Source organism: Rhinoraja longicauda, chromosome 7 (assembly GCF_053455715.1).
Source record: "Rhinoraja longicauda isolate Sanriku21f chromosome 7, sRhiLon1.1, whole genome shotgun sequence".
NCBI classification, from domain to species: Eukaryota; Metazoa; Chordata; class Chondrichthyes; order Rajiformes; family Arhynchobatidae; genus Rhinoraja; species Rhinoraja longicauda.
The window spans coordinates 62,641,520-62,785,698 of NC_135959.1; the positions used below are offsets into that span (position 1 = coordinate 62,641,520).

General features: G+C 42.0%; 2 protein-coding genes across 7 annotated transcripts in view; both read right to left on the reverse strand.

Annotated features, from left to right (window-relative positions):
- Positions 1-8,443: 8,443 nt before the first annotated feature.
- On the reverse strand, positions 8,444-59,086 carry cwc15 (CWC15 spliceosome associated protein). 2 transcript variants are annotated; one of them, XM_078403143.1, is made up of 7 exons: positions 58,966-59,086; positions 51,123-51,264; positions 49,599-49,711; positions 41,659-41,741; positions 29,845-29,973; positions 10,772-10,878; positions 8,444-9,892 (listed from the first exon to the last, which is right to left on the reverse strand). In XM_078403143.1, the coding sequence occupies exons 2-7, from the start codon at positions 51,251-51,253 to the stop codon at positions 9,763-9,765; spliced, it is 693 nt and encodes a 230-aa protein (XP_078259269.1). In that variant the 5' UTR covers positions 51,254-51,264; positions 58,966-59,086; the 3' UTR covers positions 8,444-9,762. The 2 variants fall into 2 exon arrangements, with proteins under 2 accessions (XP_078259269.1, XP_078259270.1); XM_078403144.1 differs by lacking the exon at positions 58,966-59,086 and adding an exon at positions 58,639-58,774.
- Positions 59,087-73,920: 14,834 nt separating this feature from the next.
- Positions 73,921-144,179, reverse strand: part of LOC144595339 (sestrin-3-like) — an 85,974-nt gene continuing 15,715 nt past the window's right edge. For 4 of the 5 annotated variants that reach the window (XM_078402727.1, XM_078402728.1, XM_078402725.1 and 1 more), the window contains 9 exons: positions 110,710-110,775; positions 106,893-107,093; positions 105,693-105,875; positions 103,391-103,627; positions 100,510-100,657; positions 89,199-89,317; positions 86,949-87,139; positions 85,712-85,856; positions 73,921-78,687 (listed from right to left, as the gene is read on the reverse strand). In XM_078402727.1, coding sequence (XP_078258853.1) covers positions 78,601-78,687; positions 85,712-85,856; positions 86,949-87,139; positions 89,199-89,317; positions 100,510-100,657; positions 103,391-103,627; positions 105,693-105,875; positions 106,893-107,093; positions 110,710-110,775 — 1,377 coding nt within the window. In that variant the 3' untranslated portion in view covers positions 73,921-78,600. The remainder of the gene's footprint in view (positions 78,688-85,711; positions 85,857-86,948; positions 87,140-89,198; positions 89,318-100,509; positions 100,658-103,390; positions 103,628-105,692; positions 105,876-106,892; positions 107,094-110,709; positions 110,776-144,179) is intronic. The other variant, XM_078402729.1, reaches the window with a different exon arrangement.

Consider the following 144,179-nt stretch of genomic DNA (forward strand, 5'->3'; position numbering starts at 1 on the left):
AGACAACATAATTTGATTTTAAAAATATATAAAACAATACTTTCACAGGTTGTTTATTTAAACCACACTGGGCAGTGGGCAAGTCCTAGATGGGACTTGTATGGGAGTTGGACGACCCCACCCCCATGATGTCTCCACTGTCTTGTGTGCATGCCACATGTACAGTCGGCAACTCCTTGGTTCCAGCAGCTTTAGGGCTTGTCTACCTAGCATGTGAAGCCTGGGTTCGGCGGATTGCGCGGAGGAAACCACCAGAAGGTTCAACGGGCAGAAAGACGGTCCCAGCAAAGCGTCGTGGAGCGCAAACAGGGCAGAGTGAGACACGTAGGACACTTCTGACCATCCACTGCATCCTGACCTGTCCCCAGCCGTCCCGACTATGTCTTGCTGCTGGAACCCGATAGGCCGGGACGAGAGAGTGAGGCCGACGATCTGTGCAACTCCCCCTCACTTAAATCCAAGTCAAGCGCAAGTCATGACTTCAACCCCATACCGTGCAACCTCATGTCCTGTGGCGATGGGAGAGTGACGAAGCAGCAGGTGTGGATACACTGGAAGCTGTAGTCACGAACCTGCACACAGGCGGCCCAGGGCATAGGGTCACTCTCTACTGGACCGAAGCAGCAGTGGAGTTCGGCAGCCCCCCGGGTGGCTGAGCAGCCCTCTTTAGGATTCGCTCTGCTTACCTCCATGGAGGAAGGGGCTAGAAAAGGTGCCTCAAACATAACCTGCTTCTCTTCACCTTGGCCAGCATACCGCGGCTGGCGGGGATCCCAATCAGTGGTTGAAATAATAATTAAAAACAAGTTGAAGGTGCTCAACCTCGGCACGTGGAACGTGCGAACCCTGCTGGATAACATCAAGGCAGATAGACGCACTGCAGAGGCCCAGAGGAAACGCACCGCGCGCAAGGCCCGGGCTACCTCCACTTCCACTGCGGCACCCATCCACGTGTCCTACGTGTGGGCGTGCCTTCCGGGCCCGGATTGGCCTCACCAGTCACCTCCGGACCCACAGTCACCAATCCTCCAACTGAAAGTGAAGTCATGGTCATCTTCGAACCCGAAGGACGAACAACAACAACATTTAAACCACAACCCGGCACTCCATGACAAGGCTGGGCACACTAATGAAAACCATATGTCTAGGAAGAGGCAATTTGTTAGGCTTCAGTTACCACAGGGATACCACAGTCGGGGCCAAATCACTGGAACAAAGCCATTAAAAAAGTAATCTCAGGGGTATTGTTATGTCTGCCAACAACAGCAAATCCACAAAAGGAATGCAGGAAAATAATGTACGTCCATGGAAAAATAAACGGACTGCTGATTTTAAAATGAAAGTCTGTGACAATTTAATTCACATCAAATCTTAAAGGTTTTAAAATTACAATCTAACAACCTGAAGTATGAAAGGCAATAATGTGGATGCTATTAGTCATGTTTTTTCTGAACATTTGTGAGGATAAGATTTTTTTAAAGTTTTTGGTTGTGTTACAATGGTGCAGTGGTAGAGTTGCTGCCTTTACAGCACCAGAGACCTGGGTTCAACCCTGACTACGAGTGCTGTCTGTGCGGGTTGTATGGTCTCCCTGTGACTGCATGGGTTCTCTCTGAGTTTCCTGCCACATTCCAAAGACATACAGATTTGTAGGTTCAGTGGCCTCTGTAAATTGTCCCTAGTGCGTAGGATAGAACTAGTACCGGTGATCACTGGTCTGTGCGGCCTCGGTGGGCTGAAAGGCCTGTTTCCATGCTGTATATCTAAAGTAAACTAAAACTAAACTTGTGGAGTAAACAGTCAGTGTGAAAATACTGACTCCATTATGCATATTCCCCCAAAGGAAAAGCAATCTACAGAAAATAAAATGCTGCACATGCAGGAAAGGTGAAGCAGAAAATGCTGGGACTCAGCAGGGCAGGCAACATTTCAAAGTAACATCTCAAGTTAATGAACTTTTGTGATTGCAGAGAATTTTGAGATGAACAGGTAATAGAAATCAAAGAAGGTGTGGGTGCACATTGTGAGAAAGAGCAAAGGGGTAGATTTGTAAACAAGCACAAGGCAGATGAGACTAAATGTCAGCAAGGGTGTAAGTGCGAGAAGAAAAAGCAGAAAAGACAAGTCTGGAGGGTGTTCAAACAAGATGGGCTGATTCATTTGAAATTAGCAGCGGGAAATGCAGTGCATACTGTAATCCTGAAATGGAAAATATAATTTTGAAAAGGCTTATCACCGACGCCTCCCACAGCCGACCTCTGAGCATCCAGTGCTTGAGGGTAGACAATAGACAATAGGTGCAAGAGTAGGCCATTCAGCCCTTCGAGCCAGCACCGCCATTCAATGCGATCATGGCTGATCACTCTCAATCAGTACCCCGTTCCTGCCTTCTCCCCATACCTCCTCACTCCGCTATCCTTAAGAGCTCTATCCAGCTCTCTCTTGAAAGCATCCAACGAACTGGCCTCCACTGCCTTCTGAGGCAGAGAATTCCACACCTTCACCACTCTCTGACTGAAAAAGTTCTTCCTCATCTCCGTTCTAAATGGCCTACCTCTTATTCTTAAATTGTGGCCCCTTGTTCTGGACTCCCCCAACGTTGGGAACATGTTTCCTGCCTCTAATGTGTCCAATCCCCTAATTATCTTATATGTTTCAATAAGGTCCCCCCTCATCCTTCTAAATTCCAGTGTATACAAGCCTAATTGCTCCAGCCTTTCAACATACGATAGTCCCGCCATTCCGGGAATTAACCTAGTGAACCTACGCTGCACGCCCTCAATAGCAAGAATATCCTTCCTCAAATTTGGAGACCAAAACTGCACACAGTACTCCAGGTGCGGTCTCACCAGGGCCCGGTACAACTGTAGAAGGACCTCTTTGCTCTTTACTCAACTCCTCTTGTTATGAAGGCCAACATTCCATTGGCTTTCTTCACTGCCTGCTGTACCTGCATGCTTCCTTTCAGTGACTGATGCACTAGGACACCCAGATCTCGTTGAACATCCCCTCTTCCTAACTTGACACCATTCAGATAATAATCTGCCTTTCTATTCTTACTTCCAAAGTGAATAACCTCACACTTATCTACATTAAACTGCATCTGCCATGTATCCGCCCACTCACACAACCTGTCCAAGTCACCCTGCAGCCTTATTGCATCTTCCTCACAATTCACACTACCCCCCAGCTTAGTATCATCTGCAAATTTGCTAATGGTGCTTTTAATCCCTTCATCTAAGTCATTAATGTATATCGTAAATAGCTGGGGTCCCAGCACCGAACCTTGCGGTACCCCACTGGTCACTGCCTGCCATTCCGAAAGGGACCCATTTATCCCCACTCTTTGCTTTCTGTCTGTCAACCAATTTTCTATCCATGTCAGTACCCTACACCCAATACCACGTGCTCTAATTTTGCCCACTAATCTCCTATGTGGGACCTTGTCGAAGGCTTTCTGAAAGTCGAGGTACACCACATCCACTGACTCTCCCCTGTCAATTTTTCTAGTTACATCCTCAAAAAATTCCAATAGATTTGTCAAGCATGATTTCCCCTTCGTAAATCCATGCTGACTCGGAATGATCCTGTTACTGCTATCCAAATGCTCAGCAATTTCGTCTTTTATAATTGACTCCAGCATCTTCCCCACCACTGATGTCAGACTAACTGGTCTATAATTACCTGTTTTCTCTCTCCCTCCTTTCTTAAAAAGTGGGATAACATTTGCTATCCTCCAATCCACAGGAACTGATCCTGAATCTATAGAACATTGAAAAATGATCTCCAATGCTTCCACTATTTCTAGAGCCACCTCCTTAAGTACCCTGGGATGCAGACCATCAGGCCCTGGGGATTTATCAGCCTTCGGTCCCATCAGTCTACCCAAAACCATTTCCTGTCCTAATATGGACAGGTGAGCTCCTACTTGCTCACTGCACTGTTCCTTTCTCACCTCAAACCTATCCCCTCTAATTTTAGACTCCCATACCCTTGCAAAAAATATGGCTATTTGACGACCCAGAGCAGAGGATGGGGGGTACTTTGTAACTTTGTCAGCGCCGTATGTGGCGAATATATGCAAGCAAAGAATTTCAGCGTGCCTCGTCACATGTGACAATAAAGTATTCCATTCCCATCCTCCACCTCGACGTTATCCATTGTTCTCTCCCCCCCCCCCCTTCCAGGTCCCCCCACGCCAGGTCCTACATTGGGCTGGCTCGAAGGGCCGAATGGCCTATCCCTGCACCTATTTTTCTATGTTCATTGTTCTTCCCTCTCCCTCCCCTAGTTCTCCTACTGGTTTCACTGTCCTGATTAATTTTGCTGGTTGTATACCTCGCTGTCACCATCCTCACAGCCAACAAATGTCCATTTCCTTGTGCATCATCTGTGATCTGTTCTTTTCACACTTTACATGCTCTTTGTACCCTTCCACATCTCGTTTACCCGTCCAACTCTGTCTGAAGAAAGGTCTCGAATTCCTTCTCTCCAGAGATGCTGCGTTACTCCAGCATTTTGCGTCTATCCAGTTATCACCTATCAGCCCATCTCACCTCTTCATACTTGCTATCTCCCCTCGACACTCTCAATCCTGGTGCAGAGTCTCGACTCAAAATGTCAACTACCTCTTTGCCTCCACGTATGTTGCCTAATCCGCTAAGTTCTTACAGTAGGTTTTTGCTCGATTCCAGCATCTGCAATCTTTCGTGTCACTAAATATTATAATGTTGTTTTGTACTTGAATTAAACTTTTTACTAAAAGCATGATTTCTATGTAAACTTGACCCTAATCTTTTCACTGGTGACAATATACTTCAACCAATTGAGATTATTATGTTAGTATTTCTCATTCCTTGTATTTAACGAGCAGAAATAGAGCCTGTCAATGTAAAATAGCAGCAGATAAAGTAGGTACAAAATGTTTTTCTCCACAATCTTCATAAATGATGGCTTCCCCTCTTATCGTGCCCATGATCATGTTTCAAGAGTGTTTAATCTCCAGTAGTACTAGCAAAGGAACAATTGAATTCTCACTCAATAATACAGTAAATTAATAATTGTAATATTGGGCAACCACAATAGTGCAAAACCAAAATCTGTAGGTTAGTGTTGAGTAGTGTTCAAGAGCCTGGTGGTTGCTCGGAAAACCTGTTCTTGAAACTGGTCCGTTTTCAGGCTCCTGTACTTTCTTGCCAATGGCAGCAGCAAAATGGGGCCAGGGTGATATGGGTCTTCGATGATATTGACCACCTTTCTCAGACACCATTTCCTGGAGATCTCTTTAATAAGATAGTAACTGACGGACCAAGTAATATCTTCCCCTCTCTTTCGTCTCTCGTCATTCTCTAGTGATCGAATTGCCAGACCAGGCCTTCATGGAAGCTGTCAGATGCTCTCAATTGTACATCTGTAAATGTTTGAGCTTTCAGCAACATAACAAATCTACCTGATCCTCTGAATAAAGGCATTGATGAGCTTTTTTGTGATTACATTATTATGCAGGGTCAGGATCAACCTTCCAAGACCTGCATGCTCAGGAACCCAAAGCTGTCACCTCTCCACTGCTGTCAATGAAGGCAGGTTTGTGAATCCTAGCTTTCCTCTCAAGTAAAAAATGTGGCCCTTCATCTTGCTAATATTGAGCAAAATTGTTTTGACTCCATGCAATTTCTCTCCTGTACCCTGACTCATTGTTACCTAATATTCGATAATTTTAAAATGGCGGTGGAACTCTGTCTGGTTACACGGTCATGAGTATAGAAAGAGTAGAGCAAGAAACACAGTCTTGGGGTACTCCTGTGTTGATGGTTATCAAAGAGGAAGTGTTGTTGCTAATTCGTACAGATGAGGAAGTTGAGGAACCAATTGATGAAACATGACCCAGTTCTCTGAGTCTGAAGATAGAAACATAGAAAATAGGTGCAGGAGGAGGCCATTCGGCCCTTCGAGCCTGCACCGCCATTCAATATGATCATGGCTGATCATCCAACTCAGTATCCTGTACCTGCCATCTCTCCATACCCCCTGATCCCTTTAGCCACAAGGGCCACATCTAACACCCTCTTAAATATAGCCAATGAACTGGCCTCAACTACCTTCTGTGGCAGAGAATTCCACAGATTCACCACTGTGTGGAAAAAAAACTTTCTCATCTCGGTCCTAAAATAATTCCCCCTTATCCTTAAACTGTGACCCTTTGTTCTGGACTTCCCCAACATCGGGAACAATCTTCCTGCATCTAGCCTGTCCAACCCCTTAAGAATTTTGTAAGTTTCTATATGATCCCCCCTCAATCTTCTAAATTCCAGCGAGTACAAGCCGAGTCTATCCAGTCTTTCTTCATATGAAAGTCCTGCCATCCCAGGAATCAATCTGGTGAACCTTCTCTGTACTCCCTCTATGGCAAGAATGTCTTTCCTCAGATTAGGAGACCAAAACTGTATGCAATACTCCAGGTGTGGTCTCACCAATGCCCTGTACAACTGCAGCAGAACCTCCCTGCTCCTATACTCAAATCCCCTCGCTATGAATGCCAACATACCATTCGCTTTCTTCACTGCCTGCTGCACCTGCATGCCTACTTTCAATGACTGGTGTACCACGACACCCAGGTCTCGTTGCATCTCCCCTTCTCCTAATCGGCCACCATTCAGATAATAGTCTGCTTTCCTGTTCTTGCCACCAAAGTGGATAACCTCACATTTATCCACATTATACTGCATCTGCCATGCCTTTGCCCACTCGCCTAACCTATCAAAGTCACGTTGCAGCCTCCTAGCATCCTCCTCACAGCTAACACTGCCCCCCAGCTTCGTGTCATCCGCAAACTTGGAGATGTTGCATTCAATTCCCTCGTCCAAATCATTAATATATATTGTAAATAACTGGGGTCCCAGCACTGAGCCTTGCGGTACCCCACTAGTCACTGCCTGCCATTCTGAAAAGGACCTGTTTATTCCTACTCTTTGCTTCCTGTCTGCCAGCCAGTTCTCTATCCACATCAATACTGAACCCACAATACCGTGTGCTTTAAGTTTGCATACTAATCTCTTATGTGGGACCTTGTCGAAAGCCTTCTGGAAGTCCAGATATAACACATCCACTGGTTCTCCCTTATCCACTCTACTAGTTACATCCTCGAAACATTCTATAAGATTCGTCAGACATGATTTACCTTTCATAAATCCATGCTGACTTTGTCCAATGATTTCACCATTTTCCAAATGTGCTGCTATCCCATCTTTAATAACTGACTCTAGCATTTTCCCCACTACCGATGTTAGGCTAACTGGTCTATAATTCCCCGTTTTCTCTCGGCCTTTAATCCATTAATCCATTCAATTTACCTAACACCACTTCCCGACTAACCTGGATTTCACTCAGTTCCTCCATCTCATTTGACCCCCGGTCCCCTGCTATTTCTGGCAGATTACTTATGTCTTCCTTAGTGAAGACAGAACCAAAGTAGTTATTCAATTGGTCTGCCATGTCCTTGTTCCACATGATCAATTCACCTGTTTCTGACTGCAAGGGACCTACATTTGTTTTAACTAATCTTTTTCTCTTCACATATCTATAAAAGCTTTTGCAGTCAGTTTTTATGTTCCCTGCCAGTTTTCTTTCATAATCTATTTTCCCTTTCCTAATTAAGCCCTTTGTCCTCCTCTGCTGGACTCTGAATTTCTCCCAGTCCTCTGGTATGCTGCTTTTTCTTGCTAATTTGTACGCTTCATCTTTTGTTTTGATACTATCCCTAATCTCCCTTGTTAGCCACGGATGCACTACCTTCCCTGATTTATTCTTTTGCCAAACTGGGATGAACAATTGTTGTAGTTCATCCATGCGTTCTTTAAATGCCTTCCATTGCATATGCACCGTCAACCCTTTAAGAATCAATTGCCAGTCTATCTTGGCCAATTCACGTCTCATGCCCTTAAAGTTACCTTTCTTTAAGTTCAGAACCGTTGTTTCTGAATTAACTAAGTCACTCTCCATCCTAATGAAGAACTCAACCATATTATGGTCTCCAGATAAATTTGGAGGGGATAATCCCAGGGATAAGTTGCACACCAGGCTGTATTTGATGTCTGACTCAAATAAAGAGGAAATCATGGACTAAAACTGCAATTGGTCAAGAGATTGGATGTTATAAATGTATGGTATTGTAGCACCATGTTCTAGGATCTGATAAGGCATATATCCAACATGCGGAGTGAAAGAAATGGCACTCCCTCTGAGAGTGACGGCAAAACAGAGATCTAGGATGTATCCAAAGTAAAGTCAATTGCCAAATTGAGGGACAGAAGTATTCTCAACATTCATAACAAAACATGGTTAGATGGCATTTAAAATATTGTATGTTGATCTGCCTTCCTTTTCAGAGTCATAATATAAAAACACAAAAGGTTCAGAAATGGGTCAAATCAAGGTCCAGAAAACTTTTGTATTAACAGGCTTATAACGTTGATTCAAGTTTAAAAGTTTTTAAATAATGAGATAGACAGTAACAAATTTAGGCAAAGTTCAACTTAGAAGAAAGAATAGGAAGAGTTAGTACCATGTTTGAGTGGAGAGTGGTGTTCCATATGGGTCTGCTCTGGGATTATCAATTTACTGTGTGTATCAACAATTTGAATAAACTTGTGGGTAGAAGTGCCTTAATTTGCAGACAAACCTAAAAAAAAAACATGTAGTCAATATTTTTGGAAATCATAGAAGAGGACTTTGCTAAAAGTGAAAAAAAAGTGACAGAAGTTGATTCTCAATAAATAAGAGTTGGCAGTGACTGGTGGCATACTTGAGGTTCAGCCCCCAAAATAAAACATCTATATAAAACATTACAGGACAGATGTCGATGATGAATATTGAATGTTTCCTGTTGTGAAAAAAGGAAATTTGAAAACAAGTCTGAGGTCATTGAAGAGTACTTTCAATCTGTCTTGTTTCTTTCTGTTTAATCATCCATATGCTGCAGGTTTGGATCCTAACAAGTTACTGGTGCAGCATTATCTTACTCAACCTTCATGTTGACTCAAAGACTTAATCAAGTATTTACCGTTAATAAATCTATGCTAACTCTTCATATACCCAACCTCTTGTTAATGTTAATATTTTTACAGTCTTCAAAGAATATATCTAAAATGTCAACACTTTTTTCATACTGACAGTGCATCTAATTTAAATATTTTAACGACATTTATTGTTAAAATTGAGATAGACAAGTAGTAACAAAATTTTCTACTTATTTGGTTGAAACTGATTTGCATCCTAAATACACCACAAACTATTATAGATCACATCCTATAATTACATATCATTTAATGTTTCAAAACAAATGTCCCTGGAAATAGCAAGAAACAAAATACTATATATGTTTTTATGGTAACTACATTGATTTAAAAAAATTAATTTATTTTTAGATTGTGGAAATACATTTACGTAGCAAACCAAACTGATGCAACATGTCACAACAGGAATAGGACACATCCAAATTAAACTTCCATCCTCCCACATCACCAAGTTCTTATTTGCGATGAAAGAAGATCCAGAGGTGAAATTGATGCTTCATAAAGGAATGCATCGTCATTTTCTGGACTGTTTCTGCCTGCCAGCTAATCGGCAGTTTAGGAATCCTAAGTAAAAGCTCCTGTTCTTGAGCATAGCTGGCGTAAATTCCGAGGAGGCAAATAGGAAAGAAGGAGTAAATGAGTTTTCCCTCTTTGGTGGGAAGGGTTGTTCCTCACAGGAAATGAACAGTAATTATTTAATGTACTTTTCCATGAATTTCTTGTGGAATTCTGAGCGAAGTGTATCATTCACAAATCTTTTATCCCTCTTTGCTTCATCTATTCCTTTAGCACAGTTCTTGAACACAACATCGTCATCCCACCTAAAAGAGACACATAATAAACAATATGACTGATATTCTAGTCATAAAAACACGTTGCCTTTATTTTGGTCATCTGTCAGACATGTAACATTTATGGAATGATACAAGCAGATTTCAATCCACCCGCATCTCTCACAAAATCATGCAGACAGCTAAATCATTTTTGACATAGCTGGAAACATAGCTTGAATTCAAATAAGGATTCCCAACGTTATCGAGGGATCCCAAATTGCACCTGGAATAAACATTTTTCCATATGACTGCACAGAGATTAATTTCACAGTAAAATTGCAGACCCTTATTAATCTGCAATAAAATCCTTTGCCTTCAAAAAGACACATGATGAATGAACAATTTAACAGCTGTGGCTTTTCTGAGGGGAAAATGCTGGCCTGACTTTAAGAGATTTCTTTACTCTGTTGCAAATATTGGTATGGCATCTTTCTCCACCACCTCTGTTACACCTTCTGCTAAAAAAAAGTGCAAAAGGGAATCTCTTCAAATTGTAGAAATGGGAAATATTGGGCATTGTAGGAAATTGAGAATAGTTTCACTAATATTTTGGCAGATTTACATCAATGAAAACTACTTTACCTTCAAGGCATTTTATACTATGTTTAGATATTCCATAAGGTTTTAATTATATGCAAAAGTTTCACACACTGGAAATTATCCACAACAAGGATTAACACTACTTTGGTACTTCTACTGCATTTTGCGACAACAGGGAAAGGAAACAAGTCAGCCAAATTACTATTCCAAAATGTAGCTACTGTATTACTGCACTAGAAACCAATTAGGGCAACAGATATTACAAATACTGTATTAAATAAAGCTAGTATTCTTCTATTTATAATAATCTAAAAGTTCTCTCATTACCTCCTCCTCACTTTGAAGTTTGACTGTCCGATAAGATTTAGTAGAGGATTGCCACTTAGAATATTTTCCATTCGAATCCGTTCTTCTTCAGCTTTCTGTTCACGCTCCTGTGGAAGTCAGAAATTCAGTTATGTATCAAGATATCTCTGAATAAACTTATTTTCTCATAGATATGAGGAATTCTTGAGGATCATTTAAAAAACAAAACAAAAAATCAGAAACAAAAATCTTGCAAGTTGAATTATGATATGGCCTTTCAAATTCCTAAAGGCATTATTGAAGTGTTCTATAATGCTCCGTGTACTAGCTCACTATAGTCCAGATTTATGCTTACATCCTTTGGTGATACAAGTCTCATTTCTTTAGCAACATTCAAAATCAAAACAAAAGAGCTGCAAGAATTTTAATTATTTATGACAATTAAATATATTTGTTCCTCCCTTTGATCTACATGAAATCACGTGCACAGGCTATTTTTCTCCCCTATGTTTTGTTTGTTAAACTACAAAGACAGAAATGAAATTGATGCAATACAAGTTTCAAATATTTAATTTAAAAATTAGAACACCAATCAATATATTTCAAGAAATGCGGCTTAAAGAGAATCACAGATTAACATCTAAGGAAGTTATTTTAATTACTGGGTAATTAAAAATTCTGTACAATCTTAAACCTTTTGGCTAACAATGAAATGTAGTTATGAGAACATTAAACACAGTGAAAACCAAAGCTATCTTTAGTCCTCTGCAACTATGCCTATATTCTTGCTAGCATTTCCATCCACTTTAACTTCACCTGAAGCACTATATGCAACATATGGGATTTTATTTCACACGTCAGCCTATTCTCATCACTATAAAATTACTCCCTTCTATCTCATTCTCAATCTTAGCCAGCTGCTGCTGAAACCCACGAGTAGTAACTGCGGAGAAGTTCCAGTTACACAAAGTACTAAAAGCCAGCAGACAGGTACAAGAAATCAGAATGACTAATGGAATTATCCCCCTCATCTCAAACTGAGTGAAATACCAAGTGGAGGAAGTTATGCTCCATGTGTACGAAATACATTTGGACATTCATGCCATTTTCTTAAAAATAAGCTTTTTTGTTGATCTGGTTTAACCCGACATAAACAAAACATTTTAGAAATCAGTTTATACTGACCAGTAATGAGGACAATAATTTAATTCAGTTTGAGTTCTGCAGAAGTAACAAATATTTCTCAAAGCAGTTTGCAATTCAGTCTGCAATTCTAAATTGAGACAATTCATGCCTTCCACAAAAGTTGTTGTTAAATTATTGCAAAAAGATCCCATCTGTTAGCTTTTAGTACTTTGTGTAACTGAAACTCTTCAACCGTTACTACTCCCTGGGTTTTGGCAGCAGCTGGGCAAAGATTGAGAATAAGATAGAAGTGAACAATTTTATAGATCAGAGATCCAAATTCAAATCCCACCTGTGAAATTTAATTCATTTACCAATCCAGAATTAGTAAAATTAATAACCCGTCATAATAATAGTGACCTTGCACCTATTGGATTATGTGAACACAAAAACCATCTTATTCACTGATGTCTTTTACAGAAAAAAATCTTCCTTCCTTCCGAGTCCAATATGTATTTCTGGACACACCAATGTGGTTATCTCTTAAATGCTCTCAGTATCTGCTTTGTAAGTCACTCAGTTGTGTTATTACAACTATTTTAAAATAGACACAGAATAGAAACATAGAAAATAGGTGTAGGCCATTTGGCCCGAACCAGCACCGCCATTCAATATGATCATGGCTGATCATCCAAAATCAGTACCCCGTTCCTCGTTTTTCCCCACATCCCTTGATTCCGTTAGCCCTAAGAGCTAAATCTAACTCTCTTGAAAACATCCAGTGAATTGGCCTCCACTGTCTTTTGTGGCAGAGAATTCCACATATTCACAACTCTCTGGGAGAATTTTTTTTTCTTCCTCATCTCAGTCCAAAATGGCCTACCCCTTATTCTTAAACTGTTACCTCCGGTTCTGGACTCCCTCAACATGGGGAACATTTTTCCTGCATCTAGCCTATCCGATCCCTTAATAATTTTATATGTTTCTATAAGATCCCCTATCATCCTTCTAAATTCCAGTGAATACAAGCCCAGTCGACCCATTCTTTCCTCATGTCAGTCCAGTCATCCCAGGAATTAACCCGATGAACCTACACTGCACTCCCTCAATAGCAAGAATGTCCTTCCTCAAATTAGTAGACCAAAACTGCACACAATACTCCAGGTGTGGTCTCACCAGGGCCCTGTACAACTGCCGTAGGACCTCCTTGCTCCTATCAACGATCGATCTTTATGCTCGATTTTTATCAATGGGGACAGTGTGGACAATAGACAATAGGTGCAGGAGTAGGCCATTCAGCCCTTCGAGCCAGCACCGCCATTCAATGCGATCATGGCTGATCACTCTCAATCAGTACCCCGTTCCTGCCTTCTCCCCATACCCCCTCAGAGTGTCCAGCTTCAAGTTTCTGGGCACTCACATTTCGGAGGACCTAACATGGTCCAATAACACAGCTGCGCTGGTCAAGAAGGCACAGCATCGACTGTTCTACCTAAGAACACTGAAGAAGTCTGGTCTACCCCAACAGCTGCTGATGACATTCTACCGCTGCACCATAGAGAGCATCCTAACACATGGCATCCCTGTGTGGTACCTCAGCTGCACCTAAAATGTAATCCCACTTTTTAAGCTAATGTAATCCCACTTTTTAAGCTAATGTAATCCCACTTTTTAAAAAGGGAGGGAGAGAGAAAACGGGGAATTATAGACCAGTTAGCCTAACATCGGTAGTGGGGAAAATGCTAGAGTCAGTTATTAAAGATGTGATAGCATTACATTCGGAAAGTGGTGAAATCATCGGACAAAGTCAGCATGGATTTACCAAAGGCAAATCATGTCTGACGAATCTTATAGAATTTTTCGAGGATGTAACTAGTAGAGTGGATAAGGGAGAACCAGTCGATGTGTTATATCTGGACTTTCAGAAGGCCTTCGACAAGGTCCCACATAGGAGATTGGTGTACAAACTTAAAGCACACGGTATTGAGGGTTCAGTGTTGAGGTGGATAGAAAATTGGTTGGCGGACAGGAAGCAAAGAGTAGGAATAAACGGGTCCTTTTCGGAATGGCAGGCAGTGACTAGTGGGGTACCGCAAGGCTCAGTGCTGGGACCCCAGTTATTTACAGTGTATATTAATGATTTGGACGAGGGAATTGAATGCAACATCTCTAAGTTTGCGGATGACACGAAGCTGGGTGGCAGTGTTAGCTGCGAGGAGGATGCTAGGAGGCTGCAGAGTGACTGGGATAGATTAGGCGAGTGGGCAAATGCATGGCAGATGCAATATAATGTGGATAAATGTGAGGTTATCCACTTTGGCGGCAAGAACAGGAAAGCAGAGTATTACCTGAATGGTGACCGATTGGGAGAAGGGGAGATGCAACGTGACCTGGGTGTCATGGTGCACCAGTCATTGAAAGCAAGCATGCAGGTGCAGCAGGCAGTGAAGAAAGCGAATGGTATGTTGGCATTCATAGCAAGAGGATTTGAGTTTAGGAGCAGGGAGGTTCTGCTGCAGTTGTACAGGGCCTTGGTGAGACCGCACCTGGAGTATTGTGTGCAGTTTTGGTCTCCTAACCTGAGGAAAGACGTTCTTGCCTTAGAGGGAGTACAGAGAAGGTTCACCAGATTGATCCCTGGGATGGCGGGACTTACATATGAGGAGAGACTACATAGACTGGGCTTGTACTCGCTGGAATTTAGAAGACTGAGGGGGGATCTTATAGAAACATATAAAATTCTTAAGGGGTTGGAGAGGCTAGATGCGGGAAGATTGTTCCCGATGTTGGGGGAGTCCAGAACCAGGGGTCACAGCTTAAGGATAAGGGGGAAGTCTTTTAGGACCGAGATGAGAAAACATTTCTTCACACAGAGAGTGGTGAGTCTGTGGAATTCTCTGCCACAGAAGGTAGTTGAGGCCAGTTCATTGGCTATATTTAAGAGGGAGTTAGATGTGGCCCTTTTTGCTAAAGGGATCAGGGGGTATGGAGAGAAGGCAGGTACAGGCTACTGAGCTGAATGATCAGCCATGATCATATTGAATGGCGGTGCAGGCTCGAAGGGCCGAATGGCCTACTCCTGCACCTATTTTCTATGTTTCTATGTTTCTATGAGGCAGAGAGGAAAGCTCTTCAGTCCATAAAGTCCATAGAGTTCAGAGGACCATCGGAACACAGCTACCAGCCTTGGAGGGCATCTACAACACACGATGCCTCAGAAAAGCCACCAGCATCCACAAAGACTCTTCACACCCCTGCAGCAGTCTGTTCGAACTTCTACCATCGGGCAGACGATACAAGGCCTTCTACGCCCGCACCTCCAGACTCAGGAACAGCTTCATCCCCAGGGCCATAGCTGCTATGAACCGGTCCTGCTGAGCCGGATGGTCACATCGCACAGTGATCCGGCACAGATCTACTTGCACTTTATTCTGTTTTAAAACTGTTACAATTTGTTTCATTGGGTTGTTTAAATTAATACTGACTAGTTAATTAAATTATTGCATCGTATGGGAGGTGCATTCCCAATCTCGTTGTACCCCTGTACAATGACAATAAAGATATATTGTATTGTATTGTATTGCAAATGTAAATCCTCGCAATGAAGACCAACATGCCTTTAGGTTTCTTCACTGCCTGCTGTACCTGCATGCTTACTTTCAGTGACTGATGTACAAGGACACCCAGGTCTCAATGAACCTACCCTTTTCCTAATCTGACACCATTCGGATAATAATCTGCCTTCCTGTTCTTGCCACCAAAGTGGATAACTTCACATTTATCTACATTATAATAAAGTGCCATCTAACATTAGCCCAAGCACCAAAATCAGATGGGAATGTCACCCATAGCCCAGTCAACCTTGCAAACGCTCTCAAAAATATCTGAGACTGCGGTCCAAATGGGGAGTGCCGTTTCACGGTCTGGTTAAGCAGCAGCCTGATGGATTCCTACCCCTACGATCATACCTGGGATCATCTTTTCCATCACATTCACTGGATATTTAAGAGGGAGTTAGATGTGGCCCTTGTGGCTAAAGGGATCAGGGGGTATGGAGAGAAGGCAGGTACGGGATACCGAGTGGGATGATCAGCCATGATCATATTGAATGGCGGTGCAGACTCGAAGGGCCGAATGACCTACTCCTGCACCTATTTTCTATGTTTCTATACGCCCTTTCCCATCAACTGGTCTGATGTACCTGAACAACAGCATAGTCATATATAGAAACATAGAAAATAGGTGCAGGGGTAGGCCATTCGGCCCTTCGAGCCTGCACCGCCATTCAATATGATCATGGCTGATCATCCAGCTCAGTAACCTGTACCTGCCTTCTCTCCATACCCCCTGATCCCTCTAGCCATAAGGGCCACATCTAACTCCCTCTTAAATATAGCCAATGAACTGGCCTCAACTACCTTCTGTGGTAGAGAATTCCACACTCACCACTCTCTGTGTAAAGAAATGTTTTCTCATCTCGGTCCTAAAAGACTTCCCCCTTATCCTTAAGCTGTGACCCCTGGTTCTGGACTTCCCCAACATCGGGAACAATCTTCCCGCATCTAGCCTCTCCAATACTGCAAATACTCAACTGAACGAAAAGACATGGCAATTGTCAATGTTGACTTCAGACCCCAAGTAATCTCACGGCATCAGATCACAAATGGGCTTGAAAAACTGTTTCTGATTACTACCACTCACCATCATTCAACTGATGTATTAATGCTCCTCCATATTGAACAACACTTGGACAACAAGACAGACAGACCAAGGGAACAGAATGCACTTGGTTGGCAACGACAACGTGTGTAAAAGGTTTTTTGTAGCATCAGCATTAACCCAAGTTAGCCATGTCCTGAAAGACGGAGATACCAGACTGGATTTCCACAGGTAGCAAGAGAACCAACAAAATAAATACATTTACATGATCTCATATTCACTATTCTATCCATTCCACATGCAGCTGTCCATGAAGAATATTGCTAGCAGTGACCACATACATGGTCTTAGCAGATACAAACGCTTGTGGCAAAAAAAATAATTCAGATCAAAACATCAATGGATTACCGTGATCACAAAGAACTGCAGATGCTGATTTATAAAAAAAAGACATTAAAAAGGGACATAAAGTGCTGGCATAAATCAGAATATCAGGCAGCATCTCTGGAGGACATAGATAAGCGATGTTTCAGGTCGGCACCCTTCAGAAGAAGGGACTTGACCCAAAATGTCCTCCAGCGATGTTGTCTGCTCTGCTGAGTTACTCTAGCTCTTTGTGTCTATCAATGAAGTACTTTAGACAATCAGCATCCACAGAAATGCTCTCCATCCTAAATTATAGCCTAATGGGCTGACATATCCCAGGAACAGTACCAGTCATACTTGAAATTGTGGTTCTTCTTCTTATTGTGTCCACACATGCTAGATATTGTGCTTCGGCCAAAACTGAACACATCTCTTAGCAATATCATTGTTCTCTGCGAGGGCCTCAGCTTTGCATTCGTGCTCCAATAGAGGACATCTCAGTAGGTGCTCCATAGTTTGTGGTTCAGTGCCACATATGCAGATGACGTCTTCAGTGTCTATATAACCCCACTTTTTGAGAGTCGCTTTACAATTACCAGTACCAGCTCTCAGTCTGTTGAGGCATTTCCATTCAACCTAGCTTGATTTGGCCCCAGGAGGAGGTTCTTCTTTGGCACTTACGGACATGGATGTCGTTGATGGGAGATTGGTAAGTGTCTCTTCCTATAATGCAACTCTAGTACCTTCAGCTTCAGCATTTGGTTCAACTTCGTTGAAGAAGCTTTTCCTGGACTTTAGCCGACTCTTTGCGGGTTCATGGCCGAATAAGGGATGTCGTACATCTGTGGTCTGGCGATGGCGTTCTCTACCACTTGCTGCACTCCGACGAGTCTCTGCTGGCGCTATACCAGATAGTATGTATAGGCTGTCAGTTGATGTTGGTCTAAGACATCCAGTGATAAGGTGGCAGGTTGTATTGATGGCTGGATCGATCTTCTCAGCATGGGCTGATCTTTCCCAGACTGGGCATGCATACTCTGTTGTTGAGTAGCAAAGCGCCAAGGCAGTTGATGGTAGAGTGTCAGGAATTGAGCCCCATCTTGTTCCAGTAAGTTTGCTGACAATGTTATTTCTTGCACAGACTTTAGCTTTTGTCTTCTCAACATGGGTCTTGATGGAGAGATAACGATCTAAGGTGACTCCTAGATATACTGGGTGGTCGCAGTTTTCAAGAGGGGTACCAGACCAGGTGACGTTCAGTCGGCGTTTGGCTTCTCAGTTGCGCAGATGGAATTATACACCTGTGTCCTTGATGGATTTGCATGGTGGTGGTTCTCCTCGTAGTAAGGTGTTAGTTTGTTAAGGGCTTTTGAGAGTCGTTCTTCAACAGCACTGTCTTGGGCAGCTACACCAAGGTTGTCTGCATAGATAAAGCGACATGTACCTTCATTTCTAGGTTGGTCGAAATTGTGGTACCAACCCTTCAACACAAGATTCCATGCAAACTATACAGCAAACGAGCAAGCAAAAGACAGAGCTAAGCAATTTTACAACCATTGAATTAGGTTGCAAATCTACAGCTCTACTGCATCTACTTGTGGATGATGTTGAATAATCAAAAAAACTGACAGGTGGAATTTTTCTTCTGCCAAACCATCTCGATCTGCTTCATCAATGATCACCCACCATTCTCAGGTCAAAAGTGGGGACATTCATTCAGTGCACAACTTTGAATTCCATCTGCAAAGCTCCAGCAAATAAACCAATCTAAGCCAATAAGCAAATAAGCCAATCAGGAGTACAATTGAATCTCCATTTCCTGAACAAATGCAGAGCAGAGAGCCTAGATAGCAGTAAGGTATGGGCTGAAAACTGGCATGTAAAATTTGTGCCAAAAATGTTGCAAGCATTGCCCAATGGCAAGGTTTAACCTGCAGCCTGTGAGTGTCTATGGCACCACCACTGCCAAGTCCCTCCAGCATCTCCATCAACCAACTAGAAAGTGAACTGGACCAGATGCACAAATACTGTGGCTATAAGAGGAAGTCAGGAATTTGGTATCCTGCAGAAAATAACTCATCTCTTGACCCCAGAAAGCATTTCTGAAGAAGGGTCTCGAACCGAAACGTCACCCATTCCTTCTCTCCTAGATGCTGCCTGACCTGCTGAGTTACTCCAGCATTTTGTGATACCAAGGTTTTAGATATCCTTCATTATCTTTCTCTTTGGGCCAACATCTTTTTTTCAAGCAGTTGTCCCGAGGGTCCCAGGAATTTGTCTACATTAAAAAGCATAATATAAATGCACATTGTCAGTACTGATCAAACAATGTATCTGGTCCTTGCCGGATTGCACTGGTCACTCTACCAACTTATCAGATTTGCCTGAATCATTTGATTCCCTGCTTCTACAAGTTCTAACCAATTTTAGAAGCCTTGTGTAATCTGGAAGAAACCCATTCAGCAATCCCCCACCCCCACCCCCACCCCAAGACAGTTAAGAAGTTAAACCAATAAGTGACTTGTAGAAAAGTGTAATTCAGCCAGGACATTTTTCACATGAAGGGCTGTGAAGTGGTTGGAAACAAAAAAAACAGTCATTGAAGCAGAAATAATATGTTAAAAAATGTGGTGGAAATACGATACCTGAAAACAACTCCAAATTTTCCAAGATAAATATTACTTTAAGCGCAAAGTAACTTGGTTTAATCCATACCCAAAACATGTCAGCAATAGGAAACAGCTGTTCAAAATCAGGGGACTCTATGCATTAAATATTATAAAATTATGTTGGGCTAGATTTAAGATTTCTAAGACATTCCTGATGCAATTTCTAAATGCAGTCTACATATTCACAGCAAGGAAATGCATGTCAAATTGTCTGTTTCTTGTTGATAAAGACAGGAAATACCATCTCTGGAGAAATCCAGTTTATCTTTTTTATGGGCTGCAAGTCCTGAAATCAACCATTTACTAAGAACTGAAATCAATCACGTAGTCCGAATTACAAACATTTCAAATCTCGTTATACTGCGAGATTTCTTAATCAGGTTTTCAAGCTGACATATACTTTCTCAGAAATACGAATGTAAAAATGATCATTCTTAAATTATATGTACATAAAAGCATTTATGTTCTCCCCACCAGCCAAGTAATGTTTTTTTGTCCATAAAACCCTTAATTGTTCCCACCAATCCTACTATCAAAATTAAAATATATTGGAGAAGGATTCATTGCTGATTAGGGAAGACGCATGCACTATTAAAAAGAAAGATCAAATCCAAATTTCTGATATGTACAACAAACCATCTCCATACAGCTTGAAACATAAAGAAAGGGAAGAACTGTAATTCCTAAATTACTTGGTGTATCATTTTCAAAACCCACAGAAAAATGATTGAATATTGCAAATCTGAAATAAATTCCGTAATTCCTATTGAGCAATTATGAATTAGAACATTTGGAACACACACGTTGAACAAGTAAATTATGAAATGGTAAGGCAACAAAGTCAGACGAACAGTGACTGTAATGGCTGTGTGTCAAAATGGTAGCAGCGAGAGTAGGGCATGGCACAGATATTAAGGATCCTTGATGATAATTGACATCTTCGTGAGGCAGCGCTTTCAACAGAGGGAAGGATTGTGTCTGTGATGGATTGGGCTGAGTCATACTGATCATTTATTGTCTATTAATTTGTTGTGTTGTTGCATTAATGTGCCTGTAAAGCTGCAGCAAGTAAACATTTAATTGTTATGTTCCTAGTGCATATGAGAATTGAACACTTTTAACATTAAGAAAGTGGTGACTTGTTTAAAATTTGTATTTACCAGCACAATTATAATTTTTCGATATGAATCCACTATTTGCAAAAGAACCAATCATTTTTTTGTATCGTCAATTTCATAAACGTCCAGGAAATTTTTCATCACATGGGTAATTTTCATAATTTGGTTGGAATGGCTATTTTGAAAGAAAACTTTTATTTCAGGATAAACACAACTGTCACACTGTGCTACAACACTACAGAGAAAGGAACACTGGAAATGTCCTTTTGAAGTATGAGGTTGCAAAAGTATTGTTACAAGTATTGTTAATAGCAGATCACTGCATAGAATCAAAAAAGTTAAGATTAGTTTGGCTCAAAAAGAAACTGCAATGATATGCATCAACAATACAAATGGGACTGATCATCACAACACAAATAAGGGACATTCAAAACTTCGTGGGTCAGTTCAATTAAACTTGGGAAATTCAACTTGAAACAGATGGTCATAACATGTGAATTTGAAACAAGTGAAGGACCTTCTGTAGTTGTTTCACATGAGAAATTTCATAGGAAGGATTCACTTGGATTATTTCCAAATATTCTTTTTCCCACATTTTCCAGTTAAAAACAGACTCCAAAGAAAGTTTGGAGAAAGAAACCTTGCTCAGCCTCTAAAGCTGAAATTTATATTAGCAATTTTATGTCTGTAAATTTTACCTGCTTGATACACGCTCTTCAAGTACCAAGCACAAGTATGGTATAAAATCACTGGTCAAATATAACTAGAAAACTTCTGAAATCAACAGTAAAATGTCTGCTCAGATATGTGCTCTCAACAAAGACTGTTCTAATTTTAGATCATTCATTTTTAAAATCAGTATTTAGCATTTTTATTTTAAGAATTTGTGCCATTAATCTGGCAATCTCGCAAGAAAAAAAATGTTTGAAACATGAACTGTCATTTTACAATCACTTTAGCCACTTTAACATATGCTGTAAGATACTGTATACAGAAAATGTCATGGAAAGATATACCTCACATGAAAAGCTGTAAATAAATAATTTATACATTTTCAAATAAAATACTTCTACAATGCAATATCTTGTTTTTGTTAAAAATTACACTGTAGATAAATATGTACGCTCTTATGATAAGTATCCTTACGCGGATTAATATGTTCAATTGAATTCAAATTATATGTACAAATGTTATTGAAACACCAATTGCACTCTAACAATATACATTTATATTGCACTTACAACTGAAAAAACACCATAAAATAGATAAAAAGCCAGGGAAACAGATCAGAAAAGATCTAGAAACATGAACAATCTTAGAAAAAGTTTTTCATGAAATCTTCATCTTCAATAGTTTGACTAAAAGTAAAGAAATATTTTTTCACATAATCTAGCTGGAGATGCTAATGATTAGTTTTGTTAAAATAACCCTTTGATGTGTTCAATTAGAGGCACAAGAACAGGGGAGCATAGAGCAGATCATGCCTATTGTTTTGGGTACAACCTTTATAGGTTAACTAGACCAAGTGGACCCGTTGGGCCCAAACCTCTCCTGCATTGGCGCAGCACCTTCTCCTCCCCCCCCCCCTCTCCCTCCCTCCCCCTTCCCCTCAAGCCCCCTTATCCTCCCCCTCCCCCCCCATCCTCCCTAGGAGATAAATTTAAACTTAAAAATGTGAATAATTAAAAAAATATAACTCCGATTTCAATGAAACTTCTTCCATTAACACCAAAGGGACGCCGGTGAGTATGGTGGGCCTAGAATTGTCGCGCTATCGTGTACCGTTTTGGCTGTAGTTCAGGAACAAACAAACAAGAGTTTTAGTATATAGATGAAACCCAGGACTAAGGAAACAGATGATCAGTTTACAGACTGAAATGTCATTACTAGAAGCCCAATGGCTAGAGTGGAATGTTGATAAATCTGACAGACAAGTAGGAGAACAATCACCATTAAACACAGATTGAGGTAAAATAAGGAGTCCACGAGAGATACCATGCAGTTGGCCAAGAAAGTTTGAGAGAAGGATTTATATGTGTACCATAGTAGATAACTAAAAGGGTATAATGAATTTAGTTTATTTCATGGCAACAGCAATACTGAAAAGAAAACATTATAAACATTTTCTGGTAGCTGTCAGTTACATTAAATAGACACAAAATGCTGGAGTAACTCAGCAGGGACAAGCAGCATCTCTGGAGAGAAGGAATGGGTGATGTTTTGGGTAGTGACCCTGAAGAAGGGTCTCGACCCTAAAAGTCACCCATTCCTATCCAGAGATGCTGCCCGTCCCGCTGAGTTACTCCAGCATTTTGGGTTTACCTTCGATTTAAGTCAGCATCTGAAGTTCTTTCCTATACCGCTACATTAAATAGTTCTAGTTCACAGTATATTAACTGTTAAGCCATGCATTAAATTGTCAGCATTGACATTGATTTATTATTGTCACCTGTACTGAGATATAGCGAAAACCTTTTTTTTGCATGTTATCCATTCAAACCATACTATACGAGTACAATCAAGCCAGACACAAGTACGACAGGTAGTGTAAAGACAAAGATATTAGAGTTCAGAATGTAGTGTTACAGCATTATAGCATTACAGTTACAAAGAAAGTGAAGATAAAGAAGAGCAAGGTCCACAATGTGGTGAATTGAATTGACACATGTGCAGACCTCCCAACATTTGATTTTAGAAATTCATAATTTTGATGTCCAAAATTCAGAATTTTACATGACAATTCATAATATGGCGCATAATGCAACTTTTCAGCAAAAAAAAGTATGCATGCCTAATGCGCATATATGCGTTGCGCTACATTCATGTGTGAAAAACGACTATTATTTCCAACAGTCTGTGGTTCTTGGATTACATGTACAATGTCAGGCCTATCATGAGTATATTCTGCTAATTACAGAAAGGTTATTGAACAGAGATACTTTTTGCAACACAAAGAAAAAATTGTTTTGTTTTGTTTTTTCTATTTTGATTTTTCCTTACACATCCCAAATGTCTTGATATTGAATCAAAGAACAATGGTCATAAAATGTATGACTAAGTTATGAAAAAAGAGTTGATATATGCGACTCGACTAAGCATACGGAAGTACTTGTTGAAGTAAATTTGCACATTAATTGATAATCAGCCCAAAAAGGTGGTAATTGGCTTTTCTGTGCTTTATATTTTAACCCCTCTTAATTCATATAGTTATATAATCTTGCACTTAAATTTAATATTTATTCATTACAGTTCCATCACTGATTTTCTGGCATTCTTGGTTTTTTGGCACTCTGGTTTATCCAGCTGGCCAAGGAAGTCGGCTATGGGGATAGATGTGCTGGCTCCAGCTGGGCTGCAGTTCCAGAGCCCCGGCCGTTGGTTGCAAATTCAACCATCCGATCGGTCATGGAAGTTCCGATGAGGTCGAGATTGGCTACCTTGCCCAGCCTAGGTGCCACATTTTCAGAGAGACTTCCAGGGCGGGGGGATTTCTCGCAGAACCCCTAGCGACCGAATTGACAAATTGGCCATGGAAATCCTGATAAGGTCGAGATTGGCTGCCTTGCCCAACCTAGGCGCCATATTTTCAGGGAGAGTTCCAGGGTGGGGGGATTTCTCGCGGAACCCCTAACGACCTCTCGCGGCCGAATTGACAAATTGCAATTACCGACAGTTTTGCGGTAAAATACGAGACAAAATCGGAATGGCAGAAATGAAATAAGAAAGCAGAAACTTTCCGCCAAATTCGGAAGGGTTGGGAGGGGTGCATGTGACATCACAGTGAAGTTCTTTGCATGCATACCCAAGGTAAAGGCGCTTACAAAGTTACAAAGTATCCCGCGCCAAGTCCTCCATTGTTCTCACCTCCCTCTCTCTCCCCGCAGTCCCCCCACACCAGGTCCTTTGTTCTCTCCCCTTCCCCCTCCTACTGCCTCACGGCGGTCCCCCATGCCGGGTCCTCCTTTGTCCTTCCACCTTACGGTGGCCCCTCCTCGCTGGGTACTCCTTTGTTCCCGGTGACACAACATCCGATTCCATATGAAGCAGGCTCCGGCTGTGGGCTCCGTCGTCCCAGGCTCTGTTCAACGCAGACCCCAGCCATGGCCACCTTTCGACGTAGGCCCCCACGCCTCCCGTGCGCTTTCGCCTTCCACCGTCCGAGGCAGCTCCGTGCAGGTTCAGCTGTCTGCTGCGCCTTCGGGGTCTTCCTGGTTGCATCGAGATTGCGGCGCCTCGACAAAAGCCTCCGGTCGCGTTCCCGGTCCGCAGCTGCGTCCTGGTGGGAAGCGTAGGTTTGAAGATTGGGACTACACCCTAGCTTTTGGGGAGACGGTTCAGTACTCTGATAACGGCATGCAAAAAGCTGTTCCTGAATCGGGTGGCATTTATTTTCAAGCTTTTGTATTGCCCACCCGACAGGAGAGGGGAGAAGAGGGAATGGCCAGGGTGAAAATGGTCCTTAATTATGTTGGCAGCTCTCCTGAGGCACTGTGAAGTACAGATGGATTCAATGGTGGAGAAGTTGGTTTATATGATAGACTAGACTTCATCCACAACTGTCTCCTATATCCGGTCATATTGTTAACCAAGGATTGACAAGTGAAACAGGTGAATGAAGTACAAGACTAATAGAAACCAGAAATACAGTAAACCCTTGTAATAACAGACCTCTATATAGCGGATTTCGGTTATAGCGTACTGAGACTCCCATTTGAATGCCCCTCCATTTCCGCAAATGAGCTGGTGTCACGTGGTATGCTTTTGGTCATGGGAGCAGAGAGCGCGAGCAGCATTGAGGCGGCGTGAGAATCGGAACCGTCTCTGATGCACTCCTTATGGGGCTGGGGTTCTGCGGCTCACCAGCCAGTAAATTCCCATTTGTTTACCCCATCCCCCTGCCCCCACAACGCCACGTTTCTTTCCTACCGTCCTTGGGTTAAACTTTACCCCCCCCCAATGAGCAATAACGGACACCAGTCGTTCCCCCCCAGTCAGTTTGTTGGTGAAAAACGTCAGAAATCTCAGGTATCCCCGTACATGGAAGCACGACATCTACAATTTTAGGTAGAAATGACAGTGCAATGAGACATTAAATTATCTAAAAAAGTATCAGCAGGTCAGGTAGCATTTCTGGAGAATATGGATAGGTGTCATTTTGGATTGGGACTCTTCTGCAAAGTCCCTGCTTTCTCTACACTACCTGCCCCTCCACCTATTGTGAAGGGTAGCGGCCGGGTTCGTCAGGCAAGATCTCCCCTTCACAAAACCATGCTGACTTTGGCCTAATTTGTCATGAACTAAATAATTCAGGGGTGTGAACCCTCGGAAACACCTGGACCTGATGGTATACCCGGTTGAGTTCTCAAACCCTGTGCAGACCAACTAGCTGGGGAATTTGCGCACATTTTCAACCTCTCACTACTGAGGTCTGAGGTTTCCACCTGCTTTAAGAGGGCATCAATAATACCGGTGCCCAAGAAGAGGAAGGTGACGTGCCTCAATGACTATCGATCAGTGGCACTAACATCTGTAGTGATGGAGTGCTTTGAGAGGTTGGTTATAGTGGATATCAACTCCTACCTCAACAAAAACCTCAACTCACTAGTTTACTTACCGTCACAACAGGTCAACGGAGGATGCGATCTCACTGGCTTCTCCACTGCGCACTGGACCACTTGGACAATGAACACACTTATATCAGGCTGTTGTTTATAGACTACACTCGGCCTTCAATACCATCATCCCCTCCAAGCTGGTTACCAAGCTCACGGAACTGGGTCTCTGCAATTGGATCCTTGACTTCCTCATCCACAGACCAGTCTGTTTGAATTGGCAGAAATACTTCTTCCTCATTAACAATCAGTACGGCAGCATCTCAAGGCCCTTCTCAGCCCCCTGCTCTACTCACTCTATACTCATGACTGTGTAGCCGGACATAGTGTGAACATCTTCAAGTTCGCCGACGACACCACCATTGTTGGACGAATTACATATGGTGATGAGTCAGTGTATAGAAGCGAGATCGACCGATTGACCAAATGGTGCCAGCACAACAACCTGGCTCTCAATATCAGTAAAATAAATGAACTGATTGTGGACTTTGGAAGAAGAAGGATGAGGACCCACAATCCTGTTTATATCAAACTTCAAAAACTTCAAATTCTTGGGCGTGCATATTTCTGAAGATCTTTCCTGGACCCAGCACACTGATGCAATTATAAATAAAGCACATAAACGTCTCTACTTCCTGAGAAGATTAAGGAGATTCGGTATATCAAAGAGGATTCTCTTGAACTTCTACAGGTGTATAGTAGAGCATATTGACTGGTTGCATCATGGCCTGGTTCGGCAACTTGAACGTCCAGGAGCGAAGAAGACTGGAAAACGTTGTGAACACTGCCCAGTCCATCACCGGCTCTGTCCTCCCCACCATCGAAGGGATTTCTATATACTGGAATCGCTCTGGAGCTCTGACCTCCCCACCATCGAAGGGATTTATGAGTCGCTGCCTCTAAAAGGCAGTCAGCATCATCAGAGACCCACACCATCCTGGCCACACACTCATTTCACCACTGCCATCAGGAAGAAGGTACAGGAGCCTGAAAACTGTAACGTCTAGATTCAGGAACAGCTTTTTCCCTAAGCCATCAAGCTATTAAACACCACAACCTCAAATAAGCTCTGAACTACAATAGACTATTATTGTTATTATTATTGCACTACTATTGCTTGTTTTTTTGAGTATTTGTATATGTGCATGTATATACATATATACACACACACATGTGTGTGTGTACTTTTGAGTATGTGTATATATACACACTGAACTTTTTTTTCTCTCTCATTTATCATATTGTTTACAGTGTACTGTGTTTACATATTCTGTTGTGCTGCAGCAAGTAAGAATTTCATTGCTCTATGTGGGACATATGACAATAAAACACTCTTGACTCTCTTGACCTTATCCTTTATATAATGGATCTAAATGTCAGGCTAACCGGCCCATAGTTTGAATTCTTCTGCTTCGCTCCCTTCTTGAACAGCAGAGTAATATTTACAATTTTCCAATTATCTGAAACCACTCCGGACTCTAGTGGTCCTTGAAAGGTCACTACTAATGCCTCCACAATCTCTCAAGCCACCTCTTTCAGAACCCTGCAGTGTAGTCCATCGATCCAGGTGACTTATCCACCTTCAGACCTTTCAGCTTCCCAAGTACCTCTCCTTAGTTATAGCCACTCCACTAACTTCCACTACCTGACTCTCGTAAAATTTCAGGGACGTTGCTGGTGTCTAAGTAAATCTGGTTCATTACACAACACTAAATCCAGAATTGCCCTTTCCCTGGTAGGCTCCACCACAAGCTGCTTTAAGAAACCATCTCATAGGTACTCTACAGATTACCTCTTTCCCAGTTTATCTGCATATTGAAATCCCCCATGACCACCAAAACATTGCCTTTCTTACATGCCAATTGTATCTCCTGATGTAACTTGCACCCTACTTCCTGGCTACTGTTCGGGAGCGTGTAAATGACTCCTGTCGGGGTCTTTTTACCCTTGTAGGTTCTTAGCTCTACCCACAAGGACTTTGCATCTTCTGGTCCGATGTCATCCCCTTGTTAAGGACCGAATTTCATTCCTTACCAGCAGAGCTACCCCATCCCCTATGCCCACCTGTATGTCTTTTCAATAAGATGTGTAATCCCTGCTCCAATCCTCTTTCAGCCACGTCTCTGTAATGCCCATAACACCATACCTACCAGTTTCTAACTGATTCAAAATCTAAATTTTGATTGAATCTTAGATAATTCATAATTGTGGGTGAAGCCTAAAGGTCTCTGTAGACTTGAAAAATACATCTCACACTGACTAAAACAACAGAATACAATACATATTCAAAATATAAGTTTGCTGAAGTTAAAACCAAAACCAAATTTCATAATACTGTAGCGAGGTGGCACATTGAGTATTGGGAGTTGATCGGTTCAAGTCATTCATTTTTTAGATTTAGATAACTAATGTCTACCTGAAAATAGTTAATTGATTCTTCTTTTACTGATTACTTAAATTTTACAAATAAAAGGCTTATTTTTATCTTAAGGATGTCAATGGACATAGGTGAAGGTACAGATGTTTATATTGCTGCTATGAATCCTAAAATAAAGAAAAATTATTCTCCAAAATCATGAATGTTATTTTGGCCCATCGTCATGTGCAGCAGAATGTCTGACAGGAAATAACTTGATCAACCAACCTTTGGCATAAAAATCCACGTTTCATTATTCTGGAGCTGAGCACATTAAGTTGATGCCAGCTTATTGCAAAATGGAGTTCTATTACAGTCTTAGGACAATTCATTTCTATACAGGTTTCTGAAGGCTCCTACTTAAGCCTCCAGAGAAATAATTGTACAATTCTTCATATCACTGCCTTTAAGGAACACAAACAGAAGTGATATTGAATATATGAATGTATATACTGTACATTTCTATGGACAGGTTCATATGCTTAGAATTTTATATTCCGATATTTTCATTCATTCATAAATATGAAAGTCAAATTTATTATACCATAATAAATATTATCAGGTTAAAAAAAACATGTGGGAGTTGTGAGTTTTTTAGAATAAAGCACGTGCTGTTTTTTTCCAACAAGGACAGAACAATTCTGAATCAGCCAAGAGAATTTATCCCTTCTGTTGTTAACATAATGTATTCATTTTTTATTACGTAACAGCATACCCACAAAATTGGCCCGTGATTCTAACGTCAGGATGACAGGGATTTTTGGTAAAGCATGACAATGACAGGTGTCCACCAAACCTCCATTTTCAAGTTACAGAACTACAGCATCTGATAAGAGTCCAAATCACAACATCTTGCCTTTCTGGACAATATTGAGAGATTCAACTACAGGCTATGTACAGCCACTTTTCATCGGCAAATGGCACTTTAACCAAATAATCTGTAAGTAACAAATAATCATTTGCAGTTTCTTTAGCTATAACAATTTTAAACTAATCAAAACAGTCCAAGAAGAATATATGCAAGGTAGGCACTTAAATAAACATAAAAAATACCACAGTTCAGTACATTTGCATTTTACCACAAGTATAAAATTCTGGATACCATATAGAGAATCTATTCAGAACTTACCTTTCGGGCTTGTTCTTCAGCGCGTTCCTTTTTTATTTTCTCTAGCTCAGCCAAAAGAGCAGCAGTGTCATCGTCATCATCATCATCATCGCTACTACTATCCTTAGCAGAATCTTCTTCTTCCTCTTCCTAAATAATCAACAGAAATTCTAAATAAGTGCATGTTTATGAAAAACACGAATCCAGCAAGTTTATATGGACTGCATTCAAAATATTTGCCTGCTTAAAAGCTTTCTGTAGTTTCACTCCAATCAGATAAAATATTACACTGCCAAGTGCACAGACCCTTAACTTTCTTTAAAAATTATTGCCTCCAATTTCTGTGAAATAGCTATTTTCATTTAAAGTTTTATTTGGCTTTTGTAAATTATTATCTTTATCCAAGTTACACAATAGCCACTGGCAACAAATTACGATTCTAAATAAGATAGTCAACAGGACATGAAATTATCTTAAGTTTATGTATCTGGGGACAGGGTAAGATGGGAAAGAACTGCATCCTTTCCTTCTAAGGCATGGAATTTCGCTGCATCGATTTCCTGCACAACCTGGCCACCTAGTGGCTTAACTCAGCAATGCAGAAACAACAATGAATATTTCAAATTCACATTAATAGGGAAAATCACTAATCATATTTTATTGAGGTGGGGGAAAGTGACCTTGCCCCCACCTCAATAGGACAAACTTAATATCGGCAATGTGACGGTATTGTATTGGCAAATATTGGCAAATTCACCTTAATAGGACAAAATTAATATTGGCAATAGGATGAAACCAGCAATAATCTCACTGTTTAAGAGGCTGTCGGTTTAGTAGGTACAATGTGGTAAATAGAGAGTAAAAACAAACAGGTTAAAGTTGTGAAAAGCAGGTTGGCACTGTTGCTGAATTCTGAAATCTAAAAGACAAAGCTAGAAATGATCAGCACATCAGCCTTGACAACAGGGAGTGGAAAACCGAGTCAATATTACAAATGGATAAAGTTACAGCAGAACTTTTCAGTTCTAACACAAAAAGAGAAAGCAGGTTATGTAAATTGTTGAATTCAATATTGGATCCTGAAGGCTGCACCTGTCTGGATGGAAAATAAAGTGCTTGTCCTCAAGCTTATGTAAGACGGAGACTTAATGGAGGTGTCCGGCAGAGTAGTCCCTCAGTCAGCATTTGGTTTCCCCAACTTAGAAGATGCAAAATCATGAGAACCAAATGCAATACGCTTAATTGGAAAACAATGCAATTGAAACTAAAACATAGAAAATAGGTGCAGGAGGAGGCCATTTGGCCCTTCGAGCCAGCACAGCCATTCATTGTGATCATGGCTGATCATCCACCATCAGTAACCTGTGCCTGCATTCTCCCCATATCCCTTGATTCCACTAGCCCCGAGAGCTCAATCTAACTCTTTTTAAAATTCATCCAGCGAATTGGCCTCCACTGCCTTCTGTGGCAGAGAATTCCACAAATTCACAACTCTCTGGGTGTAAAAGTTTCTTCTCACCTCAGTTTTAAATGGCCTGCCCTTTATTCTTAGACTGTGGTCCCTGGTTCTGAACTCCCCCAAAATTGGGAACATTTTTCCTGCATCTAGCTTGTCCAGTCCTTTTATAATTTTATATGTCTGTATAAGATCCCCTCTCATCATTCTAAACTCCAGTGAATACAAGCCAAGTCTTTCCTCATATGACAGTCCCGCCATCCCAGGGATTAACCACGTGAACCTACACTGCACTGCCTCAATAGTAAGGACGTCCTTCCTCAAATTAGGAGACCAAAACTGTACACAATACTCCAGATGTGGTCTCACCAGGGCCCTATACAACTGCAGAAGGACCTCTTTGCGCCTATACTCAAATCCTCTCGTTATGAAAGCCAACATGCCATTAGCTTTCTTCACTGCCTGCTGTACCTGCATGCTTACTTTCAGTGACTAGTGTACAAGGACTCCCAGGTCTCGTTGCACTTCCCTTTACCTAATTTGACACCATTGAAATAATAATCTGCCTCCTTGTTTTTGCCGCCAAAGTGGATAAACGCAGAAATTACATTATACTGCATCTGTCCACTTACTCAAACTGTCCAAGTCACCCTGCAACCTCCAAACATCTTCTTCGCAGTTTACACTGCCACCCAGCTTTGTGTCATCTGCAAACCTGCTAGTGTTACTTCTTGTTCCATCATCCAAATCAGTAAGTGTAGGAAAATAACTGCAGATGCTGGTACAAATCAAAGGTATCACAAAATGCTGGAGTAACTCAGCAGGTCAGGCAGCATCTAGGAGAGAGGGAATGGGTGACGTTTCGGGTCGAGACCCTTCAAATCATTTATACTGTAAATAGTTGCGGCCCCAGCACCGAGCCTTGCGGTCGGTGCCTGCCTGCCACTTGCCACTGCCTGCCATTCTGAAAAGGACCCGTTTATTCCTACTCTTTGCTTCCTGTCTGCCAACCAATTCTATATCCATGTCAATACCCTACCCCCAATACCATGGGCTCTAATTTTGCTCACCAATCTCCCGTGTGGGACCTTATCAAATGTTTTCTGAAAGTCCAGATACACTACATCCACTGGCTCTCCTTCATCCATTTTACTTGTCACATCCTCAAAAAATTCCAGATTAGTCAAGCAGGATTTCCTCTTCATAAATCCATGCTGACTTGGACCAATCCTTTTACTGCTATCCAAATGCGCCGTTATTACCTCTTTAATAATTGACTCCAACATCTTCCCCACCACTGATGTCAGGCTAACTGGTCTATAATTCCCCGTTTTCTCTCTCGCTCCTTTCTTGAAAAGTGGGATAACATTAGCAACCCTCCAATCCACAGGAACTGATCCTGAATCTATCGAACATTGGAAAATGATCACCAATGCATCCACGATTTCTAGAGCCACCTCCTAGAGTACCCTGGGATGCAGATCATCAGGCCCTGGGGATTTATCAGCCTTCAGTCCCATCAGTCTACCCAATACTATTTCTCGCCTAATGCAAATTTCTTTCAGTTCCTCTCCCTAGATCCTCTGTCGTCTAGTACATCTGAGAGATTGTTTGTGACCTCCTTAGCGAAGATAGATCCGAAGTACCTGTTCAACTCTTCTGCCATCTCCTTGTTACCCATAATAATTTCACCTGTTTCTGCCTTCAAGGGACCCACATTTGTCCTTAACAATCATTTTCTCTTAACATACCTAAAGAAGCTTTTACTGTCCTTCTTTATATTCTTGGCCAGCTTCCCCTCGTACTTCATCTTTTGAGCCCTTTTTGTTACCTTCTGTTGACCTTTGAAAGTTCCCCAATCCTCTGGCTTCCCGCTACTCTTTGCTATGTTATACATCTTTTCTGTTAGTTTTATTCCATCCCTAACTTCCCTTGTCAGCCACGGTTGCCTCTTACTCCCATTAGAATCTTTCTTCCTCTTTGGAATAAAATGATCCTGCATCTTCTGGATTATGCCCAGTAATTCCTGCCATTGCTGTTCCACCGTCATTCCTGCTAGGATCCTTTTCCAGTCAACCTTGGCCAGCTCCTCTCTCATGCCTCATAGTCCCCTTTGTTCAACTGCAACACTGACACTTCTGATTTAACCTTCTTCCTCTCAAATTGCAGATTAAAACTAATCATATTATGGTCACTACCTCCAAGCGGTTCCTTTACCTTGAGTTCCCTTATTAAATCTGGTTCATTGGACAACACTAAATCCAAAATTGCAGTCTCTCTGGTAGGCTCCAGTTCAAGCTGCTCTAAGAATCCATCTCGGAGGCACTCGACAAACTCCCTTTCTTGGGGATCCAGAACCAACCTGATTTTCCCAGTCTATCTGCATATTGACATCCCCCATAACCACAGTGGCATTACCTTTGTTACATGCCAGTTTTAACTCATGTTGCAACTTACACCCTATATCCGGGCTACAGTTTGGGGGCCTGTAGATAACTCCCATTAGTGTCTTCTTACCTTTACAATTCCTCAACTCTATCCACAGTGACTCTACATCGTCAGTCCCTCTGTCACCCCTCGCAAGGGACTGTATTTCATCCCTCACCAACAGAGCTACCCCACCTCCTCTGCCCACCTGGCTGTCCTTTCTATAGGACGTATAACCCTGAATATTCAGTTCGCAGTCCTGATCCTCCTGCAGCCACGTCTCTGTAATCCCCACAATGTCATATAATTGAAAGAGGTGATGTTGCATCAGAAAGTGCTGTGAAAAGATTTGGTGGATGGAAATGAACATGTTCTTCTGCATGTTTACTCTCCAACACACCTCATTAATCTATTAACCGGACAGCTCTGTGACTACAGGAGTCATCTCAGCAATCATGATCTCACCCTTGAGATATTCTCTTGTTCCTGTTTATACAACTGAAAAATAAGTTGTTTTCTCATTTTCTCAGTTCTGATGAAAGGTCTTCAGATGAAACATTAACCATGTTTTCATTCCATAAATGCTGATTGACCTGATATGTGATTCATGGATTGTTTGCTTTTTAAAAAAAATCAGATTTCAAGCATTGGCAGATTTGTAAAAAATTGAATGCATTTAGTAATTCGGCCCAACCTTTCATTTTATCAGTGGTGGCTTAACTGTTTCCACCCTTGCCCAGTGTGAAAGTTATGAGTCAAACAGCAGTCGTGCAAAATGTTCGCATCACCACTCAAAGGCACATGCCGCTCAGAGTCCATCTCATGGCACGCCACGCCTAGGGTGGCATGGTGGCGCAGCAGTAGTTGCTGCCTTACAGCGCCAGAGACCCGGGTTTGGTCCTGACCGGGCGCTTGTCTGCACAGAGTTTGTAAGTTCTCTCCATGACCTGCGCGGGTTTTCTCCAGGATCTCTGGTTTCCTCCCACACCCCAAAGACGTACAGGTTTGTACATTAATTGGCTAGGTATTATTGTGAATTGTCCTTAGTGTGTGTAGGATAGCGTTAGTGAACGGGGATCGATGGTCGGCGCAGACCCGGACACAGAAATACCCCCAATAATAGTGCAATAATAACAATAATAGTCTAAGTAGTTCAGAGCTTATTTGAGGTTGTAGTGTTTAATAGCCAAATGGCTGTAGGGAAGAAGCTGTTCCTGAACCTGGATGTTAGTTTTCAGGTTCCTGTATCGTGTTCCCGATGGCAGGGGTGAAATGAGTGTGAGGGCAGGGTGGTGTGGGTATCTGATTAATGTTGGGGGAGTCCAGAACCAGGGGCCACAGTTTAAGAATAAGGGGTAGGCCATTTAGAATGGAGATGAGGAAAAACTTTTTCAGTCAGAGTTGTAAATCTGTGGAATTCACTGCCTCAGAAGGCAGTGGAGGCCAAGTCTCTGAATGCATTCAAGAGAGAACTAGATAGAGCTCTTAAGGATAGCGGAGTCAGGGGGTATGGGGAGAAGGCAGGAACGGGGTACTGATTGAGAATGATCAGCCATTATCACATTGAATGGCGGTGCTGGTTTGAAGGGCCGAATGGCCTACTCCTGCACCTATTGTCTATTATGCTGGCTGCCTTTTTGAGGCAGCGATTCCAGTATATAGAAATCCCTTCTATGGTGGGGAGGTCAGAGCCGGTGATGGATTGGGCAGTGTTCACAAGCTTTTCCAGTCTTCTTCGCTCCTGGGTATTCAAGTTGCCGAACCAGGCCGTGATGCAACCAGACAGTATGCTCTCTACTGTACACCTGTAGAAGTTCAAGAGAATCCTCTCTGACATACCAAGTCTCCATAATCTTCTGAGAAAGTAGAGCCATTGAAGCTCTTTCTTTATAATTGCATCGGTTTGCTGGGTCCAAGAAAGATCTTCGGAAACATGCATGCTCAGGAATTTGAAGTTTTTGACTCTCTCCACCATCATCCCGTTGATATAAACAGAATTGTGGGTCCTCATCCTTCCTCTTCCAAAGTCCACAATCAGTTCATTGGTCTCACTGATATGGAAAGCCAGGTTGTTGTGCTGGCACCATTTGGTCAATCGATCAATCTCACTTCTATACTCTTACTCATCACTATCTGTAATTCGTCCAACAACGGTGGTGTCGTTGGCGAACTGTGTCTAGCTATACAGTCATGAGTATAGAGCCAACAGAGCAGGGGGCTGAGCAGCAAGCTTGAGGTGCTCCCATCGAAGTGGTCCAGTGCAGAGTGGAGAGCCAGTGAGATTGCATCCTCCGTTGACCTGTTGTGGCGGTAGGCAAACTGTAGTGGGTCGAGGTTCTTATTGAGGTACGTTGATATGCGCCATAACCAACCTCTCAAGGCACACCATCACCACGGACGTTAGTGTCACCGGTCAATAGTGTTAGAGGCACGTCACCTTACTCTTTTTGGACACCGGTATTATTGATGCCCTTTTCAAGCAGGTGGGAACCTCAGACCTCAGTTATGAGGTTGAAAATGTCTGCAAAAACTCCAGCCAGTTGGTCTGCACAGGTTTTGAGAACTCGACCGGGTATACCATCAGGTCCAGACGCTTTCTGAGGGTGCACTCCCCTGAAGGATCTTCTGACATCGGCCTTTATAACTGGGACTGTAATACCATCAGGGCGTATGGGGGCTCGGGAAGGCACATCACTGTTCTCCCAATCAAAGCGTAGGATGCATTGAGCTCGTCAGAAAGTGATACTTCTCTTGTTTGAGCTGCCTCCTGATTTTGCCTTGTACAAAGTGATGGTATTCAAGCCCTGCCACAGTTGCCGAACATCCACCTCGTCCTCCAGCTGAGAGCAAAAGTCCCTTTTGGCCTTTATGATGGCCTTGTCAAGGTCAAATCTGGACTTCTTATACACCTCTGCGTCACCAGACCTGAATGCCCGAGATCTGGTCCTCGGAAGAATGTGGATCTCCTGGTTCATCCAAAGCTTCTGATTAGGAAACGCTCGGATGGTTTTTGTAGAACACAGTCCTCCACACATTTCCTTATGAAGTCTGTGACAACTGTGGCATATTCATTCAGGTCCGTTGCCGAGTCCTTGTACATTGCCCAGTCTACTGAGTCCAAGCAGTCCTGTATTTGTTCCCCTGCCTCTCCTGACCAGCTCTGTGCAGTCCTCACTGTGGGGTATGCACACTTCAGTTGCTGCCTATGTGCAGGAAGAAGCAGCACAGCTGAATGGTCGGATTTCCCAAAGTGAGGGTGAGGGATAGAGCGATAGGCATCTCTGGTCGAATAGCAGTGGGCAAGGGCGTTTAATCCTCTGGTGCTGCAGGAGACATGTTGGTGGAGGTTCGGGAGTGATTTTCAGGTTGGCTTTGTTGAAGTCCCCCGCTATAATGGTAAAGACTTCGGGGTACTCTGACTGGTGCTTGTTGACCACGGTGTGCAGCTCCTCCAATGCTAGACAGACATCTCCCTGGGGTGGGATGTAGACTGCGGTCAGGATGAGCGAAGTGAATTCCCTTGAGAGGTAGAAGGGGCGACACTTCACCGCCAGATGTTCCAGGTGGGGGGGAGCCAGGAGTTAGACAGAACTGCCACGTCCGAGCACCATGAAGAGTTGACCATGAGGCAGACGCCCCCGCCTCTCCCTTTGCCCAATGCCTGCGTTCAGTCCATATGATGGAAGGAGAAACCTTCAGGCTGGATGGCTAAGTCTGTGGAGCTGGGGATGAGCCATGTCTCCGTGAAACAGAGAACACAGCATTCCCTCAGATCCCTTTGGGAAAGCAGCCTTGACCTTAAGTCATCCACTTTATTTTCCAGTGACTGAACATTGGCTAGTAGGATGGTAGGGGGTCGTTCCACTCCAATATTTAAGCACAGCAAAAATATCGCTTGCATCTTGGCCTGTTAGTATGATCCATCCAGCTCATCTACATGTACTGCAGTAAAACGCTGATAATCAGGCATCCTTGGAGCTTTGGTGGTACGGGATAAACAGATTTCCAGTCTTATTGGATGCTAACTCTATTACTACTCCAAAATACTTTAATTTCATGTTTACGCACATTACACAAAAGCACTATAATTTTTTTCAGTGAACCCAGTGAATTTAAGGAGAGCAAGAAAGCAAATTCAGGGTGTTTCAGTTTGTCAAAACTGACCCTTAATGTTCGTGACCCTGGCCGTACATGCAATAAAAAGCCCACTAGTACTACAGACCCCTGGTTCACCTGCAAATTAACCAGTGAGCTAACTGGACCAATGGAATTTTCAAGCAAGCAGATATTGGATTATTGGGGTTTTACTGTGGCCTTACAATCCTGTGAGATCCAATCTGTCCATTCTTAAAGCCCGCTTGCACTCACCACGCTCAGTACTCCATCGGCCTTGGGAGGTTTGTTTCAATAGACAATAGACAATAGGTGCAGGAGTAGGCCATTCAGCCCTTCGAGCCAGCACCGCCATTCAATGCGATCATGGCTGATCACTCTCAATCAGTACCCCGTTCCTGCCTTCTCCCCATACCCCCTCACTCCGCTATCCTTAAGAGCTCTATCCAGCTCTCTCTTGAAAGCATCCAACGAACTGGCCTCCACTGCCTTCTGAGGCAGAGAATTCCACACCTTCACCACTCTCTGACTGTAAAAGTTCTTCCTCATCTTCGTTCTAAATGGCCTACCCCTTATTCTTAAACTGTGGCCCCTTGTTCTGGACTCCCCCAACATTGGGAACATGTTTCCTGCCTCTAATGTGTCCAATCCCCTAATTATCTTATATGTTTCAATAAGATCCCCCCTCATCCTTCTAAATTCCAGTGTATACAAGCCTAATTGCTCCAGCCTTTCAACATACGACAGTCCCGCCATTCCGGGAATTAACCTAGCGAACCTACGCTGCACGCCCTCAATAGCAAGAATATCCTTCCTCAAATTTGGAGACCAAAACTGCACACAGTATTCCAGGTGCGGTCTCACCAGGGCCCGGTACAACTGTAGAAGGACCTCTTTGCTCCTATACTCAACTCCTCTCGTTATGAAGGCCAACATTCCATTGGCTTTCTTCACTGCCTGCTGTACCTGCATGCTTACTTTCAGTGACTGATGCACTAGGACACCCAGATCTCGTTGAACATCCCCTTTTCCTAACTTGACACCATTCAGATAATAATCTGCCTTTCTATTCTTACTTCCAAAATGAATAACCTCACACTTATCTACATTAAACTGCATCTGCCATGTATCCGCCCACTCCACAACCTGTCCAAGTCACCCTGCAGCCTTATTGCATCTTCCTCACAATTCACACTACCCCCCCAGCTTAGTATCATCTGCAAATTTGCTAATGGTACTTTTAATCCCTTCATCTAAGTCATTAATGTATATCGTAAATAGCTGGGGTCCCAGCACCGAACCTTGCGGTACCCCACTGGTCACTGCCTGCCATTCCGAAAGGGACCCATTTATCCCCACTCTTTGCTTTCTGTCTGTCAACCAATTTTCTATCCATGTCAGCACCCTACCCCCAATACCATGTGCTCTAATTTTGCCCACTAATCTCCTATGTGGGACCTTGTCGAAGGCTTTCTGAAAGTCGAGGTACACCACATCCACTGACTCTCCCCTGTCAATTTTCCTAGTTACATCCTCAAAAAATTCCAGTAGATTTGTCAAGCATGATTTCCCCTTCGTAAATCCATGCTGACTCGGAATGATCCTGTTACTGCTATCCAAATGCTCAGCAATTTCGTCTTTTATAATTGACTCAAGCATCTTCCCCACCACTGATGTCAGACTAACTGGTCTATAATTATCCGTTTTCTCTCTCCCTCCTTTCTTAAAAAGTGGGATAACATTTGCTATCCTCCAATCCACAGGAACTGATCCTGAATCTATAGAACATTGAAAAATGATCTCCAATGCTTCCACTATTTCTAGAGCCACCTCCTTAAGTACCCTGGGATGCAGACCACCAGGCCCTGGGGATTTATCAGTCTTCAGTCCCATCAGTCTACCCAAAACCATTTCCTGCCTAATGTGGATTTCCTTCAGTTCCTCCATCACCCTAGGTTCTCCGGCCCCTAGAACATTTGGGAGATTGTGTGTATCTTCCTCAGTGAAGACAGATCCAAAGTAACGGTTTAACTCGTCTGCCATTTCTTTGTTCCCCATAATAAATTCCCCTGCTTCTGTCTTCAAGGGACCCACATTTGCCTTGACTATTTTTTTCCTCTTCACGTACCTAAAAAAACTTTTGCTATCCTCCTTTATATTATTGGCTAGTTTACCCTCGTACCTCATCTTTTCTCCCCGTATTGCCTTTTTAGTTAACTTTTGTTGCTCTTTAAAAGAGTCCCAATCCTCTGTCTTCCCACTCTTCTTTGCTATGTTATACTTCCTCGCCTTAATTTTTATGCTGTCCTTGACTTCCCTTGTCAGCCACAGGTGTCTTTTACTCCCCTTAGAGTCTTTCCGCCTCTTTGGGATAAATTGATCCTGCAACCTCTGCATTATTCCCAGGGATACCTGCCATTGCTGTTCTACCGTCTTCCCTGCTAGGGCCTCCTTCCAGTCAATTTTGGCCAGCTCCTGCCTCATGCCTCTGTAATCCCCTTTGCTATACTGTAATACTGACACTTCCGATTTTCCCTTCTGCCTTTCCATTTGCAGAGTAAAACTTATCACGTTGTGATCACTGCCTCCTAATGGCTCTTTTACCTCTAGTCCCCTTATCAGATCAGGATCATTACACAACACTAAATCCAGAATTGCCTTCTCCCTGGTAGGCTCCAGTACAAGCTGTTCTAAGAATCCATCTCGAAGGCACTCTACAAACTCTCTTTCCTGGGGTCCATTTCCAACCTGATTTTCCCAGTCTACCTGCATGTTGAAATCTCCCATAACCACCGTAGCATTACATTTGTGACACGCCAATTTTATCTCCTGATTCAACTTGCACCCTATGTCGAGGCTACTGTTTGGGGCCTGTAGATAACTCCCATTAGGGTCTTTTTACCCTTACAATTCCTCATTTCTATCCATACTGATTCAACATCTCCTGATTCTATGTCACCCCTTGCAAGGGAATGAATATCATTCCTTACCAGCAGAGCAACCCCACCACCTCTGCCCACCTGTCTGTCTTTTCTATACGTTGTGTACCCCTGAATATTCAGTTCCCAGCCCTGGTCCTCTTGTAGCCATGTCTCAGTGATCCCTACAACATCATACTTGCCCATGACTAACTGAGCCTCAAGCTCATCCACTTTATTTTTTATACTACGCGCATTTAAGTACAACACTTTAACTTCTGTATTTACCTCCTCCCTCACATCGGCCGCAAAGTCCTAAGATCACCATAGAATTTCAGTAACAACTTATATTTAATTGGAACCGAAGAGGGTTCAAGTGCTTTTAAAAAGTGTGCGGTGGATGTTGGGATTAATGGCAAGGTAGAAAGCAGCACTGGAAATGTGATTAATGGGGCAAATAGCTGGTGGAAATAGCAGCAGGTGAAGCAGTGAAGAGATGATGAGGGAGGAGCAAGAACTGACTATATATCTGATTGTAGATAACCAGATATATAGATATCTGGTTACCTATAACCAGAAAACCAAATATCAGTATCTGGTTATATATATGTTAAAAGAAAATATGTTTCTCACAAGAGGCTCTTGGATTGTAAATTTGAATTGTTCTTCCCTCAGAATACGTGTGCAGACTGACTTAGACGAACAGAGTGAGAGTGCTTCCCTTCCCCGCGCCCCCTGAACTCCCAAAGAGATCCAGGTTTGATCACCTTATCTGCACTCCTGAAGAATACTAGGGAGGTGGTATCTCTTTCATGCATAAGCCATCTTCTGGTAAAGTTTTCAAGAACAATGCAAGTACACAATTACCAAAAAATTATTGCTTTTCTTTTAAATAAATTAAATGCATAAATCTTAACGTACATCTGTCAATGGATCATCAGCATCAAGGTTAGCTGCAGGTATCTGGTCCAGCCGTGGCCTCTTCGAAGATGATGTTGTGTGTTCTACAAGTAAAGGCAAAATAAATTACACTGTTACAAAGAAAAAAATACTAAAGTAAGTGGACTGGTGCTCTGCCTTTCAAGTGACAGCTACCATTCTAACATCCACGCAAAAGGATGTGGATTCACATTTCAGAACCCCAAACACATAATCTACACTGACTCTCAGTAAAATACTTATAGTTCTGTAACACTAAGATCTTTTTAGGTGATGTGTAATAGATCCTCCTGCACTCCTGAAAATTGCAGGAGTTTTGGGCAATATATTTCCCTCAACCAACTGCTAGTCTGACATCACCAGAGATTTGCTGGTGCTAAACTAGAAGATTGTCTAGAGTATTGGAAATAACTCAATAGAAACAACTCAACAAGCTTTCATTCACCTTTAAAGAAAAAGTTACACAGTAGTATAATACATTTTCCAGCATCTCATATTTCACTTGGGCAGCTAACAACCCAGTGGTATGAACATTAAATACTCTAATCTTAAGTAACTTCTACTTACACTCTATTCCTCTCCCCCCTTTCCCCCACCCGTCATTTTACCAGTTACACAGTTCTCTATTGTTTCCCTCTTGAGATCACACCTTCCCTAGCCAACAATGGACCTGCCAGAGGTAATGGACCTACTGACTGAGATCATTTGTAGCCGGCCCTGATTTTTTCCTCGCTCTTCACACCCCCCTCCACCCACCCTGAAGAAGGGGCTCGACACAAAATGCCACCCATCCTTTTTCTCCAGAGATGCTGCATGAGCTGCTCAGTTACTCAAGCACTTTGTGTCCCTCTTTGGGAAATGAAGGAAATAGGTTTAAATGAAATCCTGATAGTTTAGAGTCTGACTCGATAGGATCCCATTTCCTGCAATTCCTCTAAACTCACTGAAGACCTGGTGAGCTAAATATTAAATTAGATTATCGCAGACTTGCTATATTTCCTCAGATTTCAGTGATCTTCATGAAGCGCCTTGTGAAGTCCTGAGGCTACCAATACATTAGCAGGACTAAACTAAATGGGAAATGTTCACCTTTCTCATCTGGTTGCTGAGCATTGTCCCATCATGACCAAACAAGTTCTGCAACTGACACATGAAAAACCTTCTCCAGCTGCATTGATACATTAGACAATAGACAATAGACAATAGGTGCAGGAGTAGGCCATTCAGCCCTTCGAGCCAGCACCGCCATTCAATGCGATCATGGCTGATCACTCTCAATCAGTACCCCGTTCCTGCCTTCTCCCCATACCCCCTAACTCCGCTATCCTTCAGAGCTCTATCCAGCTCTCTCTTGAAAGCATCCAACGAACTGGCCTCCACTGCCTTCTGAGGCAGAGAATTCCACACCTTCACCACCCTCTGACTGAAAAAGTTCTTCCTCATCTCCATCCTAAATGGCCTACCCCTTATTCTTAAACTGTGGCCCCTTGTTCTGGACTCCCCCAACATTGGGAACATGTTATCTGCCTCTAATGTGTCCAATCCCCTAATTATCTTATATGTTTCAATAAGATCCCCCCTCATCCTTCTAAATTCCAGTGTATACAAGCCCAATCGCTCCAGCCTTTCAACATACGGCAGTCCCGCCATTCCGGGAATTAACCTAGTGAACCTACGCTGCACGCCCTCCATAGCAAGAATATCCTTCCTCAAATTTGGAGACCAAAACTGCACACAGTACTCCAGGTGCGGTCTCACCAGGGCCCGGTACAACTGTAGAAGGACCTCTTTGCTCCTATACTCAACTCCTCTTGTTACGAAGGCCAACATTCCATTCCTGTATCTCAATAATAATTATACTTATGCAATGAGCATAAGTTACCCAAGTAAATTTTGTTCCCAGTTATTTCATCAAACTAAGTACACTCACACGTTTGAAAATAGCAAATCGCAGACTTTCACTATCTGGCATGTCTGCAGGGCATGATGGACTTCATCTGAGGTACTTAAAAAACAACTCTGAAAGATTGGATATGTTGGTTTTAATTTTCCCACGTTTTCCAGACAGAGAAGGTTCTATTAGATTTGTCATTTATCAATATAACTCCTTTACCTCAAAAACGAGACACTGCAACCAGTTACCTTAACATATGTTGTAAGGAAAATATTATTTGCTATTATTAAAGACATAGCAGAGCACCTTGAAAAATTCAAGGTAACCAGACGAGATCAACAGCTCCATGAAGATAAATCAGGTTTGACAAATGTATTGTTCTTTGAAGTAGCAATGTATGCTGTGAATAAAGGTAGATTAATTACCAGATGGCAATTCATAAAGATCAAAATAACTGATAAAATGATTGCCAAAAAATAAAAGCACGTGGTATTGGAGTAACTTATTGACATGGATTGAGTGTCGGCTGATAACATGAATACGACAGCAGGAATAATTGGGACTTCTTCTGGTTGGCACGTTGCAGAGATTGGTGCTGGGTATCGTATGGTTGCTAAAGTTGCTCATGACAAAAAGAGAAATAGGAAAGTATATTTGTAGAAGGACATAAGGAAGCTGCAGAAGTAATTTAAAATCATTAAGATTTAGGGGTAGTAGTGGAGCATGCATTATTTGAGCCTGCTCAACAAGTTATCGAGATCATGGCTCATTGTTTACCTGGGCAGCACAATGGTACAGTGGTAGAGTTGCTACCTTAGAGAGCCAGATTCGATCCTGACAATGGGTGCTGTCTGTACAGAGCTTGTACGTTCTCCCCGTGACTGTATGTGTTTTCCCCGGGTGCTCCGTTTTCCTCCCACATTCCAACGGCGTACAGGTTTGGAGGGTAATTGGCTTAGGTAAAATTGTAAATTGTACCTAGTGTGTAGGATAGTGCTACTGTATGGGGATCGCTGATCAGTGCAGACTCAGTGCTTTGAAGGGCCTGTTTCCGCACTGTACCTCTAAACGAAACCAAACCTCAACATCATTTTACAGCCTATTACCAAATCCCTCAATTGCTTTAATATCTAGATGTTATCAAATCAGTTTCAAATGAACACTTTAACTAGGTTACATAAGTGGTCAAAGATCTGACAAATGCAGCATAATCTGGGAAAGTGTATAATTATTCATTAAAAAAATTAAATTAAAAAAGTGTTGTATCTAGACGATCAGAGATGGCAGAGCTCTGGGTTGCAAGGGGATTTGGTGTCCTAAGGCATAGAATCAGAATGGTTCAAGCACAAGTGGCTTCATAACAAAATAAGATAATTGTGAAAAAAACAAACTATTGCATTCAGTATGTTTTATTTGAACATTTTCTCATTCCAGAGAGCTGCTACATGATTATAAATTTTAAAACCTGGGGTTGGAGCCCCGAGGACGAGGTCTCGCCGAGCTGGATGGGCTGCGTCGCCAAGAACAAAGGGGGACTCAGCGTGGGGGGGGGGACGCCTAGAACTAAGGGGTGGGCGGGTGGAAAGAAGGGATTAATCGTTTTTGTAACTTTATCAGTGCCTACATGGTCAGTGCACTGGACCAGGACACCGCGGGGCACCTGATCGATTACATTCGCCAACCACCAGCCGACAACAAGTACGAAGGCATCAAAACGCTCCACAAGGCCACTTTCGGTCTCAGCCGCCATGACAAGGCAGCAAAACCCCTGCACATGGATGGCCTAGGTGTCCGTAAACCATCCATGCTCATGAATGAAATGCTCGCCCTGATGGATGGACACAAGGCCTGCCTCCTTTTCAAACAGGTCTTCCTCGAGCAGATGCCTGAGGACATCCAACTGCTCCTCGTGGATGACGATTTCACCGACCCCCGACGGCTGGCTGCCCGTATGGACATGCTGTGGCAGGCCAAACAGCAGGGAGGAGCCACCATCAGTCGCGTGGCGGTGGTGACTTGGTAGGTCTTACGGGTGGTCCCAGCCTTCACAGGAGCAGCAATGACGTCGGCCACGAATGGCACCAGCAAGGACAGGTGCTACTACCACCAAAGGTGCGGGGTCCGAGGCCCGCCCTGCACACATCCGGGAAACGCCTCGGCCAGCCAAGGGTAGTGACAACTGCGTCCGGTCAAAAACATCACCTCCTCTACGCCTGGGATCGTCATTTGGGGTGGTGTTTTATCGTTGACACTGGAGCGGAGGTCAGTGATTTGCCCCACTCGTTCCAGAAAGGGGCCTCCCCAGACCGCCGCCAACAGCAGCAACATCAGAACATACGGGGTCCACACAATCCCGCTCAACTTCAACTCCTGTTGTTTCAAGTGGACCTTTACCATCGCCGATGTCTCACAACCGCTGCTGGGCGCCGACTTCCTCCGGGCGCACTCCCTGCTGGTCGACGTGAAAGGACAATGACTCGTTAATTCTGAGACGTTTGAGTCAATCGCCTTGCGCCACGCCGAATTGACCGCGCCCCACCTCGGCTCAGTGACCTTCTCTGACAACGAGTACGCCAGGATCTTGGCCAATTTCCCTGACATCATAACTCCCCAGTTCACAATGGCCAGCCCCAAGCATGGGGTGAAGCACCATATCCCCACCAACGGACCGCCACTCCATGCATGCGCACGCAGGCTGCCCCCCGACAAACTCCAACTGACCAAAGACGGATTCCGCAAGTTGGACCAAATGGGTATAGTGCGTTGCTCAGACAGCCCGTGGGCATCCCAGCTTCACATGGTCCCCAAAGCGTCTGGGGGATGGAGACCCTGTGGGGACTACCGCCGTCTTAATGAGGTCACAACAGCTCACCGGTACCTGTCGCTCACATCCAGGACTTCACAGCAAACCTGGACGGTGCCAAGATTTTTTCCAAGATCGACCTGGTGCGCAGCTACCATCAGATTCCGGTCCATCCAGACAACATCCCCAAGACGGCCCTCATCACCCCGTTCTGGCTCTTTGCGTTCCTGCGCCTGCCTTTTGGCCTCAAGAACGCCGTCCAAGGCTCATGGACATGGCGGGCCGTGGCCTGAACTGGGCTCTACCTCGTCGCCAGCCGCTCTCACCAGGAACACCGCGCACACCTCCGGCAGCTCTGCCAGAGGCTCAACAAGCATGGCCTGGCCATCAACCTTGCCAAGTGTCAGTTTGGCCTCCCTTCCATCAGCTTCCTCGGCCACCACATCAACCAACCCTGAGCGGTCCCGCTCCTGACCAAGGATGAGGCCATTCGCCAGTTTGTCGAACCCTCTACTGTGAAGGAATTCCAACTTTGTCGGCATGGTCAACTTCTACTACCATTACGTGCCAGCAGCCGCCAGGATCATGCAGCCGCTGTTCAAGGCCATGGCCAACAAGCCGAAAGAGCTCGTTTGGGATGACGCTGCCACGACCGCATTCGACAACACCAAGGAGGCACTGGCAAAGGTAACGATGCTGGTACATCTATGAGCCAACGCACCAACAGCTCTCACGGTCGACACATCTGGCACAGCCGTGGGCGGAGTGCTGGAACAACTGATCAATGGTTGCTGGCAGCCCCTCGCCTTTTTCAGTCGTCACCAGAGACCCCCACCCCGAGCTGAAATACAACGCTTTCGACCGGGAGCTCTCTACCTGGCCATCTGGCATTTCTGCTACTTCCTCGAGGGCACGGATTTCACAACTTTCACCGGCCACAAGCCACTCGCGTTTGCCTTTGCCAAAGTGTCTGATCCTTGGTAAGCCCGACAGCAGTGTCACTTGGCTTACACCTCAGAATACACAACTTGCATCCAGCGCATCGCAGGCAAGAGCAACCAGGTCGCAGATGTGTTGTCCCACACCACCATCAAAGCCATCCACGCTCTGGCCCCAGGAGTTGACTACACGACCGTGGCAGCCGCCCAGCCAGAGGATAGATGCTTGCCTACCGCACCACCATCTCAGGCCGGCTGTTGGAGGATGTGCGACTCGGGCCCGTTAACACCACCCTCCTCTGCGACGTGTCTACCGGACAGCTAAGACCCATCATCCTCACTGCCTGGCGTCGCCGGATTTTCAACATAGTTCATGGCCTAGCTCACCCTTCTGTACGGGCAACAACGGCTCTGATGGCAGCCAAGTTCATGTGGCATGGGTGGCGCAAACAGGTGGGCAACTGGCCCAGAGCGTGCATCCCCTGTCAAACCTCCAAGATTCAGCGACACAATAAGGCACCGCTGCAGGACTTCGCCCTGACACACCGGCGTTTTGACCACATCCACGTCAACATCATTGGATCTCTGCCCCCATCCAGAGGTGTCACCCACCTCTTCACCATCGTGGATAGATTCACGAGATGGCCGGAAGCCGTCCCGCTCTCGGATACCTCCACTGCAACCTGTGCACATGCCCTCACCGCCCACTGGATCGCCCGCTTTGGCGTGTCGGCAGACATCTCCGACAGAGGTGCGCAGTTCACCTCCGAGCTGTGGTCAGCAATGGCCCGACTGCTTGGCACTAAGCTGAACCACACAACGGCCTACCACCTGCAAGCAAACGGCCGAGTGGAACGTTTTCACCGGCACATGAAGGCTTCCCTCAAGGCCAGGCTCACGGGCCCGGACTGGGTGGACAAATTGCTGTGGGTCTTGGTAGGCATACGCACTGCCCAGAAGGAGGACCTGGCAACTTCCTCGGCCGAGCTGGTGTACAGCACCCTGCTTACGGTCCCAGGGTACTTCATCCCAGCGGCACATGGACATCAAGAATTGCCCACGACCATGCTGAGGCGCATACATGAGACGGTGGGCACGGTCTCTCCAGTCCCAACGTCCCGACAGGGTCTCACAACCACGTATGTCCCACCCAATCTCCAGGACTGCCAGTACGTCTTCCTTCGCCGAGATTCCCACCGTACACCACTGCAAAAGCCTTACAAGGGATCCTTCAAAGTACTGTAAAATGGCACCACGACTTTCATTATCGACATGGGCGGCAGACACGAAACTGTCTCCGTGGACCGTCTTAAGCCAGCATACCTGGACATTGACCAACCAGTGCAGGTGGCACAACCCCGCCACAGAGGGCGCCCACCATCACGACCGCACCCGCCCTCAACTCAACCAGCTGCAACCCCGAACACAGGAGACAAGTACACAAGATCAGGCCGCCTCACTCGACAGCCTGGCAGCCTGACAGCCTAACCGCCTCCAATACTCCGGTTCTGGGGGGGATCATGTGGCGGGCCGAGCCACTTTGATCTCGAACCGTCGTTCGTGGAGCTCGAACGCTCGTATGGACCAGATGTGATCTGGGCCGACCAATCAACGCCGACCTGGGCGCGCGCGCGCGCGAATGACGGAGTTTTTTTAGCGGTTAAATATTAACTTGGGTGTGCGCGCGAACGACGGAGTTGTATCAGTTAAATATTAAACTGAGAGTTCATACAACGCGTGAACCTCTACACTGTGTCCCAAACATTATGGTGCCCTGAAATGGGGGGGACTATGTATAAACACTGCTATAATTTCTATATGGTGAAACTAAAATGTATAAAAATGGCCTTTATTAAAATCTGACAATGTGCACTTTAACCACATGTGATTTTTTTTCTATTACAAATCTCAAATTGTGGAGTACAGAGCCAAATAAATAAATGATGGCTCTTTGTCCCAAACATTCTGGAGGGCACTACATGTGCTGACTCCATGCCAGAACAACTCACTAGTTCCACCTCCTGGCCTTTTCCCCATAGACATGCAATTTTTTCTCCATTATTTATCCAATTTCCTTTGAAATTTGAAAATGAAGACCGAGTGTACCACAGTTATGGACAATACGTTCCAAATTATAGCCACAAGCTACTTAAAAATAAAAGCTTCTCATTAATCTTTTCTAGGCCCTCTTAAATGAAGCAATCTAGAATTGAACACATTGCTCCATTAAAAAGCGTTCTTAATACCAAAAGAAATTCCCAGTTTGAAAAAGGAAGTTATTGCATACCTCTGGGTGGTCGGTCTCTGTTCTTGTCACGTACCACTACACGTTCTCTCTCCTCCAAATCCCTGCGAAAGTCACGGCCACGCAGCTCTTCTGGGACATCCTGGGTCGGTTGTCTGCAATAATATTTTTTTTTGTGGGTTTGCTACTTTTAATTTTCTTGTGCATGGAAATATGAAATAGTAAAGTCGTCCAGTCGTCAGTCAGAGAGTTGTAAATCTGTGGAATTCTCTGCCTCCGAAGGCAGTGGAGGCCAGTTCTCTGAATGCATTCAAGAGAGAGCTAGATAGAGCTCTTAAGGATAGCGGAGTCAGGGGGTATGGGGAGAAGGCAGGAACGGGGTACTGATTGAGAATGATCAGCCATGATCACATTGAATGGTGGTGCTAGCTCGAAGAGCCGAATGGCCTACTCCTGAACCTATTGTCTATTGTCTACTGTTCCACCATCCTCAGGCACTCAAAGTTGGCTGTGCTTCAGTCTGGTTGAATCCTTTTATCATTTTAACCTTTTTAGTCTCTTAATCCCCATTAACCAACAATATTCGTTGTAGCTATTGACCGGATGCAATTTTCCTCTTTGTGCAATGTAATCTTCGATATATGTACCATTACATCTTCTGGATCTATTTACCAGGTCAGTGGGAATGACTTTGCTTGATTCCTCCCCTGTGCCAGGCAGTGTTAGCAATGGTTTATCTTCTGTTATACTGAGCAATTGACAAGGTGAAGCAGAATTGATTTACTTACTTTATATTTTTATTGTCAAGTAATATTTGAATAAATTACCACGTTGATGTGTGTAAAAGACTTCAACATAATCCTAACTTTAACTGTGGCCTGGAATATTTAAGTATTCCACCAACCCTTTCCCTGCTCTCTGGCCACTTCAACATTAAAATAGAAGATAGAAAACTTCACTGTCCATTTCTCAGGCAAATCTATTAAAAATATGGTGCTTAAACTATTTCTCATTAATGCCTACACCAAAAGATCTGTATGAGCCTCAATAATAAATAAATTGAATACATACATTTTAAATGCGGATGTGTAGGTGCCATAATTTAAAAATACTTGCTTAATAAAGTTTATACAGATGTAGAGTAACTTGAGAAATGTACTTAAATTTAAGAGCCCACATGATTAGCTTTAATATTGCTCAAGTAAAGATAGTCTTTTCATAATAAACATATTTAAATTATTACTTCACTTTCATCCACTTCTCCCTTTAATCCGACTATTCAAATAGAACTCTAGCCAAAATCTCAAAGCAAAAAACCTTGCAAATAAATTCCCATCAATTAGGAAATTGCTCAGGATTACTTGCTTGTAAATTTAATTCCTAACACAAAACACAATATTTACTAATTACCTGTTAATCTATCAGTATTAAATATTTGATGAAAACGTTACGTCCTTGTGGAACAAGAACATCAGACACAATCATATTGCCATATGCTACAATTAGTCAAATACTTTATTCAAAATTTAAAACAAAGTTTCATTTAAATTTCATCCATTTTCTAACCTGTATTTTATTTTAGTATGAGAAGGAAGGTCACGACTCGAGTATTGCTTGGAGAGTTGACTCAGATCTCCTTCTCCTTTTCCCTTCCCTCCTCTAGCTGGTTCAAACGTTGGTCGAGCAGCAGTTGTCATTTTTAAGCGCCCTATTTAAAAACATTAGAGAAGATAGGAAAATTAGTATTTATCTAAACATAAGCAGGCCAAAAGATCATGCTTCCTAAAAGTTCAGATTCACCACATCACCCTGTTCCTTTCCCCTCCTCCTTACACTCATCTCTCACCTCTCCCATTTCTGAATCTCCCATTTATTTTTACCCTCCTCTTCCATCTCCCCCTGTCCATTTTCTTTTTCTTTCCTCCCTCAAGCTTTATATTTCACTCCGCCTCTTATTTCCTTACTCCTTTGACTCCTTTTCACTTCTAGTCTTTGTCACTATCTGCACAAAGATAGTGCAGAGCCAAATCCCAGGTTTAGCCCCACACCTGCCTCTTTTCCAGCTTTCTCCCCCTCCCTACTCCATTAATCACAAAGGTCCCAATGCAAAACATCATCTATCCATTCCCTCCGCGGATACTGCATAACCCACTGAGTTCCTTCAGCACTTTGTTTTGCTCAAGATTCCAGAATCTGCTTTAATACGGACATGTCATACGTAAATCTGACCATATCCCACACTAATTTTTGTGAATAAATCTCAACTGAGACTACTCCAATAGGGTGCTAATTAACTAGATTGGATTTCCCCTGTTTTTGTGGAGACAAAAGACATGAGTAATTTTCTACATTCATATTTTGAAGCTATTGACCTGAAACATTAATTCTCTCTCCTAAGATGCTATCTGAGCATTTACAGCATATGCTATTTTCATTTCAAATACCCAAGGTATGTGGGGAGTTCTATTTGTTGTTAAATTAAAAGGAACCATTTATTGCCTTTCTGTAACTGCCTTCAAACTATTTCAATCATTTGGTAGCTGTCAAATTAATAACTACATTTAACATTTTGGTGATAGGCTTTTAAATTCAAGGCTTTTGATAATCTGTATAGACTTCTTCAATACTGGTCCAGTAATTTAATTGCTTCCCCACCATCGTACCTGTACATTATAGAGGGGGTGCCAAAATATTTAGAGACACATAAAGGTGTGCCGAATTTTGGAGAAAAAACAGCAGACTGTATCAGGACTTATTGCCTTTTGAGATCAGTCCGGTTAAGAATTCTCGATGGAAAAGAATGAAGATTGTAACATGCACAAACATACATATGGTTGTATTTGAATGCTGGAAAAGTACATGGAAATTGCCAATTTTAGTGTTAAAATACTCAGTGATCTCCATGATATTGATTAGAATTATAGCTAGAGGAGGTGCTAACTTTTTTCACCTTTTTTACCTATTATGTAGAAGGAAGGTCACAACTCGAATATTGCTTGGAAAGTTGACTCATCTGGCTATAATTCTAATCAATACTAAGAAACCACAAGCATTTTAATTCTAAATTTGCTAATTTCCAGGTGTAGAATGGAATGCCACCCTCTGAAGTCATTACGTAGCTGTTAGGACAAAATCTCTTTAATTCCAACAAGAGGCCATTTAAAACATTAGCAAATTAAAAGTTGATATATTATACAAAGATTAGGAGAAAACCTGATTATAAATTTCCTCCCAAGACATCTAGTGGAGTATCACAGCCAGTTCTGAAGTTCAGTCACTCTTACAGTAAAGGCACGTGAAGGCAGAGTGAATGATACCACGATAATCTGTTTTGCTGGTATTAGAAAGAGAATGCTGCCCAGGACATCAAAATTCTTGGAACAGTAACTCAGTGGTGCTGACTGCAGGTAGCACTAGTTAGTCCTTTCACTAAATTATCAACAGCTATTCAGTCTACTGTATATGTGTTAGCATCATGAACATTATTCATTTATTTCCACTCACTGATCTCTCTTCCAAGCTTGGATACTTTACTTCAGGAAAAAAAAGAATGAGAGAAAGAGAACAAGGTGTGCATTTAAATTAGGCGGGTGGCTGCAACCACAAATTTCATCAGATTGCATGGCTGGAGCCCAGTGTAGTTAGGTATGCAGCCTGAGTCGGGGACCAGGATCAAAGTTAGTGGAATCAGGGTCTGGAAACAGATCCTGTACACAACCAGTTTCATGAACCTGCAACCAAAATAGGAACAAAAAGCCTGGAGAGAGGCAATGGGCAAAGACTCGTGCTCCAGCCCACGTTTCAACTCAACCACCGTGTGGCGCCAGCAATGGCTGCCTGGCCAAGTCTGTCTGTCTCTCCTTCTTTCTGTGTAAATTGTCTGTGTTAAATGTATGTTTTTAGTGTTCTTTGGCTTGTTTTATGTGGGGGGTGGGGTTGGGGGAAACGTTTTCTAATCTCTTACCTCGACGGAGATGCGATTTTTTTCCCCGTATTGTATCTCCGTCCGCACTGCTGCCTAACATCGAGGAGTTGGTGGCCTTTGCTGGAGATCGACCAGCAGCTCCTGGGACTTACCATCAAAGAGTTTGCGATCCCTTTGCCAGGGATCGACCTTGGAGCTCCACCGTGGGTGCCTGCGGACTTTAATATCGCGGAGCCCGCGGTCTCTGTATAGAGACCGACTTCGGGGACTCCAAGCCGCAGGAGCTTCGACTGCCCCGATGCGGGAGCTTCGACCGCCGGCTGCGGGAGCTTCAATCGCCCTGACGGATGGTTCGACTGCCCCGACCGTGGGAGAATAAAGAGGAATTGACTTTTTTGCCTTCCATCACAGTGAGGAATGTGGGGAATCCACTGTGGTGGATGTTTTTGTTAACTTTTATGTACTTGTGTGTCTTGTTGGGGTTTTTTTTGTATGGCTGTATGGTAATTCGCATATCACTGTACCTTAATTGGTACACATGACAATAAAAGACCTTCAAAACCTTGCAGTCAGGTCCAGTTTATTGTCATGTGCACAAGTACAGCAGGGTACAGGTACAATGAAAATCTTGTTTGAAGCAGGATCATAGGCACATAGATCAGATAACACACAAGATATAAATTATATATAAATCACACATAAATTCTACAACACAGCAAAAAAGAAATAAAAACAAGACATTAGAGAAAAACCATACAATTAGAAAATAGGTGCTTGGAGGCCTATCGTGTACCATTGCTGTGGTAGTTTTAGCCTTGTAGAGCTCTGCACAAGAAACTGATACTTGTAGGAGAGTGGCTGTTAATGAACTGGAACTTAAGACTGCTCCACCTCCTGCCCAATGGTAGTAGCAAGAAGAGGGTATAGGCCAGATGGTGGAGATCCTTAATGATAGATACTGCTTTTTTTTCGATGGTGGAGAGCTGTGTCCAATGATGGACTGGGCTGGTCCACCACTCTCTGCAGCATACATTCCTGTCTCGGAACTGCAGATGCTGGTTACACACCGATGACAGACACAAAATGCTGGAGTAACTGGAGTAAAATGCAGGACAGGCAGCATGTCTGGGAAGATGAAATGGGTGACGTTTCTGGTCAAGACCTTTCTTCAGACAGTCTGAAGAAGGGTCTCGACCCAAAACATCACCCATTCCAGTACCCGCTGAGTACTCCAGCATTTTGTGTTTATATACATTCCTGTCTGTTGGAATTGCCACATCAGGCCATGATGCAGCCAGTCAGGATACGTTCCACAGTGCATCTGCAGAAGTGTGTTAGTGTATCTGTTGCTATGCCAACTCAATTCAAATTTCTAAGAAAGTAGAAGCATTGGCATTCTTTCTTCATGTTTACATCTATGTGTTAGGCCCATTACAGATCATTCAAGATTAAACACCCAGGAGTTGAAGTTGTTAATTCTCTCCATCTTCAACCCAAAAATGAAAATGGGCATGTGATCTCTCAACTTTCCCTTCCTGGTGTATAAAAGGAAGGCAGGCACTTTTAGGGAAGCCATTTGGGTGTGACGTGGGGTGAGCAGCCGATGTTCAGGTGTTATGTTTGAGGATGAGTGCTGAGGCTTTAGCTCGAGAGGCTTCAGAAAGGAGGACGAGCAGAGGTAGAAGATAAGATGAGAAATTTTGTTTGTAACTTTTGTTTGGTCGTAGTGTAATAGAGATGGCAGTTACGGCACTGGTATGCTCCACCTCCACGATGTGAGAAGTGGAAACTTCTAGTGTCCCTGAGAACTACACATGTGGGAGATGTGTCCAGCCACTGCTGCTGACTGACACCGGGGGGAACCAGAAATACAGCTGGACATCCTCATGTTTAGTCAGGAGCATAACCACTCAGGATGGCTGCAGCTGCAGTCCAATCTGTGGCACCGGGCCTGGCTCTGAGGCACAGCATGATAGTTGAAGTCAGACAGGGCTACAATGTTCGGAACTAATTTAGGTAGGCAAAAGGTTAAAAAGCAGGTCCTCAAAGGTAGAAATCTTTGGAAATGTTTGCTAGTGTTGCTCGGGAGGGTTTAAACTAGATTGGCAGGGGGATGGAATCAAATGCAGCAGTGAGGCAAGTGGCAGGCCAGAAGTCGGTACAGAAGTCAATCACAGCAAGTTCAGTAGACAAGATATAGACACAAAAAGCTGACACTCAGCGGGTCAGGCAGCATCTCTGAAGAAAAGGAATAGGTGATGTTTCAGGTCGAGATCCTTCTTTCTTTGTGCTTTCTCAGTAGACAGGATATGTGGGAGCACAGCACGGAGCAACAAAAGACGATTTGATTAAATTACATTTATTTCAATGCTAGAGTCCTGACAGGCAAGGCGGATGAATCAAGCAGTGGATAAGTATGTGTGGGTATTAAACAGGAACTTGTATGTTAATTGGAGCAGGTTGCATGCGGGTAAAGGGATGTCTGGAAAGTGGGATGCATTAAAAGTGTGATAGTGAGAGATCAAGGTATGCATGTTCCTGTTGGAACGAAGGGCGAGGCAAGTTTAGGTTTATTATTGTTCACATGGACTGAGGAATAGTGAAAGCTTTGTTCTGCATGCTATCCAATCAGATTGGATAAAACAATACATAAACGCAATCAAGTCAAATGCAAGTATAATAGTGAGAAAAAAGATGGAGTGTGGAATGTAATTTTCAGCATTGCAGCGTGCCAGTTCCATACACAAAGTCCAATGTCCACAATAGGCAAAAGATGAATCGGAGAGTATGCTAGCCTTATGGAAGGATGATTCAGAAGCCTGATGACAGAAGACCTTGGATGACAAGAGAAATTGAGACTCTGGCAGGAAAAAGGAGATGTGGGTCAGGTATAGACAGCTAGGATCAAGTATATCCCTGGAGTATCGTAGGATTGAAAAGCATGCATAAAGGTAATTAGAAGGGCAAAAAACAGCCATGAGATAGCTCTAGAAGATAAGATTAAAGAGAATCCAAATGGATTTTATATTAACGGGAGAAAGGTAACTAGAGAGAGAATAGGGACCCCCAGAAACTAAAGCAGTCATCTATGCGTGGAGCCACATGAGATAGAATAGTCCTCAGTGAATACTTCGCCTGTTTTTACCCTGAGAAATACATGAAGATTAGGGAACTTGCAAATGTTACTAGCGATGTTTTGAGGACCGTTCATATTACAGTCGAGGAGCTGCCGGATGTTTTAAGACGTGCAAAGGTAGATAAATCTAATGGACCTAATCAGATATATCCAAGAATGCTGTGTGAAGCTGAATAAGAAATTGCAAGAGCCCTTGTTCAGATATACAAATCGTTAACACACGGGTGAGGTGCGGGGAGACTGGAAAGTGGCAAATGTTGTACCTCTTGTTGAGAGGGGCTGCAAGGAAAAACTTGAACTATGGACCAGTAAGCCTAACATTTGTGGTAAGAAAGTTTTATACAGTGCCTCACAAACAACCTGTCAATTTCTACCTACCAGAACCTCAAAGTGTTCAAAGCTTATGGGTTCTCCTGAAACTGATAATAATCGGCACCCGTGAAAAGACTCTTCCATTCTTAAACATGAATCAGGCCGTGTTCAATTAGAATGACCAGGAGATCACCTTATCAAACACAAGGATTTCAAAGATTGGAAGCAACATCTATCCTCAAGAGTAAATCAATAGTTCAACAGGCATCTGAATGCAGCCATCTATCAGAAAACCTGGGACCTAAAGTAAAGGATGGACTGTAGGGGCCTCAGCAATTTGTTAAGAGGCACAACATTCACAGGAGGATGGACTGGAAGGAGCGAGGGGGAAGATGCAAGAGAAAGGGATGAGAGCACAGACTGAAGGTTCATTGCCTGCTCTGTAGGTCAACTAAAGAATCTGACGGAGAGGCAGACAGGAGGAATGATGTGAAGTTAATCATAGTACTGCTCTCATATCCAGGACTATGGTTGAGAACCCAGATTTTCTGATAGGTTGGAGAAATCATAGCAGGAATTATGTATTTGAGGTTGTAGTCGGCAAACTACAAGTGCATTCCTCTACAGAGGTACATGCACCTCTGTGCATTCAGAAAATAGTGGGTTCAGGTCGCAACCCAGTTAGGTTGAAAATACATGGAGTACAGTGCTGAAAGAAGTGACATCTTTGTCAAAGCCGCTTCCCCCTACCAAACCGATGTAAAGGACCCAGGACACGAAGTTTAAGCAGGGGTCCTTTCAAAACCCCTAATGTTTGTCCATTAATGAGCTTCGCGTTTCATTGATTGATAAATTGTGCGGTCATAATCACATTGATTTTGGTCTCTACCAGATAGTTGATTGCTTGGATGCCTGTGAAAGTCATATTGAACCCACCCTGCACCCCAGTTCATCCTCTAGTCCCCGTCCATTCCCACCCACCCACATTTTCCCCGCCTGCTTATCTTGAAGCTCCTCTCTATCCCGCGGTCTAGTTAAACTGGAGATACAGTACAAGGAACTGTAGATGATTTTACAGAAAAAAAGATGAACTTCAAGGAACCGCAGATGCTGGTTTACTCAAAAAGATGAAAGATGCTGGAGTAACTTTCATATGAAGAAAACTGGATAGACTCGGCTTGTACTCGCTGGAATTTAGAAGATTGAGGGGGGATCTTACAGAAACTTACAAAATTCTGAGGGGGTTGGAGAGGCTAGATGCAGGAAGATTGTTCCCGATGTTGGGGAAGTCCAGAACAAGGGGTCACAGTTTAAGGATAAGGGAGAAGTCTTTTAGGACCGAGATGAGAAAGTTTTTGAATCTGTGGAATTCTCTGCCACAGAAGGTAGTTGAGGCCAGTTCATTGGCTATATTTAAGAGGGAGTTAGATGTGGCCCTTGTGGCTAAAGGGATCAGGGGGTATGGAGAGAAGGCAGGTACAGGTTACTGAGTTGGATGATCAGCCATGATCATATTGAATGGCGGTGCAGGTTCGAAGGGCCGAATGGCCTACTCCTGCACCTATTTTCTATGTTTCTATGTCTAACTCAGGCAGCACCAATGTGGAGAACATGCTGGGATCGGCGACGTTTCGGGTGGGGACACTGAAAAGTTGTCTATTCATTCCCTCCGCAGATGCTGCCCGACGCGTTGGGTTGAAGTTACTCACAACGGGTTCTAGTTAAACCGGACGCGTCTTTAGTCGCTCAGCGCCGGGACGTGGGCCGTGGGGTGGAGGTGATGTGGGGCTGCACCGAGCGACGGGCGGTGAACCTGCGATCCGGTCAGCGGCGGCGACGGCGGAGTCAATGCCGCCTGTTACAGCAGCAACCACCGTCTCTCTCTCCTCTCTCCCCCCCCCCCCCCCCCCCCCGGTGGCACCTCCTGCCGCTGCCCTCGCGGCGGCGCCTCCCCTCCCCCGCCCGCCCGCCCGCCCGCCCGCCCGCCCGCCCGCTGACTGGAGCGGCCGGTAACCGCGCGCCTCCGCCCCCCGTACCTGCGAGCTGCGCGCCGCCCGCGCCGCGTTCCGAGCCCAACGGCTGCCCGTTCCAACGAGGGCACCACCAGCAACCAAACCCCCGCCGCCTCCTGATCCCCCACAATGCACCGCACTACGGTGGCCGACACCAGCCGAGCCCTGCGCGGCGACCAAGCGCTTTTCCTGCGTGCGGATGAGGGTCGGGAACGGCGCAGCGGATTCCTAACGGGTGGGTGGGGAAGAAGGAAGGAACTAACTGCAGATGCTGGTTTTTGTAACGAAGAAGGTCGGTTTACACCGTTTACAATCTGAAGGATGGTCTCGACCCAAGATGCCACCCATTCATTCTCTCCAGAGATGCTGTTAAACACGACAGCCTCAAAATAAGCTCTGATCTACATAGACTTAGGGGTATTGGTTTTGTCTTTTTGCACTATTATTGTTTGTTTTTTATGTGTTTGTGTGTATGTATGTGTGTATGTATATATATATACACACTGAACGTTTTTTCTCAATTATATTGTTTACAGAGCACTATGTTTACATATTCTGTTGTGCTGCTGCAAGTAAGAATTTCATTGTTCTATCTGGGAAATATGACAATAAAACACTCTTGAATTGACTCTTGAAGGCCTTTCCCGCTGAGTTACTCTAGCATTTTGTGTCTAGCGGTTTCTGGCACGTGTCAAAGAAAGGATGGAATATAGTCTGTTTCGACAACGTTGCTCTACTGACAGAAAGATATCACTGTGTGATCGTCTGTCCCTGATAATGCTACTAATATAAGCCTTGCCTGAAAAATTTGGTCCAATTTTTCAATCAAGCCTATAAAGATGATCACGGTTGGGATCTTGCGCAAAAGATAAAATGCTGGCGGAACTCAGTAAGTCAGGCAGCATCTATGGAGGTAATGGATGCTACATCTTCACATTAAAATGGGACTTAGTGATTTATTTAAAGTACCACTAATGGAAAAAAGTAGCCAAAGTAAACATTAAGCAATTCAAGAAATAAAAATGACATGTTGAATGGACAAGGATCGCAGGCCAAAAAATTATTTCTAAACTCGTGCACAAGAGAAGTCACAGGACTTTCAGAAGGCATATAGATTATTTCTTAAGTGACAGGATCGGTCAAAGTCAGCATGAAGGGGAAATCATGTTTGACTAATCTTCTGATTTGTTGAGGATGTATCATGTAGAATGGATAAGGGAGAGCCAGTAAGTGTGGTGCATCTGGACTTTCAAAAAGCCTTTGACAAGGCCCCATACAAGAGATTAGTGTTCAAAATTAGAGCACATGGTATTGGGGGTAGGGTATTGACATGGAGAGAGAACTGGTTGGCAGACAGGAAGCAAAGAGTAGGAATTAACGGGTTCTTTTCAGAATGGCAGGCAGTGACTAGTGGGGTGCCGCAAGGCTCGGTGTTGGGACTCCAGTTATTTACAATATATATTAACGATTTAGATGAGGGAATTAAATGTGACATCCCCCAAATTTGCGGATGATACAAAGCTGAGTGGCAGTGTGAGCTGTGATGAGGATGCTATGAGGCTGCAGGGTGACTTGGATAGGTTGAGTGAATGGGCAGATGCATGGCAGATGCAGTATAATGTGGATGAATGTGAGGTTATCCACTTTGGTGGCAAGAACAGGAAGGCAGATTATTATCTGAATGGTGTCAGATTAGGAGAAGGGAAGATGCACCAAGACCTGGACGTCCTTGTAAATCAGTCACTAAAAGTAAGCATGCAGGTACAGCAGGCAGTGAAGAAAGTCAATGGCATGTTGGCCTTCATTGCGAGAGGATTTGAATTTAGGAGCTAGGAGGTCTTACTGCAGTTGCACAGGGCCCTGGTGAGACCACACCTGGAGTATTGTGTGCAAATTTGGTCCTCTAATTTGAGGAAGGACATTATTGATATTGAGGGAGTGCAGCGCAGGTTCACCGGGTTACTTCCAAGGATGGCGGGCCTGACATATGATGAAAGAATGGGTCAACATGGCAATAAGGAGTAGACCATTTAGAACTGAGGTGCGGAAACATTTTTTCACCCAAAGAGGTGTGAATCTGTGGAATTCTCTGCCACAGTGGAGGCCAATTCACTGGATGTTTTCAGGAGAGAGTTCGATTTAGCTCTTAGGGCTAAAGGAATCAAGGGTATGGGAATCAAGGGGTATGGGATTTTAGGTGATCAGCCACGATCATATTGAATGGCGGTGCTGACTCGAAGGCCCAAATGGCCTGCACCTATTTTTCTATGTTTCTAAAGGAAACTATGTTTTGGCTTCATATAATGGAATATATACCACAACTTCAAGAAGGTCAGATCAGGAATGTGGTTGTTGGTTGCTTCAATTGTATGCAGGAAAAGGAATCGGATAACAACCAAGGGTGGATGTCTCTAAAAAATATGGGCCTATAGGCACCAGAAATAAATCATAGTTCAGGGGTGCATGTAAGATTGTCTAATCAGCCTCTGATATGTGTACCTGAAGGGGACTTTATGCTTTGTGGTGAACCTAAAGAACATAGGTTCTAAAGCAAGTGGTGAATGAATTAACATGACGAATAAATATTTGTGACATTGACCTCAAAACCTATCCATTGCAGCATTAATAATAATAATATATTCTTTTATTCGTCCCACACCGGGGAAATTTACACATTTGAAGGCACCACTGATAGCCACCACTTTGTACCATTGTAGAAATTGATTAGATTTCAAAGAGATCTAGCAGCACAAAAATGGATGCTCATAAAGCACTGATTGCAATAGATTTGTGTTCCATTAAACAAAAAGTTGGAAACAGCAGTTGATACATCCAAAATGACATCCCAGCTTGGTGAAGTTACTTGTTAAATAGCAAAACACAAAAGCAAGAAGCAATAAACAAAATCCTACAATTAGTGGATCAGATAAAATCTCTGCTGTCTTACCATGCCAAATTCTGAATGTTTTCATATTTATTTCAGATATTTATTCATTTAAGGGATGTGGACTATGTTGGCTGAGCCAGAATTTAGGTGGCCATCCTTAGTTCTCTCTGAGAAGAAGGTGGTGAGCTGCTTTCCTGAACTTGCAGGGCAAAGTGGTGCTTTGGCTGCCCTTGTTCTTCTAACTGGTAGAGAATTACCATGCAATACTGCATGTGTAGGAAAGAACTGCAGATGCTGGTTTAAATCAAAGATAGACACAAAATGCTGGAGTAACTTACCGGGACAGGCAGCATCTCTGGGGAGAAGGAATGGGTGACGTTTCGGATTGAGACCCTTCTTCAGACCGATGTCAGGTGAGTGGGCGGTACAGAGATAAAATGGAGTCGGAGACTGTAAGACTGGTGGAGAACTGGGAAGGGGGAGGGGATGGAGAGAGAGAAGGAAAGCAAGGGCTATTTGAAGTTAGAGAAGTCAATGTTGGGGTGTATGCATTACTGCATGTTGCAAATGTTCACAAACTATCATCGTCGTCATCTGCAAGCTATTACTGTAGTGGCACATAGACATAAACAGACACAGGATTCAGCTAAGCAATTACCAGTGTGGGGTCCTCTTTATTTTACAAAAGTAGACTGCACATCCTCTTTATTTTACAAAAGTATACTGTGCATACCCGCATACATATTCACGAGACTGATAAGATATGAATACATCATATGACTCAACGGTACACTCAGTTCTTTAACGCACAGTTCCCCTTTTATATACTACAATACTCAATACCTTGACTGATGAAGGCCAATGTTCCGAAGGCTAGCTTGCAAAAAGCGTTCTTCACACCGTTTCTGACTGTGATGCCAGTTTCAGAGAACGGTGTACGTACTCCTAGATCCTTCTGCTCTACAACACTCCCCAGGCCCCTACCATTCAGTGTGAAGGTCCTGCTCTGATTTGACTTCCCAAATTGCAATACCTTGCACTCCTCTGCATTAAACTACATTAACCATTCCTCAGCCCATTTGCCCGACTAATCTTTTGGACCTTGAGATTGTTGAAGAGGCTGGCAGCAGTAGTTGGGCTTCCGATGTAGTCGAGAACTTGCTAGACGGGCAGAAAAATATCTAGATGGATAAATAAATCATCCTAAACAAATGTAGGATCTGAAAATAAACATAACAGTAACAATGATACCAGTAATTATTATAAAACCACACATGGTTAATTCATGTCCTGCAGTGAAAGAAATCTAGGTTAATTGTGACTCCAATATGATTGATTCTTAAGTGTCTTCTTAGTTCAGAGGAGAAAAAGCAAATATGTTCATCCTGTGAATAAATGTTTAAAAGTTCCATGAGGCAGAACAGGGAGAATAGATATCAGCGTATTCATCAAGTCAATTTTATTTGTATAGCACATTTAAAAACAACCCACGTTGACCAAAGTGCTGTACATCTGATTAGGTACTAAGGAAAAAATGAAACATACAGTAGTACGCAAACCTAACAGCACATACAGAACAGTTCACAGCGCCTCCTCAATGAGCCTCAAAAGCTAGGGAGTAGAAATAGGTTTTGAACCTGGACTTAAAGGAGTCGATGGAGGGGCAGTTCTGATGGGGAGGGATGCTGTTCCACAGTCTAGGAGCTGCAACCGCAAAAGCGCGGTCACCCCTGCGCTTAAGCCTAGACCGCGGGATAGTGAGTAGCCCCAAGTCGGCCGACCTGAGGGACCTGGAGTTAGAGAGGTGGGTTAGAAGATTTTTGATGTAGGGGGGGGGAATGTCCATTTAGGGCTTTATACGTGAATAGGAGCTTGAAGTTGATTCTGTACCATACAGGGAGCCAGTGGAGAGAGGCCAGAATCGGGGTGATGTGGTCCCTTTTACGGGTACCCGTCAAGAGTCTCGCTGCGGCGTTTTGGACCAGTTGCAGGCGGGACAGGGAAGATTGGCTGATCCCAGTGTATAGGGAGTTGCAGTAGTCTAGGCGGGAGGAAATGAAAGTCGATATGAGGGCTTGGAAGTCGATATGATTAAGGCTGTGGAAAGAGGATCTCCAGGGGCGATGAGGGTAGTAACTGGGAAATTGTGGTTTGGTATTCAATGGTGAAGTCTAGGGGAAATATCAAAGAATTTGGCAATCAGCCTATTTCGTTGTCCTATCAAGTAAGAATTTAATTGTTCTGTTCCATACGAGATTGGACATAGAACGATTAAACACTCTTAGTTTAGAGATGCAGCGTGGAAACAGGCTCTTTGGCCCACCGAGTCCACGCCAACCAACAATCACCCCTACACTAGTTATATCCTACACTCTGGGGACAATTTACAGAAGCCAATTAACCAACAAACCTGCTCGTCTTCGGAATGTGGGAGGAAATTGAAGCACCCAGAGAAGACCCACAATCACAGGGAGAACGTGCAAACTCTGTACAGACAGCACCCTCTCTCTCCTATTTAAAGTTAATTGGGTTTCTCTGTCCTCTATTCCCTGCTCTGGCAAAACTGTCTTTGACCTGAAATATTAATCCTGTTTTTCTTTACATAAATGCTGATTCCAGCATTTTCTGTTTTTATTTCAGATTCTTAAAATGTAATTTTTAATTTTCATATACAAAGTAGAAATTAATTCAAGAAGCTACAATAATCAACCATTGTAGAAAAGCCACCAATGTGCCCTACAAAACCAGGGCAATTGTGGTTTTAAATTCTTTTTTGGGGGGAAATGGTACGAGGAACTGGAGGGTAGTAAATATTAAATTCCAGTTCCAAAACAGGAGAATAAACCAGATATTTATCAGTCTAATGTGAGTGATGTAAAAATATTTAGATTGTTGCTGCCTTACAGCACCCAGAGACCCAAGGTCAATCCGGACTGTACGCAGTTTGTTTGTTCAATTCTCTTTGTAGATCACAGTGGAACCTGTCTCTAGCACATTTGTAGGCAGTGCATTCCACATTTCAACCGCAATAGTGTGTGAACAATTTTTTTCATTATGTCAGTTTTATTTATCTTCACCTTTATTTTGCTCCTGTGACCTCTGGCCTCAACTCCTGCAACAATGGGGCAGCCTCCCATTACACATTCTGTCCAGACCCTTCATCATTTTATCTACTATCAAGTGTTCCCTCAGACTTCTCCAAACAAAATGTTGACTGTTCATTTTTTTCCACAAATGCTGCCTGACCAATTATATCATTTAGCAGCACTCCTTTTATTGCTCCAGATTCTAGTATCTGCAGACTTTTAACCTCCATGCCTCTCTAATCCATCCTTGTATGGAGGCATAAAAATAGACATAAATCCAGACATAAAAATAGCTTTTTTCTACGAGCGGTGGTTCTACTCAATAACCAAAGTCTGTAGTTTCTTTTTTGCTCTGGTTTATTTTCACCCACATGTTTAGACCGGAATGTAGTATCCTTATTGTTTTGATGTGTTTATGTTTTGTTCTTAATTGTATGTTTGTGTTGTCATTTGTGAGCGGAGCACCAAGGCACATTCCTTGTACATGCACATACTTGGCCAATAAACTTATTCATTCATTCATTGTAGATATGGTCCCTCAATCCAGTAACCATCCTTGTAAATTGTTTCTGTAACCTTCAATGCCTTCATATGCTTTCTACGATAATCAGAATTGAAAACTATACTCCTGTGGACAGCAAAACAGAATTTCACAAATTCCCCGCTTTTGTTCTCTTATTGATAAAACCCAAAACTGAGTTTGTCTTTTTAGTCAATTTCTTAACCTGCACTGTCATTTTCAAAAATCACTTCAAATAGCCCACTGCTTTCCCTCTCTCTCCATCCCCTCCCCCTTCACAGTTTTCCCACCATTTTTACTGTCTCCGACTACATTTTATCTCTGTCCCGCCCACTCCCCTAAAGAAGGGTCTCGACCCGAAACGTCACCCATTCCTTCTCTCCAGATGCTGCCTGGCTCGCTGAGTTACTCCAGCATTTTGTGTCTATGTCATTTTCAATGTTTGTTCCACACATACTCCCAGGTTTCTCTATGCCCCTGCATCCTTTAGAGAAATAGTACCCCTTATTCTCTATTGTCTCTTCATTCTTCCTATTAACATGCATCACCTCACACTTCTTTGTATTAAATCTCATTAGCTGCATTTGCCCGTTCCATCGGCCTTGCATCCTGCCGTTATATATTACTATCATCTTTCAGTTTAAACATAATCGTACAAGGGGTAAGAGAGTTGTAAAAACAAGCCTGAAGGCTTTGTGTCTCAATGCAAGGAGTATACGTAATAAGGTGGATGAATTAAATGTGGAGATAGTTATTAATGATTATGATATAGTTGGGATTACGGAGACATGGCTCCAGGGTGACCAAGGCTGGGAGCTCAACATCCAGGGATATTCTATATTCAGGCGGGATAGACAGAAAGGAAAAGGAGGTGGGGTAGCGTTACTGGTTAGAGAGGAGATTAAAGCAGTGGAAAGGAAGGACATTAGCTTGGAGGAAGTGGAATCGATATGGGTCGAGCTACGAAACACTAATGGGCAGAAAACGCTAGTGGGAGTTGTGTACAGGCCACCTAACAGCAGTAGGGAGGTTGGGGATGGCATCAAGCAGGAAATTAGAAATGCATGCACTAAAGGCGCAGCAGTTATAATGGGTGACTTCAATCTACATATAGATTGGGTGAACCAAACTGGCAGGGGTGCTGAGGAAGAGGATTTCTTGGAATGTTTGAGAGATGGTTTTCTAAACCAACATGTCGAGGAACCAACGAGAGAACAGGCCATTCTAGACTGGGTATTGAGTAATGAGGAAGGGTTAGTTAGCAGTCTTGTTGTGCGAGGCCCCTTGGGCAAGAGTGATCATAATATGGTAGAGTTCTTCATTAGGATGGAGAGTGACAAAGTCGATACAGAAACAAGTGTTCTGAACTTAAAGAAAGGTAACTTTGAGGGTATGAGGCGTGAATTGTCCAAGATAGACTGGCGATTGATGCTGAAAGGGTTGACGGTGGACATGCAATGGAAGGCATTTAAAGGTCGCATGGATGAACTACAACAAGTGTTCATCCCAGTTTGGCAAAAGAACAAACCAGGAAAGGTAGTGCATCCGTGGCTAACAAGGGAAATCAAGGATAGTATTAAAACAAAAGATGAAGCATACAGATTAGCCAGAAAAAGTAGCATACCAGAGGACTGGGAGAAATTCAGTCCAGCAGAGGAGGACAAAGGGCTTAATTAGGAAAGGGAAAATAGATTATGAGGGAAAACTGGCAAGGAACATAAAAACAGACTGCAAAAGCTTTTATAGATATGTCAAGAGAAAAAGATTAGTTAAGGCAAATGTAGGTCCCTTGCAGTCGGAAACAAGTGAATTGATCATAGGGAACAAGGAGATGGCAGACCAATTGAACAAATACTTTGGTTCTGTCTTCACTAAGGAAGACATAAACCGTCTGCCAGAAATAGCGGGGGACCGGGGGTCTAAAGAGATGGAGGAACTGAGGGAAATCCAGGTTAGTCGGGAAGTGGTGTTAGGTAAATTAAATGGATTAAAGGCAGATAAATCCCCAGGGCCAGATAGGCTGCATCCCAGAGTGCTTAAGGAAGTAGCCTCAGAAATAGTGGATGCATTAGTGATAATTTTTCAAAACTCTTTAGATTCTGGAGTAGTTCCTGAGGACTGGAGGGTAGCTAATGTAATCCCACTTTTTAAAAAGGGAGGGAGAGAGAAAACAGGGAATTATAGACCAGTTAGCCTAACATCGGTAGTGGGGAAAATGCTAGTCAGTTATTAAAGATGTGATAGCATTACATTTGGAAAGTGGTGAAATCATCGGACAAAGTCAGCATGGATTTACCAAAGGCAAATCATGTCTGACGAATCTTATAGAATTTTTCGAGGATGTAACTAGTAGAGTGGATAACGGAGAACCAGTCGATGTGTTATATCTGGACTTTCAGAAGGCCTTCGACAAGGTCCCACATAGGAGATTGGTGTACAAACTTAAAGCACACGGTATTGAGGGTTCAGTGTTGAGGTGGATAGAAAATTGGTTGGCGGACAGGAAGCAAAGAGTAGGAATAAACGGGTCCTTTTCGGAATGGCAGGCAGTGACTAGTGGGGTACCGCAAGGCTCAGTGCTGGGACCCCAGTTATTTACAGTGTATATTAATGATTTGGATGAGGGAATTGAATGCAACATCTCTAAGTTTGCGGATGACACGAAGCTGGGTGGCAGTGTTAGCTGCGAGGAGGATACTAGGTGCTGCAGAGTGACTTGGATAGATTAGGCGAGTGGGCAAATGCATGGCAGATGCAATATAATGTGGATAAATGTGAGGTTATCCACTTTGGCGGCAAGAACAGGAAAGCAGAGTATTACCTGAATGGTGACCGATTGGGAGAAGGGGAGATGCAACGTGACCTGGGTGTCATGGTGCACCAGTCATTGAAAGCAAGCATGCAGGTGCAGCAGGCAGTGAAGAAAGCGAATGGTATGTTGGCATTCATAGCAAGAGGATTTGAGTTTAGGAGCAGGGAGATTCTGCTGCAGTTGTACAGGGCCTTGGTGAGACCGCACCTGGAGTATTGTGTGCAGTTTTGGTCTCCTAACCTGAGGAAAGACGTTCTTGCCTTAGAGGGAGTACAGAGAAGGTTCACCAGATTGATCCCTGGGATGGCGGGACTTACATACGAGGAGAGACTACATAGACTGGGCTTGTACTCGCTGGAATTTAGAAGACTGAGGGGGGATCTTATAGAAACATATAAAATTCTTAAGGGGTTGGAGAGGCTAGATGCGGGAAGATTGTTCCCGATGTTGGGGGAGTCCAGAACCAGGGGTCACAGCTTAAGGATAAGGGGGAAGTCTTTTAGGACCGAGATGAGAAAACATTTCTTCACACAGAGAGTGGTGAGTCTGTGGAATTCTCTGCCACAGAAGGTAGTTGAGGCCAGTTCATTGGCTATATTTAAGAGGGAGTTAGATGTGGCCCTTTTTGCTAAAGGGATCAGGGGGTATGGAGAGAAGGCAGGTACAGGCTACTGAGCTGGATGATCAGCCATGATCATATTGAATGGCGGTGCAGGCTCGAAGGGCCGAATGGCCTACTCCTGCACCTATTTTCTATGTTTCTATGTTTCTACAACGTTGCTAAGTTTTCAGTCATCTGCAAATTTAAATTCAAACCCACACATCCATAACCCTGGGGAAACCCATGTGGTTACAGAAAAAATGTGCAATTTCCATGCAGACAAAACTAATGGTCAGGATGAACTGTGCCACTTAAGGTAATGACACGGTGTGACCAAGTGGCTGAACGGAATGTTCTGCATGCCTTGGGGTTATTATCAAATCATTCTTGGAGAGCCACTTTGCAAATAGATTGCAATTCCTGCCTGGTGCTTTCCCCAGTTATTGTGGTAGCTGTTGAAGATGTCCCACATAGAAAGCTGGGTGTGACAATCTTGGCAGGTTTTGCAGCTTGGATTTATTAGATTACAGAAAAGTTTAGATTAAGAGTGAGTAGCATATGAAAAAACATACTGTTATGCCAATCTCCCCATTATTAATCCTAAGTGTTGGCATTCAGCTTTTATTGTACCGAATAAAAGGAAATTTTGCATTTATATACAGCAGCCTTTTTTATGGCTCTTGTTCCAAGTGAAGTGCCTTTGAAGTATTGTACTGCAGTAACATTCATTTGTACGCACCAATCTCCCACGTGCAACAGGTTTTGGAATGATAAATAAGGATGTAAAGGTACACATAACATAGGGATAACGCTCCGGCTCTATTCCAAATTGGGAGCACAGGCTATCTTTCAACCTGAGTAGAAAGGATCTTGATTTCACTGTAATTGCATCAACTTAGTATTTTTTCTGTGATCAAAACGTTGGTGTGGCTCTGAATGCATAAAAACAGTTTTATTCAGATCCCGATTTGAAATAAATTCATTATTAAATAAAGGACTAGCTAAAGTTAGCTAAAATATAACATTATGGTACAAAATTACAAATCAACATCATCTAAAAGGTTGCAGAACATCAAACTAATAAATCAGTATCTGCTCAGATCTTTAAAGAACATATTGTTACAGCAACTTAAACAGTAAGATAAGGCAATTAAAAGAGGTCAAGAATGTGGATGAAAGAAAGAAAAAAAATGAAACCAGGGGCAGCTCAAACAAAACTTCAGAACTACATGGACTTGGGGACATTGTTTTTGTCTTTGAACTCAGTGTTTGTTTAATATACTGATTTTTTTTGTTGCTGTTAAGGTGTTTACAGAGTACTGTGTTTACATATCTGTTGTGCTGATACAAGCAAGAATCTTATTGTTCCATTTTGGGACATATGACAACAAAACACTCTTGACTTTATATCTTGCAGGAAAGAGAATCTGCCATCCCTGGTTTTAACTATATACCAGACCAAGTGGACCCGTTGGGCCCACTCCTCTCCTGCATTGGTGCAGCACCCTCTCCTCCCCCCCCCCCCCCCCCCCCCCCCCACCCACCCCTCACACCCCTCCCCTTCCCCTCCCTTCCACCTCCCTCCCTAGGACAGATTTAAACTTTAGCACCAAAGGGACGATGGTGAGTAAAGTGGGCCTAAAACTGTAGCGCTATGTTGTACCGTTTTGGCTGTAGTTCAGGACCAAACAAAGAAACAAGAGTTTTAGTAGATAGGTAACTTCAGATCCACTGAGGTGGTTGATTTTTAATTGTTCTCTAAAATTGTCCAGCTAGCCAGTTCAGGTGGTAATTGCCAATGGGAAATAAATTCCAGTGTTACTAACAATATTTACATTAACAAATAACAAAAAAATACACCTTATCTGAATTCATCCAATCAAAAGAACTCATAAAATCTCCAACGTTTTCTTAGATTATTTTAGAGTATTTGGTTTGTTATTAACAAAAGGTCCATTGCAAATCTTAGAAACAAATCCAACATTTTCTTTCAAATTGTGCAGACCTTGTCAAGGATGAGATACACTCCAGTATGTTGATGGGGAGGATGTGATGATGAAAATGTCCATTAATATCAGAGAGCTGGTTAAGTCTTTTCTTATCGGAAATTTCTTTGTCTGACACTTGTATGGTGCACATTTACAGGACTTTTCTTGATTTATAAATTCTGACGCAAATAGGATTGGAACAAACGTTCACTTCCTTTGTTAAACCTTTCAGAAAAAAATGGGCAGATAAACAGAAGCAGATGGAGATAAGCGTCATAGAGGAATATTAACATTGTTAAGGAAAAACCCTATTCTTGTTGTATGCATCAGTATATGGTGTTAAGGAGCATTTAAATATCTGGTGTCAATAGTTTCGTTTATATTTATATTTGAAGTAATGTTCATGATATCAATACTGGTAATCTAATTTAGAATTAGTATAAATAATACCATAAACATAATCTGATGATTCAATGCAAAACATTATTGATTAACAAGCCATATCAATATTTTTTAACATAAGTGTTCTGAAAATATTGGTAAAATAAAGCATAATGAATGTAAGTTTACCACTTTTTTTAGTTACTTCAGCATTTTGTGTCTATCTTGTAGCAATGTGATCCAGCCAGTGGTGATGTCAAATAATGTACGATGTATGCTGAATAATGGTATAATCTTTTATTTACCAAAATGGGGTCTTGCACACTTTCTCTTGGATGTCTCTGCGCACCAGATCCCAATAGGCAACACTGCAGTATCTTAAAGACAGGTGCTGTGAAATAGCGTGGTTCACACCTTCTATTACTCTACTGCATTCTTTTCAATTATTAACATCAATCCACATTTTCTTGTGGAGTTTCCTTCCTTAAGAATGGGCAGGGTTTATCTGCCAAATACATGGTGACTCCATAATGCACAACTAAATGAAATAAAAATCTTAAAGTAGCAGTGGATTGGCTCAAATGCTACTGGTACACAGCAACAGGTCAGCGGTAACCTGTCAGAACTTAACCCTATAAATTCAAACAATTAAGGGCCTGTGAATTGAGATGTGGATTTTTTACAGCTCCAGGTTTAGGAAGAAACTAATTTGGTGCCAAGTTCCAGCCTGTGAATCACACAACACACTCCTTCCTTGGAAGCCACATGCAAATCCAGCACCAGAGCACAAACATTTCTTTTTTTTTTCCAATTCCCAGAACTATCACCTGCTATAATTTTTGTCTCAAGTTTATATTTATTTAATTGGGGAAATATTAATGTTTGGTTGATTGATGCTTTGTTTCATTTTTTAAAATTTATATACTGTACTGCAATCTCAGTGGAAAATATCAAGTTAGTTGTTAGTTTTTGATGATAAGTTAACATGAATTTAATTTTACCTCTTAATTTCCGTAGAATACCTGATTGTGTTTTTCCAGGTAATGCACACAGTACTTGAAGGCTAGTGTTGTAAGCAGTGATTAGAGACGAGAAGGACTGGGTAGCCAGATGGAAATTTGTCCCAAAGTAACGAGTGCATGTCCTAGTGCTGGACTCCAATTTGGTACGTGCTTCGCTAGGCTGCTTTAATAACAGGCTTTGGACTGATGACAACTGTCTAGGCCTTCCTTTCGCCATTAATGCCAGGATCACATTATCAGTAGAGACATTGAGGGGTGTAACCATTAGATGCTACTATGCACGTCCAGGTAATCCTATTTGTTGGGATTAACCAGTCAGATACAAGAGTTCAAGAAAACAGACTTTGTAGATCATGAGGCAACTTTTGTTTGCAATTGATATTCTTTATGTACCATGATGTAATTTCTAGGGTCCTGCTCAAGGTGCAATGGAACTTTATTCATGCTTGGATTCTGTGGGCTGTGGAAGCTGGGCACCAGTGAGTGGATTGAGAGTGCATTCCTTCACCACACACTACAAAATCTTCATCGACAATCAGTTATTAGCTTCATGTCTGGGTCAGTCATTTCAAACCAGAGAAATGCAGGGAGTTCCATGTGCAGGTGTTAACATCTGTGAGTACCTTTGTTGTCAGAGAAAGATCCCAGGAATGATTGGGTGAACATATGATGTGTGTTTGAAGGAACTCGGTCTGTACTCACTGGAGTTTAGAAGGATGAGGGGAGACCTCATTGAAACATACCGAATAGTGAAATGCCTGGAAAGTGATTGTGGAGAGGATGTTTCCCCTTGTTGGAGAGTAGGACCAGAGGCCATAGCCTCAGAATAAAAGGACATACCTTTGGAAAGGAGATGAGGAGGAATTTCTTTAATCAAAGGGTGGTGAATCTGTGGAATTCATTGCCACAGACTGTTGTGGAGGCCGTCATTGGGTATTTTTAAAGTGCAAAGTGACAGACTCTTGATTAGCAAGGGTGTCAGGGGTTATGGAAAGAAGGCAGGAGAATGGAGTTGAGGAGGAAAGATAGATCAGCCATGATTGAATGGCAGAGTAGACTTGTTGGGCTGAAGGACCTAATTCTGCTTCTATCACATATGAACCTATGAACTCATTTCTTACTGATGTATTCACAAACATTGAAAGTGCTGGACTTGTTGGCAGTTATTTACCTGTATTTTCCTGACAGCCCCAGTGTTAAAGTCCTGAATCTAGCAGCAGAGAAAACAAATTTGCAGAAATGTACTTGTTTTAACATTGGAGAACCAGTTAGATCTGATGCAGGAATCCAGCCCCATTCACCTGGAGGACCAAGGCTAGTTTTAATAATTGTACATTTATGACTAGATTAAAATATTTTCAGTTGTATTATAAAGTATCTAAGTATTATTTTCATAATACTTTTAAAATATTAATCATTCAAATTACAAGTCAGAACTTGCTGTAAAAAAATAGTTCCAGGCTATCTGGTAAACAGTGGTGCAGCACAAAATTACTGGAAGCTCATCCATGCTGTGTCAGGTTGGATCAGGTACAAGGATCCATGAGCTTAATTCTGCCCCCCTCCCCTCGAGAAAACAAAAAACACTTTTTCAAACTGCCTTCAGACGACATCAATCCATCTGTAATTTTCTTCAATATCTTCCTTGAAATCTGTATTCAAATTCTCCAGGGCTCTACCATTTTAATTATGTCCTGCCCTGGTTTGACATACAAGCATCTGCCCCACACTTGACAGCTATGTATTCATCATGAACTCTGCATATTCTGACACTAATTCCCATCTTGAAATTTCCTTTTTTTCTACTCCGTTTCAAATTTTTGCTGTTTAGATATTTTATCTTTCTCTTGCATTAAGTAACTTAGTCATTTGTCTATATTTAAACTGATACTGCTGGGCAAGGGTCTGAAGAAGGGTCTTGACCCGAAATGTCACCCATTCCTTCTAGCCAGTGATGCTGCCTGTCCTGAGTTACTCCAGAATTGTGTCTTTCTTTACTGCTGGATAAGAAATTTATTCCAGAAGAAAAAGTTGTTTTTCCAATTTTATTGAAACAAATTTATCTTCATTCCTTCTCAATAACAACAATGAAATCTCCAAATATAAATGTGATGTTTCTTTACAAACCAACTTCATCATTTCGTACCTATAATAGAACATCTTTAACCACAGGAATAAGTGCAGATTATCCATTGGGTAGAGTGTATGGTTAAGAATGCACTTGTTCCATTGTTACTTGTGTCAAATTAAACAGAAGAAACTATTGTCAGTCTCAAGAGTCTTGCTCATCAAAGTGCAATGCAAAACGTCATCTGTATCAATTCCAATAGTTTGTCTTGTGTTTTTCCTCCATCTGATAAAAATTGAAAATATCACTGGAAAAAAACCAAATTACCTTTACTTAAATATCTATCACAACCATAATCACATTTTCTGTATAAAATTAGAGAAAAAAAAGCATTCAGAAAAGATGTTAAATAAAAACTTCTGCAAGAATTAACAGTTACAAAAAGAATAAAATTCAAAACACCCTTTTGACTGTTGGTGACCACAGATTCACCATTCTCATCTTCTATTTGCAGCTGCCTGGGATCATTTTCACCAAGAAGTGAATTAACAAGAGCCATGTAGAAAAAAACACTTCGTTCCCACACATTAAACAAGATTGTGCCAAATATGGCAGGTGCCATCTACTGCATTTACAATTGCTGAACCTTTTCAAAGTAGCTTTCTTCAAATATACTGCAAAAAGAAAAGTGGGTGGATCGAAACAGGTGATACTTGTTTCATGCAATACAATATTTTGCAAACACATTATACACCAACTTAATCATACAGTAACAAAGCACAATACAAGGTTAGTATCACAGTTTTTTTGTTTGATTATAAATGATTGAATGTGCATAGTACCAAAGCATCCAAGATTATTTATAATACTGTTGGATAGTTAAATAGATATCACAAGATGATTTAGCACACGCCATAAAAATACTTGTTTCTTTTTAGAAATCAAGTATTGGAGTAATTACGACTTGAAACAAGGCTTTAATTTCTAGATGCACAATAGGAATATACATTCATTATTTGTCATTCAGATAATACTTAGTCATCCAGAAGAGTAAGGCATTGGCAAAGAGTTCAAGTTTTAATTCCATTTAAATTTAAATCCAGTTTTTTTTTCTCCACCAGCACACATTAAAAGCTGGTCCATTTGGTAGATACAACATCCCCCTTAAGATGGTACTTAAGACTTAACAGTTTTTTGTTGTTTCTAAAATTAAAGCATCAATGTTATGTGGATAAGAATCAAATGTATTCATACTCTAGCTTCATTCTACATACCAGACATGAAAATATAAAAGTTTGCATTTGTACAGCAACTTGAATGACCTTGAGATATCCTAAAACATTTTATAACAAGTGAGGAACTTTTGAATGACTATTATAATCTGTGGTAGGCCATTAGAAATTTGCCATAGGTTGTTTTACAACAAAAATTAAACCTCCAATGCACTTTAAATTAGCATGCCAGGATGCAGCATCCTTGCACACCAGGTGATACATGTTTTACGACCTGGAACCCCAAGGCCAATTATGGGGATAGTGGCTGATCCATGGATTTCACCATATAATTAGTATTATATATTTATGATTAATGTCAAAAAGTGTTAACAATCAACAGATCCAATGGAGTTTACTTGTGCCATTTTGTAACTATTGACAGGTACAGATTTGGCTCGAGAGTGATCTAAAGCAACACAAAATTTAAAAAGACAAATTTCCACATTGAGTTGACCAGAGTCCTTTTGGCATTCATTTTTTAAATAAAGGTCTGACTCTCCTCGAGTCTCTATAAAGTGGAGGAGATGATGTTATCTCTGTTGTAGTGATACCAAAACTACACTTTCATTTTAAAATGAGGAACTTCTTTAGGTGGAAAATTGTGCATTAATATAGAAGCGTACTACAGTTAGCCAAAGATACCAGTGAAAACAACACTTTAATATGGTTGATAAACTAAATTCTGATTTCAGTATTTTAACCTGAGCCTGTTGCATGGAGTTTTTACATTTGTGTAACATCCAAACTTGTTATTTTAAAATTTGTCATAAGGTTATACTTACTGTTTTAAATAATTAAATGGCTGCAAATACTTAGAACATCTGCACTATGTTTTTGTATTGATAATCCAACCTAATGTATTATTAATATTCTGCAGGATATTCCATATATCATGAAAGCATCATTCTTGCTCACTCTTTATTTCAAATCAGATTTCTATTAATTATACAATTTGTACCCAAAGCTAATGATCTGGTCATCTATGATTTTTTGGAAGGCTTCAGTCAAGTGCACACGTCATTGTCCTCTAATTAAACATTACCTATGGGATTGTTTTCTAGGTTTGGATAATTCTGGAATCCTAGAAAATGATCAGATATGGGAATAGGTGAGACTCAAGAAAAGGAGGGCACAATTAAAATGTAATATTCTCATAACTGACACACTCCAGCAAACCCTAAACGCCTAACAATAGAAGCATTTGATTCACGTAATCTAATCTCTGATCAAGATGGGTTTGCATCATTCATTTTATTTATATTAATCCTAGATGAAAAAAATTAGGAAAGGTTGACCAGCACAATGACACAACGTACTATCACTGTGATCACCAAGACTTCAATCTGCTTCAAGAAAATAAAGTAGCCGATTATGCCTATGAAGTGAGAAATTAAAAACAGAATCCTAGTTTGTCTTTCAAACATTTAAGTGTTCTGGCCCCAACACTACTTAACTCTCAAAACATATTTCAAAAGTTTTAACTGCAAGAGCACCGTCAGATATTTTTGTTCATATAATACTACAGAATATTTAAAAACTGTTCCTCTGATATTAGTGTTTTGTTGTAACTGCACTCTAAAGAGTTACTTCTGGTATCTTTGCTTCCATTGCCTAATAAGTCATACAAGTAGCTGGTTTGCATAATCATAATTGTTTCTCTGATAAATGATGCAATGCAATTGGATAGGAGTGGACTGGTTTTTTTCTAATATTAATAGGATTTTATGCCAGCTTCAAGTATTATTCCTCATTGCACCAATATTCCTAGACTAATCAAAATGCACATCACAAAAAAAAAGCATGTAATAATCGCCATATTGTTCTGCTCTACCTCTTCACATATTGAAAAGTGGTTCTCCCCAATTAATATCTAAATTGTGTTTATGCGAGGAGTTTTTAATTTTGGTGAACAGGAATAATTCTCCTTCCCAAACTAAAGATTTATACTGGCATCTTCTAGGAGAATTCAAAACATACATGCTACTTGATTTATTCAGTGTCGCATCTAGTTTTGAAAATTTTCAACAACCATTCGCTCAAACGCAATTGGTTATTGCCATGTTAACTCAGAGCATCAATTTCATTTTAGGAAATCATAAGCAATGTAATTCAATGGCAGCAACAAGGGCAAATGTGGGCAATGAAGTCAAGGAGGAATGTGATCTCTTACAAGTGTTGCCTGCTAATTAAAAGCAAATCTGATCCAGGTTTCAACAATGAATGCTAAATGTCCATCAATAAATGTCCATTAATGACTATGAATCTAATGATTTAGTAATCTAACCACATGTATTCAATTTGCTCAAAGTATACCACTTCTACCAGTATATCACTTTTTCTACAAAAACATTTTGCACATTACATTTCTAGTCTTTGTAGAATAGGAAGAGTATGAATAAAAATGATTGTGACTTGAACTTAGTTCAGAATGGTCAATATTTAAAGCAGAAATTCACAAGTTTCAGATAACATACACTCAAACAAACACATTTATTTTAAACCGTTCTTTAACTTTAGTGGGTCCAGTTCTTGCATCATAGATTAATTTATCTCCTGTAGTTTAGCTTATAAAAGGCAGATGTGCAAATAGAATTCAACTACAACGCAAATAAAAAAAGTTCATAGAAGGGAGAACAATATCCATGCTAGATTTAAAGCAAACAAAACCTTAGAAATGTTTGCATTTTTCATTCATATTTTGGAAAATACCAAGATCCTTCTTCACTCACTTTCTCTCACAAACCACTTCACATTACACCTGACTGTAACAATTGCACAGGCAAACACATTATCAATGGGCTGTGAATTTGGCAAGTGATATCAGTTATAAGATTACTTTTCAGTGTTAAACTTTAGCAATGTTTCAGTTTTTCTACAGTCAGCACAAATTGCACATTATGGCTAATGTTTTGGACAATATTCTAGAATGGATTCATTGTCACTACCCCAAAAATTTAGAATCAGCTCTGGTTCAGCTTCCATTGCCAGCAAGTTCTTGGAGAAAGTATTTTCTCCTGATTTCAAGTCATGTATTGAGTTATAGCTCGTAGGGCATACAGGAGTTCTGCCTGCATACGTGCTTCCATCAACAGCAAATTAACATGGATCTGCAGAAAATAAAAACAAACAAGCTTTTACTGATTGTTTTCCCAACAGAACACTGGGTTACAAGTTACCCGTTATCTATGGTGGTGTTAGAATTCATGGTGGATTGTACATTGGATGCTCCAGTTTACATGATCGTCATCTCAAGCGAGACCTTTTGAGCAGTCCAGTTGTGAAAAATAAAAACTCAATGGTTTTCCAGCAAAATTAAAAATGCAACCGAAACATGTGAAAAGTACATTTGCATTTCAAATGTTGTTTTAGGTACAAAATTAAATTTAACTGAAGGGAATAGCTTACTACCTGTTAAAACAGTCTCAAATTATGCAATAATCACAACAAACCAGATTACACTTGGATAAATGTATTATAAATTAACACACTGGCCCAAATATAATCCATAATAGCAAAGAAATAAAACCATTTGTGGATTTTAATATTAAATTAAAAGGCATCACATTTGTAAATATGTGAAATCAATCTTAAAATGTACCAAAAAAAAAAAAGTATTTTGCCCTTCCATTCCACAACAGATCCACCACTATTTTCCGGCACCCTTGGTTACAGAGCCTTTCTCGATCATCTATTTTCTGGACCAACAGAGGTCACTCCAACGAGAGGACTCCAATGGTATGGTACTTTATTTGTCACATGTACCGAGCGAGGTACAGTGAAATTCAATTTTTTCCGTCGAGGTCAGAGATTAGAAAAAGGTTTTCCCCAACCCCCCCACAAGCTAAAGAACACTAAAAACATACATGTAACACATACTATTTAAACACAAAGAAGGGACAGACTGGTGGCAAGGCAGCATTGCTGGCGCCACCCGGTGGTTTGTCCGATATCGAACGGTCCTTCTAGGCTGCCAAGGGACTGAGATACTGGCCCGCAAAGTCAGCTCGGAAGTCGGCTATGGAAACCCCGATCTGTCGGCGCCGGCCAAGCCTGAGATTCAGAGTCCCTGGCAAATTAGACCTGCTAATTGGCCATAGAAGTTGCTATGGAAACGGATCTGAAAAATTCAGCCAGGAAGGAAAGCCAGAGCCAAGGCAGCATGGGGGCAAATTCGACCCGCCGATCGGCACGCAAGTCCTGATGAGGCGGAAATTGGCCGCCTTACCCTGCGCCACATTTTCGGGGGGACTTCCACAGGGGATTTCAAGTGTGCTCTCGTTATTTTGTCCAGATTAAAGGAGGCGCCGGGCCAACAGTTGCTGGAAAATCAGTGGCGAACCTGTACTTAGTCTGCTTTTAATAGCTTTGAGTAAAGGAAATGAATAAGGTATTATAACACACCGTCAGTATCTCCCAAATCAAAGGCATGCTTTCATTTCACCCAACAGTTTACACACAGAGTACATTACTTAAGTGCCACATGATTGCACGAGGAAATCTTGAGCTGGATTTCATGTTTCGTGACTACAGTATCGAAGTGTGAGCTTGGCACAATTGAAGATTTTCTTTTGGGTCAGCAAGTGGATTCCACCAGTTGCCAGCTCAGTGCTTTTAGCTGTTGCTCAGTCATGAGGTCATAAGTGATAGGAGTAGAAATAGGTCATTTGGACCAAGTCTACTCCACCATTCAATCATGGATGATCTATCTCTTCCTCCTAACTCCATTCTCGTGCCTTCTCCCCATAACCTCTAACACCTGTACTAATCAAAAATCTATCTATGCCTTAAAAATATCCACTGACTTGGCCTCCAGAGCCTTCTGTGGCAAAGGATTCCACAGATTCACCATCCTCTGACTAAAGAAATGTCTCCTCATCTCCCTAAAGAAACGTCCTTTAACTCTGAGGCTACGACCTCTAGTCCTAGACTGTCCCACTAGTGGAAACATCCTCTCCACATTCACTCTATCCAAACCTTTCACTATTCTGTATGTTTCAATGAGGTTCCGCCTCATTCTTCTAAACTCCAGCGAGTACAGCCCAGTGCCGACAAACTCATCACAGATTAACCTACTCATTCCTGGGATCATTCTTGTAATAGTCTTGAGTAAACACAGTCCAATCTGACCTGGAGGCGAGATGCTGCTTCATTTGACCAGCAATCCGCCCCACTCAAAAGACCACACACACCCCTCCACTGATAAACACACCACTAACTGAGCTCAGCAGTTTTTATTTTACATTTCCAGTATTTGCAGGGGTTTTTTTTGCAGAGTAATAAACAAGCTTTATATATGCGAACTTTACATCAGTGTATAAGCAGCAACTGCATTTATGTGAGTGAGGTTCATGACCCTGTGGAAAGTGGTATGTCTTTGAATTGTTATTTAATTTTAATTTAAGCATTTTAAATTACAAGTCTTTAAAAAAAAAAAAAGAAAATAGAGTATCAATCTGAACTGGTTTTAAATGTTGCATACTTTCAGAGACTTTACCAGCCGCAAATTTATCAGGGCATGAAAAGATGGGGACTCAGTGGCATACCACCCAAAGCCACTTGCCACTCAGAGTCCATCTCATGGCATGCCACTTATGGCACGCCTAGGGTGGCATGGTGGCGCAGCAGTAGAGTTGCTGCCTTGCAGCGCCAAAGACCCAGATTCGAGCCTGATATGGATGCTGTCCAAATGGAGTTTGTACGTGCTCCCCATGACCGAGTGGGTTTTCCCCAGGCGCTCCGGTTTCCTCCCACACTTCAAAGATGTACAGGTTTGTAAGTTAATTGGCTTTGGTAAAAATTGTAAATTGTCCCTTGTGAGTAGGATAGTGCCAGTGTACGGGGATCGCTGGTCGGTGCGGACTCGGTGGGCTGAAGCGCCTGTTTCTCTACACTCAACTACACTATTGGGTATGGAGGATAGATCATTTTGCACTGTGCATTTGGACAAAAACATGAACAGGCACTATGACTGATGAGTCTGGGCTCTGGGACAGCACAACATGTCACAATATAAACTTGCAATATTTTGAAAAACTTAAGAGTTTAAATATGTTTAGTTGATATCTGCAACAAATCTAATAAAAAATAAATAAATTCTGGAAAACCTCAATATTTCATCCCAATCTATCTCCAATTCTTTTAAAAAACAAACCCTTAAACCTTATTAGAAAGACCGTTCGGGGTTCAAGCAGCAGTTCAAGGGTTTGTTCAGGGTGCCTTTGACCTTATGGGTCACCGTATCAATTCCCCAACACTTTGAGGCACCAATAAGTTGCATGACATGTTATAAATTTCAAAAGGGGTCAAGCAGGTTTTTCTGCAATAACGGAACAGTGACGTTCCTAAGAAACTTCACGTTATAGCAGATTATTTTTGTAGAAACAATTGTGTCAATGGTAAAAAAGGGGGATTGGGCCTAGAATTTCAGACTCGCAATAACAATGTTATTTTTGTGGCAAGATTTTCAAAAGAAATGTTTTTAATAGATGCTTTTTTTTGCAAGCCAAGAACACCAGGACCTTCTTCAGCCCAGTCTCTCCCCTATTCTCCCAACTCCCATCGGGCAGAAGAAACAAGTTTGAAAGCACATACCACCAGACAGGAACAAACTTTTTCCCCTCTTATCAGACTCCGATAAGCCAGGATGTAGTCCCAATCTTCCAACCTACTTCATTGCAGACACTGAACGTTTTCTCTGGAACCGTAACACCACAATGCAGTAAACTATATTCTGCACTCTGGTATTTTTCTCCTTGTTTGTGGCTTGATTGTACTCATGGATCACATCTGATTTAATTGGAAAACACACAAGAGCTTTTCTCTGTATCTCTGTACATGAAACAAGCTTTTGGTAGTTGGTTGGGGGGGGGGGTTGTTGTTTTCTTCGGCTTAGAGCCTAGAGAGCTGAAGGAAAGGGGAGAGAAGGAAATCTCAAACGCACAAACAGATGGAACTGCAGAAATGCAAATTTCACAGAAAGATTAGATTTAAGTTGGAGCGATGTGCAAGCACTGCACGTACACACAATTTTTACTCTCAATTGTTTAGCTTTAGTGCCAGAATCAGGAAATTTAACATTTTCATGCATTTGCTGCTTGTTCAGTTTTTCCAGTGAAACGTGAAAGGTACCAAATAGGAATCAATTATGTGCTGTCCAATTTGTGCCGTGTAAACTCTCACATCCAGTGAATTGCTAAGAGAAATGAAAAATAGGGAGGTTAATTATACCTCAGTTACCCTGGTGAGACCACGTCTAAAGTAATCTGCGCACTAAGGTCATGTTTATGTTTTTTGGACGTTAAAATATTTCAAGCAGTTCACATGAAGGTCTTCTAGATTCATATCTGTAATGGGTAGGTTATTTTATGATGGAAAGTCTTGTATTTGCTGAAGCTTAGAAGTGAAGGGATTTGATTGAAACATACATGATTCCCAGGGATCTGGAAAGAGTGGATGTGGACAAGATATTTATTCTTGTGAGAGCAAATACAGTCGTCCACTAATAAATTTCACACCCTTTCTTTTCTCCGTGCGCCACGAGTCATTAAATCTATTATTTCACTGCCCCTTTATGCAATGCCCTTTAGGGGCAGCAAGGTGGCGCAGCATTAGAGTTGCTGCCTTAGAGTGCCAGAGACCCGGGATCGATCTTGACTATGTGTGCTGTCTGAATGGAGTTTGTACGTTCTCCCCGTGACCTGCGCAAGTTTTCTCCGAGAACTTCGGTTTCCTCCCACACTCTAAGGACGTACAGGTTTGTAGGTTAATTGGGCATACAAACGTAAATTGTCCCTGGTGTGTGTAGGATAGTGATAATGTGCAGGGATCACTGGTCGGTAAGAACTCAGTGGGCCGAAGGACCTGTTTCCGCACTGCATCTCCAAACTAAACAGTGACTGAATATTTTTGTCAGTTAGACCAAATCATGATAAACAAGGTGGAAGATTATCTGGGGTCGGCAGGAATTAGGAGCTCAGATTACCATCAGATAGGAGCTGTGTTCCTATTGAAAACCAGAGATGGCTCAAGTAGCTAACTCCTAGCCCTATTTTTTTAGCGATTTATTTGCACAATTTATTTTCCTGAATTGTGGAAGGAAACAATTGGACCAGATTCTTGCTCCTCCTTACTATTCAGATAGCACTCCCAGAACTGTAAATGGACATGATTGGACCCAACAAAGGGTTATGTTCACAAAGATGGTCTTAGTGGTCGAAATGCTTACTTACAGAGTCACTGAATCTTTTACTATCCACAACCACTGTTGCCAGTTTACTTTAATTTAGCAAATAATGCTGCCATTTTCAGTACGATAATTGTCAATTACAAGTATCACTCGTAGCATTTCAGACGCATCGGCTTTGTAAGATAGTTTAACAGGTTGAAGAAATGTTTCACCTTGATGCCTGCATTTACCAGTGTATGCATGCAAAGCACAAGATAATCCCTTTCACTGGGGGACTTTTAAGAAATCACATTTTGCAACCTGTTGCCATTGAAGAGGGAACAGAGTTCCAACAAGATTTTCTGCATCAAGGCACCAGAATAGAGTAACAAAGAGGACACAGAAAAAGCACACAAACACTCTTTAATTTTACAGATTGCTGTCCAATACCCGACACCCAAATATTAATGGATTTGAATTTCGGCAAAGAATTCTATGTTTAATATTGTTAGCTAGTTTTAATCTGTGGGAGCAACTCTGCAACACCTTATGGAAGTGCGGCAATATATTGAAGATGTGCTGGTTTTGGAAAGGTCTTGAGGTGGTTTAAGAGAACGATCCTAACGATGATTGGGTTAAAGTATGAGGAACATTTGACGGCTCTGGGTTTGTATTTGCTGGAGTGTAGAAGGATTTCTAATTGAAATCTACTGGATAATAAAAGGCACAGATAGAATGGATGTGGAGATGATATTTCCAGTAATGGGAGAGTCTAGAACTAGAGGATGCAGCCTCAGAATAAAAGTACGCACCTTCAGAATGGAGACGAGGAAGAATTTCTTTAACCAGAGGGTGGTGAATCTGTAGAATTCATTGCCACAGTCGGCTGTGGAGGCCAAAGCATTCGGTATTTTTAAAAGCAGAGATTGATAGGTTCTTGATTAGGAAAAGCGTCAAAGGTTATGCCGAGAAGGCAGAAGAATGGGATTGAGAGGGAACAATAGTTCAGTAATGATTGAGTGATTCTGCTCTTAAGGTCTTATAGCAGGGACTGCAGGTAGTGTAAGTTGTAGAGAGCACTCCAACCATTCATTACTTTGACAAGACCGCGTGCAAAAGAAATTAAGAGCCTAACCTTAGGCAATCAAGATGTTGTTATGGTTTAATCGTTCAAAGCTTATATGAAGCTAATCACACACTCACCCTGCAGACAACGGCAGCTTTATTTACATGCACAGCTTCATTTTACATAATCATTACTTGGACAAGGAACTGCAGATCGCGAGCTGTGCAACTGTCACCGAGTGAGGAATCAATCCGTTTGTCACAAAGTGGGAAGAGAAGACTGGTAAAATCAAAAAGTTTAAATACAAAAAGGAATACACGAAAAGATGATTAAAAAATATATATAAATGAGAAGTTCCGGTGCAATAATTGGAGTCAGCAAGAAATAATTCTCAGCTTGGAGGGGGGGGGGCGGGTGGGCGCCGAGAAGAAAGAGGGACCTGGCGTGGGTGGGAGTCACCGAGAGCTAAGAGGAACTATTGTTTAGTGTAGTTTACAGATACAGTGCGAAAGCAGGCCCTTCGACCGATCCCGCACATTAACACTATCCTACACACACTAGGGACAATTTACTATTATACCAAGCCAATTAACCTACAAACCTGTACGACTTTGGAATGTGTGAGGAAGCCGAAGATCTCGGAGAAAACCCACAAGGTTACAGGGATAACATACGAACTCCGTACAGACAGCACCCGTAGTCAGGATAGAACCCGGGTCTACAGGTGCTGTCAGGCTCCTGCTGCGCCACCATACCGGCCCGAGACTATTGTGACTGCATGTCGAACACTTTGTAACTTTATCAGCGCCCTACACATGGCGACTCTTTGCATGCGGTGTGCAAAACCAAGAATTTCTCTGACATGTCACATGTGATAATAAACCTGATTCATTCAACTCACCTTTTCTGAATGTTTGAATTGCCGCCAATAGCTATCATACATGCGCTTTGTGGTTCTTTCAGGGTAGCAAGTCACCGTCTTGATATAAACCTTCAGGCTCCGTTCCAGCAGCTGATTGACTTCACCATAATCATAATCATCATATCTTTAACAAAGACAATACAATTAATTCCAGTCTTTTGTTTGCTTTTAACATCGTTAAAAAGATGGTGGCAATGTTAAAAAAAAATGAACACACCGAATACAAATCTATGAAAGGAAATACTTTTGACAAATCAGGCACAATATTATGTGCGAACAGTCAGCATGAGACGCGAGGGCACTGGACCATCGTTCAGCACATTCCCAGGGCACTCGGGGAAAGGCATTGTACACAGAACTGTTGGCATCAAATATATTCCACTGGACTGTGTCACCAACACAAAGCCAATGGAAATGCAGCAAGCCTTTGCTGAAAATGGTTCTTTGCCAAGGCATCATATGCAGCTTTTGGATTAGGTGTTGGAAGAAGGGTAACCACAAAAAAAATATGATTTAGACACAAAAAAGCTGGAGTAACTCAGCAGGACAGGCAGCATCTCTGGAGCGAAGGAATGGGCGACATTTCGGGTCGAGACCCTAGATTCACTCGAATGTTGCCATGTTTGAAGAAATATAATTAGGAAGAAACATACGGAACATTGTTTTCTCGTTATAATAGATAATATACAGTTGACAGGTAATTGAGCCGTTTAGGAAGCTTTGAATGGTGCAGGGTAGATGATGCGCAAGTTATTTTGAATAGCTAAGGGACAAGCTGTTAGATTATCAAGAATTTTGAATAAAATGACACAGAAAGCCTCAGAGTTGGAAGACCGAGAGCCACTGGTACAACAATATTCAAGAGTATATGGGTAGACAGTAGAAGATAGAAAGGATGCAAGAGATGGGAACAGAATGGATTAATGTAGCAAAGAGTATCTGATCACATCAGGGAAATCGCCAACAAGAATGGTTTCTATGCAGTAAACTCCACCCATGTCTTAAACAATTTGTCTTGGTCGTTATCAAATTTCTTAGATCTACTAATATTTTCAAACTCTCAGTTTCTAACTCTAGTTTTTTTTTAAGCAAACTCAATTGAGTGCTTCTCTTGTTTTGCACTGTTCAAAATTTGCTCAAAATTCTGCTAAAGATTTAAAACTTTAATAATCAATTAATTTGATGAAGCATGCCACTTTCAGTTATGAAGCCTCACCTTATTCCAAACATGCAATGAACATAATTCCATATAGCTCGTCTTAAAGTGGTCGTATCCACATCTTCATGTATTGCCATGGTGTTGTAGGTCAAGTTACGAACCATGCGAAACTTTTCATCGAGCAATTGACCAATATCGGAATAAAGTCGATTAACTAAAGAAAAACCATGATCCTCCCAGGAGTAGTCCTGCAAGGACAGAAAAAAACATAGAAGAGGGAGGAAGGGTGGGTGGGTTGGGATAGGAAAAAAGTAAGGAGGAAGGGAGGAAAGGGAGGAGTGGTTATCCCAAGGGTTTATGGCACTTGACAGAGGTATGAACCAAGAGATATAAACCAGAGCAATAAAAAACAGCAGTAACTCCAATTATTTTGTTAGTCAATGCAAGACTCTGAAAACAAATCTGAATGTGTGTTTGGACAGGGAATTGGCCAGCAATTTTGGCCACCGAAAATTGCTGGTCAATTCTTCCAGTGCAGTCCCAAGCAGTCTTAAGTTAGCTGGCTGACTCTCAGCATATTCCAGTGCACACAGGAGTTTCCCTTCCATAAATAATAGTCGTATCCAAAAATGACCTTTTCGACCATTGAGGCCCTGTCCGGTGATCAAAGCTGTCACTGTAATTGAACATTTGCAAATGTCCGATGGTCATATGCTCATGATCTAATTTGTCCAGTTTTTAGAATGTTATAAATGAAATCACGCATGGGAAAACGCTTCTTGATGATAACTGTGAAGACTGTGCACTACTGGACTCCTGCGCTCCATAGATACAATGCAGGCTCGGCAGTGGGCCAGACAAGACTTCATGACCAAGTCCAACAAGTGCCAGAGGCCTAGACACCAGATGTACCCCAAAAGACTAATGTTAGTTCTGGCCCTATTATGGGACATCAAAACCAGTTTACAATAAAAACTTTGTTTTAATACCAATTTGTACTTAAATAGAATAGTTGAGTGTCTCAACAAAACACTTCAAGCTTCATGCTTACACTTGGAGAGGTTCATCCTGCTAATAAAATCTCAGGGCATTTAGTCTGAATATATTTGTCACTTTGAACTATTTAATGGGCACAAGGCATGGATGATGTCTTATGAGATTTCATTCCTTTTCTATGTGTGATGACTGGGTGATTTAAAACCTCAATTGATCTCTGAATTTTGGAGAACTTTAATCAAGTTTAATTCCTCTCCTGCTCCACTCCCCCCATTGACTATCCCCTTCCTTCATTCCCCGCTTCCCCCCAATTCCAACAACTTCCCAGATGTGACTGGGATGATTGTTTAAATGTACTCTAATTTGTTAGTTCAGCCTACGGAATTAACTGGTTGAATAACATAGGCTGACAGTGCCAATAACTTGGTGATGCAAGGAACTGCAGATGCAGGTTTACAAAAGAAGACACAAAGTGCTGGCATACCTCAGGCAGCATCTTTGGAGGAAAAAAGGTTAGGTGATATTTCAGGTCGGGACCCTCCCTCAGATGACAGAAGAAGGGTACTGACCAGAAATGTCACCTATCCATGTTCTCCAGAGATGATGCCTGACACATTGAGTTACTAATACCCATAGATTTGTGGATGGTGGGCAACAAAATGGCTGCATCCATTGTTCCCCTATACAGTGACACACAACTCAAGGTAAACAGCTCCAGAGGTTCATATTCACTCTACATACAATTTGTTTTTACTGGTTTCCTGATGTTACCATTTCTAGGCCACGACCAAAACTCTACAGTTACATTAGCATTATTTCACATATTCATCTGATCCAGGCCATTTGGGTGAGGGAACTCACCCATGCAGATTCACATGTCACTATTCAAAAATTTGAGATACAGATTAAAATTCACTTTCACAGAATTTGTGAAAAATATAAACAACTTTTTTTTAAACTCACATTTCGTGACCCCCCCCCCCCCCACATAACACTAGGTCCACTGTATTGAACATGAAGCTGATATTCATATCAATATTGTTCAGGTGTATTTGCAATACTTTGCTCTCCACTGATCCTTCTCCATTCTTTGCTTTCATAACCCATGTCTAAAAATCATGTATTTTCAAAAAAAGATTGGTTTTCCTTTAACAACCTGAATATTGTTTTTTCTCCCCCACTTGTACATGAAGTAACATCCAGACAACTCCAATTCTCCATAGATTTGGCTATCATTCAAACAGTTCATCTTTTGTTACACTTACTTTCAGCAGAATCTATTTTATAGTTCACAAATCAGTGATAAATTACCTGCGCTCGGAATGTAGGAAGCTGATCATCCCCTCGCCGGGCAAAATCTTTGTACCCGAAACTTGGGTCGTCTACATAGCGAGATATGCAAGAGGTTGGAATCCACACATCTTCATAAGCTGTTGGGTCATTAAGTTCAATGCATAAGTAATGTAAGCATGAAGGATAAATTCAGCCTCTTCCTACAGTAAAGAAAACAAAAAAGCAAAACTGGAAGGTTGTTTTGAAGATCGTTGGGAAGGCAGCAGAAAAGAGAGATTTTTCTGACCAACAGAAATCTGGTTCACTTACAACCATGCAGTTAAAATGATCAATGTGCTCACGTAGATTTGAATGGCATTTACATCAACGTACAAATTTCAATCCAGATTTGTAAATAGAAAAATCAAAACAGCAACTGGTTTAACTGTAATATTACACATTTAAGAATATTCATTACGATACACAAAGGCGCCGGAGTAACTCAGCGGGTCAGGCAGCATCTGTGGAGTGAATGGACAGGTGACATTATCGGTTGTAACCCTTCTACAGAGTCTGAAGGTCCTGACCTGAAATGTCATCGGTCCATTCTTCCACAGATGCTGCCTGCCCAGAGTTCCTCCAGCACTGTTTTTGCTCAAGATTCCATCATCAGCAGTCTTTGTGCCATCAATGTTGATTACAAATCAAGTTTCAAAAAGTGTTTCAATTCATTTTATCCAACTTCTCTACATTACCAACTGAATGAGACTGTAGTTACTGGAGTTTCTCAAGTTGACTTGCTCTCTGACTTTTATTATTCCTCCTGGAAATCAACTCCACTATTTTTGATACCAGGTCAAACATTTCCTGTGCCATTCTCAACCTCCCTCTAGCCTTATTGTGCATGCACATCCTTTTTCATATTTATTAGAATATGTAGCTTTGAGGTTTACTGTTACCTATAATTTCCCATCTGACTGAAGGGTTAAGCTCCCCTGTATTGATTGAAGGGCACTTATGACATGACACCAAGTTGCCCAGAACTGAAACTGCACCCAGGCTAGCAGACTATTAACTTTGGAGATGTTAACGCAATTAATAGAGATATTATCCATCATCTCTTTTGCCTTGGAGAAACTCAGACAAGAACCATTTGAACTTCTGAGTTACCCACAAGCCAACCAGCGCATGCTGACATGTACCATTTGCTTAACCAGAAAAGTGCTTAGATAATTTATTAACTCAAATACAGACTGTACTTGTATGTCAAAAAAACCAAGTGTACTCCAAAATCTGGGTACAAGTGTTGCACTCAATACGATACTTGAAAGCATTCAATTCAACATGAAACAATGACTCACATTTTCACAAGGGTGCCTTTGCTATTAAAAATGCCAGTGCAATATTATATTAATGTAAAATAAACCTTTAATGCTATAACTTGTACATTACAAGAGCCCCCTCATGCAACATGTTAATAGCAAGACTCAGAGACCATCTGTCTGAACGTTCCTGAAACTATTACAGAAAAGTGGATTGTCAATACCACAGCGACGTGGGAATTAAGCAGTGAGGTACAGGATTAGCAATGATCTATTTGAATGATGGATCAGGCTCAGGCTGCATTTCTAAGTTTTCAAAGACTGCAGTGTTTGTTGGAGTTGTGTATGCCACAATGAGAAAATATACAGGATGTCATTTCAATAGACAATAGGTGCAGGAGTAGGCCATTCGGCCCTTCGAGCCAGCACCACCATTCAATGTGATCATGGCTGATCATTCTCAATCAGTATCCCGTTCCTGCCTTCTCCCCATACCCCCTGACTCCGCTATCCTTAAGAGCTCTATCTAGTTCTCTCTTGAAAGCATTCACAGAACTGGCCTCCACTGCCTTCTGAGGCAGAGAATTCCACAGATTTACAACTCTCTGACTGAAAAAGTTTTTCCTCATCTCTGTTCTAAATGGCCTACCCCTTATTCTTAAACTATGGCCCCTGGTTCTGGACTCCCCCAACATTGGGAACATGTTTCCTGCCTCTAACATATCCAACCCCTTAATAATCTTATATGTTTCAATAAGATCCCCACTCATCCTTCTAAATTCCAGTGTCCCCCCCCCCCCTAATCCCCCCCCACTTCCATTCATAAATGCTTGCAAATCTGACTGAGTTAAAGCAATCTTGATAAGATTCTCTGGAAAATAGTGTCCTGCACTGAATAAACCATCTTATTTGCCAGATCATATGTCTAACAAAGGCTGAGAGTGATATGGGCCAAAAGCTGGCAGAAGGGACTACCTTAAAATGGGACATCTTTTTCAGAATGAATGACTTGGGCCAAAGGGCCTGTTTCTGTGCTGTACCGATAACCAGAAACATCCAGAATCCATCCTGAAGGTCTTCAATAACTTGAATGAAAACCCTGTACACTATGGATACTATTGGTGGTGGTTATTTATATTTTAATCAGATGAGTTCTTGAGTAAAAATGTTCAATTACCTGCATTTAATGAGATCACCTTATGAACATACACCTGACAATTTTAACACAGACACAAACCTTTTAGATCAGCCATTGAGCTACTAATAGGATATTTTGAACATGTTGCTGGTTTATCACAAAGTTTTGTTTGAACTTTCATATAGCGATAATTTCTTTATCACAATATAAATAAAGCTGATGAAACTCAACTTTACCTACTGCTCTGTAACAACCAATTGTCTTATTTTGTCCTCCTCAGCACTGTAAACGGGTGGGGAGAAAGCAAAGTTGTACTTAGCAATCAGTTCAAACAGAAACACTTTGTGGGATTAGTTAGAATTTATATGGGAAAAGGGTTCCCTTTTGCTTTTAAAACAATATAGTCAGAGGTTGCTTTCTCAAACCCCTCTGTGCAACCCAACTTCAATTTTAACCCCTGGTGTTTGAGGAGAGCAGATGGAAACATGGGGAGAACAAACAGAATTGGTGTTGGATTAGCCTGAACGGACGCTTGATGGTTGGTTCAAATAGACTCAGTGGGCTGAAGGGCCTTATTTATGTCAGTCTGATTTGTTCAGAATCTACATAAAGTCTTTGGATAGAAATAACATAACAGAAATCCTTTGTCGAGTGAATGAAAGGCAAGAATGAAATGCATAGTTAGGTACAAAGAGAGCCATCATTTTACTTTCTTTCCGGGGGACAGGTAATAAATGTTGTGCACCAAAAGGACCATGGAAAACAATATGTTGGGAGAGAAAGACTTCTTAAATGGGTGAATTATCTTATTTTACCATCTTCCAACAGTGAACCAAGGGCAACCCCTTAGCCAGAAAACGGAAATGAACAGAAGAGAAGGTTTCCCTTCTTCCTGGTGCACCACAAACCTGCATTAATGCTGGAGCAAAGCTGCAGAAATTGCAGGGTATATGGATGTGCATGCAAACAGTACTGTGTGCAACTGGGGCACAGGTTGCTGGCTGCTGCATTAGTTTTGTTCAAGTTTCTAAACAAGAACTTTCACAGCAGAAAAAGCCAAAAGGCTTTCCTTCATTAGGCACCACCACATGGGGAGCTCACCGTCGTCATCACTAGGACTCTAGTTCATGAGGGTGAGGGTGGCATTGTGACAACAGGAATAGAATAATGTGATGATTAGTGGGTGAAGAGTCATCACATGGAAGGGGGGGGGGAAAAAAGAGGCTGGAGAAAGTGGGGATGGTGTTGGGACAGTTCAATGGACATTAATGGGACCCAAGGTGCATCTGCAGTGATTGGGAGCATCAGCTGTAGCATACTAAACAAATGCACTGATAAATGTACATTACATAGAAGATACCAATTGAAAAGTCCAGATCATTTTCTTATTTTAGAAACATTGGCAATTTGCTGCAACAAATATATTGTTCTCCATTGTAGGAGCTTCAAGAAGTTTGCAAAAGATGTTGCCTTTTCGATGCATTGTATCTATGCTGGTTCTTTACTAAAGAACTTCAGAAGATGGATGTTTAACAGGAAAATAACTGGGGTTGGGGAGGTGTGGTGGATGTAGTGCGAGTTTATTTGATTCAGATTTTTTTGACCTGTAATTTCTCTAGTCCTACTTCAAGTAAAGATTACATCAGTATTAAGTGGCTTCTCAAACTATAATTTCCTTCACTGCTCTCATCTTGATTTATCTGTTTTGTACAAGCTCGAGAGCTTTAATGTTCCCCCTCTGCTGAGAGTGACTAATACACTTCTGCACAATTCCAAAGGATTTCAACTTCCATTTATTTGAAAGTAGGTGCTCATTTCCTGGATTGCTAGTTTCTTTTTCAATAATCCAATATGCTCACTATCACCTCCCAGGAATTTGTTAACCACCAAAGAATCAACATTAAACTTATGATTCTTCCCCAGCTTCAAAACACATCTGCCTATGTTCCCAACTGCAGAACTGAACCAAAATTAGCATCTCCAGTTTCTATCAGCAAAACATTCTCTCATACTTTCTTCTTCAAGATGCTGCAATATGTCTCCATTAGCCACTGATCATTTTACACTTGTCCAAAATTAAATTAAACAATTCCAATAACTCTCGAGTCAATCATCTGCTGGTCCACTCTCCATCTACTTGGAAGTGCAAATAAGTGCAAAGGGGTCCCGCCCCGTCCCGCCCCCCCCCCCCCCCCCCCCCCCCCGACATCAGTCTGAAGAAGGGTCTCGACCCGAAACGTCACCCATTCCTTCTCTCCCGAGATGCTGCCCGACCTGCTGAGTTACTCCAGCACTTTGTGAATAAATACCTTCGATTTGTACCAGCATCTGCAGTTATTTTCTTATACTTAATATATCCTAGTATCTATTTGCATCATTTCATAAGGTCATAAGTGGTAGGAGTAGAATTAGGCTATTCGGCCCATCAAGTCTATTCCGCCATTCAATCATGGCTGATCTATGTCTCCCTCCTAACCCTATTCTCCTGCCTTCTCCCATTTCCGAGTCTCCTTAATTGTTCTTGGATGTTGGAGTTGACACTGTCTGTTTGGTTTCTCACATTTCTGCACAAAATCCCTCTCCTCCTACTCAAGTGCAAGAATAGGATTCTCCTGATCATCCCTTTCCACCATCATTGTCTACATTCAATGGATCATCTTCCACAATTTCCAACACCTTCGACAAAGACAGATCTCTCATTTCCCTTTCAGCATTCTGAAAGGGACGTTTTCTTCCGTAACTACCTGGTTCACTTTTCTATCTCTGCCAAACAACAACTCTCCACCATCTACGGAAGCAAACAGCCCTTCCAAGTGAACTGAAATTTACTTGCACCAAATTAAGTTTCATGCACGTCATCCTCTATAGTGGGGGCTAATGCAGTCCAGTTGACCACCTCTGTTCAATCCACAAGGTTGACTCAGTTACCGTTGCCCTAATTCTCAATCCCTCTCCCACACGGTTGTCTCAGTCTTCTGTCTGTTAGAGTCACAGAGATGGACAGCATGGAAATAGGTCCCTTCAGCCCACATTTCTTTCGCACACCAACCAATTTGGCATAATGAGTTAGTACTACTTACCTACATTTAGGCCATATACCACAACCCTTCCTATCCTTATACCGTCCAAATGTCTTTCAAAAGTCGTAATTGTATCCACATCTTTTGCTTTCTTTGGCAGCTCATACCTGACATGGACTACCCTCAGAGTGAAAAAGTTGCGAAGGTTCCTCTTAAATCTCACCCCTTTCACCTTAAACCTATGTCTTCTAGTTTTAGAATCTTCTACCCTAAGAAAGAAACTGAACTATCACTTCATCTATGTCCCTCATGATCTCATGCACCTCAATAAGGTCACCCCTCAACCTCCTATGATCCAAATGAGGAAAAAAAAGCCTCAGCATATCCAATCTCTCTCTCCAACTCAAGCCCATCAGCCCAGGTAACATATTGGTGAATCTCTGCTACATATTTTACATCTTTATCACATCCTTCCACCAGCTGGGCGACCAAAACAGCATATGGTACTCCAAATGAGGTCTCAACAACGATTCGTACAGCTGCATTACGATTCCCACATTTGTACTCAAAAAGGAAATCCCCCCTGAAATATTGTACTGCAGGGAGAAGAAACAGAAGGAACCCACCCATAGACTGGTCGCAGAGGAAAAGAAGATGGAGAAAAGTGCTCTCAGCAGAAAGCTAATTCACTGAGGATGCCCAGGGAACGATTACATCTGAAGCTTAATAAGGAACAAGCAAGTGCGTAGACACAAAATGCTGGAGTAACTCAGCGGGACAGGCACATCTCTGGAGAGAAGTAATGGGTGATGTTTCGGGTCGAGACCTTTCTTCAACAAGTGCGTGATATCTACACCACAATATAAGGAAGTCATTGCCAAAACTTATTGCACAAATTATCAAATTGCTGATGGTTGCCAAGTGACCTGGGCAACATATCTGAAGAAATTGTCAGCACCTTGTTGGTCCCCAAAGCACTATTACAAACTGATCACTGAAACACTCTTCAAAAGGAAGCCAACCCCATTTCATTCTCCTTAGCTGGAAGCAAACAAGTGGGACAAGTGCATGTTTTAGCAAGCTTCTGCATGGGACAGGATCTGACTTTATCTACATTTCATTTAAATTCTGGCCAAAATAAAACCTACTCCTTCAGCATGCAGCTAGCACGACTCTATGTAGCAAAGGCTGAAGGTCAATATCAATTTATTGGCATCTATAATGCCTTCTGTCCTTGGCAACTTCCTGCTGCATTTGTATTGTAGCCACTGTGGCAAGCCGAAGAATAGAAATTAAGTGACAAAGATGATCTGCCAATGTTAAAGTCATGACTCCTGTAATCAGTGTACATTGCATGCATAAAGGTAATACAGCAACTATAAAAAGATATATGCTGAAATGAAGCATACGCCTCCTGGAGGAACTCAGCATTGCTTTGAGGTGAACAGGAGGCAAGTGTCCCACAAAGACACTGCCACTTCGGATCGGTGCCCTAGGAATCCTGGTAACTTGCTCTGGTTACAACTCCCAGACTGATGTGCTCTCCTGTGAGCCACTTATAACAATGTAGTTTGCTGCATCACATGCAATTCCCACACACAATGCCATTATTGTTGGATCCAGGTATGCTGGTTGAATCAGCCACCACTTTCACGCTGGAAATGATTGGACCTTAGTTCTGCTCGAAGACCTGGGGGAAAATTAAAAAAAGTATAGGAATTCTCCAAAGTAGACACAAAATGCTGGAGTAACTCAGCGGGTCAGGCAGCATCTCAGGAGAGAAGGAATGGGTAACGTTTCAGGTCGAGACCCTTCTTCAGACCATCAGTCTGAAGAAGGGTTTTGACCCGAATGGGAATCACCCATTCCTTCTCTCCTGAGATGCAGCCTGATCCGCTGAGTTACTCCAGCATTTTGTGTCTACCTTCAATTTGAACCAGCAACTGCAGTTATTTTCCTACATAGGAATTCTCCATGCTTGTTGAAACAGAAAATGCCAAACTCTCCATACAAATTCCTTTAGGGCTATACAATCTGTAATAACACTCAATTCCTAACTTGGAAAAATGTACATTGTTTCAACATCGCTTACACATGCAATGAAACGTGGATAATCTGGTATCCTCAGGACTTGTGATGTTAGAATGGCAGATTTCCTAGATATTACTCTACTTCCTTTGAAGGCTTAGGAAGTTTGACATGCCCCCTACAACTCTCACCAACTTCTACCGATGCACCATAGAAAGTATTTTATCAGGATGGATTACAGCTTGGTTTGGGAACAGCTCCACCCCAAACTACAAAAAAATTGTAGTGAATTGTGGACGCAGCCCAGACCATCACACAAACCAACCCTTCCATTGACTCCATTTATATCTCACGCTGCCTCGGCAAGGCCAGCAGCATAATCAAAAGAAAGTCGCACCCTGGCCACTCCCTCTTATCCCCTCTCCCATCGGGCAAAAGGTATAGAAGTAGAAAATGCACTCCTTCAGATTCAGGGACAGTTTCTTCCCTGCTGGTATCAGGCAACTGAATCATCCTACCACAACCATAGAGCAGTGCTGAACTACTACCTACCTCTTTGGTGACCCTCGGACTAATCCTTGATTGGACTTTGCTGGCTTTACTTTGCTTACACTTTGCTGACTTTGCTTGCACTAAGCGTTATTCCCTTATCATGTATCTATACACTGCAAATGGATAGATTGTGATCATGTATTGTCTTTCTGCAGATTGGTTAGCACGCAACAAAAGCTTTTCACGGTACCTCGGTCGGTACACGTGACAATAAACTAAACTGATTATTCCTATTAAAAATCCAACACATTTAATCCATTAAAAAAGTTATTAAATAGTATAAACGTATTACAATGAACAGTGTATTTAAGGAGAACACTGAAGAAAACAGGGCAGAGGAAATGGCCCCAATGAAAGAGATGCCAAACCGTCAGGAACCAAACAATCAGAAAGCGGATTATCGGTGTTTTACTGGACATCCACTAATCTCTTAGAAACATAGAAAATAGGTGCAGGAGGAGGCCATTTGGCCCTTCGAGCCAGCAACGACATTCATTGTGATCATGGCTGATCGTCCACAATCAGTAACCTGTGCCTGCCTTCTCCCCATATCCCTTGATTCCCCTAGAGCTCTATCTAACTCTCTTTTAAATTCATCCAGTGAATTGGCCTCCACCGCCTTCTGTGGCAGAGAATTCCACAAATTCACAACTCTCTGGGTGAAAAAGTTTCTTCTCACCTCAGTTTTAAATGGCCTCCCCTTTATTCTTGGACTGTGGCCCCTGGTTCTGGACTCCCCCAACATTGGGAACATTTTTCCTGCATCTAGTTTGTCCAGTCCTTTTTTAATTTTATACATCTCTATAAGATCCCCTCTCATCCTTCTAAAGCCCAGTTTTTCCAATCTTTCCTCAATATGCCCAGTCTTTCCAATCTTTCCTCATATGACAGTCCCGCCATTCTCGTGAACCTACGCTGCACTGCGTCAACAGCAAGGGCATCCTTCCTCAAATTAGGAGACCGAAACTGCACACAATACTCCAGATGTGGTCTCACTTGGGCCCTATACAACTGCAGAAGGACCTCTTTGCTCCTATACTCAAATCCTCTTGTTATGAAGGCCATTAGCTTTCTTCACTGCCTGCTGTACCTGCACACTTACTTTCAGTGACTGGTGTACAAGGACACCCAGGTCTTGTTGCACTTCCCCATTACCTAATCTGACACCATTGAGATAATAATCTGCCTCCTTGTTTTTGCTGCCAAAGTGCATAACCTCACATTTATCTACATTATACTGCATCTGCCCACCACTGAACCTGTCTAAGTCACCCTGCAACCTCCTAACATCCTCTTCGCAGTTCACACTGTCATCTGCAAACTTGCTAGTGTTACTTCTAATTCAATCATCCAAATCATTAATATATATTGTAAATAGTAGCAGCCCCAGCACCGAGCCTTGTGGCACTCCACTCCCCACTGCCTGCCATTCTGAAAAAGACCTGTTTATTCCTACTCTTTCCTTCCTGTCTGCCAACCAATTCTCTATCCATGTCAATACCTTACCCCCAATACGATGTGCTCTAATTTTGCTCACCAACCTTCCGTGTGGGGCCTTATCGCTTTGAGCAGCGGTGCTGGCTCGAAGGGCCGAATGGCCTACCCCTGCACCTATTGTCATTGCCCAAGTGCTTGTTATCCACATGCCTTAAAGCCATCAGAATGCTACTTGGCTGTCAAAGTTTGGAATTATATACCAAGGACACTGGCCCTTTGGCCCACTGTGTCTGTGCTGGCTTCAAGTACCTGTATTTATTAATCACATTTTCCACCAATTGATTGACCTAAAGTCTTCGATCCAATGGCTTTTTGGGTGCTCAAATAAGTACTTCAAAATCCAGGTGCTGAGAATATCTGACCACCAAATCTCTCAGGCAGTAAGATCCAGGTTTCAACCACTCTTTTTTCCTAAAATCATCTCTAAAGTTTCTATCCCTCGAGTTAAACATTTGCCCTCTGGGTATGGACATATTTGCCAAGGGGACTACTTTCTTCCCACCTGCGCACTGCCATTTTGTAATCTCCTCAGCCTTGTTCACTCCAAGGAAAACAAACGGCTTAGTCAGTTTCTCCTCTGAACTGAAACACTCCAACGGAGGCTATTCCCTCCCTCCACTTCCCCCCACCAGTGTACCTACTCAGCACCCTCCCCAGTGCAATCAAATTCTTCCAAGAGTGTGGTCAGCAGAAAAGGGCACAGTCCTCCAGCTGTGGCCTGACTAATGGTTTATACAGCTGAGCTGCAATCTCCTTGCTCTTATATTCTGTTCCCCAGTTAATGAATGGGAAGTGTCCAATATACTTCTGAACCACATCATTTACCTGTGCTGCTGCCCTCAGGATCCATAGATATATATATACACACCATAGTCATGGTGTTCCTCAGTATTTTCAAGGGCATCAGCTCACTCGGGATTAAATTTCATCTGCCATTGCTATGACCATCTTGCCAACTCATCAATAATCATTCTGAAACCAGACAATAGTCCTCACAGGGGTGAACTTGCTAAATATACTTCATTCTTTACCTCCAGATCATTAATGTATACAGGAGATAGCAATCTGATCACCAATCCCATGGTACACTACTCATCATAGGCTTAAAAAAAAACTAATCACAAAAACAACCCTCAACTATCCTCCACTAGGATCCATCACGTAGGCAATTTTGGATCCAATTGTCCTAGATCTCACGGATGCTCAATGGCACCATTCTCCAAAGTGGGGCCTTCTCAAAGGCCTTACCGAAGTCCATGAATGATTACATCAACCATATTTCCCACATCCACACATTTGGTGACCTCTGAAAATTCAATCAAACTAGTCAGGCAGGATCTTCCCATATCCATCCATGCTAACTATCCTTGATTAGTCCTAGTCTCCAAGAGCAGATTAATCCTGAGACTTTTCACCCCATTCATTGATATTAAATTCACTGGCCTGTAATTAAATGTGGTAGCACTTATTGCATACAAACAACCACATTTAATGAACATCTGTTGACTGGGACCATTTCTCCAGCTAATGAGCATTTGATCATTTCTATCAGAGGCTCTCTGATGCTAAACAAAAAAACATGAAATTAATTTGCTAATTGCCCCAAAGTAGCTGTACTGGCATGAGGTGTGGGGGGGGGGGGGAGAGGGTGGGTGGGTGTATGTCTCTTTTCCTGTTGTAGGATACTTCAGTTACAAACAGTTCTTCTGATCGATAGTGGGTGGCAAGGTCCGAAGCTGAATTGTAAATCATCCCGAAGATTAACACGAGATTGCAAATAAAGTTTGAATTACCTCCAGTGACTACCATAAGACTCTCTTTCTTCTCTTTTTCAAAACGTGTTGCCATCTCCTCTTGCGATGCTTCTTCCTCTTCATTCTCCTCCTGAAGTCTCTTCATTCTCTCCATAAGAGCTTCCAATTCACTGACCGAGTCAGAAGTCTATGGAATCATAAACAGATCATATTTTAGTGCAAGAAGGAGAGGACAAGTTGTGATCGGTATTCATATCCTTGGCTGGAATAGCTAAGTATTTGAATACTAAACACATATTACTTCAGCTTCCAAGTGGAATAGGGGTGGGAAAATCAATTCCAGTGATATCTGCATACAATGCAGAAAGGAAAAATGCACTCAGATAAAAGGAGAAAATTTTCCAAAATATTGTCCTGAAAAAGGCAGTTGAAAAGCATAGTAATGGTAAAGGATAATTGAAATTATACTGCGAAAACAACATCCCCAACCCAAGAGATCGGGTTCAGATTATCAAAGGATTTTCAGGGGAATAGCTATGCAGAAAATACAATTTTTTTCTCATAACTTCCATGCAACTGTTGTCCAATCCTCACTAGATTGCCTTTTACAGATTTGGACTGCAGACAGAAAATAAGCATGTAGCATTTGTCATTAAGTCTGTTTTGGCAAGTCTTGAAAAATTAGGTGCTAACTCGATAAACTGCCTAACATAGAAATCAGACGATCACACTTACTTCCGCCAACCAATGGCTTTCATCACTTCTGAAAAGACCACGACCCAGTTGCCTGGTGACAATACCATCATATATGATCATATATTCCAAAATACTTTAAATTTGGGCAGCAGTATTATCCCTTGGAACAAGCAAGTTCTTAGATCTTGTGTGGAGTCAAAATAATGAACCTAGAAATTCTTTAGGCTTCCTATAATGTACTGGAGTGGCATTGCATGGGGACATGTACTGCTTTTGAATTAAATGTTGAAAGACCCAAGTACTACCGCAAATGACAGTCAAAGTATATTGTGCAATGGAATTGGGAAATCCTGGCATTGCACCCACAGTTGTGGACAAACTACACATTCGGACTCTCTTCCATGATCTCCAACTATAGTGGAAGGGGTGATCAGATGAGAGGGTGGAGATTGGAGGGAGAAGTTCATAGGCGGGCTTGATTGTTCCTATTCTATTGCTAGAGTTAAGGCCTAGGCATTTTATGAATAGTCTACAGTTTAGAAAAAAAGTCACATGTGCTCGCAGCTGTCTCTGTGTTTATGTATATCGATGTGTAGGTCTGCGTTTTACAAATTTGTAAATTTATGTAATGTATATGTAAATTATGTGTAATGTACCCATTAGTCACATTAAATTTAATTTTTAAAAAGTTTTTTTTAGAGATACAGCGTGGAAACAGAACCTTCAGCCTGCCGAGCCCATGCCAACCAGCAATCGCTCAAACACTGGTTCCATCCTGCACACTAGGGACAATTTACAGAAGCCGATTAACCTACAAACCCGCACGTCTATGCGATGTGGGAGGAAACCAGAGCAACTGGAAAAAGTACAAACTCCGCACAAACAGCACCGTAGACAGGATCAAACCCAGGTCTCTGGCACTGCAAGGTAGCAACTCCACTGCTGCGCCATCTCAGAGGAATTTTGATGCTGCTGGGAAGTGCATAGTTGAAATTCTGTTTTCGAAACCAAGGAAAATAGCAGAGGGTGGTCTTGATCCAGCATACTCTGGGTTATCGGCCCAGCACGCTCCCGTTATGCCACTCTGCTGTTGAAACCAATTAACCCGACTACAGAAATTCCTCCTCATCTCCTTTTTCAAATTATGTCCTTTTATTCTGAGGCTGTGCCCTCTGCTCCTAGACTCCCCCACTAGTGGAAACATCCTCTCCACATCCACTCTATCCAGCCCTTTCACATCATGCAAATAGGCATAGTTTTCCTCAATTTAACCTGCCATGGAAAACCAAAAATAAAGTCTTGATAGTTGACTCAAATAAAAGTTGTTGATACAACTTTCAATGGGCTACAGCTTATACATCAAGACATTTCTCGCCTCAAGTTAAAAAGAAATGGCAGCAACTCGGCAGTGGATGAAGTATCAGTTCAGAAACATCTTGGAGACTGTGTTCATAACTCTGCAAGATTCAAGGAAAGGGATGACTTTGGTCCTCAAGTTAAGGTCTTGAATTGGAGGAAGTCAATAGCTTTAGAGGATCTGATGAATGCAGTCTGGAGCAGATGCTGGTGGGTAAAATGACAGCTAATAAAATCAAGGTCATAGAGCACAGAAACAGGCCCTTCGGCACAACTTGCCAACGCCAAGTTCCTGTAAGTTCTAGGTGATTATTGTCTCAATATTGGTTTAGGTCAACCTTATATTAAAAAAACTACCCCTACTGCCACTTCCCTAATTTAGCTGCTTATGATTAATGTACAATTCCCATCACTTCCTTTGTTGTATTCTTTATTTGACAGTGGAAATCTAACACAGGGACTTAAACAGTAAAGAAAAAAGGAAATATTTAAAGGTCTAGAATAACATTGTGACTAGTTTCCTTTTGCGGTCTCTCTCGTTTGCTTTCATCTAGGCTCAATCACAATGTGGTCCACATTAATCAAGTGAGAAAGAAACAGGATGCTGAAAACACAGATCAAAAAGAACAAGACTGTAAATACCTTGAGGAGTCCCTGTAGCTCCCAAACAAAGTCTGGGCCCCCCATGAGACATATGCTGTCTCCTGTCCACAAACTATCAAGACCAGGTCATCACACAGTTCAAAGCACACTACTGCATCATTTTAAATTATAATATTTTACATTTAAAAAAATTAATATAGTTTTGTTAGTTTGTTTCAACATTTGTTAGAATAATGAATTAGTATCTTTATTTCCTTGCACTAACCCCAGGGCGGCTGTGCACAGATATGACATCTTCCACATGGCTCTCATTGGTGTTACTGCACATGCAGAAGTTGCTGACGACCGGTGCTCTGAAGCCATGGCTGGTATCTTGATCAATCTCTGGATTAATGCCGCTTCCAAAGACAAAACTTGCCAAGGCATGGTAGTGCGCCAACAGAACCATGGCATGCACTAACTCGGCCAGGGACCAGCTGTTCTCTCCTGTTTTAAGTAATTTCTGAAAATAAAGGCAACATTTCTCATTTCATATCATATATCATATCATATCATATATATACAGCCGGAAACAGGCCTTTTCGGCCCACCAAGTCCGTGCCGCCCAGCGATCCCCGTACATTAACACCATCCTACACCCACTAGGGACAATTTTTTATTTTTTTTTACATTTACCCAGCCAATTAACCTACATACCTGTACGTCTTTGGAGTGTGGGAGGAAACCGAAGATCTCGGAGAAAACCCACGCAGGTCACGGGGAGAACGTACAAACTCCTTACAGTGCAGCACCCGTAGTCAGGATCGAACCTGAGTCTCCGCCGCTGCATTCGCTGTAAAGCAGCAACTGTAAAGCAGCAACTCTACCGCTGCGCTACCGTGCCGTCCTGTGGACTCAAGCTCTTAGCAATGCACCAACCTTGGTCTCAGATACACAAGCATGATGCCAGTCAGTGGCATGGCACCAGGCCCCTTGGCCCAACCCATCCATGCCAACCAAGATGCCCCATCTAAATTAGTCCTGTTTGCCCACATTTGACCCATTACCCTCCAACTTTTCATCTCCATGTATCTGTGCAAATGTCCCTTCAATGTCATTGTACTTTCCTTAACCATTTCCTCTAGCATCTCATTCCATATTCATATGACCTTCTGTGTGAAAATTTGTCCCCCAGGTTCCTGCTAAATCTTTCCCTATTAACTGGTGTACAGATTAAATATACGACTTTCTCATGGCAACCACAGTCTCCACCTATCAGAGATATTCCTTTTGTCCTATCCATCTCTCCTTCACACTATCAGCTACTTAAAGCAAATTTGCTATCTCTTTCTCAGTTGACAAAGGGTCTTTGAACTGAAATGTTAACTCTGTTGGTCTTTCCACTAATGCTGGTTGCTTGCTGAGGGTTTCCAGCACGTTTCATTTTTGTTTCAGATCTCCAGCCTCTGCGAGACTGGAGCACGTTTCAAGTGGTTGTCATCCCACAGGACAAGGTAGTCAATTCAAATGGGACTAGACCCCTGCCAGACAGACAATATAAAAGAAGGGGGCAGGTAATTCAGCAGACTCAGGCAGCATCTAGCCCTCACACCAGTTTTTAGTTTCAAATACAAAGGAGTTTTTGGGAGGGGGGGGAAGAGAAAGAGGGTTCCTTCAGGGAGAATAGTGAGAACTAAAAGCATATCACCATGGCAAACTCAGGTGTACCGGGAGAGAGGGGAATGGTCACAGAACTAAATTAAATTTAAAATAACCGAGATAGGTAATTCTATAAGTTATGGAGAAAAGATCCAGAGGTAAATGGCCTGCATTGGTGTCAAGAGTTCCTGAACCTGGACTTGTGACAAGAGAGAGCCTCTTTTTTTTTGTTGAGGTCCTTCTTTCTTGATATATATTGTTTCGTTTCGGGACACAAGACTCTTGAAGTATGAGAATAGGACAATGGTGTACGGGATGCATGGCTGAAGAATGATGGAGCAGGGAAGGGCAATGTGGTGTGGGAGGGGGAGTGCGGAATGGCGTGGAGGAACGGGGAGGGACTGTGTAAAACAAAAGGGCATGTCTCCAATAGGGCGAGTTAAATGTGATAGAGTATAGTCCGATTCGGAGTTGTAAATTGATAACATCCCCAGCAGACCAGACCATACTAACGGGAAAAAAATTCGAGCCACTGGGACCTGTTCTGGGGAAGCTTGAAGCTGAACATGCCAAATAGAGAAATAACGTAAACAACAAAAGGATGGTTTCCAAGAAATATAACATGTCAAAATCGCATAAATTTCATGCAATCCTTAAAGAAAGATAAAGAAACAAACAATCTAATCAATCTTTGATCCTAAAATCAAAAAGCCAGAAAAGTACTCAATGGGTAGACAGTGTTTATATTACCCTGTCATATTCACCCAAGATTATAATCTTTAACAGCCTATATTTTTCAATCTTCTTTCTGAAATAGAAAGCTTTTGTGTTTCCAACAGTGCAGTCACACAAAATAAGATGCTCACATGTGCAAAAGTCCACAAAGACCTATGATCAAAGAAAAGCTGAAGGATGTAAATTTTTGTTACCTTAATGTGTTCCTTAGTGATCAGCCAAGGTCTGTGGGCAAGGATTTTGTTGACTTCATTGAGGTTTTTAAGCTTCTGGGGGATGTACTCCAAGCCACTTAGCCATTCACTGTCGCCACCCACCTGCAAGAACTCATTTATATGCATGTTTACCAGATAAGAACACTGGTGCCGTGCGGCAGCCTGGTTAGAAAAAATCAACAGAAGAGTATGTCAGCGGGCGGCCACATTATAGTCAGAAACATTAACACGATCTTGGGAATGCTCACGGCTGTCTTTATCAAGCATTATGGCAAAATCTGCAGCTGCACTCCAGAGGACACCATTAGCATTAGTGCAGGTATAAATAGGTCTTAATGTCCACATTTTGAGAGCATCACTATTCCCTTCTCTATCTGATTCACCCAGTTCTCTTTTTCAAGACCCCGCGGCCCTATTACCCAGTTTTGAGCCGCTCCCCCTCACGATTCCATATGCATATTGCCCACACACTTAATTTACTGAGTCTTATATCCCTTTCCCCACTGGCTCCATCTGCCTATCATCCCCCCCTTATCTGGTTCCACTTACAACCTTCTTTACCTTTCAGATTCCAGGATCTGTAGCCTCGTACCTCCACTTACCTTCCACCCTCCGCCTGGGTTCATTTGCCCCCCTTATTTTAAACCCCCTCTCTCCTTATCTGTCTCTACCATCACCAACTTCCCCTCTACCACCAGCTCCCAACTCCACTCTTTCTCCTCTCCCATCTCTCTCCTCACCCAGTTGCACCTATCTCCTGCCTCCCCCCCCCAAACCTCTGTATAGCGGTAATCTCCCATCTACATTCTCCGACCTGACGCAGGGTCGACATGAAATGTCGACCATCTCACTGCTGCTATAGATGCTGCCCGAGTTCCTCCAACAATTCATTTTCCCTTCCATTTTCCCCATTAACCTCAGCCTAGAATGTGAACTAAAAACCTTTCAAATCATTGGTACAGCTGTCAATTAAGACATGAAATGAATAATTTTTAAAACGTCGCAAAACGAGCAGTTTCTTTCTGGTTTGGCAATACTTAAATAGGCAATAGCCTGTAATAGTAGGAGTATTAAAAAAACATTTTATAATTTTTATGTAATTAGTTGATCAATCTTCTGTAATGATACATTTTTGAAAATACCATTAAAAAGATAACATTTATATGTATTTTACTTTACCATTATTGCCAAGTAATGTCTGTGTTCAAAGGGGAGTGGTCCGTCCATACGCAGTATGTAATACTGCGTGCGAAGAAAAGACTCTAGGTATTGGGGGTGTAAACCCATGATTTTTGTTGTATTGTCAGGGTGTCCAGTGGTGGAGTATTCTTCAAGAAATAATAAACTGGGATGTCCATCTACAGGATTATCTTGCGTAATCTGTGAAAGAAAGCAAAAGTATATGTTTGAAAAAAATGAAATATACACACACCCACACATTCATTACATACATATTAGATTAGTTTAGAGATACAGCGCAGAAACAGGCCCTTCGGCCCACCGAGTCCACACCAACCAACCAACCCCACACATTAACACTACGCTACACACACTAGGGACCATTTTAATATTTATACCAAAGATACTAGAGGCGCAAGATGACCCACTCAGTTGAAATCGCGTATACTGAAGTGTAGTATGCAAAGGAGCATAACATCTGCCATTTTAGTAAGCAAAACCCAGCGTGCGCTATGCCTCTCGCAGTGTAATCAGTGTTTTGGTGGAACAGTACGTGTGATGATACCATAAAAATGCAGAATATATCTCATCTATCAACTCAGATTTTTGTTATTTTTCTTTTTAATGTTTCTGCAAGTTTCTGCCTACTAAAATGGCGCCATGACATACTACGGTTTTTAGGGTCGAGTGGTCTATCTTGCTCTGCTCTATTACCTTTGATTTATACCAAGTCCATTAGCCAACAAACATGTACATCTTTGGAAGGTGGAGGAAACCGAAGATATCGGTGAAAACCCACGCAAGTCACGGGGAGAATTGTCTGAATTCCGTTCAGACAAGCACCCGTGGTCAGGATCGATCTCTGGTGCCGCAAGGCAGTAGTTCTACGGCTACACCACCGTGCTCAAGGCAGGGACTAGTGCACTGTCCCATATATGGCTTTCATTTATGACATGTTTATTTCATGTGTACATTTGTGTATATATGTATATATACATACACATATATTCACAACCACATATATATGCGTGCATACACGTGCAATATACTTACTTTAAATGAAAGCTATTTCTTCCTTTGATAATCAAGACATTACAAAGGGAAGGAAGTTTACTCTGCTCTATCATGGCCATGGAAAGAACACTGCATTCTCAATCAAAGTAGAGGAACTGCTGTTGAAGTGGGAGTGCAGAGAGAAAAAAAGTTAATACTGATGAAAAGCTAACGAATCCTGGCTCAAAACCGTCTTTCAGCAAATTCACAACTGATTAAAAATATCGGGGGCACAAGGAACTGCAAATCCTTGAAAAGTGAGTAAAACAAAGTGCTGGAGGAACTCAGAGGGACAGGCAATCTCTGCAGAGGGAATTGTGCCCGACCCACTGAGTTCCTCCAGATCAGAAACATTGTTTTAATTAGGAATAGCACAAAATCTTTCGCTGATGCAAACCTTTCTCAGACTGCAATCCAATTAAACCTACTCAAGAAAGATACTGCAACAACAATGTTAAAGATTAAAAGAGAAATGTGCGATATTTACATAGCCTCAAAAAAGGTATTGCAAAACACTTTATATATATAATGAAACACATTTTTAAAAATGTGATCATTATTGCAGTGTGTAAAAACAATGCAGTGTGTAAATACCACAGTTAATTTACATACAAGCTTCCACAAAGCAAATAACCAATGGTAGTGAGCAAATAATCAATTTAAGTGATAAGTATTATTCAGGACACAAAGGATATATATCCCCTGCCCTTCCCCAAATAGATGCCATGGAATCTTTTATTGCCTCACGAGAGAGAATACAGAACCTCATTTTAATTCCTCATCTGAAATGGTGTGTTTCAAGCACAGAATTTCCTCAGCTCTGTACCGGAGGATCTGCTGGGATGTCTGTGCTTATCTGAGGTCTCTGTCCATTTCCCCTTGGGTTATTCTTCATCAAGGGTCATACGGATCAGATAACATGTCTGCCCTTCTCCTGATCTTGCTAAAAATATAATCATAATCCAATTTTCTGGTCCTGTGCCAAAACCACTAATATCTCATAGTCAGAGTGATACAGTGTGGAAACAGGCCCCTCGGCCCAACTTGCCCACATGTCCCACCAGCCTGCGTTTGGTCCATATCCCTACAAACTTATCCTATCCATGTACCTGTCTGTTTCTTAAACATTGGGATAGTCTCAGCCTCAACTACCTCCTCTGGCAGCTTGTTCCATACACCCACCAACCTTTGCGTGGAAAAGGTTACCCCTCAGATTCCTATTAAATCTTTTCCCCTTCACCTTGAACCTATGTCCTCGATTCCCCTACTCTGGGCAAGAAATTCTGTGCATCTACCCGATTTATTCCTCTTGTTCCTATCTATAGGATAATTCTCAGTAAAAACATCAACTTAAAATTATAAAGTAAAGGATAGTTCTCGAGTTATAATTGTAGAAAAATGTAATGTTTATTTGCTGCATCTCCAATTTTTCTTTTAACACGTCCCCAACCAACTGTCTTTTAAAAATTTATATTGCCTGCAAGAAGTGCATCGGTATTTGTCACCTAAACTATCACTGTTACATTGCTATTCTTGCTTGCTCCTTATCCAAGTTCTCTCTTGTTTGCGATACCAAATCCTGCCTCAAATAACTGAGACCTTCGATCCTGATCATCACCTTCAATGCGTTCACCAGATTCATCTTCCTAATTAAGATAAACACAAAGTGCTGGAGCAACTCAACAGGTCAGGCAGCATTTCTAGAGGAAAAGAATAGGCGATGTTTTGGGTTGGGACAACTCTTCAGACCCTTTCCAGTAATAAGCTGATCACTCACCCTCACCTACAGTCTCCTACGCTATCAGTCACTGTACATTGCACCCCTCAATCACCCTTTTGCATTGCCACCATCACCAGTACTTACCCTCACCAGAAGTACATTTGAGTCCCCTGTCCCAATGAGGAATTACCATATCTCCAATATTCATCTATTCCTCATTCCTTTGGGTTTTATCTTCTCAATACTTTTAGTCCCTGCTGCAATTCTGAAATGAGCTGGTTTTAAAAAGTCACAAAAAATCATTGTTTTTTTGGTTTCAATTGATTATTTACCATTTATGTTGCAGCATCTAATTGCCCCATCTTCATCCAACGTTTCACTGTCCAGCTCAGTCAGATTGCGCTGACTACAATCTGTCTCACAATAACCTTTCCTTGGCCTTCTCTACATCTACACATTTTCCCTTGGCAATGCAATCGAAAGGCATAATGTCTGTTTCCAATACCCTGCTCTATCTCTCTACAAGTATTTCCTCATTCTCAAACCACTGGTCCAACGTCCTGTAATGACAAACAACAATGCTTTCCAATGTTTCAACTGTCACTTTTGAAAAGAACCACCAGGCCCATACCTCTGCCAGTGGATCAACACTCCTTCCTGGTCAATCTAGACTGTTTATAACCTCCGTCATTCTCAACTTGGTCACTTTTCCACACCAAACATCCACTTTTCATCATTGCCACTGATTATTGGCCCATCTGCTGATAAAATTCTCATCCAAATCTTTGTCTTTTACAAGCTTACCAGTCTAACTCCACCTGCCCCAGCCTCTGACCAATACCAGCTGCAAACCTCAACAGCCAAAACTCTGCCAAGTTTCATACCAAGTTGGGTCTGCAAAATCCTTGGCTTTCACCTCTTGCTTGAAACTTCAAATTCTCACCATGCATAAATACTATTATTTTCCAATACTAATCATTTGTACAAATAGATTCCTTAAAATGTTAATTATTTAATAATGTTACAGAATATATACAAAATTACCTCTTTTTCTGGTATGAAAGCAGTTGGTCCGCTTGCCAAAGGTTGAGGGACCCTTGCACCATTTTCCTGTTTATAGAAAGAGCACATTGATTAATTGCTCAAACCTGCTGAACATCCCAGCAGTCCGATACAGATAGATACCTGGAAATTCTAGTGCATACATTAGGGTGGGCTGGAATGCGGAATATGCTACCATAACCAACTTTAGTTACATTGACAGATCAGATGCTGCGCATTCAGCCCTGGATGCGGAAGGGAAGGGTGAGAGGAAAGGTGGCTTGGGGTGTGGTGAAAATAGTGTAAATGTGATCTGAAGCACTGGGCCAAGCGTGCCCAATGACTGGCATTCCCAGTGCAACATGCTCCTAACTCCACTACAATGTTCCTAAAGAAGTATTACACAGGAATATCACATCACCCATCGTCTGTGTCCAAGGCAGAAATTACAACTGGATCACAAGGTGATTAATAACAGATGGCCTGATAAATTTTCCAGAGTAATGCATAATGATTTGAAGTAGTCATCATCAGGTGTCTCCCTAAATGAGGGGTGGTTTAGAGGGCAAGGTTGCCGAAAATTAAACAGCTTTCGGGAACTGCACTTCCAGGCAAGACTGCGATTACAATTGTTTTGAAGTAGATGTAAGGGAGAGGAGACGAATGTCCACTTTATGCAGAATATGGATTTGCAAAGAGAGTCTGGAGAATGATGCAAGGGTCCTTGGCATGTTTGTCCCGAACAGCTACGTGACAGAGGACTAATTTACGGGCTGTTCCCAGGTACACATTTGGAGACGGAATCAAGTGCTGCTGGAAGATCATCAACTCGATGAAAGACGCTCTTTGATCTGCCCGAGGCTTATTGTTCTTCCATCACAGGGAGATGTCCTTTAGAGAATACATGCCAAACATGGTGCAAGCATGCCAAAGTTCTGTGGAGGAGGACCACAGTCTCGGGTCCTTCCTCTGCTGGACATTAAGGGGTTGTGAAAGGGAACAAGGGAAAGGATATCACCCAGGGACCACATGGGTGGCAAGGGCGTTTTGTTTAAAGATGGGACCAAACATTTTTGACCGTGACACTAATGAATGCTGAGAACGTCTTAAGAAATTTTTGCCCAGTTTTTGTTCTGTATTAAAAAAAAATTGAAAATTAAAAAGTTTACAAAAAAAACATTGAATCTTTATCTTTCACGGAATATGCACTCCATCTTTGAATCATCATGAATAGATTAGCCCTAATGTAATTTAAGTAATTTCCTTTTGGGGATATCTACCTGTTTACGATGGATTAACACCGCCATGGCTAATCAAATCTTGTTTGCAAGTCATTCTGAAAACTAGGCATAGACAGACTAATTTCCAAAAAGATGCAACTGGTTTTGTTATCATCAGTTATTAATTAGACTTTAAAATTTTGTTTACAATGCACGAGCTGTTGTACAATGCCCTCTGCAGAACCATTGTAAGTGAAACCTACAAGAATGCAAAATCATATCATATCATATCATATACATACAGCCGGAAACAGGCCTTTTCGGCCCTCCAAGTCCGTGCCGCCCAGTGATCCCCGTACATTAACACTATCCTACACCCACTAGGGACAATTTTTACATTTACCCAGCCAATTAACCTACATACCTGTACGTCTTTGGAGTGTGGGAGGAAACCGAAGATCTCGGAGTAAACCCACGCAGGTCACGGGGAGAACGTACAAACTCCTTACAGTGCAGCACCCGTAGTCAGGATTGAACCTGAGTCTCCAGCGCTGCATTCGCTGTAAAGCAGCAACTCTACCGCTGCGCCACCGTGCCGGTCTCTACACAAACAGAATTCATTTGGCAGTGTGGATATTTTTTTTTAAATCATACGCTAGACTTAAGATTTCATTTTTATGAACTTTTGCTGCTATTTTGGCAACAACCACACTAGAGTCTATGAAACCATGGAAAGGTACTGATAATTTCTAATTATATCTGCAGTAGTCATTCTAGCATTGCAGTCTTTGGAATAAGACCATTGATTTAGGGTCAAATTATTGTATTTACAAGTCCACTGTGACCAATAAAATTACTAAGTATCTCCAAAATATTTTCCAATTGAACATTAAACCAATATACAAGGAACAACACTTCCATCAGTACAGAGTGGATTCCAAGATGACATACCGTATGCCACCTCCTCAAACAGCAAGAATAACCAGGAATTATATAGTAGTTTTAGCACAGTAAAAATGACAGGGCTCTTAACAGGAACATTAACACAATTTCGCAAAAAACAATGATATGAATGAACCAATAAACGACTCAAAAATAATTCTTCAGTTCACAATGACCTTGTGCTCTACATTTGGATTCCCCAAGTAGACGTTGATAATTAATTCCTCTCAACAATTCATGCTTAATAGATGATCCATCTTCAGTTTCCTAATTAGCTTGGGAGATATTGTTTCCCAACGTCTAGTCATGTTTTTCTTAAAATATGAATGAATGTGGAATTATATATTTTTGTTCAGTTTACTCTGCACTAGCCACCTTTAGTCAAAAGATCAACTCAATTCTTTTTTAAAAAATCAAGTGAGCAGATAAAATTAAGTCTATAACCTAACTTTATACTAGAAGAATCTTCACAAAACTGCAGAAGGAGATTCAAAACTAGGAACCTTAAATTTCTGCTTTTTCTGCTTCCTACTGCACAACCGCCAAATCCATTTAGTTACAGTGACTTAAATACATGTAGTCACCGATTAGTCAGCATCCTTTTCATAGACAGCACCCTTTTCAGAGCAGATATCAGAACTACACAGAAGCATCAGTGTGGATTGGAGCAAATCAATTGTGTGACTTAAACCTGCAAACCCTATAAAATATTCTGCACTGGCACAACGTAGATCCAAGAGGAACCACTATATTTAGCATGGTTCGTCCTAACAATTTGCATTAGCTCAGATAAAGGCCATGAGGTTAAAATTCAGAAAAACTAAAACTCCCAAGATCAGTCTGAAATATTGATATCCCAATGTGTGCAAGGGTAGAAACAACCAAGGAAAATGAACCATCTCAACCACAAATTCACTCTCTCATTCCCCATCCTTACTCAAGCACAGAAACCCACTGCATTTCTGCCCTCTCCAAAATGCATCTCCGAAAATCGCTTCATTCCCTTCATGTGCTTTCACTGGGGCAGCTCCTCAGTGACAAACCCCCAACCCACCCACCTTTTCTTTTCTAGCTTCCTCTTTAGTCAAAAGATCAACAACACTTTTTTTTTTAAACAAAAAGGAGATGCAGATAAAATTAGGTGGGAGACACAAGGAACTGCAGATGCTGGAATCTTGAGCAAAATACCAAGAGCTGTACTAATCAGGCAGCATCTGTGGAGGCAATGGATAGGCAACTTTTCAGCTCAGGATCCTTCAAATCCCGAAACGTTGTTTATCCATTCCTTCCACAGTTGCCATGAGGTTATAATTCAGAGAAACTAAAACTCCAAGATCAGTCTGAAATATTGATATCCCAATGTGTGCAAGGGTAGAAACAACCAAGGAAAAGGAACCATCTCAACCACAAATTCACTCTCTCATTCCCCATCCTTACTCAAGCACAGAAACCCACTGCATTTCTGCCCTCTCCAAAATGCATCTCCGAAAATCACCTGACGCGCTGAGTTACTCCAGCAATTTGTGTTTTGCTTTGGATAGAATTAGGTAATTGGCTTTCACTAATTCCAATTCAATAACAAAAAACTTAAACCTTTGGAGAACTAAACATAATAACCATTCCTTTACATCGTGAAAGTTAAACACTCACCACTTTAAATCATCTAAATTGCTAGAATATTTTTTCTTCTAAAATAGATTGCATCCTCACTTGCAACTCCGTCCTCTGGGTAAAACCCAATCCACGACATTATTCTGACACAGGTAATAAATTGAAGGTTAACGGCACATTACACAGGAACATGAAGTCTGTATTATTTAATTATATAGTTAACAAAAAGAACAGGAACTGGCTTTCCATCTAAAAGAACAAGAAATTAAAATCTAAATAACCATAACTGAGTGGATTACAGAGCCAGCAACAAATATATTCCAATTGACCAGGAAAATAGTTAAATTCTCTTAAAATCAGTCTTGCGTAACAATAGCAATCAAAGTTGGTACAAACAAAGAATAGTGTGATAGCCCAGAGTGTTATGTTATGGCCAAGTTTTGGGGGCATAGACCTCTCGGTTATTGGTTAAAACTGACTAGTTTCCAGGTAGAATTACAGAACTATTTCTAGTGTGCGCTCCATCAGTAAATGTAATCAACCATTCCCATCATCAGTTCGCCAACAAAACAAAAAATTATATGCCTTGCCTCTACTCCAGCTGGTAATATGGGAGCTGGAGGTTCATAGGTTAACCTCCAAGCACACTGGCTGGTTTTCCAGTCAATGTGGGCTGTTCCACATATTGACACTCAAAGGTTTCGATTATTAACCACCGACATATCTTTGTTGCAAACGTGATTGCCAAAAGTACAAGTAACCCCAATCCAAAGACCTAGCCTCCAGGACATCACACAGATGACACTGGTATGCAATAGTACCTAGTCAGCCTCCGGGGAACTTCTGTTCGTCTGCAGCAAAATCAGTCCGGGGAAGGCATGTGTTCTGTGAAAAGAATAAGCTCTTCGCTCCGTATTTTTCACCTTGGGAAGGGCGAGAGGTGGAATGTGTAAGAAGGTGGAGAGTCTCCACCTCTGTTACATTGACAATGGCATCAGGGCTACCTCCTGCACCCATGCAGAACTCATGGACCATTAATTTCCATCCTGCATTCAAATTGACTTGGACCATTCAGACACTTCCCTCCCCTTTCTTGGCCTCACCGTCTCCATCACAGGAGATAGACTATCGACTAATGTCTATTGCAAATCTACTGACTCTCACAGCTATCTAGACTGCACTTCCTCTCACCCTGCCTCCTGCAAAGACACCCTTCCCCTAAATTCCTGTCTCCATCGCATCTGCACCCAAGATGAGGTGTTCCATACCAGGACATCCAAGATATCCTAACTTTTTAGGGAATAGGGGTTCACCTCTTCTATCACAGATGAGGCCCTCACACGACTCCTCGGTGTCCCGTAGTTCCGCTCTTGTTCCCCCTCCCACAAGAAACAAAAAACTGGAGTAACTCAGCGGGACAGGCAGCATCTCTGTTAATTAATCCCCGATTTAAAGCTTTACGCCACTTAAGGTGCTATCACCTTACTCTAATATAAATACTGTTCCAATGTAATTCATTCAACATCTTCTATTTACAATTTTTCATCCTCTGCCCAAGGAAGTAGTTGCGGCAGATACAATAACATTTAAGAGATATTTTGACAGGGATATGGATAAGTAAGGTTTATAGCACTGTGGGTCAAATGGGACTAGCTTAAAACAGGCCATCTTGGTCGGCACGGACAAGTTGGGCTGAAGGACCCATTTCCATGCTGTACTACTCCCACCATTATGTAGAAGGTATAGGAGTCCGAAAAATGTGACATACTGGTTCAAGAATAACTTCTTCCTAACAATCATCAGGCTGCACAACACGAACTTTAACTCTCAACTATGGACCATCTTTGGCTGCATGGAGGGTTTTGTTTTTTTAATTTCTGTACTAGCATTGATGTTACTAATTTAAAGAAAGTTTGTTTAATATATTCTATATATATATATATATATATATTAGAAGATCACTATGGATCACAAGCCTGTCATGTTGCTGCATATAAGAATTTCATTATTCCGTTGTTGGTACCTGACAATTAAACAACCTTGACTGATTTTAAGTGGTCCACAGTGATCTTCTCATCACCAAGACTCTTTTACACATGAAAAATATCAACTTTGATATCCTTTGCACATTTGTTTTCATTCCACCTTTTTACATTTCCTTTTACAGTTCTTACCGTTAGTTTGCACAGCTTTTCTCATTGTAACCGTTACAATGAATCTGCAAGCATTTCCTTTTGGCATTTTCTAAAGTCCCTGACCCTCCCTTGTTCCCATCTTCTCCTCTCCACAGAAGTACAGCCGTTTCTTGACAGGTGTAAACTAATTGCCTGTAAACCTGTTTCTCTCTATCTTTGGAACACTTCCAACTGCTCTGATTTTACTTGTTCAAATTTTTTTAAATTACTACTCATATGCCATATGTTAAAAATTTGGGTGTTAGCAAGTGGAAATCAGTCATGCGTAACCCAGAACCAGTAACAGTTCAAGGTTTTCTTTCAAACACTAGACTGACCTTTTATCACATTACAACTATGACTGCATAAATATTTTCACATTCTCTTGACTGTTAACCAAACCTGGCTCATTACTTATTCGTTTGGCCTAATGGCTCAAGGACAAAAATTGAACACCAAGCCAATGGAGAAATACAGGAAGGATTTAAATTAGGAGCAGGGTTCAAAGGATGGAATGCCTGAACTTCAAAGCTACCCTGATGCATGGCCAAGTATTATGGAATTAAGAAGGAAATGTGCAAAACATCGCACAATAGGGGTTTGGGCAGTACACGGTTATTAAGAAAATGGGACAAGCCTGCACATGAAGCAAACAGCATCTATGGGAAGCGGCTCGGAGAATGATAAGGTGTGGACATAAACTTGATAGGATAGTAATGGGAGGCAAAGCAGGAAACTACTGGAGTACAGGTCCTCCCCTTGGTTACAAACATCTGACTTATGGACAGCGCCCATTTACGTTACAGCATTTGGGATTTGCTGGTTGTTGCAATGCTGGAGGCATCTTCTGCCATGCAAGAACTCTGGTTGTGGTAAACTCAGAGAGATCTGAATGGTTGAGTTAAACGCCCTGGTTTAAATACACACTGCCTTTGGTTGGGCTATGTTTTTAGCTAAATATACATTGCCAGGCAAGCACATTTCCAACTTGCGGCACAGTGGCGCAGCGGTAGAGCTGCTGCCTTACAGCGCCAGAGACCCGGTTTCAATCCACTGGGTGCTGTCTGCACAGAGTTTGTACGTTCTCCCTGTGACTGCATGGGTTTTTTCCGGGTGCTCCAGTTTCCTCCCATACTCCAAAGACGGAAAGGTTTGTAGGTTAATTGGCTTTGGCAAAATCGTAAAATGTCCCTAGCGTGTCGGATAGTGTTAGTGTACGGGGTGATCCCTGGTCAGCGTGGACCAAAGAGCTTGTTTCCACGCTGTATCTCTAAAGTCTAAAGCAAAATCTAAACTGTTTGCATCATGAACAGTTCTCAGGAACGTAATCCTGTTGTGATCTAGGGAGGACCTATCGTTCAATGCGAGATCACAATATGCCAATATAAAAATCTGATGGCCAGCTTAAAAAAAAACTTAAATACACCATATTTGCTTAAAATAACACCCTGAATGAAGGCACGAGAAATAATAATACTGAAAAATATATTGACAACATTTTTAATGTCCATGATATTTGCTTCAAGATTGTGGTTTTCAATATATAATCAGTGCACAGATTACCAGCCAATCATATTTGCTTGGGGATAAATAAAATAATTCATGTTCATAACAGATAGCAGCAGAATTAGGCCATTTGGCCCATCGAGTCTACTCTGTCATTCAATCATTGCTGATCTATCTTTCCCTCCTAACCCCATTCTCCTGCCCTCTCCCCATAACCTGTACTAATCAAGAATCTATCTATCTCTACTTTTAAAATATCAATTAACTTTGCCCCCACAGCAATGAATTCCACAGATTCACCACCCTCTGACTAAAGAAATTCCTCCTCATCTCCTTCCTAAAGGAACGTCCTTTAATTCTGAGGCTATGACCTCGGGTCCTAGACTCTCCCACTAGTGGAAACATCCTCTACACATCCATTCTACCCAGGCCTTTTACTATTCGGTAGGTTTCAATAAGGTCCCCTCTCATCCTTCTAAACCCCAGCAAGTACATGCCCTGTGCTGTCAACCACTCATCATATGTTAACCCTGGGATCATTCTCATAAACCTCCTCTGGACCTCTCCAGCTCCAGCACATCCTTCCTCAAATAAGGGGCCCAAAATTGCTCACAATACTCCAAATGTGGTCTGACTAGCACCTCATAGAGCCTCAGCATTGCATCCTTATTTTTGTATTCTAGTCGTCTTGAAATAAATGCTAGCATTTATAATAATGTACAGAACAAAATTGTCAATGGACAAAAGTGTCAATGGATGATCTTCAAGAAGGGATATTATTAACAATAAGTTGCAGTTATGTATAGTCATTTTCAAATAACCAAAAATATATAATTGTGTCAAGCAATACCACCAAATGAACCAGTACTGAACAGAATCAAGAATAAAAGATTGAAGGATGTTGGTTAAATACAAGCCAGGCAGTGTAGGGTAAGTCTGCTACTGTTGCTGCTGGACTAAAGTGAACATATGGTTTGTGAACAGAATTAGCAGCTTTCATGCTGCAAGCTTAAAAATGACCCATGTCAGCCTGGCACCCTGCCACCATGGGAGCCACTGTATTGAGCGTCCCTGGACCAATGCAATATCCACCAAGCTACCACAGCATGTCCTCACAATCTTCATCACCACTTTCAAGATCACATGCCGCCACGCTTCTAGGAAATATGAAACCCAGTGGCCTCGAGCACAGCATGAAAAATACTAGCAACTTTGACAACTCTTTTCTTTCCCGCTTCAGAATTCAACAGACAAAATGAAAAATGTCAAAATATCCAAAATGCGTTTTCCCAATGCAGATTTTTAAATAATATTAGACCGGAAAATTGATCTCTAATGCTGCAAGTTTGGGAGTCATGTGCGAAGGCAAGGGATGCCACAATTACGAAACATGGGCACTCCAAAGACGTACAGGTATGTAGGTTAATTGGCTGGGTAAAATGTAAAAAATGTCCCTAGTGGGTGTAGGATAGTGTTAATGTACGGGGATCGCTGGGCGGCACGGACTTGGTGGGCCGAAAAGGCCTGTTTCCGGCTGTATATATATGATATGATATGATAATGCCGTTACTATCAGTTTATGCTGTGTTAGTGTTCACAATCTATTAACTAAAATGCACGTTTTACTTGTTAACACTCACAATCACTTCTGTTGGTCAGAAAATGGCATAGCAGCCCTGTGCTAGGATACACAATACCTAATGTATGTAGCAGAAATATTGACCTTCTGGCTTACAATAAAGTACAGTAAAACTGATAATCTGGCACCCTCAGGAGTCAGGTAGCGAAGGACTGGCAGATTTTCTAATAGGTTACTACTTCATGAGTCAAGAGTGTTCAATTGTCACATGTACCGGCAACAGAACAATAACATTCTTGCTTTCAGCAGCTTAGCAGGACCTTAAGCATAATACAAAGATTTTTAATAATCCAAAAATTTCAATAGGTAGCAATTATAGTACAAAACCAAAGTCCACAGTACAACAAACGACATAATCCGTACAAGTTCATAGTTGCTGAGGTTAACGTTGTATAGTGTTCAGGAGCCTGATGATTGTTGAAAAGAAGCTGTTCCTGAACCTGGTGGTCACAGTTCTCATGCTCTTGCAATTTAATTCATACTTTATTTTTAATGTATTAGACAATAATAATGCATTTTTCAGTGAACAAGCTAAACTTTAATGAAGTGCAGTCAACAATACCCAGAGTTCAAAGGGAGTTGGGGAAAACAGAGTGTGATAACTAGAAACTGCAGATGCTCGTTTACAAAGTTCTGGAGTAACTCGGTAGGTCTGTCAGCAGCTCTGGAGAACATGGATAGGTGACATTTCGGGTTGGAATCCTTCTTCAGACTGAACTCCAGCATCTTGCGTCTTTGATGGAAAACAGGGCCTTGGTGAGTTTACTAAAGGGAGCAGAGGCAAACAGTACCATCAGAGTAAGGTTCCAAAACATCAGGATTTCCAAACAAACAACAGATTAGCGGAGCTTCTCCTCGTGCAGTTCTGACTGCCTCTTGTAGAGACACTATCTCTGTCTGAAGAAGGGTCTCGACCCGAAACATCACCCATTCCTTCTCTCCAGAGATGCTGCCTGACCCGCTGAGTTACTCCAGCATTTTGTGTCTACCTTCGATTTAAACTAGCATCTGTAGTTGTCTTTCCTATGTATCTCTGTGGCTGTTCTGGTAGAGCTTGTCAGCTGATGGTAATATTGGGGGACTTGCCAATGGTAGAGCCATGGAATCCCAAACGGTCAGTGATTAAAAACTTTCTTGGAGTAGTGCGATGCTCACTACCATTCACTTGAGCAAATTCTACTTGTGACTTTTCAGGTCATACCTGGATGTCACCCAAATACTGTTGCTTGCTGGTATAGATGGGTTCATTTGCTGAGAAGTTGCAGATGGAATTGAATGTAGTGCAATCATTGAACATTCCCAGTGTCGTTCTTACAGTGGCAGGAATGTAATTGATTGATTGATGAAGCAACTGAAGATGGTTGGGCATAGTCATTATCCTGAGGACAACTGGCTTTTTAATGGTCATGCATTATTCATAATTAAGCGTGGTACTGCTGCAGAATTCCCATCTGATTCTTCACAAGATTGTTCAGCCCCACCTATTGCATGCCATGTTTGCAGTTTAGTTTGCATGGAATCCTGCATTGCAGTTTTACTAGGTTGACATCTCATCTTTATACATGTCAGGCACAACAGCTGGCATATGCCAGGCTGCAAGGTTATAACTTGTTCCGAGTCGTTTCCATTTAACAGAACATTAATGCCACAAAAACACAATGCAAGGCAAGACAATGTCCGTGCAAGGAGAGTGCAGTGGCCACTTCTAGCAATACCCTTGTGAACAGATGCAATAAAAATCATAAAATCATGAGGAATAGATCGGGTAGATACAGAGTCTCTTGCCCAGAGTAGGTGAAGAGGACCAGAGGGCATAGGTTTAAGGTGAAGGGGAAAATATTTTATTGGAATCTGAATGGTAACTTCACACAAAGGGTGGTGGGTGTATGGAACAAGCTTCCAGGGGAGGTAGTTGAGGCAGGGATTATCCCAAAGTTTAAGAAACAGCTAGACAAATACATGGATAGGACAGGTTGGGAGGGATATGTACCAAACATGGGGAGGCAAGACTAGTGTAGCTGGGACGTTGGCAAGTTGGGCCGAATGGCTTGTTTCCACAATGTATCACTCTATGGGTAGAGATAGATTGAAGAGATCAAGTAGTTTTAGCTCATGTTGTTTCCTTCACTACTTGCTGCAGATCCAGTCTGGCAACCAGGTTCTTCAGGGCATGATCAACATGGTCAGTGAGGGAGCTCCGTAGCCACTCTTTATGGACATTCTGTGTCGTTTATAGTTTGTGCTTTGCCAGATGTTGTTCAATTTGGAGAACCAGCAATTTATCAACTGAAATATTCATAAGGTGGTAATCAGAAGGTTGTTTACCAGATGTTTCATGGGGTCTGAAGTCTATGTTGAGGATGACAGTGGCACAGCTGGTAGAATTACTGGCTCAAAACTCCAGCAATTCTACTTCGACCCTGACCTCGGGTGTTGTATGTATGGCATTTACACATCTTCTCTGTGACTTTGTGGGCTCCCCTTCCCTCAGCAGCATCAGTTTCCTCCCAAATTCCCAAAGATATGTAAGTGGGCAGTTAATGAACTATTGTAAATGTAAATTGCCCCCAGTGTTTCAGTGCGTCATCGTGACACGATGTTGGAGATGAGGGGGGGGGGGGGAATGGGATTGATGCAAATGGATGCCTGATGAGCCAAAGACCCTGTTTCTGTGCCCTACAACTCCCTCGGTTTGTGTATTACTACACTTTCTCTTCCGATGGGTTTGTCTAGTCAGAAAGGCATATCCAGCGACTGATGGAGAAACGTCAGCAAGATAGGATTAGACTCAAAAAGCTGGAGTAACTCAGCGTGTAAGGCAACATCTTTGGAGAAAATGAATAGGTGACGTTTAGGGTCGAGACCCTTCTTTAGAACCTCAAGTTTCCCTCTCCCCTGACTCAGTCTGAAGAGGGGTCTCGATCCAAAACATCACCTATCCCTTTTCCTCCAGAGATGCTGTCTGACCCGTTGAGTTACTCCAGCTTTATGCATCTATCTTCAGTTTAAACCAGCACCCGTAGTTACTTACAACACAGTAAGGTAGGATTCTTTGCTTACACCTGTCAGGCAGCTGTTTGACCAACCCAAGGGACAGATGAAGATAGACAAAATGCTGGAGTAACTCAGCGGGACAGGCAGCATCTCTGGAGAGAAGGAATGGGTGACATTTCGGGTCGAGACCCTTCTTCAGACAGGGTCAGTGGAGGGAGAGGGGAAGATACAGAGATAGTGTAGGTGGGAGAAGGAGGCAACCTCCTGTGGTCTCAGAGACATGCTGCAGGAAAAAATGGTTCCATGGCTTTGAGTGCTCAACCCAAGTGACAAGGGCTGTGAATTGTACCCCTCTTCCAACATTTAGCTCAAATGAAATGAAAGTAGTAATATTACAAAATCTACAATCGCACCAAATATTTAATGTAACCATAGCTGAGCTTCTACCCCACCATCCCCTAAACAACCTAATTATAGCTGACATTTTTTCCCCCTTAAATGTGTATTTTCCTCCACTTTGGGAGCAGGTGGTGGCCATTTGGCCCATCCAGATCATGCCAACACTGTTTCTCTATGGTCTTCACTTTAACTGGAACACTATTCTTTTGCCACCTGCTTTCAGGCCACGTGAGCGGCAGCCGGAACATTCATTCTCCACCCTCACAATTACTCCAAGCCTGAGGCCCCTCCACACAATTTTTCATTTGACATTTTTAGTTAACGGTAATAAAAATCGAAAGTTATGAGTACATTCTGCCTTTGCAATTTTTACTGTCCTCGTTATTCCTTTCTAAATTTCCCTCGATGTGTTTGGGGTGTGATTAGCTTTCTCTGGAATGAGGCAGCCCTCCCTCAATGTCAACTGCAGATGGTTTGACTATTTCCTGCTCACTTTGTTTCTGGTCCCTGCCCCATTGCTACCCTTAATATTTTGCTGCTCCCCACCCATTTGATGGAGATGGGATTTTCCTGCATCCAAATAAAGTCTGTCTGCTGCAAGTGCATAGATTGCCTGTCGTACTCATTGCTGCACACCCTAGTGAGGATACTTGGGATTGTCCAAATTGATAACATCCCAAGCACCAAAATAGATCCCCCGAGAGAATGCCTTTGGACATTTGGCATATTGCAAATATTCCACGGAATTAAGTATGCTCTGTAAATACAGCCGAAGTTAAAGACAGACATTTTGATGTGCTAAATTAGTGTCCCAAATCCATTTGTGCATCAAACTAACTTTGTAATTGAAAGTGTATACACTTGTTAAAATACGAGGAGCGTTTTGTTCTTTTGCTGGCTGGCACAAGAAATTGTCATTCAACAAATTGGAATTATATAGAATTGTGCCTTTAGATAAAAATGCAGTCTTGGCAATGACACAAGTATAATTTAAATGTTTTCAGTACAGTAACAGGAGTGTTGTTAAAACATCAACTTTGAATCAAAAGTAGATCATGCCAATATACAAAAGAAATGTGCTATGCCAAAAAGAGGCACCACACACAAGGCAACTGGCCTCCACACGTACCAAAGGTTTACCATGGAGGAATGACTAGTCAACAACAAAACTATGGATAGACACAAAAAGCTGGAGTAACTCAGTGGTTCAGACAGCATCGCTGGAGAAAAGGAACAGGCGACCTTTCGGGTCGAGACCCTTCTTCAGACAATGGTATCTTTCCCTCACCCCTTCACGACATTAACCAGGCTGGGAACATGGAGTACAACGGCCCACTCAAACATGGGTCAGATTGGATACTTGTATTGTTTATTAACTTTGAAACATTAGATTGTGTTGTGTCTTCAAAACAAAAATGGATAATAACGTTCCATAATCACATCAGCAGACCCCAGCGTCAACAGAGTTAACATCCTGGCCTCGTCAGATTTTCTGCTTCACCATGCAGACCTAATCCCGTCAACCAAAACAAGGGTGATGAAATCAAAGCGAATGTCAACAATAAATAGAAGATTTGCAGGCGAGTAAGAAAATGGTAATCAAAATAAATTTCACTTTAAAAGACAAACCAGTCATTTGCAATTCTTTGTGGAAAATTACACAAAGAATGAGAGACAGAAAGGGAGGTTTACAAGGGAAAGATATCGCTTTCAATAGAAAAAACATGGAAGTTAAAAATGGGAGCTAAATTATAATTATACAATACCTCTATAATAGGTTTCCATAAAGAGGCGCAAGGGGAAAAAAGTGTGAACCAAAGGAGGAGTTAATAACTGAGAAAATGTTTCTCTGAAGAGAAATGTTTTACAAAAGTCTTAAAGTGGGAGGTAGTCCAGAGACAGGCTTTGATGGTATTCAGAGTTGAGGTACAAGGGGAAAGAGACTAGTTTGGATGCTGCTGTTCCTAGCCTGGAGGAAGAGATCAAATATGGAGAAGGGTATGACCGTGCAGGCATTTTAGTAACATCAATATTTCTCAAATTTGAGGTGTGAGGAACTAGCAGTCAATCAATCAATGGGATGATAGATGAGTGGGATATTGTATAGGACATGATACAGACAAATGAGTTTGGGTCAATTAACATTAATGGAACAGTGAGCAGATGTTGGAACATTACTTCAAGCTCCTCCTATTCACATATAAAGCCCTAAATGGACATCCCCCCCCCACATCAAAAATCTTCTAACCCACCTCTCTAACTCCAGGTCCCTCAGGTCGGCCGACTTGGGGCTACTCACTATCCCGCGGTCTAGGCTTAAGCTCAGGGGTGACCGCGCTTTTGCGGTTGCAGCTCCTAGACTGTGGAACAGCATCCCTCTCCCCATCAGAACTGCCCCCTCCATCGACTCCTTTAAGTCCAGGCTCAAAACCTATTTCTACTCCCTAGCGTTTGAGGCTCATTGAGGAGGCGCTGTGAACTGTTTTGTATGTGCTGTCATGTTTGCATTTTTTTCCTAATCAGATGTACAGCACTTTGGTCAACGTGGGTTGTTTTTAAATGTGCTATACAAATAAAATTGACTTGACTTGACTTGACTACTATTGGAAAGCAATGCCTGGTCATCTCTTTTCTAAAGGTATGTCCTTTTATTCTGAGGCCATGGCCTCTGGTCTTAGACTCTCCCACTAGTGGAAACATCCTCTCCTCATCCATTTTATCCAGGCCTTTCACTTTTTGGTAAGTTTCAATGAGGTCCCACCTCATCCTTCTAAACTCTCGCGAGCACAGGCCCAGTGCTGTTAAATGCTCATCAAATGTTAACCCACTCATTCCTGGGATAATTTTCGTATACCTCCTCTGGACCCTCTCCAACGCCAGCACATCCGTCCTCAGATGTGTTCATAAGTGATAGGATCAGAATTAGGCCATTCCCCATCGTCTACTCCCCCATTAAATCATTGCTGATCTATGTCTCCCTCCTAACCCCATTCTCCTGCATTCTCCCCATAGCCACCGACACCCATACTAATCAAGAATATGTCTATCTCTGCTTTAAAAATATCCATTGACGGCCTCCACAGCCTTCTCAAAGAATTCCACAGATACACCACCCTGACTAAAGAAATTACTCTTCATCTTCCTAAATGAACGTCCTTTAATTCTGAGGCTATGACCTCTAGTCTTAGACCACTGTGGAAACATCCTCTCCACTCTATCCACGAGTGACCCAAAACTGTTTACAATACTCCAGATGCGGTGTGACCAGTGCCTTAAAGTCTCAACTTCACTAAACTTAATCCCCTTTGACTTTTCATGAGAAGACAAAATGCTGGAGTAGCTCAGCGGATCAGGCAGCATCTCTGGAGAACGTTAATAGGAGACCTTTAAGGTCGTGACCCTTTTTCAGACTGAGGAATCTGCCTTTTCATCACTGACCTTTGTCCATCCATCTGCCTATCTAAAACCTTCCTCGACTGTCTCAACCCATTTCCCACCAGGCTTTGTCTTGCCCCTACTCTCTTCCAGCTTTCTTCCCCCCCCCCCCCCCCCCCCCTCTATAATCATTATGAAGGGTCCCAACCTGAAACAACACCTATCCATGTTCCCCCGAGATGCTAACTGACCCGCTGAGTTACTCCAGCACTTTGTGTCTTCTTAACACACCCATTCTCCAAATGTGTCCTTTTAAATCCTGGTGCCTTAGGAGAGCTGGCCACTCACTGCTGGTTAACAGAAAGGACACTTCAAATGCTCGGTACAAAATGTTCTTCACACACTTACCTACCCCAATATCTACTATTCATTAACCAAAGTAGTAAAGCACTCATGACAAATCAGAAGCATTTAAACTCTCCTTTATGTTTCAACAAATGAATACACTGACTAATAAGATTAGATGACTGATGGTGCCCGTTGTTCATTTTGTCTTTGCTAATCAGAAGTGCAATTAGCCATACGTGGCTCCCAGATAATGTGTTGGGTAACACTGCTTCAGCGGATAAGCTCTCTAAAATAAACTGATCAGTGCAGTAGATACAAACTTTAAATGACAGGCAGTAATCACATGGTGATCCATCATTGTTGGTAACAGACTCATGTACCTGCTTGCAACACACAGCTATGTTCAGGAATCACCAATCAAGTGATGGAAAATTACAACAGGCCAAAGCAACTGCTCTGGTGTATTACCTCATTCTTAATTACTTAATTTCGCTTCCACATTTTGACTGCATCTGTTCCAACTGAAACCCCACTATTACATTCCATTTGTTTTTAAAGGTTTGATTTAACTTTAATATCACAAACTGATTAAGCTGCATAAAACATGTTTAAAACAAATTCTCATTTGCCAAATTCTTTTTTTTTTAAACTTCACAAGTGTATTAAAATATGGTGGATGAGTTAAGGCAATTGAACACTGAAATCTTTTCTCATCCTTCGCATTTCAAGTTCAAGATCTAACAATTAAATATTCTATAGAATTGTAAAACAAACACTGGCAACATCTGAACTTCCAGTTAATTACATTTGGCTAATGTAAACGCTGAATGACACCCATGCAAATCCATTTGTTATTCTTAAAAATCCCCATTCAAGGAGATGTGCTTCACCCCACCCACTCTCCTGCCCAAAGTGTGGTCTTATCCCAGCATAAATGAACCTAATAAAGAATTGAGGAAAATGCAAAAAAGGCTTCAGTTATTACTTAAAACAAAACATTCAGACGGCCTTAATTGTCAGCATTGTACCCTTGACCAAAGCTCGAGGCAGTGTGCCTGTTCAGGTGGATATTTGTGCTATTTTAAAGTCTAACACGGAGTTGTGCTGCTCAATTATTAATCCACATACACATTACCCAAGCAGATTAAAGGTCAATAAGAGACCTTGTTGTTTGCTAAATAAATCACTATTTTCTTCTACACAACAACAGTGACTGCATTTCACAAATTATTTATTTGAAAATATTTGGACACCCTGAAGATGCAAATCCAAACACTTTATTTAATAGATTAAAAAATCCACATGCCCCTTACTTTTTTTCCCCACCAATTCATCTCAACTCACATGTCATGCATGCTACACTAACAGATTGTGCAAATATCTGTATCCAGTCTCTAACACTCCATTATTTTAGGACCACCTGCTTAAGTCCTACTATGTTCCTTACTGGAACATTGTATGCAGAACTGGAGAGGGGGGATGGGGGATTGTACTAACACTGCTACTTTTCAACGACAAGGAGAATGGGAGAGAGAAAAAAAAATCTAAAAAACAAAAAATGCTCGCACAAAGTTCTTCATTCTGCTTTTGTATTGCTTATTTGATAAATCCTGAAAGAGCTGCAGCATTGCAAAATGCAAATGTTGATCGGGTTTCTTTTAAAAGCAGATTCCTATCCGACTACAGTGATGACCCCCACTTCTTTTTCCTTCTCACCAACTAAGTTTTGAGTTTTAAAAGATTATTTTGTCCTGCTTCCAATCCACAAGATTTTAATTCCGATTCTAGATAAAGAACCAGATATTCATACCTTTGCCAACAATCACAATATTCAGCCAGGCACTGTAAACCATAGTTTCTTAAGATTACCTTAAAGCTGGACTTAGATTGAATATCCATATTGAAAATTAGATTGGATGTTGAATGTATTTTGAACTTCTCTGCAAATGTTGCCATAACAGTCAACCATTGCTTTACACTTCCGGCCAAAAAAACTCCCACCCCATCTGATAAATGTTTTACAGCAGGACTCAAATGATAACTCATAATGTATATACTCCTTGGAAAACAGAGTAGAATGCTTGACATGGGCATGTCTACCATGGTTCACCTTCCCCAGAATGGCTCGCTACATTGTGCCTGATGGCCTTGTTTACTGCCAGGAAACTGGCACTGGAAGCAGACCTATTCCATCTCCATTATATTCCTTCATTTGGCTTCACAATTGGCACCTCTTTTATCCCTGGCTCCTTATCTCTTACTTTGTCTTGCCATCTCTGGCCTCTGTCCACCCATCTACTTATCACCCCACCTGTATACACCCATCAATGGTCAGGCGTTGTTGTCCTGCCCCCACCTCTCTTCCACCTTTCTCCCCAACAACCAGTCTGAATGGTCCCAATGCAAAATGTTTCCTCTCCATGTTCTCCAGAGTGTAACAAGTAAAAACTGCTGCCTCCATACCTTTTTATTTAGTAATACAGTAATTATATGCAGTTTTCTGCAGTTTCACAGCCAAAAAGTATTCATTCTCCTGCCAAATTACAAAGTTCCTTAACTGGCAGCAATTAGCCTTTAATTACTCTACCCTCGAACAGGATAAACTGATTCTGCCAGTGAACAGGTCGACAGGATTGTTCTTGCAAACAGTTGGCATGCAGACAATGGACCAAATGGCTTCCTTCCATGCTGGAACAATTGTATGACATTGAATTAACAGTTTGGTGCTATATTGTGCTCAATATAACGAATATTCTCAATGAAGTTTAGGTCTGTCACATAAAAAGATTTGTCATTACTGCAGAATCATTACCTAGGATATGAACGTCACTACAAGAACTCTAGGGAGAATTTTGACCCAGCTGTTTTCATGAGAGACCTGCTCTATCGCACAAGTGGGGCTTAAATGCAGAGACTTGCTGGTCTATTGTACAATTTCAGATCAGAAAGCAGTCCCACACCTACACATCAAGACCTGAACAATACCCAGTCTAGAACAGAAAGCTGGCAAGTAACATTTGCGTCCCAAGTGGGCACAGAAATGCCATTTCCAATAATAGGAAGTTTATCCACCTCCCAAGAAAGTTCAATATCATTGCCATTAATTCCCTTGTCACCATTAACTCAAAATGCAACTGAATCTTTTGCCACAGTCAGCAGATCAGACTGGACCTTACAAAAGAGGCCATCTAAACACAAACCAACACCACTTAGTGAATAATTCCGAAGATGAAAATCTCAACAACTGTAGAGTGGAATTTCTAATGGACTCCAGATGTCAAAGAAAGATTGATCTCTAGACAGTCGTTTCACACGTTTCAGAGTGCTGCACAGCTCCACTGCAGCTGAGTTGCATTTATAAATGCATGATCAATTAAACACATTACATAGGAGCATTAGAAAGTATATATTCTCCTCTCTGGCCTCTGATGTCAACTGTAGAAGTAGCAAGGGGAAGGCGATGCTGGTGTTAAAGTTAGATTCTTTAAGACAGATAACAATACCATAAAGTGGTCAAACATTAGTCTTTATTTCGCCAGCGGGAGTGGAAGAGCTATGACTAGTATGCTTGCATACTAGCAGTCACTCGAGGGCCCCACTCACTTAGAGTGTTTCAGCAGCACATTTATACACCAAATGCAATAGGTTTGACAAGTGATCACAAAACCAGATACCCCACAAGGGTGATCTTGCAAGAGGATAGGAGTTCAATTAATCATCACCCACTACTACGACTGACCATGTCCGAGGTCATCAGTTCAGTCTACTAACATAAACACATCTTCCTGGTGCTCAGCTTTATGGTGGTTATAAAGGGGCTCATTCTACTCTGTGCTCTTCCTTAGTATCCGTTCCCTATCCTGTATAATTTTACAACACCCCCTTTTTAATCACAAGCTGGCAGCTACACAGAGATAGCCTTGCAGGCGTCTGAGGCATGCAATCTAATTTAGTGACAGTTCATCTTCATGTATCATTTGGTCATGTACACCTTAACCCTTAAATCCCCTTCCTCCTTTACATTGGTTTAGCATTTGTTTTACTGCTGAGCCTAATACATAGGGGTTTTCTGGCGACTGCTTCAACAAAGGTTTACTTTAGTTATGTTATGGTTGAACACGAGTTAGAATTTCAATGTCTTGCCCATTCTTAAATACTTCCATTTTGAGTTGTGTGTTCAGCCACAGCCTGGTCTCAAAAGATTCTATGCTTGAAAATTACTAATGGCAAATAACTAAATTAAAATGAACTGATTCGTTAAATATCCTTTTTATTTACCAGATGCTGACGACTGTGTACCCATGGGCATTTGTCATCTCCCAGTGCCCTAGCAGTGTCAGTGAGGAGGTACCTTCTTGTAGTCCATTTGTTGTCAGATACAAACAAGAATTTAACCCAATGACAATATATATATATATATATATATAAAGCAGGGAGATGGCTCTTTGCTGTCATCACCAGCATTCTAAGTAATAGAAATTGGCAATTTGGAGAGCAGATGCGAAGAATCCTCAGAGTCTGAAGAAAGGTCTCAACCCGAAACGTCACCCATTCCTTTGCTCCAGAGATGCCGCCTGTCACACTGAGTTACTCCAGCTTTTTGTGTCTATCTTCGGTTTAAACCAGCTTCTGCAGTTCCTTCCTAACCAATCCTCGGGTGTAGATACATCTTGCAGATGGAATGCACTACATTTCAGGTATGCCAGGGAAGAGTAAACATTTAGGATGGGAGAGAACAAGAGCGAAGCAAGCAAGCTGCTGAAGCCATACTCATCCAGCCAAGTGAAGAAGAGTATTCCTACACACTCCTGAGGCGTCTATGAAATGGTAAAACAGCTTGTGGAATCAATAATCGAGTTGCTCAATGCACAAAACCCAGAGTCTCAGAGATATCCTGGTCTTGATGAGAACACTTCAAAATAATTTTATTCTCTCCTTCAAATGAATTAGAGCATTACATAAATACTGACAAGCTCGTTAAAACAAATTTAATCATCTTCAGATCAAATTGAAATTCAACAACTCTTAAATCAATTTTGGCAGTAGTTTATTCAATCCTCCTGCATGTGACCAAGCAGCAGGTTAAGGCTTAGAATGTAGAAACTGCTGGTTAATACACAAAAAAGGACAAAGTGCTGGAGTAACTCAGCAGGTCAGGCAGCATCCCTGGAGAACATGGATAGTTGGCATTTTGGGTTGGGACCCTTGGGTGAAAAGGCCAGCAAAAGTGAATCAACTCACCATGCAAGAGGACAAATGAAAGATATTATGCAAATCTAATTATAGTTCCTATCATAAACATTTGCTATATGCAAATTTTTTATCAGCAGCATAGCATCCACCAACAATCCACCACCAACTACTAATATTAAATTGTAATAAATTTTACAAATGAATAGAGTGCTGAAAAAATTGCAAATAGAATTCCTTTCATTCAGGTTTGCTGCATAACTGGAGAAGCAAAGGTTAAAAGATTTTCACAAGTTGGGGGAGGGAGTGGGGGAGGAGTGACATCCATGAATCACAACTACGACTGGAAACCTTATCCCATTTGTTTTCAATGCCTTTTCTAGTAGCCACACGATGCCAGCAGATGTTTAACCTTTTTGTTTTCAACCAAAACAAATGTTTGGTTGACAATAGACAATAGGTGCAGGAGTAGGCCATTCGGCCCTTCGAGCCAGCACCAATGTGATCATGGCTGATCATTCTCAATCAGTACCCCGTTCCTGCCTTCTCCCCATACCCCCTGACTCCGCTATCCTTAAGAGCTCTATCTAGCTCTCTCTTGAATGCATTCAGAGAATGGGCCTCCACTGCCTTCTGAGGCAGCGAATTCCACAGATTCACAACTCTCTGACAGAAAAAGTTTTTCCTCATCTCAGTTCTAAATGGCCTACCCCTTATTCTTAAACTGTGGCCCCTTGTTCTGGACTCCCCCAACATTAGGAACATGTTTCCTGCCTCTAACGTGTCCAACCCCTTAATAATCTTATACGTTTGGATAAGATCCCCTCTCATCCTTCTATATAGATTTTTATAGGGACAGCAATAGGATTTGTTAGATAGAGAAATAATAACTGGAAATTCAGAATAATCCTTAAGTGACTTAAAAGAGCCTGACAACAACAGAGACGGTCAGCCTGGTGAAAAGTAAAGGATTCGTAATAGTTAAGCATTTGGGGATATTTAAAGCACCGTGGAAACAAAAGGCTGTGGTTTTCACATTGAACCATAATTGCACCGTCCATTTTTTGTACGGCATCTATAAATGTAGACTTAAATACCATTACAAAAACTCTTCAAAAAAGGAAAAGTATTTTTAAGTTGATCAAGAAATGCAATGCTTAATAATAATTTTAAACTCAAGCATTCATGAACCAGGGGAGCAATCGCCATGCAATGTGTAGTACAAGTAGCACGTGGTGTGGTTGAATTGCAAATTACTGTCAGCCATCAATATAACAATAGGCACATCAATTTTGTGGGCTACAAAAATCAAACTCCCTTGAAAAGTTATAGCAACTTTTCCAAAATGCCTTCAGCACATCTGTCCTGCATTTGTCTCTAAACAATTTCTTCCCTCCCTGGTATTTTAGTCTTCCGTACAGATGCAATGAGAGGTTTTTTTCCCCCCACCACATGCCCCACACAAAAACAAATAATAGCAATAAGGAAACCATTTAATTTGTAACACACAGGATTCCAGTTAAAAAGTAACAGTCTAATCTTTTCAACAGGGCCCGGTTTTCAACCAGCTGTATGCTGTAAACCGATCTTGAGTCTACATTGGCAAGTTTTCGGGCTCATACTTCACATTAAAAGTATTTTACCAAATCAGCCAATTACTTTTGTTTCAGATAACTCTTAAAACTTGGTCCAACTTTTAAGGACTAAGATGATTCAGAACACTGCTTTGCAGGAAATGGCAAAAAAATCAATGAAAATCCTGGTCCTGTGAAGTACAGATCATAAATAAAGAACAAATTAGTCAAAGTATTCAGAATTGTTTTAATACATTACAATACATCCATTACAGTGGATATTGCCAGAGAAGGAATACACTAGATGTAAAAATAGACAATAGGTGCAGGAGTAGGCCATTCAGCCCTTCGAGCCAGCACCGCCATTCAATGCGATCATGGCTGATCACTCTCAATCAGTACCCCGTTCCTGCCTTCTCCCCATACCCCCTCACTCTGCTATCCTTAAGAGCTCTATCCAGCTCTCTCTTGAAAGCATCCAACGAACTGGCCTCCACTGCCTTCTGAGGCAGAGAATTCCACACCTTCACCACTCTCTGACTGAAAAAGTTCTTCCTCATCTCCATTCTAAATGGCCTACCCCTTATTCTTAAACTGTGGCCCCTTGTTCTGGACTCCCCCAACATTGGGAACATGTTTCCTGCCTCTAATGTGTCCAATCCCCTAATTATCTTGTATGTTTCAATAAGATCCCCCCTCATCCTTCTAAATTCCAATGTATACAAGCCTAATTGCTCCAGCCTTTCAACATACGACAGTCCCGCCATTCCGGGAATTAACCTAGTGAACCTACGCTGCACGCCCTATAGAGTACATTTTAAGTATAACAAACAGAATACATTTTCAAAACAATTTGCCCATTGCAAATTCCATTAAAATGGGGAGTGTTTCTTTTAGGCTAAATTAAGCACTGCAGTACTACTATTCCTATCCAAATGGAAATGGTTGGGTACATTACCTCATCAGTCAAACCCTGACACTGCAGAAAGTGAATACTGGAAATGTCTTTTTGTGCACATTTAAATGTCTAATTCTGCTCTATGTACTACAATTGCTGGAGAAATCATTGTGATTTTATCAGTAGAATTTGCTGTAGATTCAGTCAGGAGCAATGACAAAACTGCAGACTCCAATTGGACTCTATGTACACCCAGCCTGTAATCAGCTACCAACATAACAACCAAGGTTAAAAAGTAGTCACCATTACTAATTCACAGATCCTGGAACAACATGGTGCAAGGATGGATGCATGGTTAAATGCAAACATCTAAAACAGTATTGGCAGAGGCACACAATTTTCCCATTAGCTTTGCACGAACCAGAATCTCCCCGGCTGCTCACCCTGGAAAGGCATTAAATGGAGTGAAGTTCCGACATTGGCAAGCTGGGTAGAACTAAATATACGGGCTCATTTTCAATGCAATCACCTTAGTTAATACCAAAAAAAACTAAATACCAATTGAATTTTTGATAAATTATTTCCTCACCCTCTAACAATACAACCTTTCCACGTCTGACTGGATCAAAATAACTGTACACTTCTTTCCACATTTATCCTGTTAATGTCACAGATCATCTGTCCAATTCCATTCTATTGCATGCTTGCTACCTCTGACTTTATCAGCTGGTGCTGATAAATTTTAAAACCCAAATGGTCACGGGGAAGTCTAACTTAATATACAGAAAAGAGAACTCAGGGAGGAATAACATTACTCTTTTGCTGCCTTTCCTACAGTTAGACTGCTCCTGCCTTCAAACTCATTGACATTGGGCATCAATGCGTTGACTAGACATTATAAAATTAATTCTGATAGAGAAAATGACATACAATTTCCTTTATTACCCTTTAATCTGTTAAAAGACTATTTACTGGTCCTATTGAGATCCTTTCGAAATGCAGGGTCCCTGGAACATCATTGTTGGATTTCCGTTAGTGATATTGTATATCACATTCCAGAACCCACCAGTCACTGATCTGTATAAAGATTTTGCAGCGGCAAGCTCAGGTCCCAATGCTTAACAGGACATCCACACACAAGAAGCAATGTTCCATGTGAGGCAGTTTTAGTGTAAAGATATTGACAGCACAGTGTTGTTGGTGGCATTGTGGCGTAGCAGTAGAGGTGCTGGGCAAGTTGGTGGTGAAGACAAGTTGGGCCAAAGGGCCTGTTTCCACACTGTACGAGTATGACAGTCAGTGTGCTGATTTCTGACAGGACTCAATAGACTGCAGACAGGAAGGAGAACGTTTCCTGGTGCTGGAGGGGCATGAACAGAGGATCAGTTTCAGGATATGGGATAAGACGGAGAGGAGGGGAAATTTCTTCATTCAGAAGGTGGTGAACTTGTGGAAATCTCTGCCAGATGTTGGAGGGTTACTTGCAGATTGTTAGATCTAGATACACCAAGAAGCAACAAGGGATAAGGAAAAAGGGTGGGGATGTGCCGTTCAACTATGATCAGCCTGAATGGCAGAGCAGACTGCTCATATTATTCCCGTTCCTAGGTTTCATTGATGTTTACACGTTGGGGAAGCTACAATGGCAGAACATCCCTGTGCCTGCTCCCGAAGACTGCAGGAACATGCAGTCCTACAGAAAGAGCCCTACAACCCAGGGTCTCAACCCGAAACGTCACCCATTCCTTCTCTCCAGAGATGCTGCCTGTCCCACTAGGTTACTCCAGCTTTTTGGGTCGATCTGCAACCCATAATGTCCGAGGACACAGTCCTCAGTGAAGACCCGCTCAGGTAAAACCTGGCCTGCACATAGATAGATATTGCTCCTTTGAAAAGTCTGATCGCCATACTCCAGCTGGACAAAATTGTGCTTAATGAAACCCATGGTTCCTTGCACACAGTTCCCACACCGCCTCCGATAGGTGCTCCATCTTCGTAGTATCCAGCATGAGAAGAGGCCAAACCCAATTGGAAAGGAGTTGAGAGCGAAGAAAAGTGAGTTGAAGTAAAGAAGATTCAATCTTAACTTTGAGTACTCTGCAGAGCAAGTAGAAAGTCCCCAGGGTGCAAACAAATTTGGGGCATTTGGCATTAATTAAGATAATTTTATACCTGCAAGATGTTTCCATGCAAATAAAAATCCTGCTGTAAAGTTAGGGATCAAATTTCTCACCATGGTGCTTGCAGACTTGGAAACGGGCTCCATGGTTAGTTTACTCTGGGCCAATTCTGCACAACATAGGGATTTTTTTGGAAAATGAACACATGTCTCACAACACTTGGACAATTATACTATACATTGGATTATACGGCAGTATTTCTGCTGTTCACTGTGATTTGGTCCCCTTGACACCAAGATTAAGAATGAGCACACTGTTCTAATGGAGCAAAACAGACTTGTTGATCAGTCTTAGTAAAGCTCCACCCTAGAAACACACGAGTGGGAAATGCTGAAAATACTTGGCTAGTCCAGCAGCATCTGTAGAAACAAATAGAATTAATCCATCAGTCTGACGTTATTTCCATCATCCGTTAAAATATTAGGTGTTCCGTAGTGCTTTACTCTTGGATCTTCAGTAGTTTATTTTACACTGAAATTGCGCCAACATTTCTTTAACTAAGCTACTGCAAGCCAGTCAGAAATGTCAATATATTCAAAAAACACACTTGAAACTATTCCAAACTCAAATGTGGTAATGATAATGCTAGTTCCAAAGCAAGCCACTGACAACCTTAGCTGACATCAATTAAGGTGTACAATCTTGGATGGACAGGGACACCAATGGCCTCGTAAATTAAATCACTAAAACATTAAGTGCTTTGAGCACTAAAAGTGTAGCAAAGGAGATTAAAAAGATGAACATCTATCAAGTACTTTCCAATTTAAACAAGCTCCTCTCCAAGCCATTTCCTCTCTTGCAAACAGATTTCTTAAGCAGACTGTTTCTTCAGTGAAATCTACACATATTTGGCGTCAAGTTTAAGTTGGCTCATCCTAATAAATAAACAATTTTCTGCAGTGTGCAAGATGCTGAGTAGATCACTTTTTAAAAAAAGATATACTAGGTTGTTCACTTAACAACTAAAACAATGTGTATTTGCTAAAAATAAATAAAAAACTGGCATGAAGGATTCTTGAAAAGATATACAAAAAATTATTTGGACCAAACAGTTAACAGGCTCACGTTTCCTATGGCAGGATCTTTCAGGAGAAAGTAAATCAATTGTAATGAAAGGCACAATATGACAAAAGTATCTTGAAGAGTCAATTGCAAGTCAAAAACAAAATAATGAACACATCATACCTGCTGCAGTCCTTACAATATACAATGCATACAACATTGGATAAAACGAGAATATTCTGAAGGTGATTTCTATAATACCCCCAAAAAAGAGACACCGTTTCACTTTTTCCTCATGGGCAGATCTCATTGTTTATATACATGAGAATGAGCAAGCAAATTAGCTCACCCCAATTCATCATTATCCTTGTCACACCACAGATTAAACCTTGCTTTCTTTTAAATTACTTTAATTCACACCAATGCACTGAATGACCAAAATGTTCCTCAACTGTAAAAAATGTGAAGATTAAATCAATTGACTTTGTTTCCCGTTAAAGTACATTTCCAACCTTATTACTCTCTCTGACATCAATGTGAAGCTCATTATATCAGGTGTTATATCTGACCAGTGATGAGTTCCTGTCCCACATCTTCCTTCCATTACCAAGCAACCCTTTCATTTTTTGTTGTCATTCGACTCTGTCTCAGTTCATCTACTGCTCAAACCCTCATCAACAGTGCCCTCCATAATGTTTGGGACAAAGACCTATCATTTATTTATTTGCCTCTGTACTCCACAATTTGAGATTTGTAATAGAAAAAAAAGGTGGTTAAAGTGCACCTTGTCAGATTTTATTAAAGAGTATTTTTATACATTTTGGTGTCACCATGTAGAAATTACAGCTGTTTTTATACATAATCCCCCTATTTCAGGGCATCATAATGTTTGGGACACATGGCTTCACAGGCATTTGTAATTGCTCAGGTGTGTTTAATTGCCTCCTTAATGCAGGTATAAGAGAGCTCTCAGCACCTAGTCTTTCCTTCAGTCTTTCCATCACCTTTGGAAACTTTTATTGCTTTTTATCAACACGAGGACCAAAGTTGTGCCAATGAAAGTCAATTAAGCCATTATGAGACTGAGAAACACCAATAAAACTGTTAGACATCAGCCAAACCTTAGGCTTACCAAAATCAACTGTTTGGAACATCATTAAGAAGAAAGAGATCACTCGTGAGCTTATTAATTGCAAAGGGACTGGCAGGCCAAGGAAGACTTCCACAGCTGATGACAGAAGAATTCTCTCTATTATAAAGAAAACCCCACAAACACCTGTCCGACAGATCAGAAACACTCTTCAGGAGTCAGGTGTGGATTTGTCAATGACCATTATCTGCAGAAGACTTCATGAACAGAAATATAGAGGCTACACTGCAAGATGAAAACCACTGGTTAGCCGCAAAAATAGGATGGCCGGGTTACAGTTTGCCAAGAAGTACTTAAAAGAGCAACCACAGTTCTGGAAAAAAGGTCTTGTGGACAGATGAGACGAAGATTAACTTATATCAGAGTGATGGCAAGAGCAAAGTATGGAGGAGAGAATGAACTGGCAAAGATCCAAAGCTTACCACCTCATCTGTGAAACACGGTGATGGGGGTGTTATGGCCTGGGCATATATGGCTGCTGAAGGTACTGGTTCACTTATCTTCATTGATGATATAACTGCTGGTGGCAGTAGCATAATGAATTCTGAAGTGTATAACTGTTAAAGTTCAAACAAATGCCTCAAATCTCATTGGCCAGTGATTCATTCTACTGCAAGACAATGATCCCAAACATACTGCTAAAGCAACAAAGGAATTGTTCTTGCTAAAAAATGGTAAATTCTTGAGTAGCCAAGTCAATCACCCGATCTGAACCCAATTGAGCATGCCTTTTATATGCTGAAGAGAAAACTGAAGGGGACTAGCCCCCAAAACAAGCATAAGCTAAAGATGGCTGCAACACAGGCCTGGCAGAGCATCACCAGAGAAGACATCCAGCAACTGGTGATGTCCATGAATCACAGACTTCAAGCAGTCATTGGATGCAAAGGATATGCAACAAAATACTAAACATGACTACTTTCATTTACATGACATTGCTGTGTCCCAAACATTATGGTGCCCTGAAATGGGGGGACTATGTATAAACACTGCTGTAATTTCTACATGGTGAAACCAAAATGTATAAAAATGGCCTTTATTAAAATCTGACAATGTGCACTTTAACCACGTGACTTTTTTCTATTACAAATCTCAAATTGTGGAGTACAGAGGCAAATAAATAAATGGGTCTTTGTCCCAAACATTATTTAGGGCACTGTACGCCTTTAACTCCAGTAGCCTCTCGTCATGACTAATACAGGCTATTCCTTTGATGTTCTTTACTCCAGAGTCATATCATATATATCATATCATATATATACAGCGCGGAAACAGGCCTTTTCGGCCCACCAAGTCCGCGCCACCCAGCTATCCCCGCACATTTGCTTGTGTTGCAACTTGTATCAAGATACACGGGCATTGGCAGGGCTAGAAGCGTTGTCGTGCGCACACACACACAAACACCAGCTCCCTCCAGCATTTGCAGTTTCCCTGTGTTCAGTCTAGAAAATTCAGGTTGGGGAAAGATGGTCTCTTAGTTCTTTCTTTGAAATAAGGGAGGTTTGGGGGGTGGGAAGTGATTAGAGGAAAAGGAGTGGATTTAATATAGGTATCTGGAGTTGAAAAAAAAAATTATACTGCTGGAGGAACTCAGCAGGTCAGGCAGTACATGTGGAGGGTAATGGCAATTTTTTTAAGTCAAACCCCTTTACCCAGACTGAAAGAGTAGAGAGGAAATGGCAAATAGTCAAAGAACAAAGTGGAACAAAGAACGAAGAAGTGACAAAGGGGGAGCACTAGGAGAGGGTCTCATGGAACCATCCAGAAGCAAAAATAGGCAAACTATCAGAGAACAGGTGAGCAATAGTGTTGAAGAGCAGTAGAGGCGTACCCTCCTCTTAAGTAGATCCTCAGTGATCAAGAACTGCTTCAAAAATTAAAATAGAAAATACTGGAGGAAAAAAAAGACGGGCAGTATCAGTGGGAAAAGAAACAGAAACAAGTTCATCTGGGTAGTAGAGGAGGCAAAGGGAGCAACGAGTAGAACAAAGGGAGGTTCTCTGATAGGGTGGAAATAACCTCCTTTGTCTGTGTGTATGAAGGAACTGCAGATGCTGGTTTAAACCGAAGATAGACACAAAATGCTGGACAGGCAGCATTTTTGGAGAGAAGAAATGGGTGACGTTTCGGGTTGAGACCCTTCTTCAGAGTCTGAAACATTTTGTGCCTATCCTTTGACTGTAATGGTCACATTGCGATCATCAAAAAGTAGTGCAGGCATTCCCCTACATTAAGAACCATTTGAAGTGGAAGTGGCGGCGCCTAACGGCTGCGGCTCGCTAGCAGTCTGTTCGTCTTTTTTCCTTTTTTTTTTTGTTGTGTGTCGGTGTGTTGGGATGGTTTTTTTTTTTTTTTTGGTTGTGTATGTGTGGGGGGTGGTGGTGTGGGTGGGGGGGTGGTGGTGTGGGTGGGGGGGGTGGTGGTGGTGTGGGTGGGGGAAACCTTTCTCTTTTAGGTCTCTTCCTCACGGCGCGGGGTGCGGCTCGGCCGCGGGGCCTTCCATCGCCCGGCTCGGCCGCGGGGCCTTCCATCGCCCGGCTCGGCCGCGGGACTTTTCATCGCTGGTGCGGCTCGGCCACTGGACTTAACATCGCCCGGTGCGGCTTGGCCGCGGGGCCTTCCATCGCCCGGCGCGGCTCGGCCGCGGGGCCTAACATCGCCCGGCGCGGCTCGGCCGCGGGACTTTTCATCGCTGGTGTGGCTCGGCCGCTGGACTTAACAGTGCCAGGTGCAGCTCGGCCGCGGGGCCTTCCATCGCCCGGTGCGGCTCGGCCGCGGGACCTAACATCGCCCGGCGCGGCTCGGCCGCCGGACATAGCTGCGCACGGCTCGGCCGCGGGGCCTTCCATCGCCCGGCTCAGCCGCAAGACGTTTCAGCACCCGGTGTGACACGGCCGCGGGGACTTCCATCCCCTTGCGGGGACTGTGCGGGTCGGTCGGGGATGAGCTGTCTGTCCGTGGGCGTGGGGGGAAGAGAGTGGAAGTTTTGTTGCCTCCATCACAGTGAGGGGGTGTTTGGAGTCACTGTGATGGACGTTTGTGTTGGGGTCATGTGTCTTGTGTTCTTTTTTTTTGTGAGACTGCTATGTAGTTTCGTTCGGTACCTTGGTACCGAATGACAAATAAAGCTCTGTTGACTGTTGACTGTTGACAATAGAAATTAGTCCTTGCATAATTCATAAATCACTACCCAAAAAGTTGAGATGGAATAAAACTTGTACTCACAGAATATGTCAAAGGAAAGTAAATGTTTTTTAAAGTTGGCATTTTTTAACGCATGCACAGATGATGTGGCAACCTATCATGGAAAATTACCACAAGGGACGTTTTCTAGGAACGCAATAACCTGGTAATTCAGGAGTTGCCTGTACACTATGTTGGAAATAATGTGTCCTCCTCTACTTCAGTGAGTCCACAAGCAGATCGGGCGGTCGCTTTTAAGAATGTAGCTACACACAGCCCGTAGCAGTAACCCTGAGCTTCTGATTGCCTGTCCCTTTAATTCACCACCTCACTGCCAATTTGATCCTTCCAGACCTGCATCGTTAAAACAAGGAACAACATCTCATCTTTCATCTGGGCATGTTGCAGCCTGCAGGACTTGATATCAAAGCCTCGAACTTTAAATAACCCGTTCTCTTTCTCTTAGGACTGATGATTTTTGCTTGCCGTCCCTTTTGTACCCCCACTTTTCCTCCCCCTCCCCCCTTCCTTTCATTTGTATAATAGAGCCTGCAGGGGACCTAACGTAGCTCCTTTCCCTGTGTAAAATATTGCCAATCTGCCTTTAACATTACGTTGCCTCGCAGGGAAATTTCCTTTGTCCACTCCTCACCCTTCCCCACCTTCTGTGCTCCTAGACTAACTCGTTTCTCTCTCTCTTTCTCAATGCCAATGGAGATTTCCAAACTCAAACCATTAACTGTTTCCCTTTCCACAGAATCTGCCTGCCTGACTGACTGAGTTTTTCCAATGTTTTTATTTCAGATTTTCAGAGTCTGCATTGTATTCTTTGAATTTCAGGACCTGCTTTCCCCATTGGTTTTGTGGGTACGGAAGTGGCTGCAGAGGCCATTGTGGGAACAGCAGACTCTGACACAGGATGGCAGCAGCCAGACCAACAAACCTCAGTATTGTGTCCCTGGTGTCTCAATCCGTTACATTGCTCATGTGCCATGAAGCTTGGTCAAATGAGGTAGGTTATAATGGCATCTGTTTCAATCTCCCCTCACACACCATGGGCAGGCACTGACCAAAATCACTGGAAGCAGGGTGGCACAGTGGTGCAGCAGTAGAGTTGCTGCCTTACAGCACCAGAGACCCGAGTTCGATCCCAACTACAGGTGCTGTCTGTACGGAGTTTGTACATTCTCCCCAACACCGCGTTGGTTTTCTCCGAGACCTCAGATTTCCTCCCACATTCCAAAGATGTGCAGTTTTATTAGGTTATGTAAATTGCCCCCAGTGTGTAGGATAGTGCTCGCTAGTGGACGCAGACTCGATGGGCCATCGGGCCCATTTACACATTGTATCTATAAACTAAACAAAAAAGCTAACCCAGTTAGCTTCCAATACAGTGAATGGTACATGGATGCGAGATGACATCGAGAGAAAATAGAAAGAGAACATGGATGACGTTGTATATAATTTTTCTAATGCCTAAGTTCTACCAAATCTTTCCACCTCATCTGTTCCATCACTCACCTGGCCCAAATCCCATGATCACAAATTCATGCACTTCCAACCCGGCACCACCACGGTCATTCTCCTTCTCCTGGAATTGGAGAATGGCAAGCAGTGTTGCCGTTTCCCATATCATCAGTCTGAAAAGTGTATCCAACCTGCAATATCGCCCATCTATGTTCTCCAAAGATGCTGCCAGACTCTGCTGAGTTACTCCAGCACTTTGTGTCTTTTTTAGACACATCCGTGTTCAACTCTCTCTCCAGCAGCCCAAACTGGCTCTCACGTCTTATCCACATCAGATATTTTCCTACTTCAGTTTGCAAATCAGCCTGCAATGGTGTTGATGATGGTATTCCTTTATTATTGTCATGGGTGCAGAGATATTGTGAAAAATGTTGTTTGCATACTATCCAGTCAAATTACACCAAGTACCATCATGTAATACAAAGTACGACAACAGGTAGGTTAGTACTCACCCTTAGCTTAGCCTTTCCAGGCATTCCATTTTCAGACAACCACAGATGTCCTCGTTCTTTAGTAAATGTGGCTTCCTCCCTGCTGTCAGATTCCTCACCCGCGTTTCCT

Coding starts and splice junctions, on each gene's coding strand:
- cwc15 (XM_078403143.1), bottom strand. CDS start 51,253: ATGACAACTGCTGCTCGACCAACGTTTGAACCAGCTAGAGGAGGGAAG. Junction 41,742..49,598: donor CAGAGACCGACCACCCAGAG/GTATGCAATAAC, acceptor CTTTACTTGTAG/AACACACAACATCATCTTCG. Junction 10,879..29,844: donor CTGAAGAACAAGCCCGAAAG/GTAAGTTCTGAA, acceptor TGACTTCCACAG/GAGCGTGAACAGAAAGCTGA.